This window comes from Trachypithecus francoisi, unplaced genomic scaffold (genome assembly GCF_009764315.1).
Source record: "Trachypithecus francoisi isolate TF-2019V2 unplaced genomic scaffold, Tfra_2.0 Lachesis_group6, whole genome shotgun sequence".
Lineage (NCBI taxonomy): Eukaryota > Metazoa > Chordata > Mammalia > Primates > Cercopithecidae > Trachypithecus > Trachypithecus francoisi.
This window is the reverse complement of record NW_022681471.1, coordinates 56,501,834-56,646,012: the sequence shown is the minus strand read 5'-3', so window position 1 is coordinate 56,646,012 and position 144,179 is coordinate 56,501,834. Positions and strand designations below refer to the sequence as shown.

General features: G+C 36.8%; 2 protein-coding genes across 2 annotated transcripts; one reads left to right on the top strand and one right to left on the bottom strand.

Moving 5' to 3' along the window:
- Positions 1 to 25,750: 25,750 nt before the first annotated feature.
- NAP1L3 (nucleosome assembly protein 1 like 3) lies at positions 25,751 to 28,563 on the bottom strand. Its single transcript, XM_033201457.1, has one exon. The coding sequence runs from the start codon at positions 28,118 to 28,120 to the stop codon at positions 26,603 to 26,605; it is 1,518 nt and encodes a 505-aa protein (XP_033057348.1). The 5' UTR covers positions 28,121 to 28,563; the 3' UTR covers positions 25,751 to 26,602.
- Positions 28,564 to 29,495: 932 nt separating this feature from the next.
- FAM133A (family with sequence similarity 133 member A) lies at positions 29,496 to 78,699 on the top strand. Its single transcript, XM_033201456.1, is given in 4 exon segments — positions 29,496 to 29,567; positions 58,774 to 58,863; positions 75,750 to 76,318; positions 76,321 to 78,699. Coding segments are annotated over 2 exon segments (744 nt in total). The 5' UTR covers positions 29,496 to 29,567; positions 58,774 to 58,863; positions 75,750 to 75,852; the 3' UTR covers positions 76,599 to 78,699.
- The last annotated feature ends 65,480 nt before the right edge of the window (positions 78,700 to 144,179 follow it).

The following is a 144,179-nucleotide window of genomic DNA, read 5'->3' as shown; positions in this document are numbered from 1 at the left end:
AAAGACAAATAAATAAATAGCTGGCAAAAACTCTGAATAAACATTTCATCAAAGATATTAAAATTATCTATAAGCATGTGAAAAGATGCTTAATATTATTAGTCATCAGGACATACAAATCAAAACCACAATGAGATACCACTTTACATTCCCTAGGATGACGGTAATAAAAAGGACAGAAAATAGTCAAATTACTGTAATTAGCATATCCATTACCTCAAACCTTTATCATTTCCTAGTGATGGATGAATGTTCTTTGAACATTCAAAATCCTCTAACGCATTACATATTGTATACATGTATCAAAACATCACCCTCTACCTCATAAATATGTACAATTATTATGTGTCAATTAAAAATAAAATAACACTTTGTAAAAAGACAAAAAATAACAAGTGTTAGTAAGAATGTCATGAAATTAGAATCTTCATACGTTGCTAGTGGAAATGTAAAATGGTGCAGCTGCTTTGGAAAACAGTCGGACACTTCCTCGAAAGGGTAAACATAGAGTTATCATGTGACCCAGCAATCCCATTCCTGGGTTTATTTTTACTCAAGAAAAATAAAAACATATGTCTGCATGAATGTTCATAATAGCATTATTCATAAGAGCCAAAAAACTGAAACAACCCAAATATCATTAGTTCGTGAATGGATAAACAAATCATGCTATTAAATGCAATGTAATATAATTTAGCCATTTAAAGGAGTAAAGTATTGATACATGCTACGATACAGATAAACCTTGGAAACATACTAAATGAAGAAGCCAGTCACAAAAGATCATATGTTATATGATTCAATTTCTATGAACTGTCCAGAATAAGTAAATCTATAGAAACAGAAGGTAGATAAGTGGTTGTCTAAAGTTTGGGGTGAAGGAGAAGGAATTTGGAGAAAATGGGGTGTGACTGCTAATGGATAAAGGATTTCTAAACAGGGTAATGAAAATTTTGATTGTGATCATTGAACCACTCTGCAAATATACTAAAAATCATTTAATTGTATACCCTAAGGTAAACTGTAATGTTTATTAATTATATTTCAAAGAAGTCACCATTTTCAGAAGGACCAATTGCAAAATAATTGAATAATTACTTTTGGAGGTTGAGAAGGGTGAGAAATTCTTGATTTTTTTTTTTATATGTGATATTGTGGAAAGGAATAAGGGAGAAATAGAGAGGAGAAGGGTGATTCCTTTTACTTTAATATTATTTAAAATGTAAAGTCATAGCCTTGTCTCAGGGATTTACCAAGTATAAAAAATATATCTAATTACTGACAAAGAGCTTGATGTCTTAGAGTGAAGAATGTATAAAAAGTTATGAACTATGTTCAACATCAAAATTTATTCTACTTTGATTTCTATGCTTGGGATGTTTGCATTGTTTTGGGCTTTGCCTGTAGTGAGTGTGCTGCTGCTAATTATTTTTAATCTTTAAAAAGACAGCAGTCTCTTTTGGATGCAGTTCCTCAGCTGGGATTTTAAAAGCTAGATCAATTTTATCAATAAACTTATTTTATCCAATTTAGAAGTAAAAATCCCTTTGCCTGAGACTTCCAATTAAATTTTACAGATTACAGTATACTTAAGTATGCAAAACATGCTGTAGAAAAGCAATAGCCAAGCAAAAGTTGACTTCACAGTTTGTCCAGAAAGTCAAAAGCAAGGAAGAACGTGCAAAAAAATTAAGATAGAGAAGAGTGATGGTGACAAAACAAGGAGAAAGTAGAACACTAGAGGAAGTGAGAGATACACGCTGAGACAAGGAGACAGGAAGAGACATAAAAAGAGCAGCTGTAAAGATGTCTAGGCCCTGTATTTCAAAATCCTTTTTTTGGGGTTTACAGAAGGAAATTCACTTACTCCACATATGTCTGAATAATACAGATTGAGAAATATGCTAGTACAATTGTTTCATCTGGAACATCGTGGCTAGATGAGCTGTGGCAAGTGTGAAGTTTCTGCTCAAGGAAATGCTGGCTTTTTGTTTTTTAATTTTCCTTTTTTCGTTTTAATTTTTATTTTTAGTTCTGGGGTACATGTGCAGGATGTGCAGGTTTGTTATGCAGATAAATGTGTACGATGGTGATTTGCTGCACCTATCAACCCGTCACCTGGGTATTAAGCCCAACATGAATTAGCTATTTTTCCTATTGTTCTCCCGTCTCTCACCACAACCCCCAACAGGACTCAGTGTGTGTTGTTCCCCTCCCTGAGTCCATGTGTTCTCATTGATCAGCTTTCACTTATAAGTGAGAACATGCAGTGTTTGATTTTCTGTTCCTGCATTAGCTTGCTGAGGATAATGACTTCTAGATTCATTCGTATCCCTAAAAAGGACACAATCTTACTCCTTTTATGGCTCTACAGTATTTCACAGTGTATATGTACCACATTTTTTAAATCCAGTCTAACGTTGATTGGCATTTGAGCTGATTCCATGTCTTTGCTCTTGAATAGTGCTGCAATGAACATACACATCATGATCTTTGTAATAGAATCATTTACATTCCTTTTGGTATATACCCAGTAACGGGATTGCTAGGTCAAATATAGTTCTGGTTCTAGATCTTTGAGGAATCACCACACTGTCTTTCACAATGGTTGAACTAATCTGCATTCCCACCAACAGTGTAAAAGCATTCCTATTTCTCTGCAAGCTTGCAAACATGTGTTGTTTCTTGGTTTTTTAATAATTGCCATTCTGACTGGTGTGAGATGGTATCTCACTGTGGTTTTGACTTGCATTTCTTTAATCAGTGATGTTGAGCTTTTCTTCATACGTTTGTTGGCAGAATGAATGTCTTCTTTTGAAAAGTGTCTGTCCATGTCCTTTGCCCACTTTTTAACAGGGTTGTTTGCTCTTATAAATTTGTTTCAGTTCCTTGTGGATTCTGGATATTAGCCTTTGTCAGATGGATAGATTGCAAAAACTTTCCCCCACTCTGTGGGTTGTCTGTTTGCTCTGATAGTTTATTTTGCTGTGCAGAAGCTTGTTAGTTTAATTAGATCCCATTTGTCAATTTTTGCTTTTGTTGCAATTGCTTTTGGTGATTTCATCATGAAATCTTTGCCTATGCCTATGTCCTGAATGGTGTTGCCTAGATTTTCTTCTAGGATTTTTATACTTTAGGGTTTTACATTTAAATCTTAATCCATCTTGAGTTAATTTTGCATAAGATGTGAGGAAGGGGTTCAGTTTCAATTTTCTGCATATGGCTAGCCAGTTTTCCCAACACCATTTATTAAGTAAGGAATGTTTTCCCCATTTCTTGTTTTTGTCAGGTTGTCAAAGATCAGATGGTTGTAGATATGCAGTCTTATTCTGAGTTCTCTGTTCTGTTCTATTGCTCTTTGTGTCTGTTCTGGTACCAGTACCATGTTGTTTTGGTTATTGTAGCCTTATAGTATAGTTTAAAGTCTGGTAGCATGATGCCTCCAGCTTTGTTCTTTTTGCTTAGGATTATCTTGGCTATATGAGCTCTTTTTTGGTTCTATATGAATTTTAATTTTTTTTCTAATTTTGTGAAGAATGGCAATGGTGGTTTAATGGGAATAGCATCTAATATATAAATTACTTTGGGGAGTATGGCCATTTTTACAATATTGATTCTTCCTATCTATGAGCATTGGATATTTTTCCATTTGTTTGTGTCCCCTCTGTTTTCCTTGAGCAGTGGTTTGGAGTACTCCTTGAAAAGGTCCTTCACTTCCCTTATTAGCTGTATTCCTAGGTATTTTCTTCTCTTTGTTGCAGTTGGGAATGGGAGTTCATTCATGTTTTCGCTCTCTGCTTGCCTGTTGTTGGTATATAGGAATGCTTGTTACTTCTGCCCATTGATTTTGTATCCTGAGACTTTGCTGAAGTTGCTTATCAGCTTAAGAATCTTTTGGGCTGAGATAATGGGGTTTCCTAGATATAGGGTCATGTCACTTGCAAACAAAGACACTTTGACTTCCTCTCATCCTATTTGAATACCTTTTTGAATTACTCTTGACTGATTGCCCTGGCCAGAACTTCCAATACTATGTTGAATAGGAGTGGTGAGAGAGGGTATCCTTGTCTTGTGCTGGGTTTCAAGGTGAATGCTTACAGCATTTGTTCATTCAGTATGATATTGGCTGTGGGTTTGTCATAAATGTCTCCTGTTATTTTGATGTATGTCCCTTTAATACCTAGTTTATTAAAAGTTTTTAATAAGAAGAGATGCTGAATTTTATCAAAGGCCTTTTGTGCGTATATTGAGAAAATGATGCGGTTTTTTGTCTTTAGAGCTGTTTATGTGATGAATTATGTTTATTGATTTGTGTATGTTGAACCAGCCTTGCATCCTGGGAATGAAGCCAAGTTGATCGTGGTGGATAAGCTTCTTCATGTCCTGCTGTATTTGATTTTCCAGTATTTTATTGAGAATTTTTGCATTGATGTTCATCAGGGATATTGGTCTTAAGTTTTCTTTTGCTGTTGTTGTATCTCTGCAAGGTTTGGGTATTAGGATGATGCTGACCTCATAGAATGAGTTAGGGAGAAATCCCTACATTTCAATTGTTCGGAATAGTTTCAGAGGAAATGTATCAGCTCCTCTTTGTATTTCTGGTATAATTCATCTTGATGCTGCATAAGCATTTGATAAAATTCACATCCTTGTAACAAAATCCTTCAAAAAACTGGGGATAGAAGGAACATATCTCAACATCATAAAAGTCATATACAACAGACCCAAAGCTTAGTATCACACTGAATGTGAAAAAATACTGAAAGCTTTCATACTAAAATCCACAACACAACATGGATGCCCACTTTCACCACTGTTATTCAACATAGTATTGGAAGTTCTAGCTAGAGACAAGAGAAAGAAATAGCATCCAAATTGGAAGGAAAAAATGAACTTATTTTATTTGCAGATAAAGATAATGTGATCTTAATTTTGGATAAGTCTAAACAATCCATCAAAAAAAAAAACTCTTAAAATTGGTTAATTCAGGAGAGTTGCAGGATAGAAGATCAACATAAAAATCAGTCACGTTTCTATATGTCAACAGCAAACAATCTAAAAAAAATCAAGAAAGTAATCCCTTATACAAGAGCTACAAGGAAAATAACATACCTAGGAATTAACTTATTCAATTAAGTGAAATATCTCTACAAAGAAAACTATAAAATATTGATGCAAGAAATTGAGAAGGACACAAAACAATGAAAAGATATTCCAAGTTCATGGACTGGAAAAATCAATATTGTTAAAATGTCCATACTGCCTAAAGGAATCTACAAATTTAATGCAATCTCTATCAAAACACCGAAGACATTCTTCACAAAAGTAGAAAAACAACCCTAAAATTCACACAGACACACAAAAGACCCAGGATAGTAACAGTCATAGCTATTCTGATAAAAGAAATAAGCTGGAGTAATTGCATTACATTATTTTAAATTGTACTACAGAGCTATAGTAACCAAAATGATATGGTGCCAGCATGAAAACAGACACTAGACCAATGTAAAAGAATAGAGAACCCAGAAACAAATCCACACATCTGCAGTGAACTCATTTTGACAAAGATGCCAAGAAGATATATGAGGAGAAAAAAACCAGTCTCTTCAATAAATGGTGTCAGAAAAAAATGGATATTCATATGCAGAAAAATGAAACTAGACCCCTACCTATCACCACACACAAAAATCAAACCAATATGAACTAAAGACTTAAATACCAGGCCTCAAAATATGAAACTACTAAAAGAAAACATTGGGAAACTCTCCAGGTCTTTGGAATGGGCAAATACTTTTTGAGTAATACAGCACAAACAAGCAATTGAAGCAAAAATGGACAAATGGTATAATATAAAGTTAAAAAGCTTCTGCACAGCAAAGGAAACAATCAACAAAGTGAAGAGACAACCAAGAGAATGGGCAAAAATATCTGCAAACTATCCATCTGACAAGGGATTAATATCAAGGATGTAGGAGGAACTCAACTCTATAGAAAAAAATCTAATAATCTCATTTTAAAAATGGCAAAAGGGCCGGGCGCGGTGGCTCAAGCCTGTAATCCCAGCACTTTGGGAGGCCGAGACGGGCGGATCACGAGGTCAGGAGATCGAGACCATCCTGGCTAACACGGTGAAACCCCGTCTCTACTAAAAATACAAAACTAGCCGGGCGAGGTGGCGGCGCCTGTAGTCCCAGCTACTCGGGAGGCTGAGGCAGGAGAATGGCGTAAACCCAGGAGGCGGAGCTTGCAGTGAGCTGAGATCCGGCCACTGCACTCCAGTCCGGGCGACAGAGCGAGACTCCGCCTCAAAAAAAAAAAAAAAAAAAAAAAAAAAAAAAAAAAAAAAAAAAAGGCAAAAGATCTGAATAGACATTTCTTAAAAGAAGACATGTGATATGGTTTGCATCTGTGTCCCCAAAAAATCTCATGTCAGTTGGTAATCCTTAATATTTGAGATGGGGCCTAGGGGGAGGTGACTGAATCTTGGGGGTGGATCTTCCATGAATGGCTTACCACCATTTCCTTGGTGCTGTTCTTATGATAGAGTTCTCATGAGATCTGGCTGTTTGAAAATGTGTAGCATGTCCCCCACCCCCTTAATCCTACCCTGGCCATATGATGTCTGCTTTCCCCCTTCTGCCATAATGGTAAGTTTCCTGAGGCCTCCCCAGAAGTCGAGCAGATGCTGGCATTATACTTTCTGTGGAACCATGAGTCAATTAAACACATTTTCTTTATAAATTACCCAGTCTCAGGTATTTTTGTATAGCAGTGGAAGAACAGACTAAAATAGATAATTAATGGGGCACTGATACAAAGATATCGGAAAATGTGGAAGCAGCACGTGTGGATAACAGGCAGAGCTCAGAACAGTTTGGACAGCTCAGAAAAAGACAGGAAGATGAGGGAAGGTTTGGAACTTCCTAGAGACTGGTTGAATGATTATGACCTAAATGGTGATGGTGATATGGGCAGTGAAGGCCAGGCTGAAGAGGTAGGTCTCAGATGGAAAAGAGGAATCCATTGGGAATTGAAGCAGTGGTCACTTTTGTTAACGCTTAGCAAAGAGATTCACTGCATTGTGTCCCTGCTGTAAGGGTCCATGGAATTTTGAAATTTGAAGTGATAATTTAGGGTATCCGGTAGAATAAATTTCTAAGCCGCAAACTGTGCAAGAAGTAACTTGGCTGCTTCTAGTGGCCTATGCTATATTTTTGAGCAAAGAAATGATCTGAAATTGAAACTTATATTTAAAAAGGAAGCAGAGCATAAAAGTTCTGAATATTTTAAGCCTGACCATGTAATAGAAAGGAAAAGTCAATTTTCAGGGGAGGAATTCAAGAAGGCTGCAGAGATTTGCATAAGTAAAAAGCAGGTAAGTGCTAGTAGCCAAGACAATGGGGAAAAGGCCTAGAAGGTATTTCAGAGACCTTTGCAGCAGCCCCTCCCATCAGAGGCCAGGAGGCCTGGAAGGAAAGAATGGTTTCATGAGCCAGGCTCAGGGACTCATTGTCCTATGCAGCCTTGGGGCATTGTTCGCCATATCCCAGTTGCTCTAGCTGTAACCATGGCTCAAAGGGGCCCTGGTACAGCTCAGGCTGCTGCTTCAGGGAGTGAAAGCCATAAGCCTTGGTGGCTTCCATGTGGTGTTAAGCCAGTGGGTGCAGAGTGAAAGAATGGAGGCTTGGGTGTCTTTGCCTAGATTTCAGAGGATGTAAGGAAAATCCTGGATGTCTAGGCAGGAGCCTGCTTCAGGAAAGGAGCACTCATGGGGAAACTCTGGTAGGGAAATGTGAAGGAAAAACGTAGGGCTTGAGCACCTACAAAAGTCCCCACTGGGGCACTCCCTAGTGTAGCTGTGGGAAGAGGGCCACCCTCCTCCAGCCTCCAGAATGTTACATCCACTGGCTTGCAACGTATGCCTGGAAAAGCTGAAGGCACCGAACACCAGCCCATGAGAGCCACTTCAGGGACTGAACCCTGCAAAATCACAGGTTCAGATCTGTTCCAGGCCTTGGGACCCCACCCTTAGGATCACTGTGGCTAGGATGTTAGACATGGAGTCAAATAAGATTATTTTGAAGCTTAAGATTTAATTACTGCCCTGCTGGATTTTGGATTTGAATGGGACCTGTTGCTCCTTTTTTTTTTTTTTTTGTTTTTTGTTTTTGTTTATTTCTCCCTTTTGGAATGGGAATAACTACCCAATGCTTGTACCCCCATTGCAACACATTTTTTATTTTTCAGGCTCATAGGCAGCAGGGACTAGCCTTGTCTCAGATGAGGTTTTGAACTTTGTGCTTTTGATTTAATGTTGAAATGAGTTAAGACTTTGGGGGATTATTAGGAAGGGATAATTATATTTTGCAATTTAAAAAGGACATGAGATTTTAGGGTCCAGGGGAGAAATCATAAGGTTTAGATCTGTGTCCCCAGCCAAATCTCATGTCAAAATGTAATCCCCAATACTGAAGGTGGGACCTTGGATCAGGTGATTGAATCACGGGGTGGATCCTTCATGACCGGCTTAGCACCATTTCCTTGGTGCTGTTCTCATGATAGAGTTCTCATGAGATCTGGTTGTTTGAAAAGTGTGTAGCACCTCCCCACAACTTGCTCCTACTGTGGCCATGTGATGTGTGTGCTCTATCTTCACCTTCTGCCACAATTGTAAGGTTCCTGAGGCCTCCCCAAAAGCCAAGCAGATGTCAGCATCATGCTTGCTGTACATCTTGTGGAACCATGAGCCAATTAAATCTCTTTTCTTCATAAATTACCCAGTCTCAGATGATTCTTTATAGCAGTTCAAGAATGGACTAATAGAGCATACAAATGGCAAACCGATATGTGAAAAGGTGCTCAATATCAGAGAAATGCAAATCAAAACTACAATGAGATATTATCTCAGCTAATGTGGCTTTTATCCAAAAGGCAGGATATAACAAACGCTAGCAAGGATGTGGAAAAAAGGAAACCCTAATACACTGTTGGTGGGAATGTACTTTAGTACAATAACTATGGAGAACAGTTTTAGTTTGTTCAATAAACTAAAAATAGAGCTATGATATTATCCGGCAATCCCACTGCTAGGTATGTATCCAAAAGAAGGAAATCACTATATCCAAGAGATATTTGCACTCTCACGTTTATTGGAGCACTATTTACAATAGCCCAGATTTGGAAGCAACCTAAATGTCTATCAGCAGAAGAATGGATAAAGAAAATGTGGTACATATGCACAATGGAGTACTATTCAGCCATAAGAAGATTGAGATCCTGTCATTTGCAACATCTTAGATAGAACTAGAGGTCATTATGTTAAGTGAAATAAGCCAGGCAAAGAAAGACAAACTTTGCATGTTCTCACTTATTTGTGGGGGGTAACATTAGAACAATAGAACTCATGGAGATAGAGAGTAAAACAAAAGGGAAGGGTTTTGAGGTGGGATGGGTAGTGGGGATGGTTAGTGGGTACAAAAATATAGTTTAGATAGTATGGATAAGATCCAAAATTTGGTAGCACAACAGGGTGACTACAGTCAACAATGGCTTAAAGAGTGTAATTGGATTGTTCATAACACAAAGAAAGAATAAATGCTTTAGGTGATCAATATCCCATTTACTCTGATGTGATTATTATGCATTGTTTGCCTGTGTCAAAACATTTTATGTACCTCATATATTAATATACCTATTATGTATGCACAAAAATTTTAAAAAAGAACTGCAAAGTAAGAAACAGACACATTTTTGGACCATAAAAACCAAGTCTTCTCTGCTGTTTCTCAGAAATAATTGGAAAAGGAAACTAGGTTGTGATTAGTCTACCTGGTCAGATTAGTTAGGTTACTTGGGGAAAGGAATGCTAAGACTAGGTTACTACAGCATTAAAGGGAAAAGTAACCATTGAAGGTCAGAGATGTTCGAAAATCTTTGTTTTTTAGTAATAGTTAATTATTCAAAAATGGAATGAGAAAGAAGCATGGTTTTGTGAATCTCCTGCTAACTAGCTCTTCTGTGACTTTGGACAGGATTTAGATGCAATGAGTCCAAGATTTCTCACCTATGCAATGAGGAAATAGGTAATCTTTAACATTCTGTTGGTGTCAGCATTGCTAAAATAAATATTTGTTCTTAAGATGACCATTCTGAAGGGAACAACTCCTGTGTGTATGCTTTAATACATTTCTTAAAAATGTAATTCTAATATTGCATAGCTCAAATATGTGCCTATATAGCACTTGCACAATCTTGTATGTTTGTTTTTTTACTTTAGGTGCACATAATTTTCTCCTTGACCGTATATATCCACCATAATTCTAACACGTTTCTTTTTCTCCCACTTTGTTTTCTTTTGATCACAACTGTAAGTTCTGATCATGATATCAAGTTTAGAATGATAAAAATTATGAATATAAATTACTCCTAACCCTGAGACATATAGATAAACAGTATCTACATATTTGCATATTGCACATAACATATATACAGTCATGCAACACATAAAGATGTTTCAGTCAATGATGGACCACATATAAATGGTGGACCTATAAATTTATAATGGAGCTGAAAAATTCCTATCACCTAATAAAGTCACAGCCATCCAAACATCGTAGCACGACACACTACTCATCTGTGTGTAATCTGTTTGCTGGTGTAAACAAACCTACTGCACTTCCAGTTATAGAAAAGTACAGCACATACAGTTACATATAGTACATAACACTTGACAATGATAATAAATGACCGTTACTGGTTTGTATACTTACTATACTTCCTATCATTATTTTAGAATTTATTGCTTCTACTTACTAAAAAATAACTATAAAACAGCCTCAGACATGTCCTTCAGGAAGTATTGTCACAGGAGATAACAGCTCCATGTATAGTATTGTCTCTGAAGACCTTCCAGTGGGACAAGATGTGGAGGTGGACGACAGTGATATTGATGACCCTGACCCTATGTAGCTGAGGCTAGTGTGTGTGTTTGTGTCATAGTTTTTAACAAAAACAACTTTAAAAAGTAAAAAATGAAAATAAAACATTTAAAAATAGAAAAGGTTTAAAGAATAAGGATATGAAGACAATAATTTTGTCTACTGTGCAATGTGTTTGTGTTTTTAGCTAACTGCTATTATGAGTGAAAATATTTTTAAAAATTAAAAATTTTTAAGTCAACAGTTACAGTAAGCTAGGGTTAATTTACCATTGAAGAAAGAAAGTTTTTTTCTTTTTATAAATTTAGTGTAGCCTAATTGTACAGTGTTTATAAAGTCTACAGGAATGTATAGCAATATCCTAGGCCCTCACATTCACTCACTAAGCACTCACTAACTCACCCAGAGTGACTTCCCATCTGCAAGCTCCATTCACGTTAAGTGTCCCACACAAGTGTACCATGTTGCCATCTGTTATGCTGTATTTTCCTGTACCTTTTGTGTGTTTCAATATATGTAAATGCATAACTATCTGTTATTTTATTACAATTGCCTACAGTATTCAGTACAGTAACATGTTGTATAGGTTTGTAGCCTAGGAATAATGGACTATACCGTATATCTTAGGTGTATAGAAGACTATACCATCTAGGTTTGTGAAAGTATACTCTATGATGTTCACAGAACAACAAAATCACCTAGAAAATATACCTGTTTTTAAGCATACATACATATATTTCCATATTCTGTGACATTTTTCATTAAACAATTTATCCTGGCCTGGTGCGGTGGCTCAAGCCTGTAATCCCAGCACTTGGGAGGCTGAGACGGGCGGATCACGAGGTCAGGAAATCGAGACCATCCTGGCTAATATGGTGAAACCCCGTCTCTACTAAAAAAATACAAAAAAAAACTAGCCGGGCGAGGTGGTGGGCGCCTGTAGTCCCAGCTACTCGGGAAGCTGAGGCAGGAGAATGGCGTAAACAGAGAGGCGGAGCTTGCAGTGAGCTGAGATCCGGCCACTGCACTCCAGCCCGGGGGACAGAGCGAGACTCCGTCTGAAAAAAAAAAAAAAAAAAAAAAAATTATCCTAGGTATCTTTCAGTGTCAATATAGATCTACATTATTACTTTAAATGGTCTTCAAATTATTCAAACTTATGAATAAACTGTAACTTATAAACTGAGTTTTCTACTGCTGGACACTTACATTGTTTTCAATATTTCAGTATTATAAGCAATACTGAAACGAAGAGTATTAAAATTCTTTTTTCTTCACTATTATTTTCTTAGGACAAACTCCTTGAACATTTGTTGGTTCAAAGAGTATGCACATTTTTCAGGTTTTTGTTAAGTATCATTAAACAGTACTCCAGCTATGTGTACTCTTTTACCTTTCCACTTGCAGTATGTGACAGTGCATTGTCATTTTAATTTTTATTTTCTTATTACTAGCACAGGTAATTTTTTTTTTAATTTTTCCGAATTGCCTATTCCTTTCTTTTACAAGTAGTTTTATATTTATATGGTTTTTTACAAATGGTGTTAGTATGGTCTTTACTTGTAAATATCAAAACAGATTCTGAAATTGAATGAGGAATGTAACTCAGTCTCTTTTACCTTTCTTTAGATATAAGTTACCATTAGGAAAACTATCACAAAGCAAGTTGCAAGATACAGAAGACAGGCGAAGTAAAGAAACTTAAACATCAAGAAATTTTGATATATTTTTTAAAAAGTGCCTAATTCAGTTTTACTGGCTATAAATACACAAACACTTTGTGGGAGCTATATTTAATACCAAGTACATGATTCTTCTCCAAAAAAAAAACTATTCTCTCTTTTTGCATATAAATGTTACTATAATTAAAGTTTGCCAATACCATTTGTGATCTCATTTCCTCATAAAAATATGTTGAAATAAAAATCAAACTGCTGGGTTAATATTTCTTCAAAACTGTACCTTAATACACAGCATTTGTTTTGTTGGTTCTTATAAAGTTACTTCATCAGTAATAATTACACATGAGGAAATACTTACACTATCCTTACAAACCTAATTGCAGCCTTTGAAAAGACTCCTTTCTAAAACTGTTGTTCAGAAAATCAACCAGGGATTTCTCTATGCTAGAGAAATTTTCTGAAGACTTTCCCATGTCCTGCTTAAAGACTGTTCCTTTAGTATAAATTGAAACAAGTCAGGGTTTATTTTTCTAAAGCTTCATTATCTAGGTAGATTTTTTAAAATAGCCATGTTCTTTCCCTAGGACTTTAGACTACTTAAATACAGACTACTTAAATACTACTTAAATACACAGAAGAATTTCAATTAATTGGCAACCTGCTGACACAATTACTACACTGTGAAAACACATTTCTTCCAATATTAACAGTTATATTACATTTGTTGAAATGCTTTCTTTGTACCCTGAACCCAGGAAAAAATTAACAAAATAATAAATAGATGTGATTTATTTTTCCTCGTGCATTGTTTCCATTTACTTTTCAATATAAAGACTGGAGAATTATATTAAAATTTGAATTATACCTAATTATTCTAAGTAATGCATCCTACTCCCAGAGTCTTTGTTTTCTATTAGATTAAAGAGACTGTTTTGTTTAATGCAAGCCAGGCTGGTGTGAGTTAATACCAATTCCAGCAGGTCAGCATTATAATATTTGGCCTGAAGTTGTAACAGTGGTAATAGTTTAAGGAAAATACTTGACAAAGACCTCTACTTTCCTCAAATGTCATTTCTCCCTGGGTACAGTGCAAATATTTTAAATAGGTGCCATTTGGTATGTCATTCATTGCCTTTCACCTTTTGTGCCCTCTTAAACTTCTGCAAGCAATGAAAAGAGAACCCTAGGACGCTATTAGTGGGAATGTAACTTAGTACAACCACTAAGGAGAACACGTTGGATATTTGTCGAAAAACTAAAAATAAAACTATTATACAATCCAGCAATCCCTCTGCTAGGTATATATCCAAAAGAAAGGAAATCAGTATATCAAAAAATATCTGCACTCCCATACTTAACTGCAGCACTATTTACAATAGGCCAGATTTGGACACAATCTAAGTGTCCATCAACAGATGAATGGAAAAAGAAAATGTGGTACATATATACAATGAAGTACTATTCAGTCATTAAAAAGAATGCGATCCTGTTATTTGCAACAACATGGGTGGAACTGGAGGTCATTATGTAAAGTGAAATAAGGCAGGCACTGAAAGACAAACTTCGTATGTTCTCAGTTATTTGTGAAAGCTAAAAATTAAAACAATTGCACCCATGGAAATAAAGAATAGAAGAATGAATACCAGTGGCTGGGAAGGGTCAGGGAGGGGCACAGGAGAGTCAGCATAATTAATGGGTAAAAAAATAGATAGAATTAATAAAATCTAATATTTGATAGCACAACAGGGTGACTACAGTCAACAATAATTTATTATACATTTAAAAAATAAAGGATTATAATTAAACTTTTTGTAGCACAAAGGATAAATACTTGAGGTGTTCAATACTCCATTTATACTGATGTGATGACTACGCATTGCACACCTGTATCAAAGCATCTCATGTATCCCATAAATATATACACCTACTATGTTCCAATAAAAATTAAAAATTTTTAAAAAAGCAATGATTTTGCCCCAGAAAAATGGATTTCCTGATAAAAATATATTTTTTCAAAACCAATTCAATAAATTACTGACTGGTCTCTGCATCCCCTATTAATACTCTGGCCAAAACTAAAAGAGGTTTTGAGGAAAGCATTCCAAACTGGAAATAGTTTTAAAATTCCTATCTTATATTTTCACTGGTGTTATCAATGAAATATAAACATAGAAATAGGGGTCTAGGGTTCTAGAAAGGTTCCATTATATTCAATATTACTAAGGAAAAATGTGTATATACTAGACTTTCACAGGCAACAGATTACGTAGAGTACTGGCCCTTTGAAGGAACAGATAAAATTCAAAGTGACTGAAAGAGTGAAGATGTAGTGATGATACAAAAAGGTAAGTGTTTACCAGAAATCAATTAAGAGCTACTGATTAAGGGAGACAAAAACAAGAAAGGACAGGAATAATTAAATGAAATACATGAATATCGGGGGAACCTGCCACTGATAGTTAACATGGGTTCTTTTCTATTTTCCTAAGCATTGGCTGGTCTGAGAAATAAAGGGAAAGAGTACAAGAGAGAGAAATTTTAAATCTGGGTGTTGGTGTCCATGGGAGACATCACATGTCGGCAGGTTCCATGATGCTCCCTGAGTCGTAAAACCAGCAAGTCTTTATTAGCAATTTTCAAAAAGGGAGAGAGTGTATGAATAGGGTGTGGGTCACAGAGATCACGCGCTTCACAAGGTAATAAAATATTACAAAGCAAATGGAGGCAGGGCGAGATCACAGGACCACAGTGATTAAAATTGCTAATGAAGTTTTGGGCACGCATTGTCATTGATAACATCTTATCAGGAGACAGGGTTTGAGAGCAGACAACCTGTCTGACCAAAATTTATTAGGCGGGAATTTCCTCATCCTAATAAGCCTGGGAGCACTACAGGAGACCAGGGCTTATTTCATCCCATCGTCTTTGACCATAAAAGACAGCAGCACCCAAAGGGGCCATTTCAGAGGCCTACACTCAGGGGCCATTCTCTTTCTCAGGGATGTTCCTTGCTGAGAAAAAGAATTCAGCAATATTTCTCCTATTTGCTTTTGAAAGAAGAGAAATATGGCTCTGTTCTGCCTGGCTCACTGGCAGTCAGAGTTTAAGATTATCTCCCTTGTTCCCTGAACATGGCTGTTATCCTGTTCTTTTTTCAAGGTGCCCAGATTTCATATTGTTCAAACACACATGCTCTACAATTTGTGTAGTTAACACAATCATCACAGGGTCCTGAGGTGACATACATCCTCCTCAGCTTATGACGATGACAGGATTAAGAGATTAAAGTAAAGACAGGCATAGGAAATCACAAGGGTATTGATTGGGGAAGTGATACGTGTCCATGAAATCTTCACAATTTATGTTCAGAGACCACAGTAAAGACAGGTGTAAAAAAGTATAAAAGTATTAATTTGGGGAACTAATAAATATCCATGAAATCTTCACAATTTATGTTCTTCTGCCATGGCTTCAGCCGGTCCATCCATTCGAGGTGCCTGATTTTCCGCAACATATGAAAGGCATGTTTCATGTATTTCATGAAAGATGTATACATGAAAGGATCTTTTTCTCTTGAAGCAGGCTCTTGGGTGAATTAATACCAATTTTAACATCTTTAGTTTCATGATATTTTGCCTGGAGTCCCAAGTAAAACTCACTTATTCTAATTGTGGCACTAATAATAGTAATTATTATTTGAATGGTTACTGTATGCCAAACGCTATGCTAAGTGTTTGAAAAATAGTATCTCATTTAAGTCTTGCAATAACTCCATGAAATAGTCATTTAACAGTTCCATTTTATAATTATGATAAATGAGGATTAGAGAGTTAAATGACTTGCTTAAGGTCACACAGCAAAAAAGTGGCAAAAGAGAAAATCAGTACAAATTGTCTACAATGTCCAATTCTCTTACATTTCCCTTTGGCCTCTCCTCAAGGATTCTAAGGAGCCAATTTCTTTACCAGCTTCTTTTCCCTTCTTACATCTACTGATTTAAAGGCTGTCTATTGCTGCTAACTATAAGAAAACAAACGGGTAATAATAAAATATAACAAGTTGGAAAGCTAAAAGAAATCTTCAAAGGTAATGGATTGCCCTGCATTTAATTGAAATATACATTTACTAAGCCCATCCTCATTATATCCCCGGGTATGATGGATGTGGACTGGGAGTTAACCCCTACCCAATGGTCTCCCTAAGCTATAAATCTTGACAAAGTTACCCAGACATGAGCTACAAGTGGATTCAGGGGGGTACCATTACTAGATAAGATGGAATTCTTAATTTTCCTCTTTAGATGGGCACCTCAACCCCTTCCCTTCATTTTGTACTTATATCTTCTCTGCTCCTTCCCTTGGCCCTATCTAGTCCTCAGTATGGACAAGGAAGGTACTTTTCTAAGTGGTATAGCATGGTGAAGAGGTGGTATTACATAACAGTTAAGAACAGGAACTCTAGCCAGACTGCCAAGTTTAAAGCCTGGCTTTGCCACTTACCAGTTGTATGAACTTGGAAAAATTACTTAATCTGTACATACCTGGTGTACTGTAAACACTATATAACCATTTGCTCTTGATACTATTAAACTTTCATACATTACAAAGGAAAACCTTGTAATTCTTTTTTTTTTTTTTTTTTTTTTTGTCCCTGTGGGCAGTTCTGGCCACCAGCAGTGCTACTACTCCCTTTCCACCTGGTTTTATTTCCTATTGAATGGTCACAGATTAGTGGTTAACACAACGGGATATACCACTCAGCAATTAAAAAAAAAACAACATCAACCTATTGATACCGGTACAATTTGGATGAATCTCAAGATTATTATACTGAATGAAAACAGGACAATTTCAAAAGGTTACTTATTATATAATTCCATTTCTATAACCATCTATTTTATTTTATCATTTAAATAATGAGAACAAATCAGTGGTCGCCAGGAATCAGAAAAAGAAAGTACGAGGTTAGTATAAGGGAGTATCTTTGTGGTAATGGAAAAGTTCTGAACCTTGGTTGTAGTGGTAGCTACATAAATCCATGTATGTGATAAAATTGCTTAGAAATACACTCACACGCACATGCACACAAGAGTGCATGTAAAATCTAGCGCAATCTGAATAAGGTCTGCAGATTGTACCAGTGTTAAAATATTTCCTGGTTTGGGTATTGCACTATAGTTGTGTAAAATGTTACCATTAGGGGCAGCTGGGTGAAGGGTACACAGGACCTTTCTGTTCTATATTTGCAACTGTCTGTAAGTATTTAATTGTCTCAAAATAAAAAGTTAAGAAAAATTAGTGATTAAGAATGCTTTTACTTGTGGGTAAACCTGGGCTAATTTAGCTATTGGCCAAAGTCAGTATTCACCAAGCTAGTATTTCTGGAACACTATTTAGTTAGGAGAGTGGTTGTTAGTTGTGCTGCAGAGAAAGTTTTCTGAGATCAATACAGTTAGAGGATACTACATACTTCCAACTTGAGATTCCCCTCAGTGTTGCTCTATGGCTGTCAATCTTGGCTGTGCCTCAGAGTCATCTGAATAAAAAATTAAAGAATAAAGGATCTTCAATGAATCAAAGAAATAGCCACAACCCTACACTGCACATCGAAAATAATATCTTCCAGTTAAAGTGAAATTTGGACCAAAGCAATGCAGGAATCTGAGTCAGTGTTTGCTTCCATAGATTTCAGGCAGGGTGTAGATTCTCTTAAGTGTTCAAGCCCTGATGATTTGATTCAGGGCTGTGTCTCACAATGGAAGCCATAGGAATGACCCCCTAGGAAAGCAGTCCTATAACACAGAAGCGGAGCTGGAGGAAAGGGGAAATTATACCAAAATACCACTTTCATTTTCTGAGATCCTCCACAGGAAATACACAGGCAACACACAGTTACACAGATATTGGCCAGTGAGTCAAAAACAAATTAACTAAACAAGATCACATTGAACACCTCTAACTCAAGGCATTTCACTGAGTCGTGCTGACCTGAAGCTCATTCCACAGATTGCAGTGAGCTGTGGAATGAGCTTCCTCTCCTAAATTAAGAGGAGAAATAACCTCAGCGGAAGACGTGACAATTTAGAGTGAGATGATAGTGAGACAAACCTGAATTCAAGCTTCTGAGATGCCAAAGTTCATGTCCTCCCACCTCTTCACATATCGCACTTCAGCAAACAGTTACTTCCACTCAAAGCTGAAAAAAATGACACAATGCCTAATCATAGACGATTTAAAAGTAACCAGCAAAACAGCATAGACAAAAGACAAACAAGTGGAGGAAAAACTAAAAACAAGTTTTTGAAAATGATGCAGATGTCATTTAACAAATAAACTTCAAAATTCTGTTGAAGGATATAAAAAAGACAATCAAATGGAAAAGCACACCTTGACCTTGGATAAGAAGACTGAATGATATGAAGTTCCTGAATCTCTGTAAGTTGGTCTATGAATTCAAAACATGCCAATCTAAATATCAGTGGGTTTTGATGGGAGAGGGGATTGAAAAAAAGTGATACTGCAAATCATGTGGGGAAAAAAATAGGTGAAAATATCCAAGAAAAATCTTAAAAACTCGTTTTATAAGAAACTATTCTTACTAGATATTAAAATGTATATGAACAAATTTATGTTTAAAAAGATTTATACTGCTACAAGAATAACCCTCTGAACAAGAGTCCAAAAATAGGCCCAAACACATACAATAATAAATTAGGTAATAAAGGCAGCAATTAATTATATTGGATATTCAATATTAAATAAACGGTGTTGAAAAAACTGGTTAGTTGTGTTGAGAGAAAAAAATAGTGGTGCAGCTATCTTGATCGTCACGTCAAAATTATTCCAGAAAGATTAAGGCTTTAAATAGAACTATAAGAATATTGGATGAAACATCAGTAATTTTAAACAATGATCTTGGCACAGAAAGATTTTTCTGATCAAAATACCCCAATTCCATAATGGGAAAAAAAGATAAATATGACTATTAAAACTTCTGTAGGGAAAAATCTAATAACAAGCTAAAAAAGTAATGTTTGTAACATATGCAATATTTTTTCTTAATTCGGTGCTTACAATTACTAATCACGTATAAAAAGATGCCTATAATCTAAAGGACATTATAAGGAACTGATGAAATAAATTATAGGCTATCTATTTGATGTACATTATATAATGTATGCATTCTTCGAAACATCACACTGCACCCCATAAATATGTACAATTACTGCCCAGATTGAAGATGGCCAAATAGGAACAGCTCCCTTCTGCAGCTCCTAGCGAGATCAATGCAAAAGGCGGATGATTTCTGCATTTCCAATTGAGGTACCCGCTTCATCTCATTGGGACTGGTTAGACAGAGGGTGCAGCCCATGGAGGGCAAGCAGAAGCAGGGTGAGGGATCACCTCACTGGAAAGCACAAGGGGTCAGGGAACTCCCTCCCCTAGACAAAGGAAGCCGTGAGGAACTGTGCCGTGAGGAATGGTGCATTCTAGCCCAGACACTATGCTTTTCCCATGGTCTTCACAATCCACGGATCAGGAGATTCCTTCCAGTGCTCGTGCCACCAGGGCCCTGGTTTTCAAGCACAAAAGTGGGCAGCCGTTTGGGCAGACACCGAGCTAGCTGCAGGAGTTTATTTATTTTTCATGCCCCAGTGGTGCCTGGAATGCCAGTGAGACAGAACTCTTCACTCCCCTGGAAGGGGCCTGAAGCCAGGGAGCCAAGTGGTCTAGCTCAGTGGATCCCACCCCCATGGAGCCAAGCAAGCTAAAAGATTCACTGGCTTGGAATTCTCGCTGCCAGCACAGCAATCTAAAGTCGACCTGGGAAACTCGAGCTTGGTCGGGGGAGGGGTGTCCACCATTACTAAGGCTTGAGTAGGCAGTTTTCCCCTCACAGTGTAAACAAAGCCATTGGGAAGTTTCAACTGGGCAGAGTCCACCAGAGCTCAGCAAAGTCACTGTAGCCAGACTGCCTCTTGAGATTCCTCCTCTCTGGCCAGGGCATCTCTGAAAGAAAGGCAGCAGCCCCAGTCAGGGGCTTATAGATAAACCTCCCATCTCCCCAGGACAGAGCACCTGCGGTAAGGGGCAGCTGTGGGTGCAACTTGAGCAGACTTAAACATTCCTGCCTGCCAGCTCTGAAAACAGCAGTGGATCTCCCAGCTGAGTGATCGAGCCCTACTAAGGGACAGACTGCCTCCTCAAGTGGGTCCCTGACCCCAGTGCCTCCTATGGGGAGACTCCTCCCACCAGGGGTCAAGAGACACCTCATACAGGAGAGCTCCAGCTGGCGTCTGGCAGGTGCCCCTCTGGGACAAAGATTCCAGAGGAAGGAACGGGCAGCAATCTTTGCTGTTCTGCAGCCTCTGCTGGTGATACCCAGGCAAACAGGCTCTGGAGTGGACCTCCAGCAAAATCCAGCAGACCTGCAGCACAGGGCCCTAACTATTAGTAGGAAAACTAGCAAACAGAAAGGAGTAGCATCACCATCAACAAAAAGGACATTCAAACAGAAACCCATCCAAAGGTCACCAACATCAAAGACCAAAGATAGATAAATCCACGAAGATGAAGAAAAAACAGTGCAAAAAGGCTGAAAACTCCAAAAACCAGAATGCCTCTTATTTTCCAAAGGATCACAACTCCTCGCCGGCAAGGGAACAAAACTGGACGTAGAATGAGTATGACAAATTGACAGAAGTAGGCTTCAGAAGGTGGGTAATAATAAACTCCTCCGAGCTAAAGAAGCATGTTCTAACCCAATGCAAGGAAGCTAAGAACCTTGCAAAAATGTTAGAGGAATTGCTAACTAGAATCATCAGTTTAGAGAAGAATATAAATGACCTGATGCAGCTGAAAAACACAGCATGAGAACTTCGTGAAGCATATACAAGTATCAATAGCCTAATCAATCAAGCAGATTAACATTTTAATATTAAAGGATATCAGAGATTGAAGATCAACTCAATGAAATAAAGCATGAAGACAAGATTAGAGAAAAAAGAATGAAAAGGAACAAACAAAGCCTCCAAGAAATATAGGACTATGTGAAAGACCAAACCGATGTTTGATTGATGTACCTGAAACTGACAGGGAGAAAGGAACCAAGTTGGAAAACACTGTTCAAGATATTATCTAGCAGAACTTCCCCAACCTAGCAAGACAGGCCAACATTCAAATTCAGGAAGTACAGAGAACATCACAAAGATACTCCTCGAGAACAACCCCAAGACACATAAATCATCAGATTCACTGAGATTGAAATGAAAGAAAAAATGTTAAGGGCAGCCAGAGAGAAAGGTCTGGTTACCCACAAAGGGAAACCCATCAGGCTAATGGCAGATTTCTCTGCAGAAACCCTACAAGCCAGAAGAGAATGGGGACTGATAGTCAACATTCTTAAATAAAGGAATTTTCAACCCAGAATTTCATATCCAGCCAAAATAAGCTTCATAAGTGAGGGAGAAATAACGTCCTTTACAGACAAGCAAATGCTGAGAGATTTTGTTCAATTGGATAAAGAGCCAAGACCCATCAGTGTGTTGTATTCTGGAGACCCATCTCACATGCAAAGACAAACATGTTCAAAGTATTTTCCAGATCTTGAAAACTCAGCTTTTCCATCTTATAAATAGTTGGATCAAGATCTGTCAGCCTTTCAGTTTGCTGTCATCCTAGGTTCCAACAGACTCTTCTGTTTAGTGTAAATCTCTTTGCTGAATTAGAAAAGCATGTAACTTAAATTCCAGCAATCACAAAGTCACAAATGAACCTGACTTATTTTCTTCATGGGTTCCACTTTCAAGCACTGTGTTTCAAGAGAACTAAAGGAAATAAAGAGTCTTTGGGAACTTCTTCAGTTTGGGTTGGAGTGTCCAATTTAATATGTGATTACCTTACTTTTAGAGAGATTTTTTTTTTTTATTTTCCTGTGGTCTATGTGACATTCTTTACAGACCCCATTTTCTGAATATTCAAAGAGGAAGGGATCAGGAAATCTCATTTTAACATCAGCTCCTATCTTCTTCAACACCTTAATTTTGAAATATTTTGTTAAAATAAAATATAAATTATAACTTCAAAAAGTCGGCACTTGCTCAGTTCTTTAAGTTTTTTCCTAAATCATTTTTCTCCTTTCCCATCTTTGCCCCTCCTTTTGTTTCTCAGCTTTACCAGTTACCTTAGAATCCAGATTCTCCTTATTCAAAACCTCATCACTTTCAGGACATTCACTTTGTAATCTATAGGCATAATCACACATCTTCATACATGTGTTGGTGGGCTCAAACACCTCATAAAGTGAAGATATATACCTTTTCCCAGAGCCTGCAATGCCTGATAAAAAAAAATCAGCTTCTATCTTATTACATCACCCTGAAGCTTTTTAACGGCAGATGAACTGGCATTGCCGGATAGTGTGGCACCTCCAGGCTTGGAGCACTCCAGGCTGCAGAACGTGACATTTTGCATCCTTTGACCGTGTTGTCACTTTCTTCACTCACAGCTCAGGTTCCTTCCATTACCTTTTCAGTAGTCTCTGCTGCTGCTGCTTAGAGATGTCTCTTGTTATCTGAGTTTGCTACATTAAACAGAAAAGACCCAACATTTAGAATGACTAGGTGGATGCTCAGAGCCCAACTCAGGAGGGAAATGAGCTCATTAACAAGGAGGTGGTCTGAACGGCAAAGGAAGATAAAGAGGGGGTGGAGGAGCAGTCTGGAGGAGGAGGTGACCTTTTCCTTGGGCTGGGGGCAGCTGGCCTCAGCTTTGAGTTACAGCAACAAGAAACAGCCAACCATAAGGAAGGTGCGGAAGATGACTCATTGAACACTTCTCACTATCTTCCCTTCCCCTAAGCTTAGTTTCCAGCGGGCTTCTCCTTCTAACATCATTCATTGTCTGAGCCAGTGTGATGGGCAAACATGCAGCCCAATACATGTGCCAGCCCAATGAGTTTTCTGGCTCTACCCACCTTCCTTAACATGCAGAGGTGGCTGAAGCATTCACTACTGGTTGATTGCATTGCATTTCCGGTGTCCCAGTTTTACTGATGCATAAATCTTTGGCTCTCTGAAACCCTGACCCGTCCCTAGATCTAACTTTAAAGTTAAAAAGAGCAGTAATAAAACCTTATCAAGAGATAAACTGGGAAAAAATACACCAATCCACAAAAGAGCATATCTTAGTATAGTGTGCTTCTGAGTGATTTTTATCTTCTGCATTTCTGCTTCTATTTTGCAAATATTCTATAATAACATGTGTTCCTTTAATATGGAGAACACAGAAAGGGAAGGTGTTAAATACTTTGCTAAAAGTTCTAAGATGCAAAAAGTATATTGCATCCTATGCAGAAGTTTTAAGGGCTCTGCTCTTTGTGATGTCTGGCAAGTACAGTATATATCCAATTTGGGTACCTATGCGTCAGGAGCCAGATACACTATATTTGTTACATTCTTCATTTTAGTTTTGGCATATAAGTGAATCTGCCATATGCATTCTTCATGGATGCAAAAATCTCAGAAATAAAATAGGCACTGTAAAAAAAAAAAAAAAAAAAACTGCAGTGGGCTGGACGCAGTGGCTCATGCCTGTAATCCCAGTACTTTGGGAGGCTGAGGTGGGCGGATCACCTGAAGTGGGGAGTTCAAGACCAGCCTGAGCAACATGGAGGAACTCCGTCTCTACTAAAAATACAAAATTAGCTGGGTGTGGTGGCACATGCCTGTAATCCCAGTTACTTGGGAGGCTGAGGCAGGAGAATCACTTGAACCCAGGAGGCGGAGGTTGCACTCCACCCTGGGCAATAAGAGTGAAACTTTGTCTCAAAACAAACAAACAAACAAACAAACAAACAAAACAAAAACAAAACAAAACAAAACGCTGTGGTATTGCTGGAAACAATAATTTGCTTCCTGATGTTGTGGAAAATCATAAAGTAAACCTAACTATCTGAACACATGTGGCTGGTTAAATATGACATCGGTTTTAATATTTTTACATTATAGAAATTGGGGAGTGACTATTGTTAAGCAGAATAAAAGCTAGATGCTGGCCGGGCTAACACGGTAAAACCCCGTCTCTACTAAAAAAAAATGCAAAAAACTAGCCGGGCGAGGTGGCGGGTGCCTGTAGTCCCAGCTACTTGGGAGGCTGAGGCAGGAGAATGGCGTAAACCCGGGAGGTGGAGCTTGCAGTGAGCTGAGATCCGGCCACTGCACTCCAGCCTGGGCAACAGAGTGAGACTCCGTCTCAACAACAACAACAATAACAACAACAACAACAAAAAAAGCTAGATGGTAAACTATATATGGTGGGGTATGGAAGACTATTATAGATCATTTTATGCCTAGAGAGCCAGAAATTCTAAAATCCTGTCTTACTTTGGCTACAGTTTCCTATGAGGTTTTCAAGGAAAACATATGTGGACCCGGAAATGACAAATGTGAAATAAGATACCGCTTTATTATATGCTATGCTGCTCCCTTTATGTCCAGTGCAAAGCTCCCTGGTAAACTGAGTTTAAGTGTGAGGGAACCTCCTCACACTTATCTCAAACCAAAAGCTTAGGATCTCTCTGTGACCAGCTGCATGGTGAAGAGATGAAAGCCTGGTGTCACCTGTAAGAAAAAATGAGTCAAGGTAGTGTGACCTTCCATAGCTTGTCTTACATATAAGTGGCGTTGTGAGTGAGGTACTCCCGCTCTCCTTCCCCTCTTCTCTCCAGTTCCCTTTGCCCCCTCCATTCCTTCTGCTACCCACCTTCCTCCCTTTCCCTTTTTCACCTTTCTTATCCATCCCTCCTTTTTCCCTCCTCCCTTACCCGCCTTCCTCCCTTTCCCTTTTTCACCTCTTTCCTTCCTTCTCTACCCCTCCTTTCTCCCTCCTCCCTTACCCATCCCCACCCTCTTCTACCTTTCTCTTCCTTTCCCTCCATGTCCTGTTCCTTCTCCTTGTCCCATTGCTCTCCAAAATCTTGAATGAGTGTCCTCCAACAGAAAAGCTAAGATGTGGGAAATACATCAGAATGTTAATAATAATTATCATTTTATTAAATTGTCCCTTTCCTTGTGATCCTCTACTTTTTTCTATGATAAGTATCCCTCTTTTATAGTCAGGAGAAAAGGCTAGATTTTTATAGTATAACACACTTTAATATTTATTTATTTTAGGTTGCAATAAAAGAACATGAAAAACAGTATCAAATGAAGTGATCATTTCAGTGAAAGGGAAGGTAGAACATAATACAAAGAAAACATGGTATCTTTAGTTTACAATTACACAATATAAGATGAAGAAACTTTTTAAAAAATACTATGTTATATTAACACCTCAGTGGTAAACAATAACATCATTATGATTAAATTTATAGGCCACTATATGTCACATACACAAGGTCTCAGTTGAATCAAATGTGGTCTTGACATTCTTAAATATATGCTAATCTTTTTCAAGCAGTCAAACTTCAAAATACACTGTTTTAGTTACTATAAGTACTGGATTTCTATAGCAAACTAATGAAGGCACAGCTAGTGCAAGCAGATTTAAACGCTTAGTCTTCTGGGCTGGAAAAAAGAAAAAAATAAAGCACTTGCATTGGTACTTCATGAACTTTTTTTTTTCAAGCAAATATTTGTTTCAGTTAACAATTGTGACAGTTTCACAGCTATAGTCTAACAGAAACATGACCAAAGGACATCACAAAAATCAACACTGTAGCACCAACTAACATGCTTTAGATAATTGACCACAGCTTACATATTTTGAAGAATATTATACTACAACAGTCTAGATAGAATAAACTGGCACTTAGACACTTTTTAGGACAATTTTTAAAATATAGACTACCAAGAAACCACAAAAACATGACTATAAGGAATAATAGTGTTCAGATTACAGGTCAGGGTTTTACTTTTTTCAAGGCTGTATGAATCTGCTTCACTTCTTGAGATTTTTAGATTCTTGAAAAATCTTTCAGATTGACTTATTTTCTGTATTTCCTGTTTCCATAATGTTTGCCAAATTGATAGTAGGTACCATTGACTTCTCCAGTATAGTAATAGATTGATTTCAGGATGACATTATCATGTAAAATCTGCCCAATTTCAAAGTCCTCATCCAGGATAGCATCTTCTCGTGGTTCCAGCTTCCCAATCGTAGGAATCTCAGGAGGGTTAAAGAAATTGAAGAATGATGCATTAGGAACCACTCTTGGCTGGATTTCCATTTCTCCAGTAGCAGTTGTGCGACTCTGAGTAGTTGTCACAGTCACATCTTTTCCTCTTCTCCAGTCTATCTTGCAGCCTTTGCAATCTTCAATTTCCCATCCCCAAGAAAAGAAGGGATCATTGTGATCTGGTTTTGACTTTATTATATATGTCTTCACCAGCACCTCATTTCTGAAGTATGGATTGGGTAGAAAATGAAATTCAAAGGTGTAACTTACAGGCTGGCCAGGTTTTGAGAACTTCAGGCTAACATCCGACAAGAACTTCAGAATGGGCTCATCATACTTCTGAATCATAGGCCCCAGCTTGTCAACATTCTTTAAAACAATCAGCCAATAGTCAGGAATGCCTTTAGGGTCTTCTCTTTTAGGCTTTCCCCTCCTAGCTCTTTTAAGATCTACACTGTCCTGCAGCCTTTCCTCAGGAACTCTTTTATGAGCTTCTCTTACTGCAGCCCTTGCCTTAGCCTCAGTTGCTTTAGGCTGTTCTTTATCATCTGCCTTTACCTGGGGGGCTTCTTTAGGACCTTCTTTTACTTCAGGGCTTGCCTCCATACAGTCTGCTTTAGAATCTGCTTTTTCTTCAGCCTTTACCTCAGGAATTTCTTTAGGAACTTCCTTTTCTTCCTCTTTCACCTCAGGAATTTCTTTAGGAACTTCCTTCTCTTCAGCTTTCACCTCTGGGTTTTCTTTAGGGTTTTCTTCTTCCTCACCCTCTAAGGGAGGCATTTCACTAGGGGTGTTATCCTGCACCTCCTCATCACTGCTGAACTCCTCATCCTCTGAATTCCATTCACATTCTTCTTCTGTAGGCTCATATTCTGCATTGATGATTTGAAACCGCCTATCATACAGAGGCTTGTTGAGTTCAGCATATTTTCTTTCAAGATCATGAATTGCTTTTAAGAACAGGGTGTCTACCTTGTCACATTCATCTTGAATGTTTCTAAGCGCTTGCACGCGATTTCTAACTGCCTGAGGCAGCCTATCCACGAAATTTGTTCCCAACGGGGCCCGCCGCGCCCTGCTGGAAGGCTCAGGTACCCTCTTCTTTCTATATAAGCGGCTGCGGCTGCTAGTGCTGCCGCCGCTGCTGCTGCTGCCGCTGCTGCTGCTGCCACTAGTGCTGCTGCCGCTGCTGCTGTCACTAGTGCTGCTGCTAGAGCTACTGCTGTCAGATTCTTCCCCAGAATCACTAGTCGAGCTAGCCATCTCCTCTTCGGCAACCCCATGGGCGACGGGTTCCGAGACCATTTTAAAATCTGCTTCTGCCATCTTGCAAGCCTGAAAAACTCTACCGCGGAGACCGTGCGACCAGAGATGGGCAGAAAATGACTCACGGATGCTTGAGTGGCGGCGGCGGAGGCCGGGGCTGCGGAGGTGGCAGCGGCGATGGCAGCAGCGGCGCAGAGCGGAGCTGGAGCTGGAGATGCAGAGGCCGGCGCTGAGGTGGCAGCGGCAGTGGAGGCCTGGGCGACAGCGGTGGCGGCAAGGCCTCTCCCGGCTGCAGCTACAGAGTGCCGAGATGTACCGCAGCCGAATGGCGCAGTATGAGACCCCGAGATCTCTTCTCGTTTTAGATCGCGAGCCCCCTCCCCTCGCGGTCAGACCTCCCGTTAATTTCGTTCCCAGTGTGCCTTTAGTTCGCTCCTCATTTGCTGGTCCACCTTAATTGACAAACCGTACGCCCAACGAACGGCCAAACGCCACTACTCCTGGCTCCGCCCACCTTCCCAGACGCTGCTCGCCGGCTGAGGTGCGACCCCCTGGAAGGTGTCCCCCTGCCCCCCAAAAAGTCTGTATTTATAGTTTTATAATTAAAAGAGAAAAAAAGCGTAGACATGAGGTAAAAATACCAGCCATAGTTCCTAACAAGGGCAGAAGAGGCGTGTCTTCCTTCTCCCATCCGCCCATCCTGAATTCCCGTTTAGTTTGTCACGGGTCTCTTGACAAAAATCTGTAAAAGAAAAAAAAAAAAAAAAAATTGAATGAAAATGGTCCAAATGGCGTCATTGGGTAGTGTGACTGTGGACGATTTAAAAACAAAACGATTTTCTCTAAATATTCTATGAGCATGTATTTTTACACTGGATAAAAAAGGGGAGAGTCGGTTATTGGCAGAGGGGGGAGGGACTAGACAGCAGGCGTATTGCATTCCACGAAGCTGATTTAATAAGTGCTGTCTGTGATGTTTGGCAAGCCTGGTTTATATCCATCTACAAGGTTTGCGAACCCATGTTGCCGTGAGTCAGTTACACCATTTTTATTATATTTCTCTTTTTAGGCTGGCATATTATATACCCCAACCTTGCTGCTAACTTGCCACGTAGCCCTTCTCAATGCTTGCAACAACCTTGTAGTTAAAACAAAGAGTGTATTAAATGTTAGGTAGTATTGTTAAAAAGCAAATGATTTGCGTTATACTTTTGTGCAGCAGGTTTCAATTCCAAGAACAGTGGGATGGGAGGGGGAATTTGTGCTAATGAATGTGCATCTTCTGTCAGTGTATGCGATGTCATCTGCCACCAATTTCCTTTTAATGTTGTAAAATTCTAGCCATACTATAGTATGATTTACAAGTCCAGTAATATGTGAATAAACTTTTGCAAAATGAAGTTTAAAAACGGGTATTTGTTGTTTTTATTTACAGGATTTTTTTTTCTGCTACAGAACAACTCCCTTGGTACAATAAAAAAGACGAGTATTTACTTTTCATTGAAAGGTAAGGATCATATTTAGCACATTTTAAAGAATGACAAAAATTACTCATCTCCATCTGAATAAAAGTTTACAGAATGCAGTCATTTAGAGATTTATTTTAGATAATAATCTTGATAATTCTATGGAAACAGGAAAATCCACAGAGGTAATTTGGCATACTAATGTAGACAATAAGCTACTTAACCGCATTAACTATCTAAACCTGGTCATAGAATACAAGTGGTAAATTAAAATATGAAATATGATAAATTATTCATTTCAAATGAGGAACTGTATTAAAGTTAGATTAATCTTTATAGAATTTGTGCTTTGTCATGTAGTCACGTTTTTTAAAAGTTATGAAACGCTTTTCTGTCTCATAAATGCATTTACTTTTATTGTATATCTCTAATTGTCGAAGTCTGTGAACATTGCAAAGATGAAACCTCAATACAGAAAATTCCAACAGTAGTAAAAACACACAATCTTAACCACCAAATGATAAGAATTACTAGCATTTTGATGCACTTCCTTCCAGAAATTTCCTTGTGCATATACATACCTGCCTATTTATGTATACTGCTTTATCTACGTGATACCATATTATGTTTTGTAGTCTTTTCATTTAATTTATCAGTTACTAATGGCTATATTTTCATGGCAAATGATCAACATCTTATTTTTAAATAAGTGCATATTCCATGGAAATAATTGCCTTAATTTATTTGAACAGATTCCTCTTATAGGGTGGCTATTTCTATACCATCTCTCCCCTTATAGACATACTATTTTCCTGCTATAATAAGTGTCCCTGGATACCTAAAGCATATATTTCTATGCACTTCTGAAAATTGGTCATAAGATAAATTCCTAGAAATGAATGGCCTGGGAATGATCATTTCATATTATGGAATTATTATTGTATACATATTGCCAAACTCTCTGCAGAATGATTATCACAATTTACAATTCCAACAGTGCATAAAGGTTCATTTTTTTTGTCATTCAGCTAATATGTTTTTGTGCCTGTCATATGCCAGGCAAATGTGGTAGAGGATTGTAGTATAATGGTGAATGAAACTTACTAAGTGCATATCCTTTCGTTGAATAATTTTAATCAAAGCATATGTTATAGAAACAATGATTTACATCAATGGTGTTATACCATAAATATTGTTCTGAGACTTACTATTTCTTTTTAAATTATGGAGATTTAAAAAAAAAGTATGCTCTTATGTTTTAAACTTTGTAGCATCAGGAATTAGTATTTTAGAATGAGTCATGAGGTAGGGATTCAGATTTTTAAAATATTTATTTTTATTAGCTAGCTAATTCTTCTAGTATCATTTATTTGGTAATCTTTCTATCTCCTGCTTACTTGAAATGCTACTTTGATCACATTAAATAAATTGCTTGGGTCTGTTTCTAAATTCTTTTCTGATCCATTGGTCAACTTTTTCTGCAAACAACTAATGAGTCGGTGTTAAGATAACTTTACATTTTGTGAAAATGGTATGTGTTCATTGATAAAGTCAGACAATACATGAAATGCAAAAAAGAAATTAAAAGTAACTCAAAATACCACTGAGAAGTAATCACTACTTACGTTTACATTTGTAATCAACATCTCCAAATTAATTTATCAATATTAGTATTTGTATTTCTTAGATTAGTGGTAAGATTGTGTTTTCATATGTTTATGTTTATTTGAGAATTGTCTATTCATATTTTTTGTTTTCTACTGAATTAAGCAAAAGGTTAATCAATGGTGAAACCGTAAAGGTAAAATGATTTTGGCCTTGACTTACTTAAGACAACTATGATTTCTTCAGGAAATAATGCATGATATTGGGCAAATGTGACTAAATTTCATATTAAAATTGGTTTTTTTTTTTTTTTTTTGGATACTTGGGGGTTTTTTTGGATGCTTTTCAAGGATTACGGATAACTACTTAACCACTCACACTAATCCTGGAAAAGTTTGGAATGGAACATGGAGATGAAAAATAGAAAAAAGCTTACAAAAACATCATATGAAAATAATGTATTAATCAACAATTGTGATTTTCAATTTGGAATTATTTTTTCCTAGATATAGGCAATGAAAATGTTGAAAGTAGATGACTTTTTCTAATCACAATTCTCTACTTTAATTGTGTATACATAGGTATCTTGTAACACACTTTTTTTTGTAGCCTTTTTTTTTTGGTTGATTAGTTTATTTAATTTTATGTAGTAGGTATCTAAAATAAAATAAGCTTTTTCTTCATAATCAGTTTAATTGCTGCATTATATCCTATTTGTTCTACTGTGAAATGTAAGTATTAGTTTTATCGTATCATATGCTTGTTTTTCTTAATAAGGTTATATATAAATTATTTACATAGTGATATGTTCTTTGTTCAATTACTAGATTATTTTTTTGTTGGGGGGGTGGCTAAATGTTCATGCTTCTACATGAGATGATACATAACACAGAATCTGATAGTATACTCAGCCTGAACATAGTACATTAACATCTGTTGCTATCTCCCTTAATATGAATATACACACAATCCCTTCCACCACCCACTCCTGCCACACAAACACACAGTGTATAATGACACGTGTAGCAGCTTTATCTTTTTTTGTAGGTATCTAAGAAGCGAAGCATTGCAAGTTCATTTATTTTTGAATGACTCTTCCTCCTGTTCTTCTTGGACAAGTTTTATCTGAATATACAAGTTAATTCTTTTTTAAAAACCACTTTATTGATGTATAATAGGCACACAACAAATGTGTGTATCTGTGAAAGTATCACCACAGACAAAATAATGAAAATTGTATCATCCCTGAAAGTTTCCTCATATGCCTTTGAATCCCTCCTCTTGTCCCTAGACAATAGCTAATCTGTTTTCTGTTCCTATAGATGAATTTGCATTTTCTAAAATTTTATATAAGTGGAATAATGTAGTATGTTCCTCTTTTTGCCTGTCTGCAGAATTATTTTGAAATTTACCCATGTTGTTGTGTGTTTCAGGAGTTTATTTTTCCTGTTTACTGCAGAGTAATTATTCATTACTTGGCAATACTACAATTAGTTGATGGGCATTTTTGTTGTTTTGAGTTCTGGGCTACTACAATAAGCCTGCTATGATCATTTGTATATAAGTTTTGTGTGGACATATGTTTTAATTTCTTTTAGCAAAATACATAGGAGTGGAATGACTAGATCATGTGGTAGGTGTATGTTTCACTTTTTAAGAAATTACCTATTTTCCAAAGTGGTTGTTTTGCATTTCCACCAATAGGGCTAACATTTGATATGGGCAGTGTTTTAAAAGTTAGCCATTCTAATAAGTATTCAGTAGTATTTCATTGTGATCTTAATTTATATTTCTTTGAGAGTTCTTTATATACTCTGGATGCAAGTTCTTTGTCAGTTATAACTTCTGCAAATATTTTCTCTCAGACTGCATATTTTCTTTAAATTCTCTTAAGGGTGTCTTTTACTTTTTTAAAGAGGAAACGTTAGTACTTTTTATATTGATACATCATATATCATATTTTGGGGCACATGTGATTTTGATACATGAATACAATGTGTAATGGTCAAATCAAGGTAATTGGGATAAGAAGTTTGCAATTTTGATGAAGTCCAATTTATCTTGTTTTTCTTCTATGGAGCATACTTTGGGTGTCATCTCTTAGAAATCTTTGCTTAACCCAAAGTCACAATTATTTCCTTCCTTTTTTTTTTTTTTTTTTTAAGTTTTATACTTTTAGGTTTTGCATTTAGGTCTGATACATTTTTGCAAAAAGTACAAGGTATGGATTGAAGGTTTATTTCTTTTGATGTAGATATACAGTTTTTCCAGCACTGTTTGTTAAATAGACTGTCTTTTCACCACTGACTTGCCTTTGCACATTTGTCAAAAATTAGCTGTCCTTGTATGTGTGGGTCTGTGTTGGACTCTCTAATCTGTTCCTTTGTGTACTGATTTTAATGACACAATCGGTAGTTATCCATTTGTTAGATACATTTGGGAAAGAATGAGAACAAAATTGTGTGATAACAGAATTTCATTACAATGGAGACAGTCACAGGAGCTGGATCTTCATCCTTGACCTTTCACTTCTGCTCCCAACTATGTGAAATAGAGGGTCAGATAACAGCAGTAAAAACCTAGAACAGAAATAACAAAAAAAACCATAAATGTTCTTCTATTTTGTGGAGTTGCCAGTGTGTAGATGTCCACAGCCCAGCCACAAGAATGGTAGTTAGCATTATCCAGGAGCACAAATAATGCCCTGTTTTTCTCACATCTGATAAAGAGAGACCTACTTGCTAAAATGGAAATATTAAATAGAAAGTATATTCAAGCTGTTAATAAATTATGGTTAAAAAAAGAATAATAATAAAACCTTGGTTGTTATGATGTTGCTATTATTAATAGTAATAAATAAAACAGTGGTTGTTTTATGACATTTTAAACGATAGCAGTGATTTTCAAACAAAAATATTTCATTTTATACTTATTCTTATAATACAGATATACTCAAATGAACAGAATATGGTATGTTATTACAGATTTTTATTTTTTAAGGAAACATTTTTGAATTGCATTTCTAGCACTATACCCTTAACTGCATGGCGTTTAAAAGGGAAGTTAAAATTAATGCAATGTAAGATAAGGAAAATAATTTCCCAATTTGGATATTTAACATAGCGCTATTTTTTTTTAAAGAAAATTTAATTGTCATGTAAAAATTACATATATTTTTGCCATATAACATGATGTTTTGATATATGTATACATTGTTGAATGACTAAATCAAGCATTTTAACATATATGTTACCTTAAATACTTATTTTTTTCTGGTGAGAACCCTCAAAATCTCTCTTACCTCCTTCCTGTCTAACTGAAATGTTGTGTCTTTTTTTTTTTTTTTTCGCTTTGTCGCCCAGGCTGGAGTGCAGTTTGCGATCTCGGCTCGCTGCAACCTCCACCTCCCGGGTTCAAGTGATTCTCCTGCCTCAGCCTCCCGAGTAGCTGGGACTACAGGTGCATACCACCACACCTGGCTAATTTTTCTTTTCTTTTCCTTTTTTTTTTTTTTTTTCAGTAGAGACGGGGTTTCACCATATTAGCCAGGATGATCTCCATCTCCTGATCTCATGATCTCTTGGTCTCCCAAATTGCTGGGATTACAGGCATGAGCCACTCTGCCAGGCCATGTTGTGTCTTTTGAACAGTATCTCCTCAAACCCCCAACTCCCAATCATCTGATAACCACCATTTTACTCTTTGTTTCTATGAATGTGACATTTTTATGCTCCACATGTAAGTGAGATCACTTGGTATTTGTCTTTCTGTGCCTGGCTTATTTCACTTAGCATATTGTTCTCCAGGTTTGTGTGTGTTGCCACAAATGACAAGATTTCCCTTTTGAAATTCTGATCAATACTTTATTGTGTATGTATACAATATTTTCTTTATCCATTTATCAATTGATGGACAGTTAGGTTTATTCCATATCTTGGCTATTGTACATAATGCTGCAATAAAAATGGGAGTACAGATATCTCTTCAATGTATTGATTTCATATCCTTTGGATATATACTCAGTACTGTGATTGCTAGATCATATGGTAGTTCCATTCTTAAGGTAGTTTTTGAGGAATGTCCATACTATTTTCCATAATGGCTATACTAATTCACCTTACCAGCAACAGTTTACAAGGGTTAGCTTTTCTCCACATTCTCACCAACATTTACCTTTTGTCTTTTTGATAATAGCTATCCTAACAGGCGTGAGATGATATCTCATTATGGTTTTGATTTGCGTTTACCTGGTGATTAGTGATGTCAAATGTTTTTTCATATACCTATTGGCCATTTGTATGCCTTTTGAAAAACCTCTCTTCAGATCTTTTGTCCATTTTTAAAATCATGTTGTTTTAAATTACTGAGTTGTTTGAGTTCCTTATACATTTTGAATATTTAACCCCTTATCATATGTTTGGTTTGCAAATATATTCTGCCATTCCATATGTTGTCTCTTTACTCATTTACTTCCTTTATTTTAGGAATATTTTTAGTTTGATGTGATGCCTTTTGTCTATTTTTGCTTTTGTTGCTAATGCTAGTTTTGAATGTACAAACAGCATGTATTTTTCAAAATGTAAAACCACATCACAGAAGAATATTTTTACAAGGGTAATGAAGAATTTTTTGCCTACAGTACTCATCTGAAGAATTTCTATCCTAAAATTCAAGTAAAGCAAACCTTTTTATTGCAAGTTTGAAAGTATTTTATTTAATTTTACTAAAAAGGAAAGAAAAATCCAGACTTTGAAAAATGAAAAATGTTTACTATATGTAGATAGATAGATATATCTTATGTGCATATGATATGTATGTATATATCTTATATGATATCTTAGATATATCGTATTTATCTATCTGTCTATCTATGCAATGGCTATTTCCCCATTTTGCAATTTATTTGGACAAAGTAGAAGAAGCCCAAAGTGACATTTTCTGCCGATTTTTTTTCCAGAATATCCAAATATACTTAATTAATTTCATTAGGTCCCTCCTCTGAGAAAAAAATTAGTTGTTCTCCATTCTGGTAGATGTTTCTGTGAAAGTATATGTTTAGTATGTAGTATAGACTAATGCTTCATCAAATCTAGTGTTGATACGTTCAAGGGAATGATCGCTAACACTTCACAATTCTCTAAGAAGTGAGTAAACAAGATGTCAGTGAACTAATTGTTGCTTTTGGATAAAAAATCTGCTTCTCAGAGAAAGAAGAAATAGAGGCATGCATTCTCTAGATTCATTACTTTGATTTAACAACTTTCTTAAAACAAGTGTAAACAAAATTTTAAAATTATAATATTGACCACGTTTGTCTGTCTTCTCTTATAACCAGCATTTGTCTATCTAAAAGAATGAGTATTTTTGTTTGTTTGTTTAGAGGTAACTGGATACCTTAATTAAAACTGTTTCATTATTTATGTCATGAGAATGTGTTATAGCCTTCTTTGTAAGAGAGATTAAATATGACATGAAAAGAAAATTATGTAAATGATTAGACTAGTTGACCAATCTGCTTGTAGCAGCCCCCAAACTGCTCCTTAGCCTCTCAGATATGCTATACATAGTTCTTAGAAAGGTCTTTCTGAAAACACTTATATCCTTGCTCTAATCCTAAACTTTTAGTGATACTCCACTGTCTTGAATCCAACCAGTGTATAAGTACAAGCTGTGTCCTTTACCCTCTAGTGACCTTGGGCAAATTTCTTAACTCTCTATGCCTCAATTTCCTCATCTGTAGAATGGGGATAATAATAGTACCCACCTCACAGAGCAATGGTGAGCTTGAAATGACATAGTACATGTAAAATTCTTATAACATAGTGCATGTCCAAACAGTTTTTACTAAACATCTTCTCCAGGAATAGTTACCCAATGGAACATAGTTCTTTAACTCTTTCTTTCCTTCAGAGTTTATTGCTTGGGGTGTATTACATTTTTGTGTGCTTTATGATAAACATTATAACAGAGCCACATACATCATTTGTTGCGTGTACACATACATGTTATTTTCCTATGTATATTTTAAATTTACCTAGAACAGGGACCAAGACATTTTCTTATTTATAATCCTCTGTCCTCACTCAGAGTATTGCTCTGCACAAGAATACATTTAGTAAGGTACTAATTAACTTCTTTTTTTTTTTTTTAGGTTTCTTTTTTTAAAAAATTTATTTATTTATTTATTTATTTATTTATTATTATACTTTAAGTTCTAGGGTACATGTGCATAACGTGCAGGTTTGTTACATATGTATACTTGTGCCATGTTGGTGTGCTGCACCCATCAACTCGTCAGCACCCATCAATTCATCATTTATATCACATATAACTCCCCAATGCAATCCCTCCCCCCTCCCCCCTCCCCATGATAGGCGCCAGTGTGTGAGGTTCCCCTTCCCGAGTCCAAGTGATCTCATTGTTCAGTTCCCACCTATGAGTGAGAACATGCGGTGTTTGGTTTTCTGTTCTTGTGATAGTTTGCTAAGAATGATGGTTTCCAGCTGCATCCATGTCTCTACAAAGGACGCAAACTCATCCTTTTTGATGGCTGCATAGTATTCCATGGTGTATGTATGCCACATTTTCTTAATCCAGTCTGTCACAGATGGACATTTGGGTTGATTCCAAGTCTTTGCTATTGTGAATAGTGCCGCAATAAACATCCGTGTGCATGTGTCTTTGTAGTAGAATAATTTATAATCCTTTGGGTATATACCCAGTAGTGGGATGGCTGGGTCATGTGGTACATCTAGTTCTAGATCCTTGAGGAATCGCCATACTGTTTTCCATAGTGGTTGAACTAGTTTACAATCCCACCAACAGTGTAAAAGTGTTCCTATTTCTCCACATCCTCTCCAAGACCTGTTGTTTCCTGACTTTTTAATGATTGCCATTCTAACTGGTGTGAGATGGTATCTCATTGTGGTTTTGATTTGCATTTCTCTGATGGCGAGTGATGATGAGCATTTTTCATGTGTCTGTTGGTTGTATGAATGTCTTCTTTTGAGAAATGTCTGTTCATATCCTTTGCCCACTTTTTGATGGGGTTGTTGTTTTTTTCTTGTATATTTGTTTGAGTTCTTTGTAGATTCTGGATATTAGCCCTTTGTCAGATGAGTAGGTTGCAAAAATTTTCTCCCATTCTGTAGGTTGCCTGTTCACTCTGATGGTAGTTTCTTTTGCTGTGCAGAAGCTCTTTACTTTAATTAGATCCCATTTGTCAATTTTGGCTTTTGCTGCCATTGCTTTTGGTGTTTTAGACATGAAGTCCTTGCCCATGCCTATGTCCTGAATGGTACTACCTAGATTTTCTTCTAGGGTTTTTATGGTATTAGGTCTAACATTTAAGTCTCTAATCCATCTAGAATTAATCTTCGTATAAGGAGTAAGGAAAGGATCCAGTTTCAGCTTTCTACTTATGGCTAGCCAATTTTCCCAGCACCATTTATTAAATAGGGAATCCTTTCCCCATTTCTTGTTTCTCTCAGGTTTGTCAAAGATCAGATGGCTGTAGATGTGTGGTATTATTTCTGAGGACTCTGTTCTGTTCCACTGGTCTATATCTCTGTTGTGGTACCAGTACCATGCTGTTTTGGTTACTGTAGCCTTGTAGTATAGTTTGAAGTCAGGTAGCGTGACGCCTCCAGCTTTGTCTTTTGACTAGGATTGTCTTGGCAATGCGGGCTCTTTTTTGGACTCCATATGAACTTTAAAGCAGTTTTTTTCCAATTCTGTGAAGAAACTCATTGGTAGCTTGATGGGGATGGCATTGAATCTATAAAAACCTTGGGTAGTATGGCCATTTTCACGATACTGATTCTTCCTATCCATGAGCATGGTATGTTCTTCCATTTGTTTGTGTCCTCTTTGATTTCACTGAGCAGTGGTTTGTAGTTCTCCTTGAAGAGGTCCTTGACATCCCTTGTAAGTGGATTCCTAGGTATTTTATTCTCTTTGAAGCAATTGTGAATGGAAGTTCATTCCTGATTTGGCTCTCTGCTTGTCTGTTACTGGTGTATAAGAATGCTTGTGATTTTTGCACATTAATTTTGTATCCTGAGACTTTGCTGAAGTTGCTTATCAGCTTAGGGAGATTTTGGGCTGAGACAATGGGGTTTTCTAAATATACAATCATGTCATCTGCAAACAGGGACAATTTGACTTCTTCTTTTCCTAACTGAATACCCTTGATTTCTTTTCTTGCCTGATTGCCCTAGCCAGAACTTCCAACACTATGTTGAATAGGAGTGGTGAGAGAGGGCATCCCTGTCTTGTGCCAGTTTTCAAAGGGAATTTTTCCAGTTTTTGCCCATTCAATATGATTTTAGCTGTGGGTTTGTCATAAATAGCTCTTATTATTGTGAGGTACGTTCCATCAATACCGAATTTATTGAGCATTTTTAGCATGAAGGGCTGTTGAATTTTGTCAAATCCTTTTCTGCATCTGTTGAGATAATCATGTGGTTCTTGTCTTTGGTTCTGTTTATATGCTGGATTACGTTTATTGATTTGTGATGTTGAACCAGCCTTGCATCCCAAGGATGAAGCCCACTTGATCATGGTGGATAAGCTTTTTGATGTGCTGCTGAATCCGGTTTGCCAGTATTTTATTGAGGATTTTTGCATCGATGTTCATCAGGATATTGGTCTAAAATTCTGTTTTTTGTGTGTGTCTCTGCCAGGCTTTGGTATCAGGATGATTTTGGCCTCATAAAATGAGTTAGGGAGGATTCCCTCTTTTTCTATTGATTGGAATAGTTTCAGAAGGAATGGTACCAGCTCCTCCTTGTACCTCTGGTAGAATTCAGCTGTGAATCCATCTGGTCCTGGACTTTTTTTGGTGGGTAGGCTATTAATTGTTGCCTCAATTTCAGAGCCTGCTATTGGTCTATTCAGGGATTCAACTTCTTCCTGGTTTAGTCTTGGGAGAGTGTAAGTGTCCAGGAAATTATCCATTTCTTCTAGATTTTCTAGTTGATTTGCGTAGAGGCGTTTATAGTATTCTCTGATGGTAGTGTGTATTTCTGTGGGGTCCGTGGTGATATCCCCTTATCATTTTTTATTGCGTCTATTTGATTCCTCTCTCTTTTCTTCTTCATTAGTCTTGCTAGCGGTCTGTCAATTTTGTTGATCTTTTCAAAAAACCAACTCCTGGATTCATTGATTTTTTGGAGGGTTTTTTGTGTCTCTATCTCCTTCAGTTCTGCTCTGATCTTAGTTATTTCTTGCCTTCTGCTAGCTTTTGAATGTGTTTGCTCTTGCCTCTCTAGTTCTTTTAATTGTGATGTTAGAGTGTCAATTTTAGATCTTTCCTGCTTTCTCTTGTGGGCATTTAGTGCTATAAATTTCCCTCTACACACTGCTTTAAATGTGTCCTAGAGATTCTGGTATGTTGTATCTTTGTTCTCATTGGTTTCAAAGAATATCTTTATTTCTGCTTTCATTTTGTTATGTACCCAGTAGTCATTCAGGAGCAGGTTGTTCAGTTTCCATGTAGTTGAGCAGTTTTGATTGAGTTTCTTAGTCCTGAGTTCTAGTTTGATTGCACTGTGGTCTGAGAGACAGTTTGTTATAATTTCTGTTCTTTTACATTTGCTGAGGAGTGCTTTACTTCCAATTATGTGGTCAATTTTGGAATAAGTGCGATGTGGTGCTGAGAAGAATGTATATTCTGTTGATTTGGGGTGGAGAGTTCTGTAGATGTCTATTAGGTCCGCTTGGTGCAGAGATGAGTTCAATTCCTGGATATCCTTGTTAACTTTCTGTCTCGTTGTTCTGTCTAATGTTGACAGTGGAGTGTTGAAGTCTCCCATTATTATTGTATGGGAGTCTAAGTCTCTTTGTAAGTCTCTAAGGACTTGCTTTATGAATCTGGGTGCTCCTGTATTGGGTGCATATATATTTAGGAGAGTTAGCTCTTCCTGTTGAATTGATCCCTTTACCATGATGTAATGGCCTTTTGTCTTTTGATCTTTGATGGTTAAAGTCTGTTTTATCAGAGACTAGGATTGCCACCCTGCTTTTTTTTGTTCTCCATTTGCTTGGTAGATCTTCCTCCATCCCTTTATTTGGAGCCTATGTATGTCTCTGCATGTGAGATGGGTCTCCTGAATACAGCAGACTGATGGGTCTTGACTCTTTATCCAGTTTGCCAGTCTGTGTCTTTTAATTGGAGCATTTAGTCCATGACATTTAAGGTTAATATTGTTATGTGTGAACTTGATCCTGCCATTATGATATTAACTGGTTATTTTGCTTGCTAGTGATGCAGTTTCTTCCTAGCCTCGATGGTCTTTACATTTTGGCATGTTTTTGCAATGGCTGGTACCGGTTGTTCCTTTCCATGTTTAGGGCTTCCTTCAGGGTCTCTTGTAAGGCAGGCCTGGTGGTGACAAAATCTCTAAGCATTTGCTTATCTGTAAAGGATTTTATTTCTCCTTCACTGATGAACTTAGTTTGGCTGGATATGAAATTCTGGGTTTAAAATTCTTTTCTTTAAGAACGTTGAATATTGGCCCCCACTCTCTTCTGGCTTGTAGAGTTTCTGCCGAGAGGTCTGCTGTTAGTCTGATGGCTCCCTTTGTGGGTAACCCGACCTTTCTCTCTGGCTGCCCTTAAGATTTTTTCCTTCATTTCAACTTTGGTGAATCTGGCAATTATGTGTCTTGGAGTTGCTCTTCTGGAGGAGTATCTTTGTGGTGTTCTCTGTATTTCCTGAATTTGAATGTTGGCTGCCCTACTAGGTTGGGGTAGTTCTGCTGGATGATATCCTGAAGAGTGTTTTCCAACTTGGTTCCATTTTCCCCCTCACTTTCAGGCACCCCAATCAGACGTAGATTTGGTCTTTTTACATAATCCCATACTTCTTGCAGGCTTTGTTCATTCTTTTTCTTCTTTTTTCTTTAGACTTCTCTTCTCGCTTCATTTCATTCATTTGATCCTCAATCGCTGATACTCTTTCTTCCAGTTGATCGAGTCGGTTACTGAAGCTTGTGCATTTGTCACGTATTTCTCGTGTCATGGTTTTCATCTCTGTCATTTCGTTATGACCTTCTCTGCATTAATTAGTCTAGCTGTCAATTCTTCCACTCTTTTTTCAAGATTTTTAGTTTCTTTGCGCTGGGTACGTAATTCCTCCTTTAGCTCTGAGAAGTTGATGGACTGAAGCCTTCTTCTCTCATCTCGTCAAAGTCATTCTCTGACCAGCTTTGATCCGTTGCTGGCGATGGGCTGCGCTCCTTTGCAGGGGGAGATGCGCTCTATTTTTGAATTTCCAGCTTTTCTGCCCTGCTTTTTCCCCATCTTCGTGGTTTTATCTGCCTCTGGTCTTTGATGATGGTGACGTACTGATGGGGTTTTGGTATAGGTGTCCTTCCTGTTTGATAGTTTTCCTTCTGACAGTCAGGACCCTCAGCTGTAGGTCTGTTGGAGATTGCTTGAGGTCCACTCCAGACCCTGTTTGCCTGGGTATCAGCAGCAGAGGTGCAGAAGATAGAATATTGCTGAACAGCGAGTGTACCTGTCTGATTCTTCTCTTTGGAAGCTTCCTCTCAGGGGTGTACTCCAGCCTGTGAGGTGTGGGGTGTCAGACTGCCCCTAGTGGGGGATGTCTCCAGTTAGGCTACTCAGGGGTCAGGGACCCACTTGAGCAGGCAGTCTGTCCTTCTCAGATCTCAACCTTGGTGTTGGGAGATCCACTGCTCTCTGCAAACTGTCAGACAGAGTCGTTTGCGTCTGCAGAGGTTCTGCTGCTTTTTTGTTGTGTTATTTAGCTGTGCCCTGTCCGCAGAGGTGGAGTCTACAGAGACAGGCAGGTTTCTTGAGCTGCTGTGAGCTCCACCCAGTTCGAGCTTCCAGTGGCTTTGTTTACCTACTTAAGCCTCAGCAATGGCGGGGCCCCTCTCCCCCAGCCTCGCTGCTGCCTTGCGGTTAGATTGGGAGATATTCTCCTGGTGTGTCGTTTGCTTAAAAGCAGTATTGGGGTGGGGAGTTACCTGATTTTCCAGGTGTTGTGTGTCTCAGTTCCCCTGGCTAGGAAAAGGGATTCCCTTCCCCTTGCGCTTCCCAGGTGAGGCGATGCCTCGCCCTGCTTCAGCTCTCGCTGGTTGGGCTGCAGCAGCTGATCAGCACTGATTGTCCGGCACTCCCTAGTGAGATGACCCCAGTACCTCAGTTGAAAATGCAAAAATCACTGGTCTTCTGTGTCGCTCGCGTTGGGACTTGGAGACTGGAGCTGTTCCTATTCGGCCATCTTGCTCCGCCCACTAATTAACTTCTTAAACAAATCAACTGGCTTCCTTGCAGCAGTACCTTTTTTTTTTTTTTTTGAGACAAAGTTTTGCTCTTGTTGCCCATGCTGGAGTGCAATAGTGTGACCTTGGCTCACTGCGACCTCCGCCTCCCAGGTTCAAGCCATTCTTCTGCCTCAGCCTCCCAAGTAGCTGGGATTACAGGCATTCACCACCATGCCCAGCTAATTTTTGTATTTTTGATAGAAATGGGGATTAACCCTGTTGGTCAGTTGGTCCCGAACTCCTGACTTCAAGTGATTCACCTGTCTCGGCCTCCCAAAGTGCTGGGATTACAGGAGTGAGCCACCACGTTCAGCCAGCAGTACCATTTTTACTTGCTGTTCAAATAAAATTTGTTTTTAGCCTTTAATTGCATTCTAATTTAACAATTGTCTCTTAATTGTGCCTGATTTACTGATGCATAATTGTCATGCAATAAATTACATTAGTTTCCTAAATTTTCAGGTTTTAAAAAATTGGTGTTTTGCCAACCAACTTCTAAATAGTAACACCTCATAAACTATTAGTAGTTAGGAGGACACACAGAGTCTTCAGGAGAAAAATTTTGGAATCTAATGATGATCCACACTTAATATTAAATTAAAATGTCTGTTTATTTAACCCTTTTATTTCATTAGTATTTTATTTCAAAAGGACAATATTCCTAGATAATTATTGCAAGATTGCTTTACATATAATGAGCATTCAAGGAAAATATAGATCAAATTACTAGAACTTCTTATTTTAATAAACAGTACTCTGAATATCTCATAAAATGGCTACCCTAATGACCCAATTACTTTTATTCTTATCAGAATCTGTTGCTTGAATTAAGCATAATCAAACTTGCCACATTGCATTTTCCTGTCTCATAAATTACTGAAAACAACTTCCCTTCAATTTCTTTATTGTTTAAAAGATACTTTCTTTGGAAAGTCAAGTCATATTTCTATTATAATTATAAAAATAATACATGCTTGTTTTTTGAGGAACCTCCATACTGTTCTCCAGTGGCTGTACTAGTTTACATTACTACTTAAAATGTGTAAGAGTCCCCTTTTCTATGCATCGTTACCTGCATTTGTCAATTTTTATCTTTTTTATAATAGCCATCCTAACTGGGGTGAGATGATATCTCTTTGTGGTTTTGATTTGCATATCCCTGATGATTAGTGATATTGAACATGTTTTCATATATTTATTGGCCATTTTTGTATGTCTTCTTTTGAAATGTCTGTTCAGATAATTTGCCAATTTTTGAAAAAATTTTTTTTGCCATTTTGAGTTATTTGCATATTCTGGATATTAATTCCCTGTTGGATGAATAGTTTGCAAATATTTTCTCCCATTCTCTAGGTAGACTTTTCACATTGTTGATTGTTTACTTTGCTATGCATAAGCTGTTTAGTTTGATATAGCCTCATTTTTTTATTTTTGCCTGTGTTCTTGAGGTCTTATTCGTAAAGTCTTTTCCCAAACCAGTGTCCTGAAGCATTTACTCTATGTTTTCTCCTAATAGATTTATTGTCTTGTGTCTTACATTTAAGTCTGATCCATTTTGAGTTTATTGTTGTATAGGGAGAGAGGTGGGGGGATATAGTTTCAGTTTTCTGCCTATGGTTATCCAGTTTTCCCAGCACTATTTATTGAAGAGTCTGCCCTTTCCCAATAAGTGTTCTTGGAGCCTTTGTCAAAAATCAGTTGGCTGTTGATATGTGGATTAATTTTTGATTTTCTGTTCTGTTCTATTGAACTATGTGCCTCTTTTTGTGCAAGAAGTCAAATTTTTTTAAACACAAAAGTCAGTTATTGAAACATTTAGATGGTTGGGAAAATGCCAGAAACCAGAGCTTAAGGACATATCTGCCTTGATAATTTAGAACAACAGAGCTGGTTCTGAATATGTAAAAAAGATGTCCGTAATAGAGTTTCAAATGAAAAAAGCAAGTTGTGAGACAATATCTATTATTTGATCCCATCTATATAAAAAATATAGATGTATATATGTTTGTGCATGTGAGTTTGTTTTCATTTACATAGAAAAATGTCTGACAATATATACATGGAACCAGTGAAATTAGATTGAAGGAAAAGCTTTAACTTTTTATTTTCTATCTGAATCACTTTTTGAATTTTTAAAATAAGCATGTATTATTTTTATAATTAAAAAAATACATTTAAGATAATAATGAATAACATTGTTTGCTTAATTGGGTCATTATTTGGTCAAAGTTTATATAGAGAGCTGAAGCAGTGTTTCAATTACTACTTTTGCAAAATAGGAACTATCTTTCACTTGAACAGCACTCATACAGGCTGCTCTGAGGTATCATCATACATGGGTGCCATGTAAATTGTACCATTTTTAAAGAGTTTATGCTTTATTCTGATAGATATTTGAAGCTTTTATGTATTGTTGTTCTTTCCAAATAGCATGATTATTTTCTTGGGATGACTATAAAGTTATCAGAGGCAGTATTATCCTCCTCTCCATTATGTTCATTGTCTAAGTTCTGTGAAATTACTTTTATTTTAATTTCTTCTTATTTCAAAACTTCTATTCTTTTTCTTATTGACTCATACAGCTGTTTTTAATGGAGAAAATGACTCTTGCTTCTAGAGACTTTTCTTGCCTGTAAAATGAAGATTGTAAGTTGGCTAATCATTCTTCTGAAAAGTTTATTTTTAACTCTTGTAGGAAAAACTTGAGCCAATTTCTACAAATGTCTATCTTAATTTTATGATACCTTTTTTCCTGTAGTTTTGTGATGATTTGAAGAAATTTCAACCTATAAAATATTGCTTGATCACAAAATCACTAGGCAGATTGCACTTTTTCTGCAAATGATGTGTACCTAATTTAGCTGCAAATGATCTATGCATGCTTATAAATTTATAATATGCTTACCAAGAGATTCTATTTAATTCAGTAAGACTTATGCTTACTGGACTGAAATTTGAAGTCATGGGACCAACGTTATTATAAAATAGTAAAAAGAAAAATTAATAGTATGCAAATTTCAGAGAGATAGCCAGGAACACTGATAGAATATTCTAATAATTGTTCCCTTCTACACTGTCTTACCTTCCAATCATCATTTGACTGTTTAGACTTCTGTCATTTCCCACATGGATTATTCACCTCACCTTCATTTATCTTCCAGCCTCAAGCTCTCTTGCTTCCCTTCCAACGTACATACTCTGAAATTAACCCTTTTGCCGGGCATGCTGGCTCATGCCTGTAATCCCAGCACTTTGGGAGGCCAAGGCGGGCAGATCACTTGAAGTCAGGGGTTTAAGACCAGCCTGGCCAACATGGTGAAACCTGGTCTCCACTGAAAATACAAAAATTAGCTGGGTGTGGTGGCAGGCTCCTGTAATCCCAGCTACTCGGGAGGCTGAGGCAGGAGAATCACTTGAACCTGAGAGGCAGAGGCTGCAGTGAGCCTAGATGGCGCCACTGTACTCCTGCCAGGGTGACAGAGTGAGACTCCATCCCCCTGCCCCCCCGAAAAAGAAAATATAAAAGAAATTAACCCTTTTAAAATGTAATTTTCTTTATATCATTCCCTTCTCTAAAATCTGCAGTCACTTCTCATTTAAAGCCAGCATGACATAGGGATAAGAACATCAGTATTGAAGATTTAAATTAGAGTTTAAACTTTGGCCTGCCACATAGCCTCTAGTAGGTACTTTTATACAACTTAGATTCCAGAGTCAAACATACCCACCTTTGCCACTTGCTAGCTGTGTGGCCTCGGGAATTTACTTTCACAAATACATAGTCTTCTTTTCAGTGAAACGTGGAAAATAATACATAGCTATGTCAATTAGGACTTTTTAGTTAAAAGCAACAGAAATAGACTCTGGCTAACTTATGTAATATTCATTGGAAAAATATCAGGGTCTCACAGAATCAATGGGAGGCTAGTGAGTCAGGTGTGGAAACAGGCAGAAACTGAAGTAGCCCTGCAGACCAAGGAAACAGGGAGTACAACATGGCCCCATAGCCAGAATAGTCTAATCATGATGTTGAGGCTGAGATAAACTGGAACATCAGTCATTTTCAATCCAATTACTTGCTACTTGGCTATAGGAGGATGAGTCTGTTGGTCATAGTCTCACTTGACTACTGTCGAAAGAAAACAAGAGTGCCATGAGACAGAAGAAATGGATTTCCATTGTCTAATGTACAAAAGATGCCCACTAGGCATGTGACCCACCAGTCACATAATAGTGCTTAGTAAAGGGCTATTTTAACAAGTCTAGACTCATTTATCAGGCATTCATGGCCATTCACTTTCTGGCCTCAGCCTACTTTTTCAAACTTAATTTTCCTCTGCATAAGCCCTGAATTTTCCTATCTGCTCTTCTCACTCAGCCCATTCCCACTGCCTGAAATGCTTTTGACCTGTTACTTCGTAAAAAGATGTATGACTGCACATGCATGTTTAATAGCAGCATAATTCACAATTGCAAAAATATGGACCCAACCTAAATGCCCATAAACCAGTAGTGGATAAAGAAAATGTGGTATATATACAACAGCCATAAAATGGAATAAAATGGCCTTTGCTGCAACGTGGATGGAACTGGAGGCTCTTTTTCTAAGTGAAGTAACTCAAGAATGGAAAAAGAAATATCATATGTTCTCACTTGTAAGTGGGAGCTAAGTATGAAGATGCAAAGGAATAAGAATGATATAATAGACTTGGGGACTCGGATGGAGGGATGAGAAGAGGTGAGGGATAAACAACTACATATTGGGTACAATGCACACTGCTCAGGTGATTAGTGCACCAAAATCTCAGAAATCACCACTAAAGAATTTACCCATGTAACCAAAGACCACCTGTGCCCCAAAAACTATTGAAATATAATTAAAAATGTTTTAAAAAATTAAAAAAATATGTGATTGACACATAATGGTTATACATATTTATGGGTTACAACATGGTGTTTTGATACATGTATATATATTGCATAATGATCAACTAGGGCAATTAACATATGCATCACCTTAAACATCATTTCTTTGTGATGAACATTCAGTAACCTTTCTTCTAGCGATTTTGAAATATACAATGCATTGTCAATAACTTTAGTCATCTTACTATGCAATAGAACACCGGAATTTATTCTTCCTAACTGTAACTTTGTAGCAATGACCAATCTCTTCCCATCCCCAGAGGGACTCGCTACCTTCCTCATCCTCTGTTAACCACTAATCTACTTTCTACTTCCATAAGAACAACTTTTTAAATTCTGCATATTAGTGAGACCATGTGGAATCTTTCTGTCTCTGGATTATTTCACTTAACATCATCTTCTTCAGATTCATCCATGTTGCTGCAAATGACAGGATTTCACTCTTTTTATGGCTGAATAGCATTCCATTATGTTTGTATATCACATTTTCTTTGTTCATCTGTTGATGGACATTTAGGTTGATTCCCTATCATGACTATTATGAAAATTGCTTCAATAAACATGGGAATATAGATACATCTTTGATGTACTGATTTTTCTTTCTTTCTTTTTTTTTTTTGGCAGAGGTATATATACCCAGCAGTGGGATTGCTGGATCATATGGTAGTTCTATTTTTAGTTTTTTAAGGCACCGCCAAACTGTTTTTTCAAAATGGCTATAGTAATTTACATTTCCATCAGTAGTGTGTAAGGGTTGCCTTTTCTCCAAATCTCTCATATTTTAATATTCAACTTATCTTTCCTAAGGCTTAGCTATTCTTTTTCTGGTCCCTGAATCACTGATTTTCTGTTTCCTCATTTTCTTTTAATCATGTATTGCTTGTTAATATCTTTTTTCAATGGTAGTCTTGTATCTTTGTCTAACTATTTATGTGCCTCACTTTTCCCATATAGATTATAAACCCCTTGAGAGGAGAGATCATGTATCATTTATTTATTTGTTTTCTTGATAACCCAGTGTTATGTATGTAGTAGATGTTCATTAGCTTATAATAAAAGTTTTTTCATTTCATTTCATTTTCTCGAAATCATTTTTGCCAATTGAACTTATGATGAATGAATGCAAGAATGTGAGTCATTAATTTAAATCAATACTAATTTAATTACGTACTGTATATGTACCACTATATTGATTGCTTTGGGGGGACAGAAAAAACAAATTTGAAAATTGCTTTAGGAGTAGCTCACAATCCGATTTAGGAGAGAAAAAAATACAAGTATGAGACACCCCCAGGACAATTACATAAATAAGTAAAATAAATAATGTAAAAATTTTAAATATCAGTGCCAAGGATATAAGAAAATGTAAATGCATGACTTAACTATATATACACACATATATATACACACATATATGTGTATATATATGTATATATGTATATATACATGTATATATATGTATATATGTATGTGTGGTACAAGCAGATTGCTTTGTCTGGCATAAAGGGATTATGTTGGAAAATACAGAGATGGTATTGGAGAATACAACGGTTATAAATTTAGATTTAATATAATAGGTAACAGCAATCATTTTTTCGTTTTTGCTTTTGTTTTTTGAGACGAAGTCTCACTCTTGCCCCCGACGCTGGAGTGCTATGGCACGATCTCAGTTCACTGCAACCTCTGCCTCCTGGGTTCAAGTGATTCTCCTGCTTCAGCTTCCCAAGTAGCTGGGATTACAGGCGCTTGCCACCATGCCCAGCTAATTTTTGTATTTTTAGTAGAGATGGGATTTCACCATGTTGGCCAGGCTTGCCTCGAACTCCTGACCTCAGGTGATCTTCCCACCTCGGCCTCCCAAAGTACTGGGATTACAGGTATGAGCTGCTGCGCCTGGCCACAGCAATCATTTTTAATTAAATTTTTAAAAATTTTGGTAAAAGTAATAGTTGAATAAATACAATAAAGTCCATATATCCAAAGAAACACTAATCTGCTATCAATAGTGATAAATATTTATTGACTTAGAAAAATAATCATGATATAGTATTTAGTCATGCAAGCAAGTTACAAAATATTATGTATATAAACTTGTTTTTTAAAATAAAAGGTATAAATATGCATTAAAATATCTGGAAGTATAATCAACAAGGTATTAACTATGTTTACATATAAGTAGTGTACTCCATGGTTATTTTTTGTTTATCTGTATTTTTTTTTCAGGAGATATTTTTGGTTGAAAAAATGCATATGTAAATTTAAAGACACTACAAGTTTTCAAGGACTGTGGTGATATGAAGATAGAACATGAGGTAGATTGCTTTAGCACCTATGCATAAGGATATAAAACCAGAAAGACTTATTTGATGAGACAATGGAAACGGCACATTTAAGAGATGCTTTGGAGAAAATCAGTTTTCCTAGGTTTCCAATTTAATATGAGATTAAGATAAGGAGATTGAAGACAACACTGAAGTTGTGAGAAACATGGGAAAATATAGGTGCCACTAATAGGTATAGGAAAATTGAGAAGGAAAGCAAGAGGTGGAGGAGTTACCTTTTGCCAGGAGGAGTATAAGAGGTAACCAACTGTATGAGATGAAAACTGGAAAAAAAAAAAAAAAAGGCTTAGAAGTCAGGGCTGGAGATATAGATTTAGGTGTAAAGAGTGTTAGTATAGAAGTAGAAATTATGAAAATGGGTGCATACGGTGAGCCTAAGAAAGCTAAGTAAGGACTTAAGAAAATCCACTAAATTGTTTTTATTTACTATATCCCTGTGTGTTTTTTAAAAACCTTTACTGAAATAGAATTACATACCATAAATTTCACTCATTATATGTGTATAATTCAATAATTTCAGTAAATTTATAGAGAGTTGTGCGACCATCACTATAATTGTTAGAATTTTCCTGTCTCCCCAAAAAGTTATCTAGGGTCTGTTAGCAGTCAATACTTGTTTTTACATCCAGGCTTCAGCAAACACTCTTCTGGTTTCTGTCTATATAAATTTGCCTTTTCTGTACATTTTATCTAAATAGAATCATACAGTATATTCCCTGTCATGCCTGGCTTCTTTCACTTATGTTTTTGAGGTCCATCCATGTTATAGCATGGATCAATAGTTTTTTTTTTTTAATTGATGAATACTATTCCATTGTATGACTGTATCATATTTTATTCATCCATTTACTAGGTGGTGGATATTTGGACTGTTTCCAGTTATTTTTGTTATTATGTGTAATGCTACTATACATGTTTACATACATGTATTTGTGTAGACATATGTTTTTGTTTCTCATGGACATATTTCTAGGAGTAGAATTGCTGTGTTGTATGGTGTATTTGTGATTAATTTGTTAAGAAACTATCAAAATATTTTCCAATGTGGCTGTACTATATGACATTACCAACAGTAAATGCACTGTGGGCCACTTTCTGTGTGTCCTCATCAACACTTGGTATAATTTGCCTTTTTTATTATGGTCATTCTAGTGTATATGTAGTAGTTTCTTGTTGACTTCTGATTTGCATTTCCCTAATGACTAATGATGTTGAACATCTTTTCATATCCCTTTTAACCATTTTGTGTATTTTCTTTGAAGAAATATTTATTCAAATTATTTGCAAATTTTTAATTTTTTGGTCTTAATAATTATTGACTTGTAAGAGTTTTTCAAATATTCTGGATATGATCAGATGTATGATTTGCAATATTTTCTCTTATGTTCTTTTAATGATGACTTTTGAGTAACACAAGTTGATGAAGTCCAATTTATAATTTTTTTTCTTCTTTGAAACATGCTTTCAATATTGTACCTAAGAACTCTTTGCCTAACCCCAACTCATGGAAATGTTCTCCTATATTCTCTTCTAGAATTTTATAACTTTAGCTCTTACCTTTAGGTCTTACATTTAGGTCTGTGATCTGTTTTGAGTTAACTTTTTATATATGATGTGAAGTGTCTAATTTCTTTCTTTCCAAAAATGATGGATATACAAAGGTCCATTTGTTGAAAAAACTATCTCACCACTGAATTGTCTTTGTCCTTTTGTAGAAAATCAATTGACCATAAATGTATGGATTTGTTTTTAGACTGTCAATTCTGCTCCACTTATTTATATTATATGTCAACACCACATTGTCTTAACTAGCTTTATAGTAAGTTTTGAAATCAGAAAGTATGAGTCATCTGATTTTACTCTACTTTTTCAAGATTGTTTCAGCTATTCTGGATCCCTTGTACTCTTATATGAATTTTCCAATCAATATGTCAGTTTTAGGATCAACTTGTCAATTTCTGTGAAGAAGCCAGCTGGTATTTTTGTAGGCATTAGATTTAATCTATCGGTCAAACTAGGGAGAATTGCCATGTTGACAGTGCTGATCCCTCCAACCCAAGAATATGAAATGTCTCTTCATTTAGTTAGATATTCTTTAATTTCTTTCAGTAATGTTTTATGTTTTTCATTGTATGAGTCCTGATAGAACCTCTGAGCTAAATGAGCTGGGGGTGGGGAGTATGGGAGCAGCTATAGGTTACAGTTACCTACTATTCTTATCCAAAAGTCAGAGATTTTTCAAGCATAAATGCTTCTCAAATGGAGGTAGGTTTTTGGTTAATTTCCAGAGTACCAAAATGGTTGCTTTGTTATTTTGTCCACGCTTATACAGGTTGAATATTCCTTACCCAAAAGGCTTGGGATCAGAAATGTTTCAGATTTTGAAATTTTTGGATTTTGAAGTATTTGCATTATACTTACCGATTCCATAACCCTAATCGAAAATTCAAAATCCAAAATGCTCCAATAAATATTTCCTGTGAATGTCGTGTTGCCACCCAGAACATTTTGGGTTTTGAAGCACTTTGGATTTCTGATGTTCAGATTAGGTATACTCAACCTGTAATACTTTTGGGGAAAAGGATTTCCTGATCTTCTCATCTAGTCATAACTGGAAGTTCTGTCATCTGTGTATTTTTACGAGAATTTATGTTCCAAGTGCTTCTAGCTCCAAATGCTCAGTAACATAATATGTATTGAGATGCCAATTCAGTCAAAAAACAGTTAAACTACCACTTGTCTTATAAAGACAAAACATTTAGGTTACTGAATAGTTTCCTTTTTTTGTGTTGAATAGACTCTATGTTTTAGCATGGTGATGAAACAGTTACTGAGATTGGCTACGTAATTTAAATAAACAAAAAGATATATTCCAGCACTTCTGATGTGTTCAATACCACAGGAAATAATGGATGAATAAATCATCATTGCTGCCCTAAGGATCCTATAGACTAGGCAGTAGTAATGTGCTGCCATTGAACCTTTATGGCACTGTCATATTTTTAATTATGTAGTTACTTGTGATTTATTTAATATGAACATCCATAAAATCTGTGAGGTTAGGAACCGTGATAATATTGTTTACTTCCGTGTTATAAGCATTTCCTAGCACAGTGTTTGGAACATAATAGACACTCCATAAATACTGTTTGAATGAATGAGTGAACAACATGTCATGGAAATATAGGGTAGAAGGAAATTATTTCCTACTAAGAGGACCAGAAAAGTTAGGGATTAAAGAAAAGGTTTCCAGTGAAAGGAAACAATATGATTGTTTAAAGTCAAAGAGTTAGAAAAGACCCAGAAATATTTGAGGAACTGTAAGGTATTTTCTAGGGCTGTAGTGTAGGAGTCATAGTGATGAGTCAAGGAAGAAAAGAGAATAAGAAGAAGAAAGTTAAGGGGAGATGAGTTTGGAGAAGCAAGTGGAAGCCAGGGTCTTTCTGACAAACTAATGACATTTTAAAAAGTCAGGGTTTTATTTTAAAGTAGGTAACTAGAGTTGGCAGTATGGAAGATGGACTGGACACAGAAAAGAGTAAATAATATGTATGCAAGCTGGGCAAACCCAGTGTACAATATTTGCATAGCCATCTGTATTATGTATGGGATCCTCCTAAAAGCTGACCTGAGAGAGAGAGAGAGAGAGAGAGAGAGAGAGAGAGTGTAATGTCACTGAGATATATATTCTTTAATTTCAAAATTTGCCTTGGAATTTTTGTTAAATAGAGCCACATGGTCCTCCCTTTATATCCTTGTGACAGCATGATAATTCTTAATATTAACAATTCTAACAATCATCAGTATGACACATTTGCCTTTTGGAAGTGTGCTCATATTAGTGCCATATTTGATTTTCACAAAAACTCACAAGATAGAGACAGCTTTTTTCATTGTACCAATGTGAAGACTATCCTAATAAAGGCTAAAAGATCAGCCTATGGTTTCATAACCAGTACAAGTTAAGATGCAACATTAGAACGCTTTTTGAAGTCTAAACCCCTTCTAAAGGTAGCATGCATCCATGCATTTTAGTACTAATTTTACTGCTTTTGCTTTTTGTAACTAATGTTTCTTATAAAAGTTTTATAAGAAAGTTTTAACTTCGAAATAACAACAAGGTTAGCATTTGCTTCTTTGAAATTGCTCTTTTGAAGTATTTCCACAGTGTAAAAAGTTGAATAAAGAATTTACCTAGATAATAGATTATGAATATAATATTTGTTAAAATTAAAATGTTGGTTATTATCAAGTACAATAAAGCACCTGTATTTTAGACCTTTTACAAAACCCAAGGTATATTTTTTTAAAGGGAAAGAACAAGTGAGCACAGAGAAAAAATAACATTGGGTTGGCAGCACAGGGATCATCTTATATGTTTAGAAGGTGAGAGTAAGATCAAGAGAAGCAGAGGTAGAAATGCAAAATGCAGATGAAAAATGTCAATATTACTGAGCATCTTTTGAGAAAGATATTACATGCTTGTTTATAAAGGTTTCATATGGAATATCTTTTGATGCAGTAAACCACATTGAAAATATTCTCCAGTTAATATAACACAATGAAAAACTTCTGCCATGGGATTTTTACAATTAATAGACATTATAGTAAACATTCTTGAGATCTCTTTAAAAGTTGATTGCTTGTACTTTAAAATTCGATGTATTGTGTGAAATCAATTCAAAGGGTCAGAAATTCAAGGTGAAATTAGGAAAAATTTAAATCCCCAGTAAGATAAAACACCTGCAAAATTAACCCAAGAGATGACTGGTGAGTAGATAATTCAATTTGGAAGCACCCAGAGTTTTGATTGAGTCTGAAGGAGACACAAATATAAATTGATTATAAATTGAAAAAGTGAAATCTAATCATTTAACAGGAGAATGAATTATCAGAAAGAAAACTCCATTAGGGAAAATCAGAGAGCTGGTTGCAGGTTTCCAGCACTGTCTAGGAAAGAGAGTGTCCTGATTAGTAGATTGGAATATTCCAGTACCCATCTCAATAATGGAGATGGGTAAGCACATCAAATTAAACCTTGAGGCAGTGATCATTAAAAAAATCTACTGACTCCCTTTTTAATGATTCTAGGCTCACCAAGGAAAACTCTGATTATGATTTTAATGTATGATATCCATACAAAAGTATGTATATCCTCTAATAGAGACAGAATATGCTGGTTATTAAACTAAACATTCCTGTGTTTATAATATTTACCAGTATAAGCTATTGCATGGGCATTCTGATCTATACTTAAATATCTTATGACTTTAGATAGGGAGAATTAGCCTCACTACTCCCGGTACTACTAGGACACTGACAGAATAGCAGTGTCTAATTGGAAGGAAACAAATATGTCTATATAGAAGGACATGTTGGTGACAACATCCATCTGTTTGCAATTGGTAAAAGAACTAGGTGATGATAGAGAATATGCATATTTTTCCTATTCTCTGTATTGTTTTAATGTGAAATTTTTCCTATGGCAATGGTTTTCAGACTTTAGTTTCTGAAGACTTTTTTTTTTTTTTTTTTTTTTTTTTTTTTTTTTTTTTTGAGATGGAATCTCAGCCTTGTCACCCAGGCAGGAGTTCAATGGCACAATCTCGGTTCACTGCAACCTCTGCCTCCTGGGTTCAAGCGATTCTCCTGCCTCAGCCTCCCAAGTAGCTGGGATTACAGGCGCATGCCACCACGCCCGGCTAATTTTTTTTTTTTTTTTTGAGATGGAGTCTTGCTTTTTCACCCAGGCTAGAGCGCAGTGGTGCGATCTCGGCTCACTGCCAGCTCTGCCTCCCGGGTTCACGCCATTCTCCTGCCTCAGCCTCCCGAGTAGCTGGGACTGCAGGCGCCCGCCACCACCCCCAGCTAATTTTTGTATTTTTAGTAGAGACGGGGTTTTGCCATGTTAGCCAGGATGGTCTCGAACTCCTGGCCTCAGGTGATCTGCCCACCTCGCCTCCCAAAGTGCTGGGATTACAGGCATGAGCCACCATGCCTAGCCCCTGAAGACATTTTTTAAATTCCTAGGTCTTATTCCCAGAGATTCTGATACACTTGGTCTGGGATGAAACACAGGAATCTGCATTTTTTATTTATTTTTTATTTTTTATTTTTTTTGAGACGGAGTCTTGCTCTGTCGCCCAGGCTGGAGTGCAGTGGCCCGATCTCAGCTCACTGCAAGCTCCGCCTCCCGGGTTCACGCCATTCTCCTGCCTCAGCCTCCCGAGTAGCTGGGACTACAGGCGCCCGCCACCTCACCCGGCTAGTTTTTTGTATTTTTAGTAGAGACAGGGTTTCACTGTGTTAGCCAGGATGGTCTCGATCTTCTGACCTCGTGATCTGCCCGCCTCGGCCTCCCAAAGTGCTGAGATCACAGGCATGAGCCACCGCGCCCCACCGCCTATACTACTCTTAAGCAATTTCCACCTCTTAGTTTCCCCTCCCCCTATGTCCGGAATCCTATTCTAACTGCATATATTCAATTAAATAATTGCTCATCTCTTGAAGAAGCTCCAAGATTTTGTATCAGAGAAGTTTTAGAGGCAGTAATCTGGGTCTGAGAGAAAGGACACTGGAAAGGACACTTGTACTTCCTTAAGAGGCACGCTGTTTTTACTTAAATTGTTTTGAGGTGGCTATGAGAAGATGATGGCGATTTTAATGGGATTCTCTTTCCCAGGCTACTCCTTGCCATTGACACTTACCTATTTGCTTCTCCTATAGAACAGCAAGGGCCCCCTCAAAGGATTTTATTTCCTTTTCTTCACCTCCAAGCATATAGCGGTGAAGACGGCAGCCATTTTGTCTTGCCCTAGCCGGAACCCAAATCAGGTATTCTTATCAAGCTGCCTGCTACTTGCTTTTATATATATAAAATAGGCAGGTTAATATATTAAAAATAAAAATATGTTTTTAATAAAAAAAGGCAGGTGGTCAGTGGGTATTATTTGAGAAACATTTTTTCAGAGCCAAGTTGCTCAAACTTTTTAGTCTCAGGATTCCTTTACGCTGTAACACATTACCAAGAACCTTAGAAAGCATTTGTTTATGTGGTAAATAATATCTGATATATAGTAGCTACTGATAGTTGTGGTATTAAAAGTAAAACTGAGAAATGTTTACAATATTTAACCCGTTTGAAACGACCAAGAATAAACCCATTACCTGTTAATCAGGTAACATTTTATAAAATATAATTTTATTTTCCAAATTAAAAACGTTTAGGGAAAACAAGATATACTATTGCGTATTTTTACAAATCTCCTTAATGCCTATCTTAATAATTCTCTTATCTGTTTCTACAGTCAGTCTGTTGTGATATGATATTTTAGTTGAAGTATATGAAGAACATCAGACCTTACAAAAATACATGGTAAGAAAAAGGAGAACCCTGGAGACTCCCTGAAAGGATCTTGAAGATCCCCATGGTCATGGGACCATACTTTGAGTCCCTGTTTTGTAGGAATGGCTGTTTTTACTGTCAGAGATTTCTATATTCATCAGTTTTTTTTTTGAAATCAAAGTTTAGAGAAACTGAGGATCATTAAAAATGAATTTATTTCTTAGATTACTTAGGGTGGGGAAAATTATTTTATAAATATTACCACAGTCACTCTTTCATTAATTTACTTTATTAGGTTTAAAGTACTATTGAAATATAAAAAAGAAGTGTAGGTGATGGGGAAGAATTTTGTTTAAAGAAATTGGGTTTTAGAATAATGATTAGATTGAGGGTAGAGTGGTTTCAATAGGCAGTGAGGAAGGAATACATTAGGTAAACAATTATAGGTAGAAAAAGTGGGAGAGCAGGGACCAATCTATAGTTCTTTGTAGTAGATAGTTGTTTACAACTGAATAAATAACAATAATGGTAAGAAAGTGCTAATTGTAACTTTCTAAAAAGGGTGATTAATTTGCCTGATAAAACAATATTTTGTTCTGGTCACGTACCTCTTCAAATTTTCTTACATTTTTCGTGACTCTAAGTTTTAGTTCTGTAACCTAAAATTTACTGCTATGTTAGTGCAATAACTTTGACAAACATTATCTTATTTCTCATTTTTCTGTGGTAAAAGTGGAAGAACCTGAAAAGGAATTTAGAAAGAAGCAGCTGGGAAAGGTGAGAGGAAAACCTAGAGTGTGTGTTATCCTGGAAGCCAATTGAGGTAAGTGTTTCAAGGAAGAGGGAGTGATCCACTCTGTCAAATTACACTTATCCATGAGGTTAAAATGAAGAATAATCATTGATCATGAGATTTAGTGACATGGAGGTCATTCATAACCTAGACAGGAAAATTCCCATGGAGTGATTGAGGTGAAAGTTCCATTGCTATGAATTCAAGAGAAACTGAGAAGAAAGGAGTTGAAAACTTTTTGTAAGTAGCTATTTCCAGGAGTTTTGCTAAAACAGTAAGCAGAGAAATGGAGCAACAGATTTTAGAGGAAATGAGGCTAATATAGGTGGTTTATTTTGGTTTATAAATGAGATAAATAATAGCATGTATATTTGCTTATGTTTTTGAGAGCTTCAGTGGTGAACTCTCAAGACATTAATCCTTTCCTCATAGAATCCATGATCTAGTTGGGGGAAATTGTATTAAACAAATGATTACACAAATAATTAGAGTATAATTACCACACCTAACTTTTTCAAGGACATCAAGAAAGACTTCCCTATGTAAATGATACTAAGGTTGCACTTAGGAGGGAATAGTACTTGAAAAGTCTTGGGCAGAGGGAATATGGCCTATCAGGGATACTGAGAGAAAGAAGCTACTGAGCCTGAAGTATAGACAGAGGGGAGAATGAATTTGGCAGAAGATAAAGAGGAAGAGTTAATCAGTGGCTAAATTATTTAAGTTGGAGTTCATAGATTTAGTTAAGGTCTTTGGTTATTATACCATGTACCTTAGGGATTCTTGACTTTTATGTGTTTGGCGTAACAAAAGTAAACTAGCCAAAACTGAAAGGTAAAAGATGGGACAGAGAAAGCAGAAAGGAAAGGTGAATTGCATTACCACTATTCATACTGCCACACACATGACATTAGGCCAAGTCTATCTGTAGTTTCATCATCAATTATTTTTTCTAATAAATACTAAATGTATTCAGTATTCACAGCATTGAGATATTTCTGTCTAACTGATCAAATCATATAGTAAGCAGATCCAATTTGTTTGTTATATGACCAGTAACAACAGATTGTCATTCCCTACCTAATATCTTCCAGTGACTTTCTTTTAATCTCTTAAAAATAATATATTTTCCAACTTTTTCTTATGAAATTTTTAAGCACTTGGAAAACCTGAAGACTAACACCTACATACCCACAATCTAGAGTCAAGAACTTTTATCATTTTGTTCTATTTGCTTTCTCTGTTTTGCTGCATAATTTGAAAGTAAGTTACAGACCTCATGATGCTTCATATGCCTATATCGCAGCATATTTTGCCTAAAAATAAAGACATTCTCTGTAATCTCAGTATTATCATATTTAAGCTACTTAAAGTATTTTCCTATCATCTAATGCAAAGTATTTTCCTATCATCTAATGCCTAATCAGTATTAGATATCTTCGATGCCTGCACCCAGTTTTTAACAGTTTAATTGGAGTTTTTATACCATGATAATTATTTATTGTAGGTGTACAGTTTGATGATTTACTGCAAATTTACAAAAGTTGTACAGCCATCATCTTAATCTGAGAACATTCCATCATTCTAGAAAGAAGTCTCTGATACATGTTTTTTTTTTTTTTTTTTAATTGAACTAGGATTAAATCACGGTTATATCTCTTTAAAGTTTTTTTCCTAAAATAATTTTTATTTTATTCCATGAAATTGATTTTTAGAAGAAATCAGCTGTTTGTTTTATGGAATCTTCTACATTCTAGATTTATCTGCTTGTTTTCTCATTATGTGACTTAACTTTTTCCTCTATCCATCCCCCAACTGCCACTCCCAATATTTTCTATTAAAGTCCTGGTTAAACTCATTCTGATATATTTGGAATAAAACCCAAATTTGCTAATTATTTTCCTCCTCTAAAAAGCAAGCCCCATAAAGCCTTCTCTAACACCAGTGTGTGGTTCACAGTAGATCTCAGTAAAAATTTGTTGAGTGAATGAATGAATCACCTACATTCAGATTATATATTTTTGCCATCCAGTTTCAACCTCAACTGAAGACATTTTTCCATTTTAAATTCTTTCCCTCTGAGGATGAATACTGAGTGATCCCTCCACATGGTTTCTCAAATCATGCCAGTTATGGAAATGTAGTCCTTTTTGATTCCAGTATGATAATGATAATATTAATTAACACAGTTTTTGATGCTTCTGACCATTCCATGCTATTATTTTCAGTAGCCATCTATAATTTAGTTATGTTAACAAATGTACTCTGGCCTTTGGATTTTAAGGACGTGTACATATATATAGACATTTCTAATGTGAGAAAATCTAAAACTCATATAAGTATATCCAGCTTCAATAAATAACTGTATTACTTTTGGCTGTTTCTCAGCCAGTATATTTGCATCAAATTATCTGTTCTGTTTTCAGAAATACATTAAAAAATTTATGTGGGAGTGGCAGTTTGCAGAAGGCACTGATACATGTAAAACCAAGTAATGCTATTTAAAGCCATGCACAAATAGATATGTTTTGAATTATGTTCACTGGGAAAAATAGTAAAGAACTCCCCTGGTATTTTGCTTCCTATGCTTAAGGCCTTATCTTTGATAAGTTGTTAGACGAGATGACAAGTGTATCTTGCACAACTAGATGCTAGGGAATTGTTGACATATTTTAGATTGCAAATCAGTTTGTATGCACAGTGTATTGCCTCAAAGGGCATATTATGGTCCTCTACTATAAAATATTGCTTTAGTTTAAAACTAAAATGTAGATGAAATTATAAGAAATAAATGGAAAATCCAGTTTGATCTCACCATGAAAGTTTGAAATAATTTTTCATTTGCATACTGGTCAAATCAAAATAAAATTGATTTTAGGTGTTCAGTGCTGAACAACGCTAGCTTAATAAGATTGTAATTTGAAGAACCTTGTCAAGGATTTCTACAAAACTTACAAGACATTTGTTAAATAAGAACAAGGACAATGGGCAGAGAACATAGGGCAAACCTTATTTGTTTGGGGTGTATTTTTATATGAGTAGTTATATCACACAGATGGAAAGAAACTAGTATTTTATTAGATTTGTTTCATGTAAGGTGACCCATGGAATAGAGGGGCTGGAATTTTCAGGACTCTAGGACATTTTGGTTACTTCATGTATAGTCATATCCCACTACATCTGAACATAGTGCTCTAGAGCAAAATCTGTTGTCAAGAAAGAATCAAGAAAGTTGCTAGTGAGTATCCAAAACATATGAAATGCATTTTCAAAACAAGTACCTTCTTGGAAAATGCATATTTGAATTTGGTATTTATGTATATAATGGTTTTCTACAGAGGATTTCCTAAAGCGTTGACACTGGAACTATAGAAACTGTTGTTATTTAGTTCATGGCTTCTTGACTAGGGTAAAGTGCTAAAGGGACAAAGCTTGTGAATTTAGTTTCTCTGACAGCCTTTACTCTTTTTATTAGACTATACTCTTAGACTTTCAAATAATTTCATAAGTATATGCAGACAGATCCATTCCTGCTACTTGAGAAATAAATGGACTTTGTCGATGATGATTCAGTCATATCACCTAGATGTCCGTTATAGTCACACAGTATTCTATATATCATCTTTAAATAATTCCTGTCTGGTGCCAAGTACTTAATTTAAACTTAATATGTGATTGAATGAACTGAAAACATTTTATATATTTTGTAGCTCTGTCCATTGAGAAGGCCTAGAAGAAACAATACCCAATAGCAATGAGCACACCCAGTGCCAAGGTCTTGTTTCCATTATAGTAGTAAAAGGAACCCGGGCGCTGAAGAAATGGCTGATTCTAGGGCTAATGCAGGGGTTATACAAAATTATACTGGAGCATCTTGTAAGAGTCAGCAGGTAAGGGAGTACTTAAGAAACAAAATGAGGGAGTTAATGTCAGAGGGACACAGGAGCTAACTAAAAGAGCTTTCCGTGGCCAAAGCTGGAATAGTTTAGCAAGAAAATAAAATTGTATTGAAATATTACCCAAATATAAAGTTAATAATCATAAATCCATACTGGTATAAATAAGTGACTTAACACATGGGGATAAATGGAAAAATCTCCTATACAGATGCATTCCAGAAAATTTATGTGGGGATATCGCCATTAAGAAGTTGGAACGTAACTTCCCATCCTGTAAGTGTGGGCTGCACATGGTGACTTTTTTTCCAAAGAGTACAGTATGGAAATGGGAAGAGAATAGTCTTAGAGTAGAGAAAGCCGATAAATACTACTTTGGTCAGGTGATCAAAGTTAGTAACCTTAGTGATAAGTTAGCAGTACATACCCTTGATATGATGTGATGAGAATGGTACTTTGCCTTTGTGTTATTTCTCCCAAAAACTTACAATCTAAGTATAGCTATGATAAAAAAAATACTAGACAAACCCAAATTGAAAAGCATTCCAGGCTAGGCACTGTGGCTCACGCCTGTAATCCCAGCATTTTGGAAGGCCAAGGCAGGTGGATCACTTGAGTCCAGGAGTTCGCGATCATCCTTGGTGACATGGCGAAACCCTGTCTCTACGAAAAAATACAAAAATTAGCCAGATGTGGTTGCACGTGCCTGTAGTCTCAGCTACTCAGGAGGCTGATGCAACAGAATCGCTTGAGCCTAGGAGGCAGAGGTTGCAGTGAGCCGAAATGGTGCCACTGCACTCCAGCCTGGGCAACAGAGTGAAATCCTTCTCAAAAATAAAATAAATTAAAATAAATATAAAATAAATACTCTATAAAATAAATGTCTGATGATTACTCCTCAAGACAGTAACAGTCGTCAAAAACAAATTCCTCTGCCACAGTTCAGAGGAGTCTAGGAGACATGATGCTTACTTGTAATATGGCATCTTAGATGGATTCCTGGGACAGTAAAAGGACTTAGCTGAAAACTAAGGAACTTTGAATAAGAATGGACTTTAGTTAACAATAGTGTGTCAGTATTGGTTCATTAGTTGTGGTAAATGTTCCATATCAATGTAAGATATTAATGGTAAGAGAAACTAGATGCAGGGGATACAGGAATTCTCTGTACAATATTTGCAAATTTTCTGTAAACCTAAAACTATTTTAAATAAAGAGCATGTTTAAAAATACATATCACTTGATTGGCATAAAAGCTAAACAATAGTGATGATGTGTTTTTCTGAATACAAAATTCAAAATGTCTTACTATATTAAGGTAAATGAGAGGGTGAAGTGCTCGTTTCTTCAAAACAAACATTTGGCAAACATTTATACTTGGAGCTTCTACCCTCTCACGTCATTCTTTTCTATTTTATCACTTCCATCTACAATATTTTGTTGCTTCTATAAGCTTTCAGATATCATCCTTAAGATGGCAGAGATTGACTGTTTGTCACTTGACAGTTCTGTAGAGGGAAGAAAGAGGAAGACATATTTGAAATTCTTACATTTTCCTTAGAATGACAAATGCTCCATGACAGAACTATGCTGGAGGGAATATACATGAGAAGAATTGTTTCCACACTGCATGGTTTTCTACCATGTTGATTCCAGTCAGGATAAGAGTGATAATTTCTGCTTCAGAACAGTCATGTTGACAACTAGAATAGGATGTGCTCATGCTTGGCTTTTATTTAGGAAAAAAAAGGATATTATATTACACACCATTGCTAGAGCTATGTATTTCATGGAAATTATGATATATGATTAAATTTTCCAAAAAACCCTCTTTATTTTTCATTTATCCTATGACTTAGATTGCACTGTTGTTATTTTCTGTATTATCATCCAATGTGAAATGGCCAAACATATTGCGGTAATTAAAGATATTGTTATATGTGAAGATTATTGTCATTTTATAATTTGACAGACCCGTTCCTATCTTAAATCCTTTATTTCTAAGATACATTTGTTTCAGCAGCATGGTAACTTACATGAGCTAGTGTGAACAAAGAACATTAAGGACTTTTTAAATAGGAGCCTCATCCAAATGCCCAGATATTTGCAGAAGAGTTGAATGTTTCAGATTAAGGCTTAGAGGAATTGCCAGCTACTTTGAAAAAGATATTTCAACTCAAATTTATGTATCTGTGAAAATTTATCTACAATTATACATCTCAGTGAAAATTCATTGGAATCATTTGTAATCTTTAAATGATGTGGAGGTGGCCTTTAAAATAACTAGTTTTAGTGATATTTGTGTAGAACTACATTGTGAAACATTAAAATATCTTTTCTGTGAGCTTACATTTATATTGACATTTACCTAAGTATGTTTCATAACAGATGGTATAATCACTTTCTAAAAGGAGAAATTGAGATGATTACTAGTTTATAAAAGTGATATGAATATTTTGCACTGTATTCAGCTTGTCCTTTGTACCTCAAGGCCTTAGCATCTGATATTCCTTCTGCTTGGGGCATTGAATCAATTTTGGCTCTTTTATTACTCCCATCCTGTTTAACTGCTTTTTCTGGCTAGCTCTGGTTTATGCCACAAGTCTCAGATGATATGTAGTAATTCAGACTTGACCTTCCCTTCTGAATTAGGTCTCTGTTTCTTTCATAGCATCCTGTACTTTTCCTTCATCTCCCCAATCATCATTATGATTATATACTCATTTGTTTCATATTTGTGTAATAACTACTACCTTTACTAAACTGTATATCCATTGCATAGTATCTGGCACATAATATATGATCAAAAGGGAATTGTAAGAATCAATGAACAAATATTATTATCATATCCAGATTACTAGCATGATTGCCACAATTTACATCTAACCTTTATAGGATTTTAGCATATTTCGTGAAAATAAGTAGACATACAGAAAATCAAGTTACTCTTGTTCTATAATAGAAATAGAGAAGGTAAGTCACAATGCTTTTAAAACAGAGTATTTGAGCAAGAGACTTTGTTGGTGTTACTTTTTCTCTTTTCTCAGTATGATTTATCCTCTAGGAAAGGATCATACAGATTCTTCAGTTCAGAATAACTCCAGCAACACTTACATGGTGACAACACCCTCTCCCGTTGTCTGCTGTTACTCCAAATTTCAATTACTGGTCTCAAAACTCCTATCCTGTCTTAATCTTAGCAGACAGATGACCTTGGCACCTACCACTGAATGAAAATGAAGGCTATTATGTGAGAAATACGTCATCTTTCTCCCTTTTACCTCCTACCACCCTCCAAAAATCCTGCATCCATTCCTTTCTTTATTCTTTGCCTCTGCTCTTGGAAAAGAAATTCTTTCTACCTCTGAGTTTAATTTTTCCTTTCTGTTTTCTCTGTGTTATTGCCACATTAGCTATTTCTTCTCTTACCTATGTTTTTAAAAACATGTTTTCTTTGTACTTTATCCTTCTAGATGCTCTATGAATTGCACAAGTTTCTTTCATGTAAAAAAAAAATCATAAAGATTTTAACTCCGCTCTTTCGTGGTTGCCTTCTTATCTCTTTACTTTCCCTATTGACTGTGTCTGTGTACTCTAGGTCTCTGCATTCTCCTTTCATTCAGTCTTTTAACCCCCTGCACCTGGCTTCGCCTTTACCTCTTATTGAGATTGCATTAGCAAAGGTACTAATGACTTCTTTTTTTTTTTTTTTTTTTTATTATACTTTAAGTTCTAGGGTACATGTGCATAACGTGCAGGTTTGTTACATATGTATACTTATGCCATGTTGGTGTGCTGCACCCATCAACTCGTCAGCACCCATCATTCATCATTATATCATGTATAACTCCCCATGCAATACCTCCCTCCTCCCCCTCCCCATGATAGGCCCCAGTGTGTGATGTTCCCCTTCCCGAGTCCAAGTGATCTCATTGTTCAGTTCCCACCTATGAGTGAGAACATGCGGTGTTTGGTTTCTCTTCTTGTGATAGTTTGCTAAGAATGATGGTTTCCAGCTGCATCCATGTCCCTACAAAGGACGCAAACTCATCCTTTTTTATGGCTGCATAGTATTCCATGGTGTATATGTGCCACATTTTCTTAATCCAGTCTGTCACAGATGGACATTTGGGTTGATTCCAAGTCTTTGCTATTGTGAATAGTGCCGCAATAAACATACGTGTGCATGTGTCTTGTAGTAGATAATTTATAATCCTTTGGGTATATACCCAGTAGTGGGATGGCTGGGTCATATGGTACATTTAGTTCTAGATCCTTGAGGAATCGCCATACTGTTTTCCATAATGGTTGAACTAGTTTACAATCCCACCAACAGTGTAAAAGTGTTCCTATTTCTCCACATCCTCTCCAACCCTGTTGTTTCCTGACTTCTTAATGATTGCCATTCTAACTGGTGTGAGATGGTATCTCATTGTGGTTTTGATTTGCATTTCTCTGATGGCGAGTGATGATGAGCATTTTTTCATGTGTCTGTTGGCTGTATGGATGTCTTCTTTTGAGAAATGTCTGTTCATATCCTTTCCCCACTTTTTGATGGGGTTGTTGTTTTTTTTTCTTGTATATTTGTTTGAGTTCTTTGTAGATTCTGGATATTAGCCCTTTGTCAGATGAGTAGGTTGCAAATTTTCTCCCATTCTGTAGGTTGCCTGTTCACTCTGATGGTAGTTTCTTTTGCTGTGCAGAAGCTCTTTAGTTTAATTAGATCCCATTTGTCAATTTTGGCTTTTGCTGCCGTTGCTTTTGGTGTTTTAGACATGAAGTCCTTGCCCATGCCTATGTCCTGAATGGTACTACCTAGATTTTCTTCTAGGGTTTTTATGGTATTAGGTCTAACATTTAAGTCTCTAATCCATCTTGAATTAATCTTCGTATAAGGGGTAAGGAAAGGATCCAGTTTCAGCTTTCTACTTATGGCTAGCCAATTTTCCCAGCACCATTTATTAAATAGGGAATCCTTTCCCCATTTCTTGTTTTTCTCAGGTTTGTCAAAGATCAGATGGCTGTAGATGTGTGGTATTATTTCTGAGGACTCTGTTCTGTTCCATTGGTCTATATCTCTGTTTTGGTACCAGTACCATGCTGTTTTGGTTACTGTAGCCTTGTAGTATAGTTTGAAGTCAGGTAGCATGACGCCTCCAGCTTTGTCCTTTTGACTTAGGATTGTCTTGGCAATGCGGGCTCTTTTTTGGTTCCATATGAACTTTAAAGCATTTTTTTGCAATTCTGTGAAGAAACTCATTGGTAGCTTGATGGGGATGGCATTGAATCTATAAATAACCTTGGGCAGTATGGCCATTTTCACGATATTGATTCTTCCTATCGAGCATGGTATGTTCTTCCATTTGTTTGTGTCCTCTTTGATTTCACTGAGCAGTGGTTTGTAGTTCTCCTTGAAGAGGTCCTTGACATCCCTTGTAAGTTGGATTCCTAGGTATTTTATTCTCTTTGAAGCAATTGTGAATGGAAGTTCATTCCTGATTGGCTCTCTGTTTGTCTGTTACTGGTGTATAAGAATGCTTGTGATTTTTGCACATTAATTTTGTATCCTGAGACTTTGCTGAAGTTGCTTATCAGCTTAAGGAGATTTTGGGCTGAGACAATGGGGTTTTCTAAATATACAATCATGTCATCTGCAAACAGGGACAATTTGACTTCTTCTTTTCCTAACTGAATACCCTTGATTTCTTTCTCTTGCCTGATTGCCCTAGCCAGAACTTCCAACACTATGTTGAATAGGAGTGGTGAGAGAGGGCATCCCTGTCTTGTGCCAGTTTTCAAAGGGAATTTTTCCAGTTTTTGCCCATTCAGTATGATATTAGCTGTGGGTTTGTCATAAATAGCTCCTATTATTTTGAGGTACGTTCCATCAATACCGAATTTATTGAGCGTTTTTAGCATGAAGGGCTGTTGAATTTTGTCAAAAGCCTTTTCTGCATCTATTGAGATAATCATGTGGTTCTTGTCTTTGGTTCTGTTTATATGCTGGATTACGTTTATTGATTTGCGAATGTTGAACCAGCCTTGCATCCCAGGGATGAAGCCCACTTGATCATGGTGGATAAGCTTTTTGATGTGCTGCTGAATCCGGTTTGCCAGTATTTTATTGAGGATTTTTGCATCGATGTTCATCAGGGATATTGGTCTAAAATTCTCTTTTATTGTTGTGTCTCTGCCAGGCTTTGGTATCAGATGATGTTGGCCTCATAAAATGAGTTAGGGAGGATTCCCTCTCTTTCTATTGATTGGAATAGTTTCAGAAGGAATGGTACCAGCTCCTCCTTGTACCTCTGGTAGAATTCAGCTGTGAATCCATCTGGTCCTGGACTTTTTTGTGGGTAGGCTATTAATTGTTGCCTCAATTTCAGAGCCTGCTATTGGTCTATTCAGGATTCAACTTCTTCCTGGTTTAGTCTTGGGAGAGTGTAAGTGTCCAGGAAATTATCCATTTCTTCTAGATTTTCTAGTTGATTTGCGTAGAGGCGTTTATAGTATTCTCTGATGGTTGTTTGTATTTCTGTGGGGTCGGTGGTGATATCCCCTTTATCATTTTTTATTGCGTCTATTTGATTCCTCTCTCTTCTTTATTAGTCTTGCTAGCGGTCTGTCAATTTTGTTGATCTTTTCAAAAAACCAACTCCTGGATTCATTGATATTTTGGAGGGTTTTTGTGTCTCTATCTCCTTCAGTTCTGCTCTGATCTTAGTTATTTCTTGCCTTCTGCTAGCTTTTGAATGTGTTTGCTCTTGCCTCTCTAGTTCTTTTAATTGTGATGTTAGAGTGTCAATTTTAGATCTTTCCTGCTTTCTCTTGTGGGCATTTAGTGCTATAATTTCCCTCTACACACTGCTTTAAATGTGTCCCAGAGATTCTGGTATGTTGTATCTTTGTTCTCATTGGTTTCAAAGAACATCTTTATTTCTGCCTTCATTTCGTTATGTACCCAGTAGTCATTCAGGAGCAGGTTGTTCAGTTTCCATGTAGTTGAGCGTTTTTGATTGAGTTTCTTAGTCCTGAGTTCTAGTTTGATTGCACTGTGGTCTGGAGAGACAGTTTGTTATAATTTCTGTTCTTTTACATTTGCTGAGGAGTGCTTTACTTCCAATTATGTGGTCAATTTTGGAATAAGTGCGATGTGGTGCTGAGAAGAATGTATATTCTGTTGATTTGGGGTGGAGAGTTCTATAGATAGTGTCTATTAGGTCCACTTGGTGCAGAGATGAGTTCAATTCCTGGATATCCTTGTTAACTTTCTGTCTCGTTGATCTGTCTAATGTTGACAGTGGAGTGTTGAAGTCTCCCATATTATTGTATGGGAGTCTAAGTCTCTTTGTAAGTCTCTAAGGACTTGCTTTATGAATCTGGGTGCTCCTGTATTGGGTGCATATATATTTAGGAGAGTTAGCTCTTCCTGTTGAATTGATCCCTTTACCATTATGTAATGGCCTTCTTTGTCTCTTTTGATCTTTGATGTTTAAAGTCTGTTTTATCAGAGACTAGGATTGCAACCCCTGCTTTTTTTTTTGGTTCTCCATTTGCTTGGTAGATCTTCCTCCATCCCTTTATTTTGAGCCTATGTGTGTCTCTGCATGTGAGATGGGTCTCCTGAATACAGCAGACTGATGGGTCTTGACTCTTTATCCAGTTTGCCAGTCTGTGTCTTTTAATTGGAGCATTTAGTCCATTGACATTTAAGGTTAATATTGTTATGTGTGAACTTGATCCTGCCATTATGATATTAACTGGTTATTTTGCTCGCTAGTTGATGCAGTTTCTTCCTAGCCTCGATGGTCTTTACATTTTGGCATGTTTTGCAATGCTGGTACCGGTTGTTCCTTTCCATGTTTAGGCTTCCTTCAGGGTCTCTTGTAAGGCAGGCCTGGTGGTGACAAAATCTCTAAGCATTTGCTTATCTGTAAAGGATTTTATTTCTCCTTCACTGATGAAACTTAGTTTGGCTGGATATGAAATTCTGGGTTTAAAATTCTTTTCTTTAAGAACGTTGAATATTGGCCCCCACTCTCTTCTGGCTTGTAGAGTTTCTGCCGAGAGATCTGCTGTTAGTCTGATGGGCTTCCCTTTGTGGGTAACCTGACCTTTCTCTCTGGCTGCCCTTAAGATTTTTTCCTTCATTTCAACTTTGGTGAATCTGGCAATTATGTGTCTTGGAGTTGCTCTTCTGGAGGAGTATCTTTGTGGCGTTCTCTGTATTTCCTGAATTTGAATGTTGGCCTGCCCTGCTAGGTTGGGGAAGTTCTCCTGGATGATATCCTGAAGAGTGTTTTCCAACTTGGTTCCATTTTCCCCCTCACTTTCAGGCACCCCAATCAGACCTAGATTTGGTCTTTTTACATAATCCCATACTTCTTGCAGGCTTTGTTCATTCCTTTTTTCCTCTTTTTTCTTTTGGTTTCTCTTCTTGCTTCATTTCATTCATTTGATCCTCAATCGCTGATACTCTTTCTTCCAGTTGATGGAGTCGGTTACTGAAGCTTGTGCATTTGTCACGTATTTCTCGTGTCATGGTTTTCATCTTGTCATTTCGTTTATGACCTTCTCTGCATTAATCAGTCTAGCTGTCAATTCTTCCACTCTCTTTTCAAGATTTTTAGTTTCTTTGCGCTGGGTACGTAATTCCTCCTTTAGCTCTGAGAAGTTTGATGGACTGAAGCCTTCTTCTCTCATCTCATCAAAGTCATTCTCTGACCAGCTTTGATCCGTTGCTGGCGATGGGCTGCGCTCCTTTGCAGGGGAGATGCGCTCTTATTTTTTGAATTTCCAGCTTTTCTGCCCTGCTTTTCCCCATCTTCGTGGTTTTATCTGTCTCTGGTCTTTGATGATGGTGACGTACTGATGGGGTTTTGGTATAGGTGTCCTTCCTGTTTGATAGTTTTCTTCTGGCAGTCAGGACCCTCAGCTATAGGTCTGTTGGAGATTGCTTGAGGTCCACTCCAGACCCTGTTTGCCTGGGTATCAGCAGCAGAGGTTAGAAGATAGAATATTGCTGAACAGCGAGTGTACCTGTCTGATTCTTCCTTTGGAAGCTTCCTCTCAGGGGTGTACTCCAGCCTGTGAGGTGTGGGGTGTCAGACTGCCCCTAGTGGGGGATGTCTCCCATCTAGGCTACTCAGGGGTCAGGGACCCACCTGAGCAGGCAGTCTGTCCGTTCTCAGATCTCATTCTCCACGTTGGGAGATCCACGGCTCTCCCCAAAGCTGTCAGACAGAGTCGTTTGCGTCTGCACAGGCCCCCGCTGCTTCCCCTGTTGGTCTTCAGCTGTGCCCTGTCCCCAGAGGTGGAGTCTACAGAGACAGGCAGGCTTCCTTGAGCTGCTGTGAGCTCCACCCAGTTCTAGCTTCCCAGCGGCTTTGTTTAGCTACTTAAGCCTCAGCAATGGCGGGCGCCCCTCCCCCAGCCTCGCTACTGCCTTGCGGATAAATCGCTGCAGACTGCTGTGTTAGCAATGAAGGAGGCTCCATGGGCATGGGACCCTCCCGGCCAGGTGTTGGATATATTCTCCTGGTGTGCCTGTTTGCTTAAAGCGCAGTATTGGGGTGGGAGTTACCCGAGTTTCCAGGTGTTGTGTGTCTCAGTTCCCTGGCTAGGAAAAGGGATTCCCTTCCCCCTTGCGCTTCCAGGTGAGGCGATGCCTCGCCCTGCTTCAGCTCACGCTGGTCAGGCTGCAGCAGCTGACCAGCACCAATTTTCCGGCACTCCCTAGTGAGATGACCCCAGTACCTCAGTTGAAAATGCAGAAATCCCCGGTCTTCTGTGTCGCTCGCGCTGGGAGTTGGAGACTGGAGCTGTTCCTATTCCACTAATGACTTCTTAATAGCTAAGTATAATGGACATTTTCAGATCTGAATTTGACTGATCTGCTGCATTTAATACTGTTGTCTATAACATCTTTTCTATTTTTATGAATTTTTCAAAGGTAAGGACAATACTTGCTTTTTGTAGAAAATTTAAACATTACAGAGTCATAAAGATTCTTATGCTTACCTTGAAACTTTATTCTCCCTGTGTTTCTGTGACTCTTTTCTGATACTGGTCCTGCTCTTACCACTCTGGCTAATTTCTTAGCGTATACTTTGTAGGTTTTTCATTCACTGCCAACCCCTTGCATGTTGGTGTTCAATTGGATCCAGTGCTCAAACTTTTTTTCATTTGAAATTCCCTGCAAAGTAATTTAGTTTTCTCTCATGACCCTAGCTATCATTCAGTGATTGCCAGCTCAGTATCTCTAACTCAGATCACTTTCCAAAGTGCCAATACCCATACATCCTCTTTCTTACATGCATAATTGTTCATAAATCTCATAGACACTTCAAACTTCAGGAGTCAAAATGACAACTAGAGCCATTTCTTGAAGTCTGTGCCATTTTCTCTATTACCTAGTCATTGTCATTGCCTTTGGTCTAATGTGTCGAGCCAGAGCCTTACCCCAGATTCCTTTCTCTTTTTCACCCTTTGTATCCAATTTGTCACTAATTTCAATAGAATCTTCTCAACATGTCTCATATATTTCTCAGTATTATCATTCACAGTGTCGCTGTTTGAGTTCAGACTCTTTTATTTCTTGTCTACATGAAAACTTAAGTGATCTCGTTGCCTTCTGTCTTAACCTGACTTCAGTCCATCTTTTACTCTGTAAATAATTGTCCTTAAACACTCAAATATGACCATATCGTTCTTCTGCTTAAAATAATGTCTCCCCATTAGCTTCACTGTAAATCCCACAGGAGAGATTCCAACCTCCTTAGCATACCACCCAAAGCCTTTGTTAACTGGCCTTTGCCTATCTGTCTAGCTGATGTCAAGACTAGGTCTCAAGGAACTGAAATTAGAATGGATTATTCTATTGTGTCAAGTAACAGAAAGAAGCTGCCAGTTGAATATGAACTGAAGTATTTAAAAGTTTCAGATGGTCAAATCAGAGACATGATGATATTTGAGAGTAAAAATGAAAATTACAGAAAGACCTAAAAGGGCTGCCTATAACTAAAGAGGAAGGAGCATAAGATCAAGAACACAGAAAATAAGATGTTGGAAACTATCACCAAGAGTCACTGAAATGTCTATAGCATTGAGCTTATGATGGGTTGGTATGCTAGGTTGACTTAAAGGATCAGATTTAAGATGGAGACTGATAGAAAAATCTGTGATATGTCTGATCGTCTTTCTCTTCTATATAAAAGACTTTATTGGCTCCCTATCAACTATAGGACAAAATCCAAGATTTTCAAATGACCTAAGAGGGCCTCCATATTTAGGTTTCTTTTTATCTCTGCAAACTTACCTCCTTCCCCCTGCCCTCTTGATCTTTAGGTTCCATCAGCACTGAATATCTGCTGCTCTTTTCTCATGTTTCTTCTGCCAAGATTGTCCTTAATTTCCTCATTTTCTGGGTAAATGCCTGTTCATTCTTTAAGACCCTAACAGACATCACCACCTCCAGGACGCTCCCCCTGAATCTTCCTCACTCCCAGAGTTACCCATCCATCCATCCATGCATTTATTTGTTTGTTTATTATTGAGAAAATATTTATTGAGTGCTTAATATGGGCCAGATTCTATATCATGTAATGGGAACACCATGGTGAGTAAGATAGGCCACACATGACCTTTAGCAGTGGTTACACGTATAACAGAATAATCAGAAATAAAATAATTACCAATTTCATAAATGTTTTGAATAAAAGAAACAATGAACTATCATACAGAAAAATGAGGATGAGCGGTAGAGAGGCAAACCACTTTAATATAAGGTTAAGCCATTAAAAGTTGTTGCTCTTCAAACTGTTTGTGTCCCATAAAATAGTTTTACATAGTTTAACCTAATAGTTGACTTTCTGAGGAATTGACATTTAAGCTGAAACCTAAAGGATGAGGTGGAATTGGCCATGCTGGCTAAGCCTATAATTCAGCATGTTTCAGGAACCAAATGAAAAGAATTGAGAAAAAGAGTCAGTGAAACAAGACAAAAGTAAGAGACAGAAGTAGGGCACATCATGTAGGACCTTATGGGAGATTGGATTTGATTTTCATTAAAATGTAAAGCCACTGGAGTTTTTTAAGATCCGTCTGTTTACAGTGTGGGACTAGAATAAAAGGGAGTAAGGGTGGAAAAATGCTATTAAGAGGTTGATGTAAGGAGACAATTTGGTGTTGCCTTATTTGTGCAGAGTTGGGAATCAGGCTGCCTTTGGTTAAATCCTGGATATGCCATTTATTAGCCATGTTACTTCATGTTCAAATTTTGAGTTTTACTCAAATTCTCTAAACCTCGGTTTATCTATCTGTGAAACAGAGACAATGATAGGACCAACTTCATAGGTTTGGCCTTGAGATTGAATGAGATAATCCATTGCAAACACTAAGCAGTCCTTGATGGAGAATAAACACTAGCTAGGTTCTAGAGATTAATAGCCCAAGTGAGAGATGGTAGTGGCCTGGACTAAGTTGACAGTATATTTGGAGACAAGTGAATGGATATGAGGCCTATTGTGGAGGTTTAAATATCTGGATTTAGTAATGTACTGGATTTGACAGTTGAGGGAGAAGGATTTTTCAATTATGACTCGTGGACTTCTGTCAAAAGGAGTGGAGAGGGTTGTGTTGCACTTTCCTGAATTGGCGAAGGTCTGTGTGGTACAGATTTTAGTTATATAAATTTCTCTATATATACTATATAAAGCAGGAATGAAATAAAGGAAAAAGGTAAGTATCATACAATGTTAGAGAAAATGGCTATTAAGTATTTTAGGGGTCTCTCAGAATCTTGCATGAGGTACATGAAACACTTTTAGTTTATATTATGTTTATACCACAGTGTCTGTAATATGTAAAATTTTTAAATTTGTATATTGTTTGTTCCCATGGTATAAGATTTTGGAAATTTCTACTGTACTATGTGATAGGCAGTGAACAATTAAGCTTATATGTTTCTTTTGTCTTTATATTAAAGTTGATTTGTAATCATTCCATCTGCTTCTCTTACAGAATGCAGCTTGCTTGATATTTCTCTAGATAAAGAATTTAAGGAGAGTATCTATCTTTGTTCTCTTTGGCAACTGAGAGTCTGCCCTTGGAAACAGCAGGCACCATGGGGAAGCGGGATAATCGGGTAGCCTATATGAATCCTATCGCAATGGCCAGATGGAGAGGCCCAACTCAATCTGTGGGCCCAACAATCCAAGATTATCTAAATCGACCAAGGCCCACCTGGGAAGAAGTAAAGAAACAATTAGAAAATAAAAAAACAGGCTCAAAAGCATTAGCTGAATTTGAAGAAAAAATGAATGAAAATTGGAAGAAAGAACTTGAAAAAAGCAGAGAGAAATTATTAAGTGGAAATGAGAGCTCATCTAAAAAAAGAGAAAGAAAGAGAAAAAAAAAGAAGAAATCTTGTCGGTCTTCATCTTCTTCATCAAGCTCTGATTCTTCAAGCAGTTCTTCAGATTCTGAGGATGAAGAAAAGAAACAAGGAAAAAAAAGAAAGAAAAAGAAGAACCGTTCATACAAATCATCCCAAAGCTCTACGTATGAATCAGAATCAGAGAGCAAGGAGTCTGTAAAAAGAAAAAGAAGTCAAAGGATGAAACAGAGAAAGAAAAGGATATAAGAAGCCTCAGCAAGAAGAGAAAGAAAAGTTATCCTGATGATAAACCTTTATCATCTGAGTCCTCATCTGAATCAGATTATGAAGAAGATGTGCAAGCAAAAAAGAAGAGAAGGTGTGAAGAGCGAGAACAAGCAAAGGAAAAAGTAAAGAAGAAGAAGAAGAAACAGCACAAGAAACGTAGTAAGAAGAAGAAAAAGAAGTCTGGATCAAGTCACAAGTCAAGATAACATCAAGAAAAAAAGCAAGAATGAGTTTGCCGAGTTTCCCTGTGTTAGTAGAATTATTTCTGGAGTTTGAGTTGCCTATCAAATCCCACTGTGCCAGAAAGGGGCATAATGGCTGCTGGCAACTTAAATATACATTTTTCTTTGTTTGCTTGTCCTTCCTTCCAATGGTTAATTCCTCTGAGATCTAAAATTCTGTTGTCATACCAGTGAATAGAATGTTTGAAATTAAAGTAAAATGTGTTAGATAATGAATAACTTTGACAAAAATAAAGTGTATCTAAGGTTAAATGTATTTAATTTGAATACATCTTTGAAATATCATCATAAGTGAAATATAAACGTAATTTCCAGACAATTGTAGTTGGTGTTTTTGATGCAAGGACTTAATATTGATGTCTCAAATTCCTTGCTTTTGTAGATAAGTTTAGTTCATTTTACTTTTTTCTTTAATGAATCTTTGTTTACATGGGGAAAGAGCATGTGGGGTGGGAAGGGCAAGTGTTTGCTAATCACTGTGGCTAGCTGAATAGTGTGCCTTTGACTCTTACACATCCTATTTTTGCCAGAGCAGCAGCTATCCTTTTCTTACTTGTGAAATTCTGGGGTGTTGTATGCTGCTTCAAGTGAACAAGAAGGACAGAAGTTTACAGCATAAGTAAGCCCCCATATCTACGAAATTTACCTCTTCTTCAGTACTGTTTACTATACAGTACTGAATAATATTTAATATTACAATATTACATGATTTGAAATAACTTTATACCCATTTTGTATGGGAATCATTCTAAACAGACCCTGATGTTTTTTGATTAAGAAATATTCTGAAAATTTTTTTGCATGTTTTATACTGTTAAGTTTTAATTATCTGACCATATTCTATATAACTGGTGATCCTTTTTTAAGATATGATTTATGCTTAGGATATAAGTTTCAAGTTTGTAATTTCTTAACTTTGCTATATTAATTTCATTACGGTATTTAATTGCACCCTTGCCAAAATATTAGCATGTGAAAAGGTTTTTTTTAAACAAATATGTAATGCCTTCATATTGAAGCTGGTTACTGTACGCAAGTTGAGTGCCAGACCTCTAGTACGCCGTGTGTTACATGAAACTACTGCCAAAATCTTAGTAAGATTGTTGTTGAAAAGATTGTTGTCTTAAGCATTAATAATGAATTATATAGAAGTTAAATGTAGGTGATAATGACATCATTGATCTTCCTGTGTCCATATTTTGCTACAATTTGGTGCCTTGTATCTGTTGCTGATTCACTTTTACCACTAGTGTAAAAATAAGTGAAAAAATATTTTTACTTTACATTTTTATATATCAGAGTAACATAAATTATAAATTTGTGTCTCAAAAACCACCTGTGATGGAGGATGTGCTAATTGTAATGTCATAGGTACAAAATATTTTGGCATGATGAAAGGCTCAATAGCTATTGTTTTTAAATAGCAGATTTTATCTCAGCTACCTTCAATCACAAGTAAAATTATAAGGATAAAAAACATCTGCTACATAAATAACATGTTGGCTTGCCAAATTTTTTGCATTGGAAATACTGGAATCTCTCATTAGGGTTCTTGGAACATATAGTGATGCCATGTTAGATCACCTTGGAGCTTCATAACTTTAGCTTTTTCCTAAAAATATATGTTTATGCTGATAAAAACTATTACATTTATGAAATATTTTGTATCCATATAGAGTTTTTCAGAATTGTTCATTAAAATGCTTTTTATAAGCTTATATTATTTGTAGAATATGGCAAAAGCATTTACAGCTCATTGTATATCTATCTGCTCCCATTCACTTCCAAACCTCTTGTAGTTAGGCAATGCCATTTGACTACTTCAAGCAGAGGGATTGTAAACAGAAGTGATTTTCTATTTCTAGTTTGGACTGTAAAACGTTCTGCATGACCGTCCAGTTTTCTTTTGCCTGTCATGGTGACCTGAATGCAAGATGTTCCAAATGGCATACTTACAAGACGGATGCAACCTGGATCCTTAGGTCGCTATTTAGAAGGGACCTGACTGGAGTTCTGATGGACTTGCAGTACATTTTTTAAATGTAAGAAATAAACTGTTATGTGTGAAACCACTGAGATTTGGAGTCTTTTTATTACTGCAGAATCACCTAACCTAATCTGACCAATAACACAGAACTCTAGAACATCTATTTCATTATTTACGTAAAATATCTCACCTTCTTGTATCACATTCTTCTGTAGTCTACACATTGACTCAGAAGTGATATTTATGCCATAGTAGAAGGAAATACTCGTTTTATTTGCATTGGTTTTTGTGTAATGATCGAGGGAGAGAGTGGTCTACCATATTTCATGCTTATCAGAAATGCTGCCTAGGAAATAAAGCTACATTATTCTGTTGATTGCAGTAAAAAAGTTCCAGTAAAGTGTTTGAGAAGGAAATTTTAAAAGTACTTATGAGGACTTGATGAAGAAGAGGAATGGTATTTTTTGTATTAATTATAGAACTTATGGCAGAGACAAGCGCTATAGAAATACGGAGGATAATAGACTGAATAGATTTAGTTGAACATTTAATATGTGCTTCTAAATTAAGAGCAACATAATTTTGTCCCTATTTGAAAAGCACTAAAGTGGTTATTAGTGATCTGCCTTATGTGATTAGTAAGGAGTATAGCTTTAGCTGTAACATTCAACTCGCTTTGGCTATGGAAAGGGCAGAAGTGAGAAAGTAAATAAGAAAGAAGATGGGAGATGGGAAAAATCGATACACTCTAGATTCACAATTTAATTTTGATCACAAAAGGAATTTGAAACATCTCAGGCTTCAGGTGAAGATTTAGATTGGAGATAAGGAAACAATAAAATTTAGAGTTCTTGTTTTTTATCTTGTGACAACTCTCTTGGTAATTATACATTATTTTGAAGAAAAGTTCATTTGACATTGTGGCATTTCTGTAGTCGTTTCTGTTTGGCTCTATTTTACAAAAAAGACATATTTAATCTGAGATGTAGGTTTGTAACTACGTCGTGTCTCATGAAAATATAGACAACCATTCAAAATCGCCTATGTAATTTGATGTTGAACTGACTTTCTCATTCCTGCCTGAGCTGCAAACAAAGTGTGTTCTTTCATCATATGGCTCTAGCACTTTTTCTTGACTCTTCATGCCACTTAAGTTTAATTTGCTTTATATTATGTATTTTGTAGACTTATGGTCTCTACGTGTTATGAGCCTCAGCTCTCAGCTCAGCACAAGGTTGAAATTTTCATTCTGCCATTTCTTGACATGTGACCCAAAATAAGTTATTTCACCACCTCCATGACACAATTTCTTCATATACTAAATCAGAGAAAATGGTATCTGTATTAAACCATTTTTGCATTGCTATAAAGAAATACCCGAGGCTGGGTAATTTGTAAAGAAAAGAGGTTTAATTGATTCACGGTTCTACAGGCTGTACAGCATGGCACCAACATCTGCTCAGCTTCTGGTGAAGGCCTTGGGAAGCTTACACTCATGGTTGACGGTGAAGCAGTAGTAGGCACCTTACATGGTGAGACAGGCAACAAGGGCATGGGGAGAGGTCCCAGACTTTTAAACAACCAGATCTCTTGTGAACTAACTGAGTGAGAACTCATTTGTCACATAGGAGATGGTACTAAACCATTCATGAAGGATCAACCCCCGTGATCCAATAACCTCCCACTAGGCCCTACCTCCAATATTGGGAATCACTTTTCAATATGAGATTTGGAGGGGACAGACATCTAAACCACATCAGTACCTATATCTAGGATTGTTATGAAAATAAGATAAAATAACATTGAAAGTATTTAAACATTCCTGGCACATAGTAAATGCTCAATAAATGTGTTTTTTTTCATGCTCCACCTCCAATTATCATCATTATCACATATGACATAATAATGATGATTTCATTATTATGATATCACCACCTCCTATGCTGCATTTTAACTTTTTAAAAAGTAGCTCCTGCTTCATCTTTTATCTCTAACAATGATAATACATGGCGTTTTGCATATGATGGGTGTCTCCTAATTTTCATTAAATTGAATTAGTTGATCAAGACTTGGGAGAAAGAAAACTCTGAATGAATGTAGTGTACTAGATGTTGTGTGTAAGCTCCTTGCCTTATGTTTTACAGCAACTGAATTGAGATATAATTCATATACCATAAAATTCACCTCTTTAAAGTATACAATTCAATGGTTTTTAGTGTATTTACAAATATATGGAGACATAATCAGACTTTATAAAAGACATGCTAGGGTGATTAAACAGTCACTGCTCCTGCTTTATGGACATATATTTCTGGACCTAAACAAGAATTCCATATAACCACAATATTAGAACACGTAAATCATCTCAAAAAGAAACTTTGTACCTTTATCTTCCCTACTCCTACCCCACCCATTCTCTCAAGCCTTAAGCAACAACTGACGTACTTTCTGACTCTGTATATTTCCCTGTTGTGGACATTTCATAAAAATTGAATTACTTTCACTTGGTATATTTTCAATGTTCATCCATTATTTAGCTTGTATTAAGAGCATTTATATCAAGATAAAAAGAAAAACTCTAATGCAGTCCATAGAATTTCTGCTAGAACCAAGAGAAAAAAAATCTTCCATATTTAAATATGCCAGACATCATTAATCCGACTTGCAGTGATTTAAAATACTGATTATATAGAAGGCTACTGAGAGTTTATACTTCTTGGATGTAAAAATATTCGAATATGAATTAATAGAGAAATTGGGTCATTTTATGATAGATGCAGGTAACATTAACCCAGCATGAGTATGATTTGTGTTCAGAAACTTGGCATTTTAAAATTATTTTAAGGAGAGCACGGATGTGCTTATTTTCCCTCCAATAAGCTACTACTCTGAATGATTAATCAAGAACTCTAGTGTTGTGAAATGTCTTTTCCCAGAAGCTGTTTACAAAGATCAAAGATACAGATTATCTCCCTTCAAAGAAGTCGTTGTAATCCTTTTTTTCTTTAGTGCCTCCAAATAGCTTTATTACTTATTTATCTATATAGTATCTCATTTTCAACCCATCTACCCACCGTCCCATCTTCATTCAATTACTTTAACTAAATTTGTTTTTAAGATGTGTCCCGGCCGGGCGCGGGGGCTCAAGCCTGTAATCCCAGCACTTTGGGAGGCCGAGACGGGTGGATCGCGAGGTCAGGAGATCGAGACCATCCTGGCTAACACGGCGAAACCCCGTCTCTACTAAAAAAAAATAGAAAAAACTAGCCGGGCGAGTTGGCGGGTGCCTGTAGTCCCAGCTACCGGGAGGCTGAGGCAGGAGAATGGCGTAAACCCGGGAAGCGGAGCTTGCAGTGAGCTGAGATCCGGCCACTGCACTCCAGCCTGGGCGACTGCGAGACTCCGTCTCAAAAAAAAAAAAAAAAAGATGTGTCCCATTTACCCACTACTCAAACCTTCACAGGATTAATTTATCTAGACACTATTCAGACATAATACACAAGAATATATTTTCTCTATTGTAGTCTCTTTACTGACATAAATATTTTACTAGTACAGCAAACATAATGCGAAGTAAAGAACCACAGCTAAGGCCCTAATTACACCTATTACAAATGAACAGGGGGAAACCAGTGGATGAAATCCATGAGCTAGTATAACTCAAAATGATCTTAATAATGTTCCAGTACATAAAAATAAGATAAAAATAGAGATAAATGTCAACCAAAAAAATGGAGACTTTACAAAAGACATACTATGTTCATTAAGCAGTTACTACTCCTGCTTGATGGACATGTATTTCTGAACCTAACCAAGAATCCTATATAAATAATTTCTGTAAGTCTAGTGATCTTTTGTAATATCACATAGATCTTTATCTATCATATTCTAGAAGTCATTGCAATCAATTAGCAGGGCAAGATTTGATTATCCCCATATATAACCATATATGCACATGTATAAACCCTTTAAAAATTTTCTTGTAAATATCTGTCATATACCTGCCCAGCCACTGATAGCAGGCTGTACCAAGAGCATTCCCTGGGAGATTGCATCAATCAGAGATCCAGTCATTTAACAGATGGCACACTCCAGATAATTTGAAAAGGATTTATTTACAAAAGGGCTATTTACAAAGGTGTTGGCAGAATATAGGAGAACCACAGGGCTAGTGCGGTAACCTTGAGGCTAGTAACAATGAGCTATCACTACTTTTAGGCCCAAAGAGACTAAAACTGAGCTGTCATTTAAACAAATAAATACTCTGAGTTCACTTCCTTTCTTTCTTCTGATCTTTTGTCCTGCTTCCCCATTAGCTGATCCCAATTGGAAATCAGACGTCATGGGATCTCATTGATGTTATCTATACAGGTCAGCCTCCTCAGGCATGGGGAAAGTGAAAGAAGGATAGAGAGTGGAGCTGGAGGGGCAAATGAAAAGTACATCCAGCACTGCACACCTTTTTTGTACTTCAGCATTCATTCTTGTCCTTCGACTGAGTGAACATTTTATGTCTCCAGCTAAGAAGTTTCATGAAGTCACACAAGTTTCATATCATCTCAAGGTGATGTTAGTTTGATCACACTGCAAGTAAAATATTAGCCACCACTGACATTATTCATTAAAATAATGATGGGGTATGGGAAGGTGAGAGGAAAAGGAACATAAAACATAGTGCTACATCCTTCTCTTCTGTAACTGTTCATGAGGCTAAATTGATTTCCATCGCTACCTTTCCTCTCCATTCCATGCTCCCCTTACCCACTGCCAGCACCTGGATGGATGGGGTTCTTTACCTACTAGGGTGTAACAAACCTTTATTCCTGATGGATCTGAGATCTTGTGGTCCTGCCTTTATTGGGTTGTTGCAGTTTTCAGTTGACAAGGACAATTGGACAAGTGAGTAAATAACAAGAGGTGCCCCAGTGGAGTACTTGGATTCTAAACATAATCCTCTTGCTGTCATTGCGTAGCGACAACCCAATTTTCCCCTAAAAATACAACCAATTATCTAGTCCGATACAGTGACTCCCTTTTCTGCTTGTTGGTTTAGTGGCATCAGGAGCTCAAAAAAAAGGCCATGGGGGTAGTCTCAGCTTCCTACTCATCAAACACGTGATTTTTTTTTTTTTCTTTTTTTCTGGTAGAAATATTCTTCCATTTTGTATACTAGGATTTCCAAACATACCAAGACCAAGACTGTGAAAATGGAAAAAAAAAAGTTCAAGGAAATTATGAATTGCACTAGTAAGAAGAGCCCCTCCTAACTACCTTTTAATTCTTTGTTATGAGAGAAATTGCACCACTTATCGACCACATGGTTTAAGCCACATGTTGTATTGTTCAGCATAGCGTCCTAACCTTGCAGGTTTTTTTTTTTTTTTTTTCCAATTTGGAATAACAAATTAATCTTTAGTAGGCCATATAAGGCCAGTTTATTCTGTGGGTGTGAACTCATTACTATAAATGTGTCCTATGGTTAGAGACAATATTGTGTGGGATGCCACAGCAATGGATAAAGACATTCTGTAAGTCCAAGAACAATTGTGCTGACCTATCGCATCAAGGACAAAGTTTTCTCCTTAATAAGGAAGGGGTCGGCCGGGCGTGGTGGCTCAAGCCTGTAATCCCAGCACTTTGGGAGGCCGAGACGGGCGGATCACGAGGTCAGGAGATCGAGACCATCCTGGCTAACCCGGTGAAAACCCGTCTCTACTAAAAAATACAAAAAATTAGCCGGGCGAGGTGGCGGGCGCCTGTAGTCCCAGCTACTCGGGAGGCTGAGGCAGGAGAATGGCGTAAACCCAGGAGGCGGAGCTTGCAGTGAGCTGAGATCTGGCCACTGCACTCCAGCCTAGGCGACAGAGTGAGGCTCCGTCTCAAAAAAATAAAAATAAAAAAAAAAAATAAGGGAAGGGGTCCAATATAATAAATCTGCCACATGCTAATGCATGGCAAATTATACCATAATAGGAGTTCAACATTGGCCTTTGCTATTAGCAGGTTGGGCAGTCAGAAGAGTTGGTAGCCAATTTAGGTCTGGCAATGGAAAGACCATATTGCTGAGTCCATGCACACTTTGTATGTTAACCCATTGAATAAGCATCAAGGTAACTGGGGAAAGGTTGACTCATTGAAAGAACAAGTCATCTTGCCCAGCTGATTATTAAGAGCCTCCTTGGATATGGATACCCCCTGGCTGGCATTTGCATGGGCTATGAATGTGTTTACACTGTTCTAAGAGGAACCATTCTAAGAGGTTCATCCAAGTACCTTCCACCATTCCCATGACTTCTTTTTACTGATTTCCCAATTATGATCTTTCCAAATCCCTAACCAACCTGTTAGCCTTTGCTCATTAATTGATCTAGATCTATATGTCAAGCTATCTTTCCTTACACTGATGTGTAAAACCACATATACTGCCAAATATTCTGCTAACTGGAAAGGTTTCCTTTCACCACTGTTTTTCACAACCATTTCTTCTTGGTCATATTGGCATAGCATGCATATCCATAGGTAAATCAAGCCCACATTTTCTCCTCCTCTTTAACTACTCATGAGGAACTCCTCATGGGATAATAGGTGTGGTTGAGGGCAAGTGGCAAAACAATATAATCAAGTAACATGAAAGCCTGAGATAATTGTCCATAATTTTAATATACTATTTTTAGAGTAATTTTAGGTTCACAGAAAAATTAACCAGAAAGTATAGAGAGTTCTCATATACCTTTTTTCCTACACATATACAACCTCCTTCACTATCAATATTCCATACAAGAGTGGCACATTTGTTACAATTGATGATTCTTCATTCACAAACCATCATCACCCAAAATCCATAGTTTACATTAGGGTTCACTCTTGGTGTTGTACATTCTACTGATTTTGACAAATGTATAATGGCATGTATCCACCATTATAATATCATACAGAATAGTTTCGTTTCCCTAAAAATTCTCTGTATTCCATCTAATCATCCCTTGCCCCTCTATAACCACTGACAACCACTGAATTTTTTATTGTCTTCACAATCTTGCCTTTTCCAGATATCATATTGTTGTAATCATATGATAATGCAGCCTTTTTAGGTTGGTTTCTTTCACCTAGTAATATGGATTTAAGGTTCCTTCATGTCTTTTCACAACTTGATAGCTCATTTCTTTTTTTTTTTTTTTTTTTTTTTTTTTTTTTTTTTTGAGACGGAGTCTTGCTCTGCCGCCCAGGCTGGAGTGCAATGGCCGGATCTCAGCTCACTGCAAGCTCCGCCTCCCGGGTTCACGCCATTCTCCTGTCTCAGCCTCCTGAGTAGCTGGGACTACAGGCGCCCGCCTCGTCGCCCGGCTAGTTTTTTGTATTTTTTAGTAGAGACGGGGGTTCACCGTATTAGCCAGGATGGTCTCGATCTCCTGACCTCGTGATCCGCCCGTCTCGGCCTCCCAAAGTGCTGGGATTACAGGCTTGAGCCACCGCGCCCGGCCGGTAGCTCATTTCTTTAGAGCACAGAATAATATCCCCTTGTCTGGAGGTACCACCGTTTATTTGTCTATTAACCTAATGAAGGGCATTTTGGTTGCTTCCAAGTTTTGGTAATTATTAATAAAGCTACTATAAATATCTGTATGCAAAGTTTTGTGTGGCTATCAGTTTTCAACTAATTTAGTTAAATACCAAGAAGTGTGATTGCTGGATCATCTGCTCATAATTTTATGTTGCCTTTCAAATATATTTAGGCCAGGTATATACCACTTCTATTTTATAATGAAAAGTTTCTGTGCACATCCAAATTCATGGTTATGTGAATTAGATATTATCAATTAATGATGAGCAATGCAGTCTTTTCTAGGGTCCATTCATAAAGCAGGAGCTGCTTTTCTAATGGAAATAGGGTAAGACTTTTCTCTTAAACCCAGCAATTCTATGCTATTTTTGTTCAGTTGGAGTTGCCAGAGACTGCATGCAACATCTCTTTCTGCCACAAAACTTTGCATACCTTCAGGACCTTTGGCTCATAAAGCCTTAATAGTCAAGCATGTTGCACTGCAGCCTGGAACTGAGGGAGAGCCCATTCTTTTCTCGCACTCACTTAAAATTAGAAGCTCTACAGATCACTAAATAGACGGTGAGAGCAGCATGCCAAGTGTATTATATGTTGCCTTCCAAGTTCAAAGAGGTCCGCCAAGCATTATGTCTACTGTGTGTGTGTGTGTGTGTGTGTGTGTGTGTGTGTGTGTGTGTATGGTGGGTGGGTGGGTGGTAAAAGGTAAAGCAACTTGTCTCTCATTTTGAAAGAAATTTTCCCAATATACCCTAGACCACTGGACTCTTCCCTAATGTGGCAGGTCTTGAACTTCTGTGTAATTTATCTTCCACTCTCTGGCATTCGCATGTCTTACTAAGGCATCTATGGCAGTGTTATTGAAAGTAATGGATTCATGTCGATTCATGAACTGTTTGTCATTAGTCTACGACAAGATAAATAAGACAACATATTTTTAAACAATCATACAGAAATAATGACATACTTGTAATATCCAAGTACATAAATATTTTTCTAGTACTTTATGTTTATTATATTTTACAAACCAAATACCGCATGTTCTTACTTATAAGTGGGAGCTAAACACTGAATACACATGGACACAGAGATGAGAAGAATAGGCTCTGGGGACTGCTTGAAGGGTGAGGGTGGAAGGGGGCTGTAGGTTGGAAGGCTACTTATCAGGTACTATGCCCACTACCTTGGTGATGGGATCATTTGTACACGAAGCCTTAGTGTTATTTGATTTACCCATGTAACAAACCTGCACATGTTATGAAACCCTTGAATCCAAGATAAAAGTAGAAAAAAGTGTCAGTCTTTGATGAAATTAAAAATAATTAAAATATTTCATTGAAAATTTTAAAAGATATCCTTTTCTAATGAAATTTGATAAGAACTGATCTATGGTGCTTGCTACTTCTGATCAGCAGGTCCAATTAACATAATTGAATCCGATTAACATCAATCTAATGGGCCAAAGTGATAGTCTGTGGTATATCAAGATGATCAAAGTCTCTTTGGACTATATTTTGACCCAGAGCACCAGAGCTTTCAGTCCTGAGGTGATACAGTAAATAATATATTATTTTCCATTCCATGGAAATATACACTGTTTTTGATAGTCCTTACTGATTGGAAGGTTAAGGGAAAACATTCTACAGGTCAGTAGTTGCGTACTTGAATCCAGGAGCTGTGTTGATTTGCTTCAGTAAAGATTCCACATCTGAAATCATGCCTGTAATTGGCATCACATCCTGATTATTTGCAATAATTTACTGTCATTTTCCATGATCCATCTGGCTTTTGCACCAGCCAAAGAAGCATAATAAATGGAAATGTTACATGAATCATTTCCTCTTCATCTCTAAAGTCTGATGGCAGTACTAATCTGCAAATTCCTTCAGGGTTTTTGGTTTGTTATCTTGCACTCCCCCTTCACATTTTCTACCATAATACTCCTTACCCCATGAGAAAAGGAACCATTGTGGAGATCTTGCAAGTTACTTTATATGCCTATTCCCACTATATACTCTGCAGCCAGTGAAATAACCATGGAATGATCCTACATTTCAAATGAATATATTGTAAAATAAAGCCAAGACTCCATCTATCATCTGATTTTACTAAGCCCATACTTCTACCAGTGGAATACAGTGGCATTTTCAAGTATCTAGGCATCAACCCAAATTCCAGGTAAGTAACTATTAATCCCCAGAAGCTAAGGCTATTTTTCATCCCCCAGTGCAGTTACTCAGACTAATGGCTGCAGGTTTCACTGGAGAAGAACTGAGGAAAGGTTTATGGTATAAGTCTGTGACCATATTGCAGGATCCCTCCTCAAAAGTTCACAGTTTGCCCTTAGTTGAAGGTCTTTGACCTGATTGACCCTGAGGAATTGGAGAAGAGGCCATGGATTCACACTGTGGTAGCTAAAATTAGGATTCTAATTGTTTTAGAATTTTCCACCTTTATTATCAACTAGCAACTTAGTAGGATACCAGTCTACTGAATTTCTAAGGACCCTGTGATCAGGTGGCCATTGCCACAGTTTGTTTTAGGTCGAAACACTCTAATTATCATTACAATCCCTGGCTTTTTGAGAAATTTCACAGAACTTGATAGTTAAATGCTGCTACTTCATCTCTATCACACCAGGATCCCATCATTTCCATTGACTTTAGGAAACCCAAATCCATCACATTTCATATTCTTCGCTGGTTTACAGAGTTCCGCCACGACAGAGTTGATTTTACATAATTGATGCACCAATGTTTCCATTTCCCTGGGTTTTTGGACTTTTTCCTCTAGTGCAGTGGTTCTCAAACATCAGTGTGAATCTGAATCACCTGTAGGGTTTGTTAAACCACATATTACCGGGTGCTGCCTCCAGTGTTTCTGATTAAACAGTTCCAGCTACCCCGGAACTAATAATTTAGAATAACAAGTTCCCAGGTTAGGCTGACGATGATGGTCTAGGGAATAATTTTTGAAAATAATTGCTCCAGTGTATGCCAGGAAAATAGTAGCATTTTAACCTCATTAACTGTAGTCCAATATTGAATCCAGAATTTATCCAATCTAGCAGATTGTTATTAGGTAGCCCAAGGTTCTTGAGCTGCCTTATCAACTACTATATCCTAGGTGAATATACTCATGTCAATGCATTTAGTTCATTGAGTCTTAAATTTCACCTGCTTTGCTGAAACATTCTTATGATTCACTCCCATACATGCCCTCCACACTCTCTTATGGGCCCAAAGACAATGAAAGATGGTAACTTACAAAGAGGAATAATTCCAATTTGTGAGGCAACCAGTCCTGGTGCTACTACTGAAAGTGTTTTATGTAGAGAGGCTGCCTTTATAGGCAAAAGAGTTGAATGGACACAAGAAACCTGAACTGACCTCACTGGGAGAATGCCAAGAGAATAAATATGCTGGGCTCACAGTGCTCCCTCTCTCTCCTGTCTCTTTTGAGGATTCTCATTTCGCTAAACCCAAGGGGAAGCTAGAGAGCATGGGAGCGTATTGTTGTAACCCATTGTAACCCATAACTGTTAGTATCCCAGGGCAGAAATCAAAGGGTAGAGTAGAGCTGGTGGGTCACATAGATATTGAGAATAGGAACCCATCCATTGGTGATCAGTCTATTCCTGTGGAAACTTGAGCCCTAATAGGTCTTCTTTTCAGTCTGTTCTCAAATCTTATTCGTCTTGTTGCCTATGTCCTGAATCTGACTTGACACATTATCAGTTCACAACTTGACTAACTGTATAAAGTATTCAACCTACTAGCTGCCTAATATATTTTCCTTGGTGTGGTAATCATTAGTACTATTCAATAGATATTAATGGCTACCCTTCTGAGCACATGGTAAGATTACACTGGTGTACCTCCTTCTAGTTTGAAGTCACCATGTCTATATGCCAAACAGATGCTCTCTCTATCCCATGTATATTTAAAAGTATTCATATACAAAGATTTAGAATAATCTCAACTTTTAAGTATAGAGAATTATTTGCATGTCTCTTTTGAATGCTCATTTTAATTGTAAAAATGACTTTATATAAATTAGTATTTAGAAAGAACTAAGAAAATTTGATGGTAGTGGTAGAGAGTGGGATGAACTTGAGCCACTAAAGTTTTGTCAAAAGGAAACCACACAAATTAGGAATATTAACATTTTGATATCTTGGAGCTAAGAGGTTAAAACTGAAAAGCATAAAAATTCTGCATTGAAATAAGAACGGCAACATTAACATGAGAAAGGAAAAATAAATTGTAGTACAGGTATACAAAAAATAATATAAACAATTTCATATTTTGCTCATTGATAAATGCATATCTGATAAAAGTAGAAAATTATCCATGGGAATGATAACTACCAAATTCAGGATGTTGGTTACTTTTGGGTGTGAGGAGGGAAAGTTGACTGGGCAGTGGTATACCAGCGTATAACTATTTGTAATGTTTTATTTCTTAATCTAGGTGGTAGGTACAAGAGTAGGTATGTGGTATCATTCTCTCTACCTTCTTATATATTTAACAAATCACATAATAACGAAATGGAACTGCAATCATGAAAACTCCTTTCTTTATTTTATTTAATCAAATAGTTATGTGTTTATGAGCTATTGAAAAAAATTTCCGATATTTTGCTGATTAGAAAATTAACTGCTTCCACTCTTGATTCTTGGCTGAAGCTGTGGAAGAAATCAAAGTCCTGTCATATTGGACTTCTGTTCTGAATTATGGATATAGCTATATTTTCCTTTTGTGCAAGACACTGCTATCAACATCTCCAATTATATTTAGAGATGCTCACAAATACTTCTTATAAAACTAACTTTGACATGACTTAATCAAGGTTAATTGTGACAAAAATCCATGGCGGAGATGAAAAATGCTAAAACAATCATACCAAATATATCTTTCATTACATTATTTATAAATCATTAGCCTAACTTTATTTCAAGCATTTAACTTAAGGAAATGTTTTTCAAAATATGATGCTCGGACTACATGTATCACAATCACATGGAGTGCTTGTTAAAAATAGATTTCCCAGCTCTGAGTTGCATGCTAGACTTTCTGAATCAAACTTTCTAAGTATAGGTCTGTGATTCTTCATTTTTAACAAAGTTTTAGGACAAAACTTGAAGAGTGACTTCTATATAAGAAGTGGTTTGTGAAACAAAATGAAAATTAATGGTACTGTATGTTACATAGTGGGGTTTTCACAGAGTAAGGGAAGTAAAATCTTAATAAAATTGAACTTAACTAGAGAGAACACTCATTCAACATATATATATATATGGGGGCCTACTATGTGTCTGACACTGCTAGGAATTAGGATTAGAGTGGTTATTATGATATAATTCTAATAGACATGCAAATATATCATTATAATAAATTATTCTTAGTGAATTTATAGTGATAGGCACAGGGGAGGGACACATAACCCAAACTGAGGAAGTCAACAGTGTCTTTCTGGAGGTGGTAATACCTTAGTTGACTCTTAAATCATAGGTATAAGCTGACTTAGTGAAGAGAGAGATGTGTGGGGTATATGCATTCCAAGCAAAGATATGGGGGTACAAGACTTATGGATAAGATAAGCTGAAATCTTTATAAGTTCTGGACTATTTTTCTACCATTTCTGCTCTCTAATGTCTCACTTGAAGATGCCACATTTTCCCAACCCTCTTCCTGGATTCAGGTTTTTAAACTAAATCATGGGTACTCCCCATCTCCAGAAAGGGATTTGGAACTTGACTCAGTTTTCCCATTCATTTATTCTCCTGTAATCCTCAGAAAATGTGTTCTTAGCAAATTCAAGATCATTGTGATGACTCATCTAACAATGTGGTTTTTCAGTTCTGATACCTATCTTATACTCCACCAAAAATTACTCCCAACACTCCCGTAATTCCCTCTCATGAGCCCACCCTAGACATAGTAAACATCTGGAAAAATGCAAGCATTGAATTCTTGAATTCAGAAACGACTCTTTCTTGTATCCTTCTCATATCTTTCCACTTCCACTCTCTACTTTCCCACTCTTCTACTTTCTATATATTTAACCTGTGATCCCTCCCAATTCTCCCAGGTGGCAGGCCCCTCCAGTCTTCATTTCCTTCTCATTCTCTTCTAGATATCTTGTCAACTACACCTTCAGGCATGAAGCCATTCAATTTCCATTTCTATTCACCATCAAATGTATCTTCAAAGAGTCTTGCCTTTATCCCTTCTCATTCTTTATTTTCTACCTGAGAAATCATGTGTATTTATGAATATGATGCCATTTTTACCCTGAATGAGCTCAGACTGTCACTGTAAAGGAAATTTGTAAAAACAAATTGATAACACAAAGCAAGGTAAATTGTTTCAGCTATTAACTTGTGGCTGATGTTCCCCAGCTTTACAACTCAAGCCATGATCTATCTCTCCTGAGCTTCAGACTATATATTCAAACCCTTGCTGGATAACTCCATTTTCATGTTCTCTGGGGCTTTTAACTCAAGATGCTCCAACTGAGCCTATTATGACCCTATAATTTTTTTTGTAGGTCTCAACTTGATGAGTTCTATCTGGATAGTTATTAGTTGCCTTATCTTGGCTATTTAAAAAAGGCTTTAAAGTTAATTAATTTACTTCTGAATGCTTCCTTGACTGTATATCTCCACTGTAAAATAATAATTATTATAATAGTTATACACACATACATCTCATAGGCTCACTGAGACGAATAAAAGTGTTTATGTAAAGATCTTTAAACAATGCTTTGTGTATAGTAAATCCAAATACCTGTTATTATTTTCTAAATATTATTTTTAGGTAATCAGATATTTTCAATTTGTCTTTGAGTTATTACTTAGAGTGCACCATTTTTGCTTCTAAACATTTACTCTTTCTTATATTACTAATTTAATTGGATATTCTTACATTTTTTGGCAGCTTGATATATTGTCTGTTATTTTATAAAATGTCATTTGAAAATAAGTTATAATTTCAATCAGTGAGTTATAGAATTTAAAGCACATCTAATTCTACATTAATAATTAAATTTTTATTCCTTTGCTTTTTAATTTTTGTTTAGTGTTATCTGTGGTAGATTGACATTAGTTAAACATATCATGCCACTATTGTTTCCCTCATTTTCTCTTTGTTTCTAGTAGTTTCTAAGGACTTTTGATTTATAGATTTCAGCCTTTCTTTTTAATTTTTTTTTTTTTACTAAAAACATGTGTCTTATAAGCAACTTATAATTGAATTTTATTTCTAATTCAGTCTGAGGTGTTATAGGATTTGATGGATGAAGCTAGGCCACTTACATTTCTTGTGATACTTATTGTATTTTGCTGCCATACTATATAGATTATAGTTTGTTCATTTATTTATTTATTTGCATATGGACATCCAATTGTAGCTGTAGGCCCGAGGTCCTTGTTTCCTTGTTGTTTGTTAGCTAAGGCAGGTCTTGGCTCCTAGAGTGCAAGTGCACATGCATTACTTCTCATGTTTCCATGTGTTCCCCTCCCACTACAGTGAATAGAGTCCTGGTTATGCTTTGAATCTTTCTCACAGTCCCTGATACTACATCTTTCTGACCTCAGCTGGAACAAGTTCTCTGCTTTTAAGGGTTCATGGAATTACATTGGGTCCATATGGAGAAGCAAGAATAATCTCTTTATAATTTTAATGTTGGTCACCTTAATTACATCTGCCAATTCCTTTTTGCCATGCCATGTGACATATTAACAGGTTCCTAAGATTTGGATTTTGAACATCTTGAGGGGTATTCTATCTACCACAATCCACCCTCTGGTCACAAAACATTCGTGTCCATTCCAAATGAAAAATAAAATATTCACTTCATTCTAAGTTCCTCAAAGATCTCATTCCATTACAATGTCAAAACAAAGTCCAAAAATGGCATATAAATCACATCAGCTCAAAAATCCCAAGTCTATTCATCTAAATCAGTTGTGGATGAGACTGCGGCTATAATTCATTAGATACAAGTTTTAGGGCATAATTCCTCTCCATCTGTGGGCCTGTGAAGTTAAAGAAACAAGTGAACTGCTCCCAAAATATACTTGTGGCACAGATATTGGATAGCAGTTACAGTGTAGACATTTTATTTCCAAAAAGGGAAGATGGATAGTAAAAAATAATCAATAATCGAAAACAGTTTTGAAATTAGTCATTCAAACTCCCTTATAGTTCAATGCCTGGAAATAATTTTCTGTGGTTCTCAGCCTTGCCCTCGGTGCTCTAAGCTCTGTCCTGTATGCTCTTGGCTCTGTCCTCTAAGTCATTCTTCCTTTTTCATGGGAGGAAGCATTGTTTGAAGCAAAATAGCTTTATCAGCCTGCTTACTGTCAGCAACATTTTGCAGGTTCTCCAGCCTTCTTTAATTACTTACTCTCTCTGTCCTTTTCAATCTAAGCTGACAGTGTTCTGATTATATACAATTCTCAGGAAGTTTGTGGATCTCATCTTGATGTCACAAGTATTCATTAGACAGAAGTTAGGTCTACAAATCTTTTTGGATGATTCTCTATGCTTGGCTTCTGCTGAGATGTCTAAGGGATACCAGACCCTTAAGATACCTAGAGGTTCCCTGATTTGTTTAAGGGGATCTATGAGCCACACCTTTAATCTTTTCAAACAGCATTTTGGGTAACTGAATACTCTGACTTTTTGGCATCTGCATCGATTGGAAAATTTCCTAATCATCAATTCCTGCTTTTTTTTTTTTTTTAATTTCACAGTCCTTTTCTTAAGTTCTCTTTCTTCTCTTTATTTTACTATAAGCAGTGAGAAGAAACCAGAATGCACTTTAAAATTTTGCTTGGAAATGTGAGGTAAATGACCAGGACTTTCATTGACAAGTTCTGCTTTTCACATAACTGAAGGATGTAATTTCACCAAACTGTCTGACAGTGCATAACATGGGTCTCCTTTCCTTCAGTTTACAGATATATGTTCCTCACTTCTCTCTGAGCCTTAACCAGTAGTATCATCCGAGTCTAGATCTGTATTAATAGTCTGTTCAAGTGATTTAGGCTTTCGCTAGAGTGATTTACAATTTCTCTTAAGTTGTCTTCTCTTCCTTCTGAACCCTCACAAGCAGCATCAGTATTTCTACTGACAGAGTGTTAAAGTCAATTTAGTCTTTTTATGTCATACTCCTCAAAGTCTTCAAACCTTTATTCACTAACCCATTCCAAACTCACTTCCACATTTTTTGATATTTGTTATATAAACACCCCATTTTTGGTACCAAAATATGCATTGTTTTTCTATTGCTGCCATAACAAGTTGCTAGTTATTTAACAGCATAAAACTACAGCCATTTATTATCTCAGTTCTATGAGTAAGAAGCCAATAACAACATGATTCAGTAGGGTCTTTTGCTCGGGGCCTCACAAAGCCTAAATTATGGTGTCAGCAGAACTGCATTCGTTTATTACTGGAAGATCTGTGGAAAAAATCTACTTCCAAGCTTATTCAGGTTATTGGCCATATATATTTTCTTTCATCTGGAGCTCTGAAGTTCCTCTTTCCTTGCTGAATATCATTAGCTGAGGCCGGTCTTTGCTTCTAGAGGTTGCTCACATTCCTACTCATGCTTTCCATGTGGCCTCCTCTAGCAATGGCATGTCAGGTTCCTCTCATTCTTTGAATCTCTCTAACTCCTTATTCTTCTGAGTCTGTCTGACTCCAGCAATAACCTTAATTACATCTCCACTGTCTCTTTTGTAATATATAAAGAATATTCACAGGTTCCCGGGATTAGTTCATAAACATTTTGGGGGGCCATTCTATCTTCTACAATATTTTAAAAATGTTTAACTGCAGAAAAATAGTCATTTTTTTCCCCTGTTAACATACCTTCTGATAGTTTATTTTTATACTTTGTCCAGAGGTTTAGTTGTAATCAGTGGAAGAGATAGGCTATAGTTGACTTACTCTATCTTGCTTTGGACTTGAAGTCCTTATACTAATTTTTAAAAGTGTTTATTGAGTGCTTTTATGCACTTGGCAATGTGATATACAAGGCAAAAATATAAAATGTTGTTACTTGAACATCAATCAAGAACTTATAACCTTTTCTGTAAAAAATCAAAGCTCATTAAATTCTGAGATTGTGTAAACCTGGGCTATAGTCCTTTCTTAAAGAATGGATTTTCTAAAAGTTAATTGACTCTGTCCTCCTGTAACTGAAATTTGTTAATAGAGTTTCATCAGAAAGAGAGGACAATGTAGCTCTTGAAAAAAACAGCATATTCCGGAATAGCTAATTTAGTTTTCTGAGTGACCTTAAAAGCCTGTACCAATTAAAGGAAAATTCAAGATATTTGAAAACTGCTGCTATAGAAACAGCCTTATTTCAGCATTTCCAAAAGGTTATTTGTATGAGTTTGATGATGAATATTGGGGAGAGAATGAGATCTAAAAAGGAAGAGACCACACGTACCAAAATAAATATACACACGTGTGTGTGTGTGTATGAGAAAAGAAATATGAAATAAAGAAAAAGATGGAAACAAAACAATGATAACTGAATGAACGTGTGAGGAAGTCTTCCAAGGCTGTTAGTGTCTTTAATAACAGAGTCAATGGTTTAAAGGAGACAGTGTTAGTTATTTGGTTAGCAGTTCACAGGGGTAATTAGTCAGTCTAATCAATATTGCAAGCATAAATTGCCACTGTTTGTTACAAGTGCTTTAGGAAGATTTCTCTCATATTGAGTTCTCAGGCTGATATAACAAAGAATCACTGGTGCATTGGTTAACAGCACAGTTTCTGAAGATGAATGGTATCAATCTGAACCCTGATTCTAAACCATCTGTAAACACTTAGGCAAGTTATGTAACCTCTCTGTTCCTCAGTTTCCTGATTTGTAGAATATTAACACTAAAAGAGCAGTACTTGCCTCATTGGGTTATTGTAAGAATTAAATGAGTTTTTATGTGTAAAAAACTCAGAATAGTATCTGCCACATAGGAAGCACTATGCTAGTTATTATTACTGCAGCCATCAACAATAACAAGTTGGATGTTAAGTGTAATTGTGTGTCTTTAGGGCACAGGCTCTTGAAGACGCCTATAAGCCTAGTATTAGGAACAATGTAAAGGTAGCAGAGCCTATTCTCCATTTTAGTCATGATTTTGGGGGGCTTTGGAGTAATTTTTAAAAAGATACAGACTCTGTGAAACATAATGTTAAAATATAATTTTTTGATTTCATAATACCTTCAATGCTATAGGTTATGAGTCAAAGTCTAGTTCAAGTCTGAAAGAGAGAGAAAGAAATAGACAGGGAGAGAAAGACGTAAGTTTTCATCAAGATTTGCTAGAAAGTATACTTTATGAAAGTAGGAATTTTGTTTTGTTTTGCTCATTGATATATCACAGGCTCCTAGAACAGGGCCTAAAACAGTACACAGTGGATATTCACTAAATATTTGTTTAAAGAATAAACGTTATCAGCAGTTGAGAGTAACCCCCCAACTCCACTCCTCCTCCAACATAATACTAAATTATTCACAAAGAACGTATGATTTTAGAGAACATCTTGTAGCTGTTTGCTACTTTCACAGATTGAGAAATTGAGGCTTAGGTAGAATAAATAATTTTGAAATGATAAGAGATGCAGAACTGTGATGCCACCAATTATGACTCAAGGGTTGATACTCAGACCACTTTACATTATGGCCTCTTGGAAAATACAGAAATGTTTCTCAGTGCATACTTAATAAATTGCACTTGTTTATCTATGTTTACTTGTAATAAAAAAGGCACTGAAGCAGTGGACTGTACACCATGCAATGGAGAAACTATAATTGAGAGGTGACTCAAAGAAGGGATAAAACTAAGGCACAAAACAGAAAAACTGAGGCATAGAGATCCATAATGAGGCTAGAGAAAGATGACATTTCAACATAGCATACTGGACCAGCACCCATTCTTCCCTTAGCAGAGCTCCAGGAGTCTATCTTTGTTGGGGATGCTGAGGAACCATTTTAGGAAGGCTCCTGTTTTTGTCTTTTCAACATATTAAAGATCTGCCCCAAATATCCTAGTTTTCTTTTACAGTGAAAATCATGTCATCATGTCATTAGAGCCTATTCCTTGTACACAATGAAGACCATTATTACCACCTCATAGAGGAGCAGAAAAAAACTAATTTATTTAACTTCCATCTTTTTTTTTTTTTTTTTTTTTTTGAGATAGGGTCTCACTCAGTTGCCAGGCTGTAGTGCAGTGGAACAATCACAGCTCACTGCAGCCTCGACCTCCTGGGCTCAAGTGATCCTCCTACCTCAGCCTTCTGAGGAGCTGGGACCACAGGCACATGCCACCATGCCCAGCTAAATTTTGTATTTTTTTTTTATAGAGACGAGATTTTACTATGTTGCCCAGACTGGTCTCAGACTCCTGGGCTCAAGTAATCTGCCTGCCTCGGCTTCCCAAAGTGCTAGGATTACAGGCATGAGCCACTTCCCCCAGCCTAACTTCCATCTTAAAGATAGAGAGGAAATGTGCCTTCCCTTCGTTTTGAACACATAAAATGTGAAGTCTTTTATCCAGCTGCTAATGATCTCAGAATACTTTTAAAGGATGTCACAAACCCCTATTTTTTAAATGACAATCAATTTATAAACTATTATATTAAAATTATAAAAAAACCGATCTATTCTCAAGTAGCTTAAGAAATTATATTCCTTTCCCGTTGGCTTATATTCATTAATATATCTATATAGCTATCACGCAACACAGAGATCTTCCCTGACTACCCTGTCTATAAAAGCACCCCATGATTTTCTATTTTATTATCCTACTTTTTTTCTTCATGACACTTTTCATACCTGATATTATATTTCTATCTATTTCCCTCAATATACTATAAACTCCATGAGGACTTATACCTTACTTTTGTTTATCATGCATACCCAACACTCAGAAGATTATCTGGTATATCTCTATATCAGCAGCAGCAGCAGCACCTTGGAAATTTTAAAAATGAAAATTAGCAGGCCCCATCTGAGACCAACTGACTCAGAATGTTGTGAGTGAAGAACAATAATCTATATTTTAGCATGTCTTCCAGGACATTCTGATCCATGTCTTTGAAAAACACTAATAGAAAAATGAAAGATTAATGTATTTAGGCCTGATTGCTTTTGATGGGCAGACATTCGCATAATGACTTTCCTTTTTTTCTTTAATTCATAGTTAATTAAATTGGAATAGCATTCACATCCACCTACAAAAAAAGGCCACATATTAATATTTGGATGTATGGTCATAGCCTATCTGGACTATCCAGATAAGATAGGATTTGACATACCTTAGAATAATGGGGCAAGTTACCAATTTATTATCTTCACTCATATAAGTCCCCCCTATCGCCTCCCTACCCCAATAATTTAGTATTATGTTGAATAGTTTAGTGAAGTCTCCCAGTAATACTGTGTGGTTATCTAAGTCTCTTTGTAGATCTCTAAGAATTTATTTCATAAATCTAGGTGCCCTTTTGTTAGGTGCATATATAGTTAGTATAGTTAAGTCTTCTTGTTTAACTCTTTATCATTATGTAATGCCCTTCTTTGTTCATAATTATTGTTGGTTTAATGCCTGTTTTGTCTGAAATAAGAGTAGCAACCCTTGCTCTTTTTGTTTTTTTCTTTGCTTCATAGATCTTTCTCCATCTCTTTACCTTAAGCCTATGGGTGTCATTGCAGGTGAGATTGGTCTCTTGAAGACAGCATACGGTTGGTTGGGTCTTTCTTCTTTATCCAACTTGTCATTCTGTGTCTTTTAAGTGGCTATTTAGCCCATTTACATTCAAATTTATGTGAGAATTTTATCCTGCCATTATATTGTTAGCTGGTTGTTTTGTAGACTTGATTGCATAGTTGCTTTAAAGTGCCAGTGGGGTATGTACATGTGTGTTTTTGTGGTGGCAGGTAACAGTCTTTCATCTCCACAATTAGCACTCCCTTAAGGACCTCTTGAAAGACAGTTCTAGTGGTAACAAATTCCCTTAGCATTTGCTTGTCTGAAAGGGATCATATTTCTCCTTTATTTATGAAACTTACTTTGGCTGGACATGAAATTCTTGTTTGAAATTTCTTTAAGAATGTTTAGTATAGGTCCTCAATCTCTTCAGGGTTGTAAGGTTTCTGCTAAAAGGTCCACTGCCTGATGATGTTCCCTTTGTACTTGACCTACTCCTCTTCTCTAGCTGGCTTTAATTTGGTTGCTGTTGTTTTCTTTTGCATTGACTTTGGAGAATCTGATGACTATGTGCCTTGGGGATAGCTATGCTTTATAGTATGTCACAGAAGTGCTCTGAATTTCCTGCATTTGCATGTATACTTCTCTAGCAAGGTTCAGGAAATCTTCATGGACAATATCTTCAAATATGTTTTCCAAGTTGCTTGCTGTCTCTCCATCTATTTCAGAAATGCCAATGAGTTCTAAGTTTGTACACTTTACATAATCCCATACTTCTTAGAGTTTTTTCATTTTTTTAATTATTCTTTTTATTTTTATCTGTCTGCATTGATTGAAGAAGCAGTCTTCAGCTCTGAAATTTTTCCCTCAGCTTGGTCTATTTTGTTATTAATGCTTCCAATTCAATTCTGAAATGCCTGTAGTGAATTTTTCATTTCCAGAAGTTCAGTTTTGTTCTTTCTCAAAATGACTATGTCATGCTTCAACTCTTCGACCATTTTACTTTTTTCCTTGGATTGGGTTTCAACCTTCTCCTATATCTCTATGAGCTTCCTTGTCATCCAGTTTCTGAATTCTGCATTTGTAATTTCAGCCATTTCAGTTTGACTAGGAATCATTGCTGGAGAGCTAGTGTTGTCATTTAGAAGTAAGAAGAGAGTTTGGCTTTTAGAGTTGCTAGAGTTCTTGTGCTGGTTGTATCTCATCCGTGTGGGCTCATGTTTCTTTAACATTTGGAGTTTCTCTCTTTAGGATGGTGCTTTTCTCTTTTATATCCTTTGATGACCTTGAGGGTTTAACTGTGATATAATTTGGGTTTAGAGGATTGACTTTGTTTCTGTATGCTTTCAGCAGGCGAAGGTTCAGCTCAGCACTCTTGTGCTGCATACTCTCACCCTGGGGACTAGGACCAGGTCTGCAGCTTTGTTCCCTGGCCTCTTGAGTTAAAGCACCTGCTGCACTGGAGCGATTGAAGTGTTCTCAGTTTATTGGCAATAATCCTCTGATTTGGGTGGCCATCAAAAGTGCTATGGTGGGGCAGTGGTGGGCCCCCATGCATGCAATAGTGGGGAATCTGTCTGCAAAAGTGGGTAGGCAGAGTCTGCCTGTGAAAGAGCTATAATAGTGGGCACTGGTAAATGTTTTGGCTGGGTATCTGAGGCCATGTTGCAAGCAGGTATGTCCAGGGAGAAACCCTGGGAAAGGCTGGCAAATGAGGAAGTGTTCAGATCAGAGAGGCCTCATCCCATGGGCAAGACAGCCCTGTTCTGTCCAGTTCCAGCAGCTAACAAAGGCTAAATCTTCCTAGGGGACAGGAGCCCATGACAGTGCTCAACTACAGCCTTTCCGGTACCAAACATTCTGGTCTCTCTGTAGGAGTTCTGTCTTATCCAGCTCTCCAGACAGTTCTCAGTGCCAGCTCAGATGTCTGTTGAGGTTGTCAGTTCTGTTTCTTATGTAGTTATGTTAACAATAAAAAAAAGCTGTGGGTTTCTTTGTTTTGGTTTTTGGTTTTTAGAGACAGGGTTCTCATTATGTTGCCCAGGCTGGTCTCAAACTCCTGATCTCAAGCAATCCTCCTGCCTTGGCCTCCCAAGGTGCTGGGATTACCAGCATGAGCCACAAGGCCTAGTCAAAAAAGTGTGTTAAAAATAAGTTCTGAAAGGTACTTGTTAAAACTAGTTGCTAGTTCCAATTGTCCGAGGCTTAGAATTCGTAATTATTCTTTCTGGCCACTGATTACATAAGTTTCCTCATGCATAGAACTGACAGTTTCACAATTTTTAAAGCAAAATAGTTTTCTCAGTTTTCCTCTTAATCATCTCAATTTTAGGGTTTTCTCGGCTTTATTTGTTTTGCCTTGTAATAGTCCTTTTATCTAAATTCTCCAATTTTCAAAATTGTTTTCAGTTTCACAATCATTCAGGTCAGGATGACACTGTGCAGGAAAGAAGTTTCTGCCGAAATGAGAGAAGTAATTATCCAGCAGAGTTACATAATTAGACAGTGAGTTTTGTTGTGTGTCATATATGTAGCTATAAGAAGATATGAGAAGAGTCTAAAAATTTTAATTTATGCTTCCGTCATGTTTCTCTATGTTAAGCTGCTGACAGTCTAAGTTGGGAAGACATTTTACACACAGATAAAATCTATTTAAAGACAAAATTAATAACAAATGTATCCTAAAATAGCACCTGGAACATACAAATGTAGATGGAAGAAAGACCTTATTCAAGGAAGGTTTGCTCAGTTCTCTGATGGTACCTGATGTCAGGCTTATAGAATCCTTGGATCATGCTTCTTTCTTTCTGAGACAGATTGAAGGACATTACCACAGTGATACATGGTTACGTAAAACACTAAGGCATACATTAAAGTTAGTGAGGTAAGATGTGGAGGCAGTAATACTCATTGATAAGAAGGTAGCTACAATCTTAACACAAAGAATATCTCAACACATAGCCTGACTAAAATTTTTTCATTAGCCATGCCTTTGCAAGACTTTGAAAACTTCTGTTGAAATGCATGAGTCAGATAGGAGTAAAATCATTAACTCATTAACCAAATATTTATTTAATACCCATATACACTAGGTCCCCTGCTAGTGTATATGGTTGGTACAACAATGAACAGAACTTGGTCTCTGACTTCAAAGATTTTCAAGCCTATTAGGGAAAATGAACAAATAAATGTGCCATTACAATTTACGGTTAACAGTGTAGGTAAAGGTTATGAGCTAAGTGTAGGTGGTTACAGAATTACAGAAGAGGGCCACCTAATTCAAAATGAAGGCTGAGTATTTGGGTCAGAATGGCTTCCAAGAGGAAATAATGTGTGAGCTTAGAGGAACAGCACAGATAAGGTTTAAATATTGAGTAAGAGGTAGCTACATAAAAGAATTAAAAATAGAAGGGAACTTTCAATAGCACAGTTTACTAAATAAAGAAGTATTATATAGGTATAGAAACTAACAGACAAGCAAATCAAGAGCCACACACGAAGTCATATGAATACACACATGCAAACAAGTAAAAGTCATTTCATATTTGGTTCCTTGGCATACCATTTAAGTGCATAATTTTTGGCCCTAACATTTCTTTGCAAGCTCATCTTCTACAATCCCCCTCCCAGTCCTAAACTTTCTCTTTTTTTTTTTTTTTTTGAGACGGAGTCTTGCTCTGCCGCCCAGGCTGGAGTGCAGTGGCCAGATCTCTGCTCACTGCAAGCGCCGCCTCCCGGGTTCACGCCATTCTCCTGCCTCAGCCTCCCGAGTAGCTGGGACTACAGGCGCCCGCCACCTCGCCCGGCTAGTTTTTTTGTATTTTTTAGTAGAGACGGGGTTTTACTGTGTTAGCCAGGATGGTCTTGATCTCCTGACCTCGTGATCCGCCCGTCTCGGCCTCCCAAAGTGCTGGGATTACAGGCTTGAGCCACCGCGCCCGGCCCACTTTCTCAATGTAGATAGTATTTTCACCAGAAAACAGAATTCTTAAGTAGTCCTAATTATGTTTTTTTGTGGGGGGAATTTATGGTTTTTAAAAAATTTCTTGGTCCTCAGAATTTTCAACTATTTAAGTCCTTATGAGTTCAGAACTCTTAATTGAAAAAAAAATCACATTCAAAAATAGCTCATTTAGGCCAGTTGCAGTGGCTCACACCTGTAACCCCAGCACTTCTTGGGAGGTCGAGGCTGGCAGATCACTTGAAGTTAGAGGTTAGAGACCAGCCTGGCCAACATGGTGAAACCCTGTCTCTACCAAAAAATACAAAAATTAGCCAGACATGGTGGCGTGTGTTTGTAATTTCGAGCTACTCAGGAGGCTGAGGTGGGAGAATCATTTGAACTCGGGAGATGGAGGTTGCAGTGAGCCAAGATTGCACCACTGCACTCCAGCCTGGCAGACAGAGTGAGAGCCTTTCTCAAATATAAATAAATAAATAAATAAATAAATAGCACATTTAAGTCATTAATTGTACACCTGAATAATGTTTGAGATGATATCGCATTGTTCAAAGAAGATGTGTATTGAACATTAATGTATCCTTAAGGCTTCAGAGCCATTGCATCATAAGGAGAGAGAAATTTGGAAGGATGTTTTGGCAGTGTGCTTTGCCATCTGGCTAACTCTTGTACTGGAATGTGTGCTTTCAGCGATTTAAATATGACAGTTCTGATGCATTTGCTTAATTATTTTTTCTCAGATGATATTAGAAAGAAAATACAAAAATCCTAATGAGATACTATCATGCATAGCTAGAATGGCTGAGATCTAAAAGACTGGAAATGTCAAGTCTTGACAAGGATGAGGAGCAATTGGATCCCTTATTCATGGCCAGTGAGAATGAAAATGGGTACATCCACTGTGATAAACAGTTCAGCAGTTTATTAAATTGCTAAGCATACACGTACCATATTATCCCACACACACAAAAAGAAATATATGTCCATATTAATACCTTATGTGAATTTTCATAGTGTCACTATTCATAACAGCTACAAACTGGAAACAACCCAGCTCTCCATCAATAGAAAAGGGATATTAATTTAAAAATTGAGTTATATTGGTCAGGCATGGTGGCTCATGCTTGTAATCCCAGCACTTTGAGAGGCCGAGGTGGGCGGATCACAAGGTCAGGAGTTCAAGACCAGCCTGGCCAATATGGTGAAACTCCATCTCTACTAAAAAAGCAGCAACAAAAAAATTAGCTGAGCATGGTGGCACGTACCTGTAGTCTCAGCTACTTGGGAGGCTGAGGCAGGAGAATTGCTTGAACCCGGGAGGCGGAGGTTGTGGTGAGCTGAGATTGAGCCACCACACTCCAGCCTAGGAGACAGAGGGAGATTCTGTCAAAAAAAAAAAAAAAAAAAAAACACACACACAATCCATACAATATACTACCTGTTAGCAAAAGTGTTCAGCATAAATAAATCTTAAGGTATTATGCTAAATGAAAGAAGCTAGAAACTGAGGGCTGCATATTGTATGATTCTAATTTATATGAAATTCTAGAAAAGACAGAATGATAGGGATAAAAAACAAATCAGTAGTTTCCAAGCCTGGAGTTTAGTAGAACATGTTTACTACAAAGAATCACAGGAAACGTTCCAGGGTAATGGAAATAGTCTTCCCATAATTATAATGTTGACTGCATGGCTATATACATTTACTAAAACTCATCAAACTGTGCATTTGAAAAGGGAAATTTTTATGTTGTATAATGTATACCTCAATAGTTTTTTAAAGAAGACAGCAGTCCTGAAGTGTATATTTTCCCGTCTTCTAAAATAATCTGTAAAAAAATAGTATCATAGAAAGTTGAGTGAAGTAAACCTGTAACAATTAGCCCTGTAATTTACAACCATGTATGTTATTCTCTTCATTCCTTAGTAATAAGTCAGGTAGTTAAGGAGGCACCTCCATTTTCTAGTCAGGATGTTTGGTAAGCAATGGGCAAGACTACTGTAGGCCTCATGACTTACTAAGAAAGGGAGCGAGAAAACATGTAGCTGCAGTATGGCATAGAATTATCATATATCAGTAATGTTAAGTGTTTTTACAAATGTGGGTTGAGGTTATCAGTGGGTTGTGAAATCAATTTAGCAAGTCACGATACATCTTTTTAATTTTAAAATAGAGTGAAAGATAATTAAAAGTATAATAGTACATCACAAGTGGTAAGAGAAAGTATTGCTTTGTGGAAATTTTGGCTCAATATGCATGTGTATGTGTGTATATTGGTAAATATACATAGGTAATGGAAGTACAAACATATGTGTGTTGTGTGTGTATATAGTTAATGAGGCAATATATAAAGTATATTTCTTACTATCTATTTCAGTCATGGAAGTTTAAAATTTGAATGCTAGTGCTGCATATGGCAATAGATCCTTGAGTGTTGATGTGGCTGCTCCCAAACCTAACGGGATAAAAGGCAGAAAGTCTGCATCTTAGACATGTCTGACTTGGCCAGGTCCTCATTCTGCGTGACCATCAAATATATGATATGTTTCTGTGAAGAACTGCTAGAGCAAGAAGGACTAGCACCCACCAACTGATTTGTCTCCTTGTTGATTTTTGTTCACTAGGGATTGGTAAGAGCCTTACAATCCAACAGCCCAGAAATTCGCTTCTTAAACAGCTGTTTGTCAGAACCCAGAGCTAACAAGATTACAAGGACTAACCTAAGAACAAATGGCCAGTTGCCCCTATAGTATGAAAAGCATGTAGTTTTGCATTGTCCCTTGCCATAGTTTTCTTTTGAAATTCAATATTTCTATGAGGAGACTGCTAATGATACTCGACACATAGAACTTCTTTACTGGTAAATATTAGTATATATTATAATTGCTTTTTCTGGAATGGAAGAGACCTAGTGTAGCAGGAAGGCACTTTATGTCTAAGAGATAAAGAAATGGAAAGTCTGGCAAAAAAGATGAAAAGATGAAAAGATGGGCTGCATCAAAGACCGATTTCACGTAATTCATATTTTTATCCAGAGCCACTTCTAGAAGCTGCTCAATTAATTTTTCTGGGGAACTAATCACCATTGTTGTTGCTTATAGTTATGGCAGCTAGCTATCTTTAAACAAAAGTATATGACCCTTGTAATGTATTGATTACAAGGAATATTGGATCCGCAAGTAGAGTATCCATGCTCCTCCACCTCCTCATCCAACTGCGAATTATTCCAAACATGGCCCTTAATATCATCTTTAAATATGAAAGAGAACATATTCCAAGTATGTTGGAATTTGTTCCAAAATTTTCTGATGGACACCACAATATGTATTAACACATCTCTTTCTTTCCTTCTCTCCCTTGAGATAAGTGAAAATCACCATTGCAGTAGCATGAAATGATAATTGTGTGAAATTCTAGTCAAAACAAATAAAAACTTTGTTTCTAGATTATCTTATTATGATGATACTGATTCAATTTATTAAAACTCTGTGTTATGATTGGATTGAGTTGATGCTTATCTCATGAATTAAAAGAGAAATGTTTACCTGTGTAACAAACCTACACATCCTGCACATGTAGAGCAGAACTTAAAATAAAAATAAGGATTAAGGCTTTTTGCAAAAAAAAAAAAAAATATATATATATATATATATATATATATATATATAAAATAGTGAAGTGTTTTAATCATGTGTTATTCTGGGTGTACCTACCTCTGTATCACTTCAAGATGACTGGTGTCACTGGTCTCATGGACTAAGCTACCTAATAGATGGTAACCTATTTTCCTGAAATGTAAGTTCCTTCATTGCAGGGAGAAGGTCTGATCCCTCTCTGAATGCCCAGTGTCCCGGGTGTATCTGGCACAATGGAGAGGAGCAACGAATGTTTTTGAATTAATTGTTTCAACTGCTTTATATAAGTCTACTGAGGGAGAAAGCGATAAGAGGAAATGATAATATCTTAAAAATGAGTTACAGTCAAGACAAGGGTTTTGGTTAAATGGAAACTAGTCTGGAAGACTGAGAAGAAAAGTGAAATATTTTGATTCTTCAGTCCAAAAAAAGAAGGGAGTGTATAAATGGTTAACTTTTTTTTTTTTTTTTTTGAGGCGGAGTCTCGCCCGGACTGGAGTGCAGTGGCCGGATCTCAGCTCACTGCAAGCTCTGCCTCCTGGGTTTATGCCATTCTCCTGCCTCAGCCTCCCGAGTAGCTGGGACTACAGGCACCCGCCACCTCACCCGGCTAGTTTTTTGTATTTTTGGTAGAGACGGGGTTTCACCGGGTTAGCCAGGATGGTCTCGATCTCCTGACCTCGTGATCCGCCCGTCTCGGCCTCCCAAAGTGCTGGGATTACAGGCTTGAGCCACCGCGCCCGGCCAACTTTTTTGTTATTACAAACTAATGTGCATTGTTTTTCAGGAGGTTCTGGAACAAGACCTGCAGTTATGTTAATGTACGGAGTAGAGAAAAGCAAATGCTTGAGTCATTCAACTGTGCTTTCTCCTTAGCAGGTGGCAAGCAGAGAAGGGCACTGGGGTCTAGGAATGCTGGCGGTGAAAGAAGGGACAGCAACTCCTGATGTTTCTTTATTGTGTAGGCAATCATGATCCTGGATGATTCACTCATGCTGTATGGACAGAGAGTTAGGTAGAAGAAAGGAAAGAAATTGTGTGTGTGTGTGTATATGTGTATGTGTATACTGGCCATATAGCTAGTACGAACTCCATGCATTGATTTAATATTGATGTGTTATATTTTCTCCAAACACTCCTAAAGGCAGTTTGGTTCCTCCGTTACCTTCTCTCCAAAGACAAACAAATAGACAACCCCAACCTACAACACATCCCCTCCCCCATTGTGACAAAATGAATAACTATATCTGGACTTTTGCCTTTCAAGTTGTCTTGCAAAGTGATTGCTCAAAAATATGAGTTCTCACTGTGAAGCTGCGGGTGAATGTGGTCTTGAATTCTTAATGAGAACACGCTGCAGTCCCCTTTCAAGCAAAATCTGTCCTGTATGCAGAATGAGTATCAGTACCATTTCTTTTTCTAGTTTTTTACAGGAAAGCTATTGAGGGTCAAGGGAGAGGGGCAATCAATGTAGAGGCTTTAGCAAGCAATTAACTCTTTCAATTCTCAGAAAGCCTTAAAGCCTACTGTATAAGAATAGTAGCTAACATTTTTTGGGTGCTTAACAAATGTCAGACCCATTTGTAAGTGTTCAAAATAGTTTTTTTTTTTAATCATCATAACTGTAATAAGTTTCTAAACTGAGAACCGAACCTAGGTAGTCTGACGCTGAACACTGGGTATAAAGCTCTCTGCATGCTGCCAGATACATAAGCTTTTGGTTCAGGTAGCCGTGAATTAAACTGTGACCTTTGCCAATTGCAGGTTTGTAACTTTAGGCAGATAACCTGATTTACTGTATTTCCTCATCTGTTAAATTGGAAAAAAAATACTTAGATCACAGACTCAAGGTTTAAGTGAAATAAACCTCACAATTAGCATTTAGCACAGTGTCTAATACCCGGTAATTCCTCAATACATGGTAAAAATTACTATGAGCAATGGAATCCAATCATATATTTATTACATAAATCTTTAATGAACATCTGCATAGGGAATGTTGATGATGTTATATTGGTAAGTAATGGTTAACTCATAAAGGGCCTCATCCACCTTGCTCCCAAAGAGGAATATTGTGAATATATTCGCTTTTAAAAAGGTAATTCTGACAGTACAGTACATGGAGACTGACCTGTGACACCCCCCCCACCCCCGCAACGCTCAAAAACAATCAGGATACTACAACAAAAGTCCAGGGGATAAATAGGACTTGATGTAAGGTAGTAGCAGTGGGACAGAGATGAGAGAATACATATGAAGTATTTTAATGGGATACTGTTGAAAAGACCTGAGTATTGTTCGGGTGTGTGGAATAAGGAGGTGGAACTAACACGGATATCACTCAGATTTCTGGTTAGAGAGATCGGGGATCATTGCTTTTATAAACTGAAATGGAGAACACAGGAAGAGGAATAGGTTTGTAAAGAATAGCTGTACTTGGGTAAAGAAGAGAAATTTTGTTTTGGACACATTGAAATAGAGTTTTTGTGGGACATCTGGTAAAAAGATGTGCAGCGGACAATGGAAAGTATAAGCTGTTGCTCTGGAAAAAAACATATGGCCTGAAGAGATATATTTGGAATTTCTTAGCATATACATTGAAATATTAGATGTGATCAGGGTCAAACTAAGGCCTACTTTTTGAGACAAGTAGGCTGAGAGCAAAGTCTGGGACCCATCCATATCTAAGAGGTAAGCAGGGTTAGGGAGAAAAGATGATGAAGGAAATCAAGAAAGAACACTCAGGAGGTCGGGAAAAAAAGGTAAAGTGCAAAATGCATAATTTGTTCTAGGCAAGAATTTTAAAGTGGTCAGAGGGAGCAATATCACATATTGTAGATATCAAATAAGTTAAGAATTCAAATTTTATCACTGGATCTGGGCACATGAATGTGCAGGATTTCTTCTGTAGATGTCTCTGGATTCACTCTTCACCCTTCTCCACTCTGCTCTGATCTGTACATCTTCAGTAGATGTGTATAAATGGACTTTGATTCAGGTTCAAGTATTGGGGAGTCCTTGTAGGAGCTCTGAGGGAAGGAACAGGGTGAGGTTTGGATATTTATTTCCTTGTTACCTCCTTGTGGTTAGCACATGCTGTATTTTTCCTGACACAAAGTCACAATTCCTGTCAAGTGTCCATTTCTAGATAGCTTTTGCTATTTCCAGGTTCTGGTAACTGCATCTTTCTCTTGCCCCTTCAGGTTTAAGGGTGGTAAAGCAACTCCAATGTTACTGAGGCTGGTATTTTGCAGTTGTTTTTCTACATGCTGCTCATATTTTTATAAATAATCAGTTGATTAAGTTAGTATCAAATTACCAAAATTTAGGGTGGGGTTTATTTTCTTCTAACTAATAAAAGGAGATGAGCCGGGCGCGGTGGCTCAAGTCTGTAATCCCAGCACTTTGGGAGGCCGAGACGGGCGGATCACGAGGTCAGGAGATGGAGACCATCCTGGCTAACATGGTGAAACCCCGTCTCTACTAAAAAATACAAAAAACTAGCCGGGCGAGGTGGCGGACGCCTGTAGTCCCAGCTACTCGGGAGGCTGAGGCAGGAGAATGGCGGGAACCTGGGAGGCAGAGCTTGCAGTGAGCTGAGTTCCGGCCACTGCACTCCAGCCTGGGCGACAGAGCAAGACTCCACCTCAAAAAAAAAAAAAAAAAAAAGGAGATGATTTTGATGTAGAAGTGGGGGCAAAGGCTAGACTGGATGGAAATGGAAATGTAAGGCAAAGAAATGGAAATAGTGGGTACAGAATTTTCTTCTAAGGTTAACAGTTAAGGAAAGTGGAGAGAGCAACTAGTACCTGGAAATGGAACATGGAAGGTCTAGGGTTTAATAGTTTTAATGTGGGAGAGACTTTAAAATATGTACAGGCCAAAGTGAATCAGCCAGAAAATTTAGAAGGATAGATTGAAGATAAAGTAAAAGGGAAAAATTACTCTGAGAGCAAGATTTCAGAGGAGACAGGAAGGGATATAACCCAGAGCACAGGCAGAAACATTCATCTTTGAAAAAAAGAAATTGAATCAATAGAAATAAAGGCTTGTATAGATAGAGGTATGTCCTCAGGTTAGGAGCAGGGAAATGCAGTAGTTTTTGCCTAAAAGCATCTAATCACCTCTGAGATAAGTAGAGAATTGTGAAGATTTAGAATAGACAATGTGGGAAGTGGAAGAAGAATCTTTCCAGAAACACTTGAACAAATTACACTGCTTTGCTGAGAGCTCGGCTGTGGTTGGAATCCATAAGTTTGTGGCTGAGTCAATACTCATATTTATGGGGAAATAGCCAATTTTAGTGAGCTAAGGTGGGAGTGAGGGAGTTACTAGGTTGTATTGATTTAGGTTTTGAAATTTTCAGGGAAATATTAGTTTAAATACACAGAAGAGAGTGAAGAATGCTAACGTAAGAGTAGTTGAAGAGAAAGATCATGGGATCAGAGATGAAGAGGGAGGAAACTGAGATTTACACAAGGCTGATGACTTGTGGAAAAAGGAGAGGCTAAAGGAAGTAGACAGGGAAAGAAAGACATAAATATATAAAGTATATATGGGAATAGGAACAATAACATGGATGTTGGCATGTTGGTGTTCAGTGAGGCTGCCCTGAACAATGATATGGTCCAATGTCAACCAAAAGGTAAATGAACTTGATTTACAAAATATACAATTTAGGCTGGGCACAGTGGCTCATGCCTGTAATCCCAGCACTTTGAGAGGCCGAGCAGGGGGCAGATCACAAGGTCAGGAGTTCAAGACCAGCCTGACCAACATGGTGAAACCACATCTCTACTAAAAATTAAAAATTAGCCAGGCGTGGTGGTGCACGCCTGTAATCCCAGCTACTCAGGAGACTGAGGCAGGAAAATCGCTTGAACCTGACAGGCGGAGGTTGCAGTGAGCCAAGATTATGCCACTGCACTCTAGCCTGGGTGACAGAGCAAGACTGTGTCTCAAAAAAAGACAAACAAACAAACAAACAAACAAAAACATACAATTTAGTATCTTCTTATCTTACATTTTTCTATTTGCTCCACATTGTTTTGAGACTCTTATTTAGTAATTTGTATATGTTTACTATTTGCTAATTAGATAAACATTGATATTAATGCTATTAATAGGAAAATATATTTTCCTGAATTAAGAGCTTTTATTAAAACTTAGAAACATGTTATATGAATGCTTATTAATAACATCAAGTGACACTTTTAATAGTCCCTATGAGAAAAATATTTTACTACTATCTCTTCCTTTTTGAATTTTAAAATTGGGCAGATTATCTTATTATGTATCATATTAGATGGGCTTTTTTTCCTGCTAGCATTTTGTACCCTACTAAGTATTAGTAATCTCTTTTGATTTATTCATGATTAATGAATGACTAATTGGTAGCAGAAAGAAATGTAGCAAGTAGTAGTTGAAGAGTCTCAAATATTCAATAAAATAGATGTATAATAAATGTTATTTATGTAATTCTTAGCCAGAGATTAAAGGTAGAATCTTGCTGCTGAAGAAAACGTTTATTCTCTACCCTTTTTGTTTTCTTCCATGTACAAGGAGTTCCGTTAGTGACTTACCTAACAGTGAATTTGGGAGAGGGAACTGAGGTGTGCAGCTCATCCATTACCTCACTCACCCTCTTGGGTTCCGTCTGCATGTACTTTGCAATAAAGGACATGCCCCTGAAAGCAAGGCCTCCATGTTCCGTGGCTACCTATTGTCGGGGCAGATAAGTCTGCGTAATTCAGGAATTCAGTGTTAAGAACCACACTTTTCCTCTCAAGTTAGTCATACTCTCCAATATCAGTTTTAGAAGTCATCAAGGGTTTTTTTGATGTCAATCTGCCTCACCTCTCTGCTTCTATTTCTTACTTAGTTTTGATGCTAAGAGCGGCCCTGTAAAGACATCATGGCATAGACTGTGAAGTTTAACTGCCTAATTTTGAACACCACTTGTACCAAGTACTAGCAATGTGATTTGTAGCATTTTACTTCACTTTGGTGTCCATTTATTTCCTAACCTGTAAAATGGAGATGATAATAGCACCTATTTCATAGAGTTGTCAAGATGAAATGAGATAATACTTTTAAAGTGCATAGATATGTGCCTAGAACCTAAAAGTACTCAGTGAATGCCTAGAAGTGAGTTATTATTATATCCATTTTAGAGATAAAAATCAGAAGTTCAGAAAATGTATATTACTTGCTGAAGGGCACCTGGCTAGTAGCCAGACATAGGATTCTAACCTAGCTCCTTCGGGTATCAGAACTCCGACATATTTTGCCATACCTATGTATCTTCTTAGCAAGGCCTGGTTCGTCTATCTGGTGAGATATTGTGTTTCATTACTCTCTTAGAAAAAAATGAATGAAATCAAAACATCCAATCCACTTGGAAGCAAACCCACTTCCATGTTGTCTCTGGTGAGAAATCCAGTGAAAATATGGATAATTATCTCACTTATTTCCAGATGCTTGTGTGACAGCCTTAATTTACCTTCATAGTACTTAATATAGTTGTACCCTATGGTCCCTTGCCACTGCAAGTGTGGGCAGAATCAGCAGCATTTGCAACACCTTGGAACTTGATAGAAATGGAGAATCTCAGGCCCCACACCAGACCTACTGAAAAAGAATTTGCAATTAAAAAATTCAATATAAGGCCGGGCGCGGTGGCTCAAGTCTGTAATCCCAGCACTTTGGGAGGCTGAGACGGGTGGATCACAAGGTCAGGAGATCGAGACCATCCCAGCTAACACGGTGAAACCCCGTCTCTACTAAAAAATACAAAAAACTAGCCAGGCGAGGTGGCGGACGCCTGTAGCCAGCTACTCGGGAGGCTGAGGCAGGAGAATGGCGTAAACCTGGGAGGTGGAGCTTGCAGTGAGCTGAGATCCGGCCACTGCACTCCAGCCCGGGCGACAGAGCGAGACTCTGTCTCAAAAAAAAAAAAAATTCAATAGGTTCAGATGTATATTACTGTATGAGGAGTACTGCTTGCTACATTAAGTCAGTGGAAATTAAATGTGTTTTTGACATTACATTTTCTGTATATTTACAGTCAAATTTCAACAACTGTATCTATCCTATATGTATGCTTGAGGATTTAGGCAAGATTCATGTTGCCTGAGCACTTGAACATCTAAATACTAAACTAGACACTTATTTTTAGAGAAAGGTAAATGGTCAAAGATCAGAATTTCTGTATGGCAACTCAATCGCAAATCGCCACCATTCTTAATTTCTACTGAACATTTGTGAAGTATAATTATAATTGTCTATGCTTTGAATATTACTTGAATATGTGTTGTTAAAGTGTTAGGAAAATGTGAACCACTAATATAGCACATTCTTACTTTAAGAGCTCTGCTGAATGTTTCAACTATTTCTTTTAGATTTTTCAGTGAAGGAAACTATTGCTAATAATTGAGCATTTCCTGCCTTTCTCTAGCATTCAAGCAAATAAATCCATAATAGATGCTGAAATAGAAAAGTAGAGATTCTAGCTGGGGGTTGGTGGTGCTACATGACAGTTATTTTCTACAGTAAAATGATTGCATAGCTTCTCCACACATTTCTTAAAATCTTTCTGAAATTCAAATAGTAAAAATAGATCTTCATTAAATTGTTTTTCATGAGATTTTTATTCACTGTATTAGAAAGATATTGCAACATTTGCATAATTATTTCACTGAAAATGAAAGACTACAAATCAGTATTTCATATTCCAGTTTTTAAGTCAAAGACAGCTTGACAGCTCATTGATTTACAAATAAAGCTTAGCAACTTACAAAGTGGCATTAAAAATGACCCCAAAACACAGTTTAAATGAAGGAAATTGCCACAATAGCAAAAATATAGACTCACTAAAGTAAAGTGAGGTTGATTTCATAACCTTTTGGAATTTTGTTTTTATCTGTTTATGAAGTTTTTAATTTTTAAAATATTTGGTAGATTTTAAACAAATTTCACATAGATATAAATATGCTAATAAACATATCAGCCAGGAGTGGTGGCTTATGCCTGTAATCCTGGCACTTTGGGAGGCCGAGGTAGACGGATCACGAGATCAGGAGTTTGAGACCAGCCTGGCCAATATGGCGAAACCACGTCTCCACTAAATATACAAAAATTGGCCGGCATGGTGGTGGGCGCCTGAAATCTCAGCTACTCGGGAGATTGAGGCAGGAGAATCACTTGAACCCAGGAGGCAGAGGTTGCAGTGAACCGAGATCATGCCACTGCACTCCAGCCTGGGCGACAGAGCAAGACTCCATCTCAAAAAAAGCAAATATTAATAAAAAAAAACGTATTGATATATATATGAATACTGTAATTAATACATTAATTGCAATATTTTGCAATTTTTATATATTAGAACAAGTAAATGCTAAATGTTACAGAACAATTAGTTGATATCTGTTGTACTTCTAGACAACCAGGCTTGGTTATATGGCAGAGTTATATAGTCAAAATTAAAATCCCTTTCATCAAGAAATATAGTCTTTAACAAAGTTAAAGGGTGAACAGTGACAAGAGCCAAAGAAACATTATATGAAAAGAAATATTTGTAAGGGGAATATAGCGTAAATTCACTGCTGAACAGATATACATTGAGATTGTTAATGCCTTCCAAATATAGAGCATGATAAGGATTTCATATACATAACCTTATATGATTTATCCCAATACCTTGTGGATGGCACTAGCTGGATAGATGATACAATCTCCATTTTGCAGAGGAGGAAACTGAGGCTGAGCAGTTAACCGATTTGTTCAGTCATTTGGCCAGTGAATGGCAGACTAAAGCCAAATTAGAATTATCTAAATCCCAATGTAGTGCATGTTTTCACTATATTGTACTGCCTTTCCAAAGGCTAAGTGACTGTGAATAGTTTCATTAGCAGGGCTTTATTTTATTCATCAAGAACATGAAACCAGTATATTTATGGTTCTAAAATAGTGAGTAAGTGTCCGTTTACCCTCCTACGCCTCCAAATCTACGTAAGAATACAAAGGTTTGTTTCTATGGAAAACAGGTCACAAACCTTGCTAGGTCATTGCAAACATCAATTAAACACAAACGTATTTACAGTTCTGCAGGGAGTACTAATAATACTTTTGAAAGAGATCAAATGAAATTCACAGGCAGACAGCCCGGGCGGCGCCTTGAGCCTAGTTAAAAGTTGACCCCGGACCTAACCGATCATGTTATCTATAGATTCCTGACGTTGTATAGACAAGAATTGTAAAAGTCCCTGTCTTGTTCTTTTTCTGTTCTAATTACCAGTGCTTGCCATATATCTCTCAACTTCCTGAGCCCCGTATAAACACATCCCACCATATGTCTCCCCTCCATATATCTCTCAACTTCCTGGGCACATCCCACCATATGTCTCCTCACCAATATATCTTTCAGTTCAAAGACTACCATATATCTCAACTTTAGAAAGACACCACCTGGGAAGTCCCCGATAAGAACACAGCCGTTTGTGAAAGCGCAGGAACCAATAAAAAACTGCTAAATATATAAACTTAAAATGTTAACCAATTGTAATGTTGTAACCTAGAGAATTCCCTCGTCCCCCTGCAACTTTACAAGTCCTGTTTTCCTCAAGCTATAAAAAGCAAGCGCATGCATTGTTCCGGGCCCTTTTGTATGTTGTAGAACGGAGGGACCAGGTTCGAACTTGCATTAAAGATCCTTGCCGCTTGGCTTTGACTCTGGACTCTGGTGGTCTTCTTCGGGGAACAAACGGTCTGGGCATAACACTTTACACAGAAAGGAAAAGTAGAAAGAGGGATGGGGAGCCTGGGCGCGGTGGCTCACGCCTGTAATACCATCACTTTGGGAGGTCAAGGCAGGTGGATCACCTGAGGTAAGGAGTTCGAGACCGCCTGGCCAACATGGTGAAACCTTGTCTCTACTAAAAATTACAAAAATTAGTCAGGCCTCGTGGCAGGCACCTGAAATCCCAGCTACTCGGGAGACTGAGGCAGGAGAATCCCTTGAACCCGGGAGGCCGAGGTTGCAGTGAGCTGAGATCATGCCACTGCACTCTAGCCTGGGTGACAAAGTGGCACTACATCTCAAAAAAAAAAAAAAAAAAGAGAGAGAGAGAGAAACAGGAATGGGGAAAGAGAATTTTAAGTGTCTATTATGTGTTAGATGCTATTCTGGCTAGCCACATACTGATGCTGTCTTACATTTTCAATAATTTCTACAGGCATCATGCAAAGTTGATAGAAAAGTTTTTGTTCTACTGATTGTATAGATGAGCAAAGTAAGGCACCAAGGCAAAGTGACTTCTCTAAGGTCATGCAGTGAGTGGAGTCAGAACTGAAAACTGACCACTGGACTCTCAATGCACAATTTTTTCCAATATCTTCAAGATGAGTGTTTTACCAGAGCTTCTTATACTAAAATGAAAGAGACCAAATGAAATCTACAGGCAGGCAGGCAGCCCGGGCGGCGCCTTGAGCCTAGTTAGAAGTTGACCCTACAGGCAGACAGCCCCGGCGGCGCCTTGAGCCTAGTTAATGTTATCTATAGATTTCAGATGTTGTATAGACAAGCAATGTGAAAGTCCCTGTCTTGTTCTTTTTCTGTTCTAATTACTAGTGCTTGCCATATATCTCTCAACTTCCTGAGCCCAGTATAAACACATCCCACCATATGTCTCCCCTCCATATATCCCTCAACTTCCTGGGCTCATCCCACCATATGTCTCCCTACCATGTATCTTTCAATTCAAAGACTACCATATATCTCAACTTTAGAAGGACACCACCTGGAAAATCCCCGATAAGAACACAGCCGTTTGTGAGAGCGCGGGAACCAATAAAAAAACTGCTAAATGTATAAACTTAAAATGTTAACCAATTGTAATGCTATAACCTAGAGAATTCCCTCGTTCCTCTGCAACTTTACAAGTCCTGTTTACATTAGGCTATAAAAGGCAAGCGCACGCATTGTTCAGGGCCCTCCTGTATGTTGTGGAACGGAGGGACCAAGTTCGAACTTGCATTAAAGATCCTTGCCGCTTGGCTTTGACTCTGGACTCTGGTGGTCTTTTTCGGGGAACAAACGGTCTGGGCATAACAAAAAGGACAATGACAAAGGAGAATCCAACATGCCTAGGTATTTTGAAACACTGTGGTATGCAGGCTGATGATACAATAATTAGATATTGGCATTTAGTACATATTGGTGAAATATTGTGTGTAGAAGATGAAACATTCCTAGTATGTGGGCATAGAATAATTATTTCTTTTAACAAATGGGAATGGAGCTCCTACAGGTGCTAGGCACTATTCTAGCTAGGCCCAGGGGATATATTATTGAACACAACAAAGACCTCAAAAAAGCTAAGCAGGGAATGGGAAGAGTGTTTGCAACCAGACACTAATCAAACAAACAAACAAAAATTGGATAATCTAGATAATTAGCTTTACAATTGTAGATGGTGATAAAACTACTTAAAATGAAGTAAACTAAAAGATTTCTCAGCAGTCAAACCAATTTCACATAGAGCAATTCTCTACTGATGGGATTTTTTAAAAGCAAGTATTGTTATGAAATTGTAAAAGAACATAATTGCACCACAAACACTATATTTTGATGCTCCTCTATCGGGAGAACCCGCTCCTGATGGTTAACGTGGGTTCTTTTCTATTTCCTAGGTGTCTCGGCTGGTTTGAGAAATAAAGGGAAAGAGTACAAGAGAGAGAAATTTAAAGCTGGGTGTCCGGAGGAGACATCACACGTCGGCAGTTTCCGTGATGCTCCCGGAGCCGTAAAACCAGCAAGTTTTTATTAGCAATTTTCAAAAGGGGAGGGAGTGCACTAATAGGGTGTGGGTCACAGAGATCACATACTTCACAAGGTAATAAAATATCACAAAGCAAGTGGAGGCAGGGTCAGATCACAGGACCACAGGATGGGGCAAAATTAATATTGCTAATGAAGTTTCGGCAGGCATTGTCATTGATAACATCTTATCAGGAGACAGGGTTTGAGAGCAGACAACCTGTCTGACCAAAATTTATTAGTCAGGAATTTCCTCCTTCTAATAAGCCTGGGAGCGCTACAGGAAACTGGTGCTTATTTCATCCCTTCGGCTTCGACCATAAAAGACGTTAGCCTCCAAGGGGGCCCATCACAGACCTACCCTCAAGGCGCATTCTCTTTCTCAGGGATGTTTCTTGCTGAGAAAAAGAATTCAGCAATATTTCTCCTATTTGCATTTGAAAGAAGAGAGATATGGCTCTGTTCCGTCTGGCTCACCGGCGGCCAGCTCAGGGTTGCCTGCCTTGTTACCTGAACATCGCTGTTATCTTGTTCTTTTTTCAAGATGCCCAGATTTCATATTGTTCAAACACACATGCTCTACAAACAATTTGTGCAGCTAACGCAATCATCACAAGGTCCTGAGGCAACATATATCCTCCTCAGTTTGCAAAGAAGATGATGGGGTTAAGAGACTAAAGTAAAGACAGGCATAGGAAATCACAAGGGTATTGACTGGGGAAGTGATAAGTGTCCATGAAATCTTCACAATTTATGTTCAGAGATTGCAGTAAAGACAGGAGTAAGAAATTATAAGATTATTAATTTGGGAAACTAATAAATGTCCATGAAATCTTCACAATTTGTGTTCTTCTGCCACGGATTCAGCCAGTCCCTCCGTTCAGGGTCCCTGACTTCCTGCAATAATCCTCTAACAGATGTGTTTTAAAAAATTATTCAAAGGGAGTCCTGAAATTGGATTCTGGAAAATGGATGTTCAAGACTTTCCTAGGTGCCACTTTTACTACTCACAGGCTGACTGGATTTCAAATTTTGTGTGTTGAACTCACTCTTCTTGCATCTTACTGTAGATTTATTTTTACTGTTGTTCAAGAGCTGTTGCCACCAAAGCGGTTGTGTGAATTATTCTCTTACCACCTATTACTAAATACTTTTAATTAAAATTCAAATACGTGGCAGAATTTCTCATATCCATAAGATATACTCTCCTAAACTAGTTCATGAAGCAAGTAGAGAAAACACAATGAAGCTAATTACAGATTATTTCTTTTAAGGGAAATAATCATAAACAATCTCAGTTTTTCATATGATAAATGTATACATTTGGATGACACTTCATTAGAAGATAGATTCTGAAATGCTGAAATGTTAAAACATAAGTGAATAAAATGATTGTTACCAAATGGAAGTAAAAACCAGAAAATGTGGGTCCATGTGCTATTTAGACATATGGTCATTTGATGGAGTGAAATTTAATGTAGTTTCAATAAGTTAACGGGGCACAGAAACTGCCGGTTTATATACATTGCCTCTAGCCCCACTCTTTTCATTCCTATATTTTGTTTATGGCATATGTAAAAGTGCCTCGAACAATATTGGTGTATAGTAAATGCTCAGTTAATAATTATTACACAAAACAGTTACGAACCATCTCACCTGTGTAGCACTGACAGATATCCAAAAAAACAAATGGGCTTCATTCTCCCAACATGTGCTCAGTAGCAATAAGTAGACTAATAATAATACTAGCTATTGTGTATTGAACACTAATTATTTCCCAGAAACTTATTACAGGGGTTAGATCATCCCATCCTCACAACAAACCTATGGGGTAGGTACTGAGGAGTGGAAAAATACTGAATATCAGAGGTCAGAAAAGTCAGGAAACTCCCCTTAATGCTAAAACAACAAGGTTATCTGGAAAGTCCCTAGCAGGGCAAGCGGCCGTTTGTGGTTTGGTCAAAGGGCGGGAACCAATGAACAACTGACTAATGTTTAACTTTAAATGTCAGCCAATTGTAAACCTACAACTGTAAAAATCCCCTGTGACTCTGTAACTTGCTGTAACTCGTTTGTGTCTGACTATAAAAGACGGCTGAATGCCGAGCTCGGGGTCTCTCCCTAGGATCTGATACCTAGCTGGAGGGAACGGAGTTCGAACTCGAAATAAAGCGATCCCTGCCGCTTGGCGTTGTCTCTGGACTCTGGTGGTTGCTTTTGGGGTCATCGCGGGTCTGGGCATTACAACGGTAACATTTACAGGTTCCAGAAATTAGGACCTGATATCTTCAAATGACTATTATTCAGCCTACTAAATTGGGCTCTTAATTTGGTTAAAAATTATGACCATAGAACTTTTTCTAAGAGACCACATCCCCTCAAAGTTATGTAAAAGAGATGTGGCATGGTTTCATCGCTTATCCTATGGAGAATGAGGAAACCCCTTCTCCTCCCCAGACTGGGGAAGCTGAGAGGGAGTAGGCCATGTGGCCTGAGGGATGAGAGCAAAATGAGGGGTGGTGAATACAACAATTAGATACTCATTGTGTTAGTACACTTTGTATTGATATAACAGAATATCTAAGACTGGGTAATTTATAAAGAAGAGGTTTATTTAGTTCACAGTTCCACAGGCTTGGCAGTTGAAAAGGCATGGCACCTGCATCTGCACGAGGTGAGTAACCTGTGAAAAGAGATCACATGGTGAGAGAGGAAGCAAGAGAGTAGAACCAAGGAAGCCAGGCGGTTTTTTTTTTTTTTTTTTTGAACAAACACTCTTATGGGAACTAATGGATTCCCACAAGCGAGTAAGAACTCACTCACCACATAGAGAAGACATTAATCTGTTCATGAAGGATCTAATCACCTGACCTCCTACTAGACCCTACCTACCACCACTGCCAAATGGGAATAAAATTTCAACATGAGTTTTGGCAAAGACAAACTATATCCAAACCATGGCACTCATATTCCAAAGAATATGAGCTAAGTGTCACAATGAGGTTAATATTCCTAACATTAGTGGTACTATGGGTGAACAGAATGAATATATGTATGAAATGTAAAATTGTACTCATAACAAAAATACTCAACCTATCATTTACAACTCCTGATTAGCTTCATTATTGTAAATTACACACATGGATAATGATCCCCCATGTTTTATTACTTTTTAATTATGACTCTGGATTTGAAAACATCATCATCATAGATTCATAAGGGAGAGGAAAGTACAAATTCATGCAATTCTTGGAATTTCTTTGATCATCTCTTTTCTTAATTATAAAATATCTGAGGCTGGACATGGTAGCTCATGCCTGTAATCCTAGCATTTTGGGAGGCCAAGGTGGGCGGATCACGAGGTCAGGAGATCGAGACCATCCTGGCCAACATAGTGATACCTCGTCTCTAATAAAAATACAAAAATTAGCTGGGCATGGTGGTGGACACCTATAATCCCAGCTACTCGGGAAGCTGAAGCAGGAAAATCACTTGAACCAGGGAGCTGGAGGTTGCAGTGAGCTGAGATCATGCCACTGCACTCCAGCCTGGTGACAGAGCAAGATTCCATCTCAAAAAAAAAAAAAAAAAATCTGCAAGAAAAATGTCAATTCTATTTCTAATTAACAGACATAACCACTCCATTTCAAAATAAAAAGACTCAGGGGTGATTTCTAGGTTGCTCTACTGGTACTCTGATCAGATTACGGAATATTACCAGTAATCTAGTGGTCTCCCATGTACTCCCTTTAAGTCGTTGATCTCTCCTTCATGGTAACCTCTATTCTGACTTCTAATGGCATAGAATAATTTTGATAGTTTAATATTTTATATGAACTGAATCATATATTTTGCATGTGTCTGCATTTTTTCCCTGAGCATTATGATTGTGAAAATCCATTTTTTTCCCTCAGTATTATGATTGTGAAATTCCATTCGATCACTCATTATCATCCCTCTATATATCCACTGTATGAATATACCATGATTTATTTATCTGTACTACTGCTGACGAACCTTCAGATTTTCTGTATTTTAGCTATGACATATAATGTTATTAGAATCATTCTAGTAGATGGACTTTGGCAAACATATATCCACATATATATTGAGTATATACATAGGAGGGCAGTATCAGCTTTTATAGATATTGTTAAACTGTGTGTACGAATACAAATTGTACCAGCAGTAATATAAAAGTTTTTGTTTCTCCGAACCTTGTCAACAGTTAATTTTTTTTAGCCATTCTCATGGATATATAATGCTATTGCATTGTGGTTCTAATTTATATTGCCCTGGTGACTAAGGAAGTTGGGCACTGTTTTTTGTATATGTATTGGCCATTTGGATAGCATTGGAGTTTTGCTCTTTGTTGCCCAGGCTGGAGTGCAATGGTGCAATCTTGGCTCACCACAACTTCTGCCTCCCGGATTCAAGTGATTCTCCTGCCTCAGCCTCCCGAGTAGCTGGGATTACAGGCATGCACCACCACACCTGGCTAATTTTGTATTTTTAGTGGAGATGGGGTTTCTCTATTTTGGTCAGGCTGGTCTTGAACTCCTGACCTCAGGTGATCCGCCTGCCTAGGCCTCCCAGAGTCCTGGGATTACGGGCTTGAGCCACCATGCCCAGCCTTGGATAGCTTCTCTGTGAGGTATCTGTTTAAGTATTTTATTTTTTTTCCTATGGAATTATTTATTCTTTTCTCTATACAGCCTAGATAAACCCTATGACAGCTACATGTGCTACAGATACGTTTTTGCACTCAGTCATTTGCCCTTTCACTTTCTTCATGATGAGTTTTGATACACAGAAGACTGTGGTGCATTTTTAATGTATGGTAATTGCTTTAAGGATTATACTTACATAGAAATACTGTATCTGAGTCAAAAGGAATTACTGAACCACCGCTTTTGCACATGCTGTCCCTCTTCCTCCTTACTGAACTACTTCTTATTTACCCTTCTTTTCTCCTTTTAAGACTTTAACAGAAGTCAGATTAAGACCTCACTGTTGTTTCTTCTATGTTTTCCCCAAGTGACTACTTTCTTTAACATAGCTTTACTAACTTAATGATTTCTGTTTTTCTTGTTAGCTAAAAAAAGGACTGTTTCATTCTTTGTCCTCATTATGACTCCAATGCCTAGCTTATTATAATAATAGCGAACATACATTGAATGCCAAGCAATCTTCTAAATTTATTTAAATAAATTATTTCCCTTTAATTCTGACAACTCTATGAGGTGTGTGCTATTATTATCCCCATTTTGTAGATAAGAACATTAAAGCACAGATAATTTAAAATATGTTGTACATTGGCACACATGGTTCGTAACGGGTAGATAAAAGATTCAAACCTAGGTAGCGCGATTTCAGAAACATGCTCTTTGTTACTATGTTGTACGGTTATATTTAATAGCAGGCAAGTAATAAATATGTGTTTAATGAATGAATTATTATTGGAAATGCAATACCATACAAATAATATAATTAAATTTGCTTAGCCTAGGTAGTGTGATTTCAGAAATATGCTCTTTGTTACTATGTTGTACAGTTGTATTTAATAGTAGGCAGGTAATAAATATGTGTTTCATGAATGAATTACAATGGAAAATTCAATACCATACAAATAATTTAATTAAATTTGCTCATTTTAAGAATGCGTTAACTGGGGTTAAGAGGCAAGGTGATTTGCCATGATCACACAGCTAATAATTGCTAAAATTCCAACATCATTTCAATTGTGTTGACTGCCATTTCACTGTTCTTACTCCTGCTCCATGTCCTGGATGTATATTTTCAAAAAGAAACCATTTACTTCTTTGTAAAACCCTGCAAAACTCTACTGCTTTCAAAAGATAATCATGGGCATAAGCCATTTCTAGTGATAAAAAACTTCACTTTTAGATACATGGCATGACAGCTGAACAAATTTAATGATGAAATCAAAGACTCATGGACTTATCTATAGAATCGTATTGTTATAGCTGAGTCAACCTAATATCCTCCTGAAAAGTGAAAACTTCAAAGACTTTGAAATATTTGAATGTTTTTCATTGTGAGACCGAACTGAAATTCTCACTTTTCATGTGCTTGTTTGGCACTGTGGCTAGGTTTAAGGCAGCCTTGATGTATATTGCCCTGATCTCCTCTATTGCTCTTCTTTCTTCCCCTCCCTAGACCAAATACTGCCCACTATTCTTGTCTAGAATGAGTCTGCTAAGTCTCATTTAACATAACTTAGGCATTGAAAACTATTTCCTGTTTTTTATTTCGTTGTTTTATCAAATACAAACTTGCATCAGGAAGGCCAAATGGAAACAGCTTTGGAAAGGGTTAACTCTGGTAAGGATGTTAAGATTTCATTAATATTTTCCCATTGATTTTAGTTTATTTTGAACACATTATTTATCATGCTAGGTTCCGAGGCAATGGACTACTTAATTCTGCAATACACCCCCGAATTATAATGAAATACCAGGAAAAGGGCACTAAGACAAAACAGGGAAATAAGCAATATAATAAGAAGATGTATGTGTTGCTCAATACAATCCAATTTTTGTTGATTTCCAGTTTTTTATAGTATGACAAAAGACCAGAAGCTTACCTTTTATTGTCATATATTTTACTAGATCAAATAACACGATTTGACTATTGCAATTGCTGAACCTAGGAGTATTCTTCATGTACTTTCAGAACTGAATTTGTTAAGGTGATGATTTCTACATCTGTAAACCTATGTTTATCATCAAAGCCTTATTGTGATAATATTTAATCCCTTATGAAATATGCATCACACGATTTTTAAAAATAAGCAAATCCAGCTTCTAAGGCTCCTGTACTTGAATTTCTCATTATTCTCTCCACCGTTCATAAGCGAAGTAATTTTCCATAGGAACACTAGGCTTCTTGTTGCTCATTCATTTACCATTGCCCTCTGAAGCCTATGATCTAGTGCTGAAACTAAACAGAGTAATATATTTTAATTATGGAAAATTTCATACATTTGTAACAGAAGAGAGTATAGTGTAACAAAGCCCCAAGCATACCTCACCCAGCCAACTTTTACCATTATTAATTAAAAGCCCATCTTGTTTCATTTGTAATTCTATCCCTTCTCCTCTTTGGATTAATTTGAAACAAATTTCAATCATTATATCAATTTATCCATACAATTTTCTGTATGTGTTTCTCAGCAAAGGAGCACTTTTTGTAAGAAGAGAAAAAGCCAATATCATTATCTCAGCTGAAGAAAAAAAAGCAATTAATTATTGAACATCCAATTGATGTTCAAGTTTCATTAAATTTTTTTTACTTTTTAAAATAGTTGTGGGTTTGAGTCCAGATCCAAGCAAGTCCATCAAAATGTATTTGTTTTACATGTTTCTTAAACTTCTTTTAGTCTATAAATTTTCCTTGCCCCCCTTTTTATTTCTTGCAGCTTATTGAAGAAAAGTGTGATTTTTGGTTCATAGAGTTCCTGATGGTCTGGATTTTACTGATTGTATCCCTATGGTATTCAGAAAAGCATGTCCCTCCATCCCCTGAAATGCCTACTTACTGACAATTTAATCTAGAGGCTTCATTGGATCCTGGTTTATTTGGTTTTATTTGTTAAGAATCCAAAATAGGTAGTATTTAAACCTCTTTTTTCATTGTGTTAGGCTGCTTATTCAGATCAGATGTTGTCAGAGAGCCCTAAAATTTTTCATCTGCTTTTTATTATTTTATTTTAGGATTCACATTGGTGATACTATGATATTAACTATATTAATTGGTGATATTTCTTTGTATATTAACTGCCTTTCTAACATTTTTAGGAAAGTTGTTTTAAGGATGAACTTTTTCTATCAACTATTTGGTTACCTGATGTACAGTTCATCAAAGAAAGTCAGGATAAGTGCTTGATTCATCTTTTTTTCATCAGTCTTTAAAATAACTAATTAATTCTCTTGCATCATTCAAAGATGATCATTAAGTTTTCTTAAGGAGATTTATAATAAAAATAACATATATTTATTTAATTAGTTACCATTTCCAGTTCTTCCCATTTATTTGTGTAAATGCAAGCTTTCTTTTGGTATCGTTTTCCTTCTACCTGAAGAATTTCCTTCATCATTTCTTGTAGTGTAGGTTGGCTGGTGATAAATTCTTTCAGATTTTGTGCGTCTGAAAATGTCTTTACTTTGCCTTTACTTTTGAAAGATATTTTCACTTGGTACAGAATTCTAGCTTGACCTTTTTTTTTTTCCTTTAAGCACTTTAAGACGCTGCTCCACTGTTTTTATGCTTGTATTGTATCCAACAAAAATCAGCTCTTGCCCTTATCTTTGTTCCTCTGTACATACATGTCTCTTTTCCCTCTGGCTGCTTTAAGGATTTTTCTCTTTATCCCTGCTTCGAGCAAGTTGATTAAGATGTAATTTTTTTCCTGTTTCTTCTGTGTATATTTTATTTAAGACTCTGAATTCCTTGATTGGTTTTCATCAAATTTGGAAAATCTTCAGCCATTATTTATTGAAATATGGTTTTCTGTCCCCATATTTCCCTCCTTTAGAAACTCCAATTACCTGAAGTTGTTCCACAGCTCACTGATTATACTTTATTCATTTATATTTTTCTTTCTGTGTTTGTTTTTCATATTTTTTATTGCTATGCCTTCAAGTTCACTAATATTTTATCTGCAACATCTAATTTACTATTAATCCCATACTGTTAATTTTTCATCAAAGACACTGTAGGCATCATCTTTAGAAGTTTGATTTGGACCTTTTAACATCTTTTATGTCTTTACTAACTCAGGTACATAGATTGCAGTTATAATAACTATTTTCATGCTCTTGTCTGCTAATTCTAAGATCAATGTCATTTCTGGGTCAGTTTCAATTGATTTTTTTTTCTCATTATGGGTCATATATTCTTGCTTCTTTTCATTCTTGGTAATCTTTGATTTTTTCCTTTTTTTCATTCCTACAAGGTATTCTTGAGCATTGTTCTGATACATAGTTTAGTTGGGAACACTTTGATATTTTTGTTTCTTTGCCTTTTAAGATTTGCTAGTCAAGCCAGATTAGTGCCCAGTTTAGGCCATTTTCCTCCACTATTATGACAAGATGTTTCTGATATTCTACCAAATGCCCCCTAACTCTTGAGATTTCTGCTATCTAGTTGGTGGGGACAGAAACCATGCCCAGTCATGTATGGATATTGGGCACTGTTGCCTCCAATCGGGTAGTGGTTTCCCTAGACTTGGGTAGTTTTCTTATACACATGATCAGCACACATCTGGATACTCAGAGAGTCTCTCTACATGTGTCTGGATTTCTCTGTCTGTGCAACTCTTTCCTCTCTAGTACTTTATTCTGTGGAATGCAGCTATTTTGGTAGAAATTAGCCATCTTGGTCTCCCTGGTCTCTAAATTCTATTGACTCAATTAGGAAGCCTCACGGGCTCCATTTGGGTTCTAATTCACTGTATCATGAACTAAAAGCTCACACAAGGCGGTAATATTTGGCATTTATAGGGATTGCCTTGTTTGTTTTCTCTGTCTGTGATCATTCTCTATCATTGCTTGATGTCGAGTGTCTTGAAAACCATCAATGCATTTATTTTGTGTTTTCATTATTTCAAGCAGAAGAGCAAATCCAGTTTCTGTTATTTAACCTTGATTAAAAGTTAAATTCAGTTTAATATGCATATAGATATATATATGCAATATATATAATTATGGACTTTGAACATATTTGATATGTTTCAAATATGGATATTAGTTTTAATACTCAAATTGTCCCATTTTGGTGGGGGAAAACACCCTACTAGGTGGCATATGACAGACTCCAGGAGTCCTTGCTTTCTTTTCAACAATGTTAGAAATGCTTGTTCTCCAGTGCTGTAAAGAAATAGCACTCGAGCATATATTTAATTTTCTCAGCAAGGCTATCACACAAAGGGTACACTCGCCAGCAGTTTTGCCATGAGAGTACACCGAACAAAGGGGACAGGGTCATTTATAACCTGACGTGTCCAGGTTCCATTGGCTGGAATGGGACCTCACATTCTGTATTTGTCCTAACTGGCTAGCAACTTAGAACTTTTCAAAAGAGGCAAAGGCAGAGGAGAACAAAGGAAAGAAGAAGTAACTTGTGGAATGCTGAGAAAGGTAAAAACACCTCCAAATAAGGAAGAGGAACAGGATATGACCTAATGCTTGCTTGGACCAGTATAAGCATGCCAGAGCAAATATTTAGGCTAAATTGTGGGAGCTAAGAATGCAAAATACATTGATTTCTTTATTATGGCTAGCAGATATCTAAGAATGTTAGCACAGGTCTTTGAATAAATTTTGCTTCTATGAGAAGTTACTGTTTATTCCTAATTACACTGGGAGGAAAGTCTCTTTGAAGAGGAACCTCTACTTTACTTTTTACAACAAGATGTTTCAGGCTCATTTTGTACATTTCCTGCGTTAAGTCAGTCATTTCTACAAAAATTCAGGAGGCCTGTTCTGAAGAAGAAAGACAAAATAATAACCCAGACCTGGGATACTGAAAAAAAACCTACATGTAACATCGGAAAATGTTCTAGACTTATTGGAACACATCTGGAATACCCAAAAGCTCAACAAGCAAACCTCAGGCCTGTCACACTTTTCATCATGCTTCTCACTGCCCACCTCCTCCCTCACCAACACAACACACGCACATGCACATGCCCCCCCCACACACACACCATTCATATCAAACCAAAAATAAATCTTATTATTAGTTGTTCTGGATATTGGAAGCTTTATTAGTCCGTTTTCACATTGTTATGGAAAAAATGCCCGAGACTGGGTAATTTTTTTTTTTTTTTTTTTTTGAGATGGAGTCTCACTGTGTCCCCCAGACTGGAGTGCAGTGGTGCGATCTTGGCTCACTGCAAGCTCTGCCTCCAGGGTTCACGCCATTCTCCTGCCTCAGCCTCCCGAGTAGCTGAGACTACAGGTGTCTGCCACCATGCCCAGCTAATTTTTTGTATTTTTAGTAGAGACAGGGTTTCACTGTGTTAGCCAGGATGGTCTCTGTCTCCTGACCTCGTGATCCACCCGCCTCGGCCTCCCAAAGTGCTGGGATTACAGGCGTGATCCACTGCGCCTGGCCAAGAGACTGGGTAATTTATAAAGAAAAGAGATTTAATGGACTCACTGTTCTTCATGGTTGGGGAGGCCTCAGGAAACTTAGAATCATGGTGGAAGGCACCGCTTCACAGAGTGGCATGGGAAAGAATGAGTGCCAGCAGAGGAAATGCCAGACACTTACAAAACCATCAGATCTTGTGAGAACTCACTCACTGTCACGAGAACAGCATGGGGAAAACTGCCCCCATGATTCAATGACTTCCCACCAGGTCCCTCCCACGACATGTGGGGATTATTGGTATTACAATTCAAGATGTGACTTGGGTAGGGACACAGCCAAACCGTATCGGGGCAATGGAAAGGAATATCAAATATTGACCATTTAGAGCATTAAATATTCAACTTTCATTTCAGAGAACGAACTCCTAGTCACTACTTTTATTGTCAGTCTTCTAATATAGGTGGGAAAAAATTCATAAAAGATAGAAAAACTGGAGCAAATGTAAATTCTGTGTCTAAATTGCTCAACTTTTACTATTTCAGAAGTAAACAACATGGAAAAATGAAATTCATAAAGAATCTACTCAAACTTTTGTTCTCAAAAAATATTTTTTACTTGTATATTTAGCAAAAAGTGACCACAGTTAGTAAAGGGAAACAAATATGATTGTCTCATTTTTCCTTCTTTCTTTCTCCCAGGCTCATTATTTTGGAAAGCTTATAAGCGAAAAACAAAAGTTAGTGAGGCAAGAAAATAGCACTGATTGGTATGCAAAGGAGGAGATCAAGTAATCCTTGATAATCTACAAGTCATGTTGCCCATTGGATAATGCAAGCTCAAAAGAATGTTTGAACAAGCTTCTTCATGTGAATCTCTGGTTCCCATACCTCATCTTACATTGGGAAGAAGATTATTTGTGCCATAAAGAGAAAGATCTCTTGGGAAAGGAAAAAGCAGTTTAATACTTGTGACTATTGAACATTGAGACATATCTAGTAGACAACTGTGATACACCAGATTATAAGTCATAAACCATTAGTTAACCTTAATCTCTTTTTCATATTCCAATTTTGGATTGCTACATTATCCATGCCATCAATGATCGCTTTCATTTAAAACCCTTGCTATTTAGAAAATTAATCCCATATCCTCAACCTTTCTTCTCTCTATCTACTAGGGGTAAAGGTATGGCCAATCAAGGATAATATATCCCTCTCCAAAAATCTTTGTCATATCCAGATCATTATTTATGTTCATCCATATTCAGGTAATTCTGATACAAGAAATATTAATTCAGGATTACAATTAGGATTTTGAATCAAAAGGAAATTCCTTTGAGTATATCTCAGTAATCATAATATAAATAGAATCACAACCATGTTTTACTAAATTATTTTATATGAGTAACATATATTCAGTGTAAAAATGTAGGAATTAGAAATAAGCAATACAAATATATTAAGTTGAAATCACACACAAAGTCTTTACTTCAAGATAACTATTGGTAACATACTGAAGAATACCCTTCCAAACTTTTTCTTATGAAAATATAATCATCTTTTTGATTCACAACTGGCATTATTTTTGAAACATTTGTCTTGTTCTGAAATGATTTTTGATCTTTTAATTAAAAAATAAACACCATATATATATACATGATTAAAATTCAAATGAGATACTAAGACATAAGATGAAAATTATAAGTCGATCCAGGCCTATATAGCCATTAACATTTTTTAAACATATCAAGAAGTATTTTATAAATTACCAGAATATACACCCACATGCATACATATATTCCTTGAGAAAATGGGATCATACTAAACCTACTGCTCGATACCTTTGTTTTTTAAAATTAATAATAATATTAATCATCATCTTAGAGATACTTTCTTATCAGTATGTAATATTTTCCTTACTCTCTCTTCCCTTTTACAGGCACTGATATTCATTCTCTTGGATTATATGCATGCAAAGAAGGACTTAACAACTCATGGAAAAGTAATTTAAACTCCTTCAGTGATTAAAAAAAACGTTTCTCTGGTAAGTTGGATAAACTACTAGCAGTATAAAATGGAGAGTAGTGTTTCCAATGAATTCATTAATTAGAAATATGCAGAAAAAATATAATAAGAGTATTAAACTGTTTGAGAAACATAAAAGCAGATTGCCAAATTATTGTGAATCTTTTTGCATTTCCTTACTGAATGGGATTTATGTTACTTTCGTTTATTTCATTTATCCTCCATACTGCTGTGCTGTTAGTCTTTGAGCATGCATACCTGTGGAACATCCAAATTATTAAGTTTCTGTTTTCTCCTTATTTACTTATTCATCTAATCTATAACCACATCTACACATATAGGAACCCACCCAGTCTCAGAACAATAGAAAGTGCCTCTCTGGTTTATTAGGGAGAAAGGAGATCTTCAGCTGTAAGTGTGAGCCTAAAATAAGGATTGCACCTGATTGTACTTTTATTCTTTTGTTTGGATCTGATCTGGTGATTATTTCAATAGCAGGTAGAATTCACTGTTCTCCTCAGGTGGAGGAAGTGTTTATGGCGGCAGAGAGGCCATAAGAGAAATTTGCCAGCGCACAAAAGAAAAAACAGAATTTTGTTCCTCACAAAGCCTATTGATTACACCTATTTACTTCCCTGATAAGTGATGAATAATTTTATTTCTAGCACTGTACTAAATATCTCTTTATGTATGTGAAGGAAGTTGTAACTACTTCAATTTTACTTTTCACTGAGATCTCTTGAATTGTAGATACTTTTAAATAGCAATAATTGAACCATGTCTGTTTCTAAATGTAATGTGAGTCATTGCTAAAATAACCTGAAGAGGAAGAATGAATGGTTGACAGAACTGACAAGCCAGTAAGAATAAGAAAAATACCTAGTTTCAGAGTTTTATTTCTGTTCCTCAGTTCTAAACTGTGTGTATTCTATATGTAAAGTAAATATCCAGAGCTCTCGTCAAAATGCAAAGCACTCAGAAAAGAGTGGAAAATTTTTAGGCGTGTTTTGTAGCAATTTGGATGTCATAATGCTCTTTTTTACTCCTGAGGGCTTTGAGTCAGTTGGGCATTAAAGTACTTATCCTGTTTTCTCTTGTTCTAAGAATTTCTTCTGGTGTCACTCAACCTCTCCCGGATGCGCTTTTAAAACTTTATTCTTGTCAACATCTTTATCTCATTCAAATTGTCAGGACCTGGCTCAGTGACTGCTTGGGGCCCACAGTTCCATAGGTATTAGATTTTCAGGCATTACTTGAAAGTAAGCCCCTTCACATCCTATATCTGGGCTGCTAGCAGGTTCATGATCATCTTCACAGCTCAGACAGCGAGACTACCCTCTTTTTTATCCCTTAAACCGCTGCCACATGTTCATCCTTCCTAATTTCCTTAAATCCTGAGTTTTCTATTTTGAATTTGTCAGACTCTATTCTCTATATTTTTACCATGTTTTTCTGTGGCTACTCTGTTTGACATTTCCCATTAACTAACTAAGGACCATCTGGGTTTTAGTAAACTCATCTCCCTCTAGATCAATCCATGAAACGATGTAACTCTGGAATTTGAAATCAGATTTCCATGACCACTTGAAAGGATAATAATGGATATTATTGGATGGAATGGAATAAAGGATATTCACCATGTGAGAGGCTTTTAGTGGTTAAGAACCTGAAATATGTGCATTCCCAAGGGTAAAAGGCAGCGTTATATTTTCAATGCAATAAAATATTAGGGTCAGATATCTTGGAATAATGACTTTCTGGTAAGACTGTACAGTGAACCACATTTAAGCTATAAGGTTTCAGATGAAGAATCCAAATTCTGTAGTCAGTTAAATGTATGCATTACAAAAGCACTTCTCACTGCATTTCTAATAGGACTATTCCAGTTCTTTTGCTCCAAGGAAAGATTTTTAAAAACCTTAAATTCACCAGGGACACAGCAGGGTTTTTATTATTTTTTTTTTAATTTTTTTAATTTTTTTTGTTTTTGGAATATTGGGGAAGAGCTCATTGAATTGTTCTATTTAGGAATGGTTTCTCCACTTGCTTTACATTTGATGTAGTACTGAATGTCAAATTTCAGATTAGTTACTTAGGTTTAATCTTTCAGAGTATACTTATTTTCATTGTATATTTTTAATTGTTCTAAGAACTGAATAAAAACCTTATGAGCAGTCAAGTATGCAAGGATAAATGAAATATCTAGGATTTGCTTTAAATAATCCAGCAAGTAAAAAAGGGGGTGTGGATGAAATAATGTGAAATAGAGTTGATAAATATTCAAGGTGGGTTTTAACTGTGTGGTGGTTCATTGTAATCTTTTCTCTACTTTTGTGTATGTTTGAAAATTTCCATAATAAAAGCATACAAAGCTTGAGCATTATTCTGCATATAACCAAAGTATCTCTGACAGTAGCTGAAGTGGTATGTTTAACTTTTTTGAGTAAACATTTTTTTGTTTTGTTTTTTTATTTTGTTTGTTTGTTTTTAGTTTTTTGAGACAGAGTCTCACTCTGTTGCCCAGGCTGGAGTGCAATGGCGCCATCTCGGCTCACTGCAAACTCCGCCTCCCGGGTTCAAGTGATTCTCCTGCCTCAGCCTCCCGAGTAGATGGGACTACAGGCACATGCCACCACACCTGGCTAATTTTTTGTATTTTTAGTAGAGACGGGATTTCACTATGTTAGCCAGGCTAGTCTTGATCTCCTGACCTCATGATCTGCCCGCCTAATTACAGGCATGAGCCACCACACCCGGCAAAACTTTATTAGTCTCAACGTTACAAACAATCTGCTTAATTAGCAAGATTGCAAAAGCCTGAGTGGGATTTTCTTCCATGAAATATCTTGCTTATGTAAATCATTAGCACATGATTAATGTGAGAAGAAGCTGTAAAATAGCATTTATATAGCTGGTATTTCCAAAACTGGCCTTGAAATTTTTGCTGTAGGCCAGTGGAAAGTATTTTTTCCATATAGTGTGATACTGATTACACTTTTGTTATAAAAAAGACGGGGCTGGTTGAGAATAAAAATCTAAACTTTTTTGTTTTTTTTTTTGAGAAAATGTAGGTAGAGGGTATCTTGCTTGAAATATGAGTTGTGCCTAAGCTAGAGTTTTCAGAAGAGTTCCCTGGTTATAATTCTATATCATAAAAGAATGAGAACCACTAAGGTGAAGTCTTTTCTTCAGTATCAGATTCTGCCGTTTGTCTTTTTTGTTCTTTATATACTTTGATAACACATCATTCTCTTTTGAATAGTCTTCATTCATCCCTGAAACAATTCTAAGTTATAATAATCCTCAGAGATTTTGATGCAGTCAATATCGAAGAATAGATTGTCCCATGCATTTCTATTGCAGCCTTTGGGGATACACTAATTAGATTACCAAGAACCTTTCAAAATAGAAGCTCATCTTTAGTCTCCAAACTTGCTGCTTTCCAAGGAATTTGTTTTTTCACTTTTTGGTTTCTTTTTGTGGTGTCTTACTACCTGTAACAGTTCCACTGCTAAAAAACATCATTGATAAGATTCCGTTGATGTCTGAAGATTATTTTGATGGATTGCACTAGAAATAACCCCCTTTCATCTGCATCCTTATATGATACTTTGTTAATAGTCAAGAAGCTGTTATCTTATAGAGTTAACACCAAGTGATTGATTTGCTCTATCTGGTCAAATAACATAATTTTTAATCTTATGACTTAACTAAATATTTTTGGAATTCCTCAAGTTTTCTAGTGAACCACCAGGTTGACTTTTTTTTTTTCCCTAGAAATTTAAAAGATCTTTTTTTGTTGTTCATTTTGTAAAGCAAGTCTACATGCCACAAATTCAGAGGACATGAGGAATAATATTTTGAAAATTGATTTTAGCCAATATATAAAATAGAACTTCACCTAAAGGTTTTCCAGTTAGGGGAAGAAAGGACTAAAAGACTGTGGGCATTTTTCACATCCTGATTTATGAGGGACACAGAATTGATCCAGGGACTTTCACCTTCGCTCATTTCACCCTCACTAGATGGCAAGAGAATGCAAATTTACCTCTAACTTTTATTTTGTTTTGTTTACCATTTTGTGGCTCATTATTTACCTTCAAGAAAATTCATCTGCCAGGCATGGCGGCTGGAGCCTGTAATCCTAATATTTTGGGATACCAAGTCAGGCAGATTGCTTGAGTCCAGGAGTTCCAGAGCAGCCTGGGCAATATAGTGAAACACCTTCTCTACAAAAAAATACAACAAAAAAAAATTAAATGGGCATGGTGGTGCCCGCCTGTATGCTCAGCTACTCAGGAGGGAAGCTGAGGTGGAAGGATCGATAGAGCCTGGAAACTTGATGTTGTAGTGAGCCAAGAAAGCACCATTGCACTCTGGCCAGAAGGACAAAGGGAGACTGTGTCTCAAAACTAAAATAAAATGAATTAAAAATACAATGCATCAATTTTAAGTGCACAGTTTAATGAATTTTTGTAATTGTACGCCACTATATGATTATCACAATGATCAGGCTATAGAATTTTTTCTTCAGGCTAAGAAGTTTCTGGTGTCCCTTTTCACTATGTCCAATTCCCCTACACCCCCTGTCCCCACCACAGGTAACCATTGATCTGTTTTCTGGAACTATAGTTTTGCCTCTTATACAATTTCAAATAAATGAAATCATAGTCTTTTGTGTTTGATTTTTTTTACTTTCCATAATGATTTTGAGATTTATCTATAGTATTGCTACCATAAATATTTCATTTATTTTTGTTTCTGAGTAGCTTGCCATGGTATGAATATACTACAATTTCTTTATCACTTTACAAGTTGAGCTTATTTACTGGCTATCATAGATAATATGAACATTCATACATAAATAATTCTGTGGCCTTCTTTTCATTCCTCATGGTTAATACCAAGAAGGGGAATTGCTACGTAGTGTGCTTAACTTCATAAGGTGTTGCCATTACTTTTTTTCATTAAGGTTTCACCATTTTCTAATTTCAACAATAGTGAATGAGAGTTACAGTTACTCTACTTGTTTGCCAAAACTTGGTATTTTCAGTCTTTTTAAATTTGAAGCATTTTAGTAGGTGTGTTAATGTGTCTCATTGGGGTTTTAATGTGCATTTTCTGATGACTACTGATATTGCACATCCTCTCAAGGTATTATTATTCATTTATATATATATTTTTAGGAGTGTCCATTTAAATATTTTGCCTATTTTTAATTATGTTGTCTGCCTTGTTATCTCTGACGCTGATAACTGCATTAGTATCCCATTGTATAGAATCAGTCTCCATATTAGTCTGTTTTCAAACTGCTGATAAAGACATACCCAGGACTGGACAATTTACAAAAGAAAGAGATTTAATGAACTTACAGTTTCACATGGCTGGGGAGGCCTCACAATCATGGCAGAAGGCAAGGAGGAGCAAAGCACGTCTTACATGTGTGGTGGCAGGCAAAGAGAGAGCCTGTTCAGGGAAACTCCCATTTGTAAAACCATCAGATCTCATGAGGCTCATTCACTATCACGAGAACAGCACCGAAAAGACCCATCCCCATAATTCAATAACCTCCCACCGGGTTCCTCCCACTACACATGGGAATTGTGGAAGTTACAATTCAAAATGAGATTTGTAAGGGGACACAGCCAAACCATATCAATCTCCTATTGATGGACATTGAAATGGTTTTGAGTATTTTTACTAGTATTAGCAGGATTTAAGTTACTAAATTGCCTTTCATTATTTTTATATTTTGGTATACACTACCAAATTTCTCTTAAAAAATGCTTTATTTATTTGCTTATTTTTCTTTCACGAGGGTCATGCTAACCTTCCAACAATCATACTTTCATTTTTTTTTGCAAAGAATACATCATAAACATCTTTTCAGTTTAATAGGCATATATCTAGATACTAAATTTTGATGGGTGCTTAACCATTCATTGTATGGATATGAGATAATTTATTTAACCAGTTACCTTCAGATAGATATTTAGATTGGTTCCACTTTTTCACTATTGCCAGCAGCACCAGAATGAGCATTCTTGTTCATACATATTTTTCCACTTGTCTAATTTTTTTTAGGATGAATGCCTTTTGATACATATTCTTTATTATATACATATATATGTACATATTCGTTTGACAGAGTCTCACTCTGTCACCCAGGCTAGAGTGCAGTGGCACAATCTCGATCTCACTGCAGCCTCAACCTCCCAGGCTCAAGTGATCCTCCCACTTCAACCTCCTGAGTAGCTGGGACTACAGGTGCATGCCACCATGCTTGGCTATTTTTCTTATTATTTTTTGCAGAGACAGGGTCTCGCCATGTTGCTCTGGTTGGTCTCAACTTCTGGGCTCAAGCAACCTGCCAGCCTCGGTCTCCCAAAGTGCTGGGATTACAGGCTTGAGCCATCATGCCTGGACCCCTTTATTTTATATTAACAAGTTTTATACTTGTTTAATGATTTCCTTGGCTTATAATCATTCATTTACATTACTACAGCCTCCATAAAAACCTGTCAAAAAGGAAACAATAACATTGTTTTATGGCAGAAAATATTGGAAATACTGATAAATAATAAGCAAAATATTGTCACCCAGGGAAGCGTCATAGTGTTGTACCAGCTTCATTATATGAGATGCTGAGCAAGACCTTTGGCCTTTATAATATTCTTTCCAGAAAATCATGAAGTTTGGTAGAATTATGCCCTCATTAGACCCTCAAGATTTACTTTTTAATAAAATGTGGGCCATCTTAAATTAGTTTATGCAGAATTATTTTAAAAGATAAGCAAAAATGTTTCGGAAGATTGTTTCCAATAAAATAACAACAGGAATGAAATTAGAGCCAGATGATTTATAAAAGAATTATATTAGGTTTATTTCTCTAATTGTTAAAATGCATTGGATTAATTGAATTTCTGCTTTAACGTTTCTTCTTTATTAGATCAGAATTGACCAGAATTCATAGAAGTACACAATATCAAGAATACTTTCATTAGCAAAAGACAAAAATGTACTTGTAATTACCAAGGACAAGTTAGAATATGTTTTGGTGAATATCTAGTTAAGATAATCTTTAAAATTACCTTGTGCATAAATAGCATCAAAGCTTATAAGGCAAAGGGTTTTCAAAAGCCTTTTTAGTTTTAATTAATGTATGGTTGCATTGAAGTCTAGCTACATTGTGGGTTGAGTAGAGTGGAACTATTTTTGAATGTCTGCCTGCTAGTTGCATGGTCATATTGACTTCCTGTGATCCCTTCAGGTATCCTCTTTGCTATCTCTTGGCTGCTCAGGGCCCATTTTAAAACCTCATCTGTTCAAATCAGAATACCATGTTCCATGACATCTTTTACACCAGCAAAATTTATCTAATCTTCTTTTTCTGGCTTCCTCAGAGATTCCATTAGAATTTTTCACTAATTAGTAGTAGATGGGGTTAAACTAATCGGATACATTAATTTCTGCTACAGTCTTAATGAGTTAGTGAGTTGTCCCACTCAAGAAAATAAGGATTGCCTCAACCAAACTAAAATGTACTAATATAGGTGAAAAGTACTTCTTCAAAGGGTGAAATTTAAAACAAAGAGAAGGTATTTCTAGGACCTCTATTGCTTCTCCTATCATACTACTGTTATCATTTATAATAGAGCCAGTTATAAAACTGGATCTGTTCAGTTACTAGGGATCCTTCATTGCTAGTCGTGTTTCTTAGCCCAGTGAATCTATCATAATCTTAGCAGGGAAATCTGCTATACATAAGGTGAGCAGTTCCAATTTGCTCTTACTGTTGCAAAAATAATTATTTAATATATCTATATAGCTCTGGAGAATGTATTAAAGTTATGATCAAGTGGAATCTTGACTGGGTTTAAATATTGATAACCAACAGAGCACTCATTTTCTGGAAATACTTGAATATTGAACAAAAGTATTCTGGTTCTCCTTTTGAGAAATTACAATATTTTGTGAAAACCATACTCTACATTTCCATGGGACTTGACAATATACTGTATTTTCATAAGCATTCTTTAATTCGAAGTTCACAATAGGTTAGTGAGTCAGACAAGATACAAACTCTCATTCCCACATAACAGATAGAAACACTGAATTGATTTGTCCAAATCTTCTCAGCCGTTTACTGGTAGAACTTATGTCCTCTGTCCATTCAGTATAATTCAACATGTTAAGTGACCAGCAGATGCGAGATTATTACATTCTGATACATAAAGAGTTTCTCAAGGGAGGATACTTGATTTCATTTCCTCTCCATTTTCTACACTCAAAGGAAGAAAGTTCTTGGTAAGAATCATGGCAAACCAAGTTTTTGCTTTCATATCCATTGGGTACATTTTTTAAAAATCAACTAGTTATCCTGATTCTTTTGATACCACATATTCAGAGATTTGGGAATATATAAATAATATATTGATTTACTTTCATCCATTTTAATCTAATATCAATTCTGCATTTGTCTAAGACCTCTGCACAGTCACTTTGAAGTGGAGATGTTTCAAGGATTAATCTATGAGGTGTTCTTTAGTCTTGTTGAACAGCTTCTGGTAGCAAGAAAATAAAACAATGTAATGGGGCAGAAAATGATGGGGCTGGGTAAGGATTGGAGATTATTTTAGGTAGGATGGATTGGGATGGTCTCTTGGAAAAAGTGATATTTTACCCAGGCTCTGAGTGATGAAAAGTGAGGACAGTATCACAAGCAGATGGAACAGCAAGCAGAAAGGCTCTGAGTCAAAGGCCAGTTTGGTGTGTTCATGAAACAGAAGGGCAGTGTGACTGGAGCATAGAAAACAAGGAAAGAATGGTGTGATATAGAGTCAGAGAAGGGAGGGAGTGGACAGATTACGTAGAGACATATTTGAGTCTTATTTCAAGGGCAATAGAAAGTCATCGCATGATGTTAAAGGAGTGTTTTGGGAGGGAAAATATTATTTGGAAATTATTTGCCCTTGTCACCCTCTTGTCTTCAATGAAAAGAAACTTCCTAATTCTTGTGGAGTTAGAGTTAGGGTTTAGGATTTAGAATGTGGTGCCATCATAAACTTGACCTACTGACCCCAGGTACCTACTCTCTACCAACACTGATATTGGTGATCCCAGTCTAATTTTCCCTGCATATAGGGCGTTTTTCAATGTAGGCTTCCGAAATGTCTAAGTCCACTCTGGTGGACATTTTTAGTATTATGATTATCTCCTGGAAGCAAACACAGTGAATCCTTATCTGTGGAGTAGAGGAGGGTACACTCAGTGAGGAGTAGGAAGGGTGTTAGTAGCTACTTTATTCTTTGGTTCTAAATTTTAAAATATCAGCAAACCACATCATTTTGGACAACACCAGGAATGTGTGTGTGTGTGTGTATATATCTATACATACATATATATGTTAAATATATGTGGTTAAAATGCATATATATATACACACACCAGATATATATATGTGTGTATATATATATACACACACATACATATATATGTTCTTGTGAAAGAATTCTGTGAATACATTTTTAGCCTATCAGACACAGTTGTATGCATAATATAATTTTAACTCCTAACCACATCACTCAAAGAGTTTCTATTAAGCCCATACCTTAACTTTAACTTTAAGTTTCACTAGTTCAAAAACTCTTTTGCTAAAAGGATGAAAGTGTCTAAATATCAGTTATAAAGGACAAAATGTTTCTTTGACTGTCTTGAGATAAAAAGGTACCCTTCTCTACCATAAAGACAACATTTCTCCTTTCACATTCTTTAAAGATTTGCTTTGTAGAACATGAAACCTTTTTCATCCTAGAATCTAATGCCTAAGAGGTATTGAAATTTAAGAGACACACACATGCACATATGCATGCACACACGCACACACACACTCACATTCACACACACACACACTCACACACACACACTTCTTTCTAAGTGCTTTCAAATTGCTTTCTTCTTTTGATTCAGATCATTAGCGAGGGGCACAGAAAAAGTCTCAGATGGCTAGAGGAAAATGCAGTACTTTAGAAGAAAGGATGCTCTTTGGGTTTAACTCTCTAGTTTGGTCTAATTTTATTTGACATTTTTGTCCATCACAGTATGAGAGTCCTTTTTTTTTTTCCCAAGAGTGAAAGAACAGTTTGTTTCTTCAAGGCTGCTGCCCTTTTCTTTGCTGTTCAAAGGAAACTAAAGTTTCCTTTTTCTTTTTCTTTTTTCTTAGCCTCCAAGTGTTAGGCTTACCAAGGGTGGAGACTGATAGCCGTAGGAGTTTAAGAAATGTCTTTAATTCACAAACTGCTCTGTAGTTGCAGTTGTTCAACCTTAGTGACGAGCTAGAGTTAATGCTTCTCTATTTTTTTTTTTTTATGTGGTTAAAGACATTGCTCACGGATTTGCCATCTTCTACTTCAAGGATATTTTAGTTCAGATGGATAGGATATATTGGTGAGGAGGGAAGAAGAGAAGACATGCCTGTTAAAGAATCAATAATCCTTTCTTCTAGAAGCCTGGAGAGAGAGATCTCTGTAGTCAGACCATAGCTATTTGTGAAATGATGAAAAGAGATTGAACAGTTACTGAGTGCTACTAGGTGCTGAGCACTGTTCTCGACATTTACATATGCTGCATCATTCTCACAACAATTCATAAATTAAATAGTACTATCTCTATTAACGAGACTTAAATAATTTTAGTAATTTAATCAGCATTATACTTTTAGTGAGTTTCAGACCTTGAATTTTAACACTAGTCTGCTCATTCTCTTTTCCACAGAATTAATACTTTCTTTTCAGAGATGGTAAAAATGCAGCAACTAGCAGGCCTGTATATTATGTCATTCTAATTACCAATGTCTACATTTGTGCTAGGGAATATTAAACGTATTAGGTAAAGTGTTAAACGTTGCACTTTCACACTAAATTGGTACTAGTTGAAGTAATGGACTTCTTTTCACTAGAATTAGATATTAGGTATCAGGGTGGGATTAGATCACAGAAACAACAGTGGTTATGACATTCATTCGTTCATTCATTCAGCTAGTCAGCACTCCACTATGTATCAGGAATGTGGAGATTAGCCAAACAGAAATGGCCCCTGCTCTCATTTACTTCAAGTCTCCTAGGGATAAGACAATAATAAAATAACCATTCATTGTGATTAGTGCTATGAAAAAGAGTTGCATGGCATAATAAAAACATAAAATGGGGGAAAATTCTTAAGGAAGTGCAGAAATGTTTCCCTGAGGAAGTGACATTTGAACCTGAGGAAAGGGTAGGCAAAGAAAGGTGTTACTGTATAGAAGTGAACGAGATCTGGGGGTCAATATTCTAGGCAGAGAAAATCGCTTATGTGTAGAGATTCAGATAGAGCATGAGGAGAGATGGCATGTAGATGGGGACAGAGGCCATACTATGGATGGCTATATAGGCCACAACACAAATTTAGGTCTTTATCCTGAGAACAATGGGAAGTCTCTGGAGTCTCTGAAGCAAGTAGAAAGTAATAAAAGAAGAGCTGCTCAAACAATGAAACATATATTACTTTTGGACTTCAGGTGGACATACAGGTATCTCACAGTAAAATGGCATGATATCACCCAAGATTACTTAAGGGGAGCATATTTTTTTCAAGTCTATCCTTACACACATGTTGAAAATAGCAGGAATTTTTTTTTTTTTTTAGCATTTTTGAGATAGTACATGATTTACTGA

What these genes read in the sequence shown, in the direction of transcription:
- NAP1L3 (XM_033201457.1), bottom strand. Translation starts at nt 28,120, where the DNA reads ATGGCAGAAGCAGATTTTAAAATGGTCTCGGAACCCGTCGCCCATGGG.